Source organism: Malus domestica, chromosome 03 (genome assembly GCF_042453785.1).
Source record: "Malus domestica chromosome 03, GDT2T_hap1".
Classification (NCBI taxonomy): domain Eukaryota; kingdom Viridiplantae; phylum Streptophyta; class Magnoliopsida; order Rosales; family Rosaceae; genus Malus; species Malus domestica.
Window position 1 is genome coordinate 2,693,564 of NC_091663.1, and position 126,111 is coordinate 2,819,674.

General features: G+C 36.8%; 7 protein-coding genes and 5 long non-coding RNA genes across 31 annotated transcripts; 10 read left to right on the forward strand and 2 right to left on the reverse strand.

The window, feature by feature from the left end:
* Positions 1-3,433: 3,433 nt before the first annotated feature.
* Positions 3,434-25,500, forward strand: LOC103407626 (heavy metal-associated isoprenylated plant protein 47-like). 6 transcript variants are annotated; one of them, XM_070818101.1, is made up of 4 exons: positions 3,434-3,572; positions 3,757-3,838; positions 3,944-3,990; positions 25,074-25,500. In XM_070818101.1, exons 1-4 carry the CDS (start codon positions 3,564-3,566, stop codon positions 25,374-25,376), a joined length of 441 nt encoding a protein of 146 aa, XP_070674202.1. In that variant the 5' UTR covers positions 3,434-3,563; the 3' UTR covers positions 25,377-25,500. The 6 variants fall into 6 exon arrangements, with proteins under 6 accessions (XP_070674202.1, XP_070674203.1, XP_008344748.3 ...); XM_070818102.1 differs by lacking the exon at positions 3,944-3,990 and having other exon boundaries at positions 25,036-25,500; XM_008346526.4 differs by lacking the exon at positions 25,074-25,500 and having other exon boundaries at positions 3,944-4,294.
* LOC103455519 (uncharacterized) lies at positions 11,238-53,813 on the forward strand. 7 transcript variants are annotated; one of them, XM_070818094.1, is made up of 11 exons: positions 11,238-11,378; positions 11,447-11,516; positions 11,645-11,706; positions 46,511-46,594; positions 46,738-46,801; positions 47,847-47,977; positions 48,110-48,250; positions 49,525-49,587; positions 50,616-50,777; positions 53,234-53,315; positions 53,421-53,813. In XM_070818094.1, exons 4-11 carry the CDS (start codon positions 46,562-46,564, stop codon positions 53,759-53,761), a joined length of 1,017 nt encoding a protein of 338 aa, XP_070674195.1. In that variant the 5' UTR covers positions 11,238-11,378; positions 11,447-11,516; positions 11,645-11,706; positions 46,511-46,561; the 3' UTR covers positions 53,762-53,813. The 7 variants fall into 7 exon arrangements, with proteins under 7 accessions (XP_070674195.1, XP_070674194.1, XP_070674200.1 ...); XM_070818097.1 differs by lacking the exons at positions 11,238-11,378; positions 11,447-11,516; positions 11,645-11,706 and adding exons at positions 45,034-45,239; positions 45,308-45,423; positions 45,506-45,567 and having other exon boundaries at positions 46,536-46,594; XM_070818093.1 differs by having other exon boundaries at positions 11,342-11,516.
* LOC103427074 (uncharacterized) lies at positions 39,595-67,048 on the reverse strand. Of its 7 annotated transcripts, none has more exons than XR_011578688.1 (6): positions 66,864-67,016; positions 66,686-66,719; positions 66,507-66,575; positions 66,153-66,197; positions 65,735-65,908; positions 65,076-65,595 (listed from the first exon to the last, which is right to left on the reverse strand). XR_011578688.1 is itself a non-coding variant. In XM_070818105.1 (5 exons), exons 1-5 carry the CDS (start codon positions 66,921-66,923, stop codon positions 39,710-39,712), a joined length of 342 nt encoding a protein of 113 aa, XP_070674206.1. In that variant the 5' UTR covers positions 66,924-67,048; the 3' UTR covers positions 39,595-39,709. The 7 variants fall into 7 exon arrangements, 3 of the variants coding, with proteins under 3 accessions (XP_070674206.1, XP_070674207.1, XP_070674208.1); XR_011578687.1 differs by having other exon boundaries at positions 66,507-66,605; XR_011578689.1 differs by having other exon boundaries at positions 66,153-66,219; positions 66,864-66,997.
* Positions 67,049-68,430: 1,382 nt separating this feature from the next.
* Positions 68,431-70,282, reverse strand: LOC139194025 (uncharacterized). The gene is made up of 3 exons (XR_011578695.1): positions 70,163-70,282; positions 68,641-68,763; positions 68,431-68,473 (listed from the first exon to the last, which is right to left on the reverse strand). It is a non-coding gene; the product is annotated as an uncharacterized lncRNA (long non-coding RNA).
* Positions 70,283-73,548: 3,266 nt separating this feature from the next.
* LOC103418703 (uncharacterized) lies at positions 73,549-76,273 on the forward strand. 2 transcript variants are annotated; one of them, XR_011578691.1, is made up of 5 exons: positions 73,552-73,770; positions 73,839-73,954; positions 74,037-74,098; positions 75,068-75,126; positions 75,270-76,273. It is a non-coding gene; the product is annotated as an uncharacterized lncRNA (long non-coding RNA). The 2 variants fall into 2 exon arrangements; XR_011578690.1 differs by lacking the exon at positions 73,839-73,954 and having other exon boundaries at positions 73,549-73,770; positions 75,270-75,499.
* Positions 76,274-76,467: 194 nt separating this feature from the next.
* On the forward strand, positions 76,468-88,143 carry LOC139194022 (heavy metal-associated isoprenylated plant protein 47-like). Its single transcript, XM_070818108.1, has 5 exons — positions 76,468-76,517; positions 76,703-76,841; positions 78,282-78,358; positions 87,450-87,531; positions 87,637-88,143. Exons 4-5 carry the CDS (start codon positions 87,453-87,455, stop codon positions 88,035-88,037), a joined length of 480 nt encoding a protein of 159 aa, XP_070674209.1. The 5' UTR covers positions 76,468-76,517; positions 76,703-76,841; positions 78,282-78,358; positions 87,450-87,452; the 3' UTR covers positions 88,038-88,143.
* A 7,029-nt stretch (positions 88,144-95,172) lies between these two features.
* On the forward strand, positions 95,173-96,870 carry LOC139194023 (uncharacterized). Of its 2 annotated transcripts, none has more exons than XR_011578693.1 (3): positions 95,173-95,384; positions 96,317-96,400; positions 96,546-96,870. It is a non-coding gene; the product is annotated as an uncharacterized lncRNA (long non-coding RNA). The 2 variants fall into 2 exon arrangements; XR_011578692.1 differs by lacking the exon at positions 95,173-95,384 and adding an exon at positions 95,915-96,016.
* A 573-nt stretch (positions 96,871-97,443) lies between these two features.
* Positions 97,444-98,180, forward strand: LOC139194024 (uncharacterized). The gene is made up of 2 exons (XR_011578694.1): positions 97,444-97,790; positions 97,966-98,180. It is a non-coding gene; the product is annotated as an uncharacterized lncRNA (long non-coding RNA).
* A 3,070-nt stretch (positions 98,181-101,250) lies between these two features.
* Positions 101,251-102,225, forward strand: LOC103407607 (heavy metal-associated isoprenylated plant protein 47-like). The gene is made up of 3 exons (XM_070818110.1): positions 101,251-101,428; positions 101,632-101,713; positions 101,819-102,225. Exons 1-3 carry the CDS (start codon positions 101,420-101,422, stop codon positions 102,100-102,102), a joined length of 375 nt encoding a protein of 124 aa, XP_070674211.1. The 5' UTR covers positions 101,251-101,419; the 3' UTR covers positions 102,103-102,225.
* Positions 102,226-105,572: 3,347 nt separating this feature from the next.
* LOC108171489 (uncharacterized) lies at positions 105,573-106,452 on the forward strand. The gene is made up of 2 exons (XR_011578934.1): positions 105,573-105,730; positions 106,122-106,452. It is a non-coding gene; the product is annotated as an uncharacterized lncRNA (long non-coding RNA).
* A 3,196-nt stretch (positions 106,453-109,648) lies between these two features.
* LOC139194026 (heavy metal-associated isoprenylated plant protein 47-like) lies at positions 109,649-111,621 on the forward strand. The gene is made up of 3 exons (XM_070818111.1): positions 109,649-109,760; positions 110,008-110,086; positions 111,307-111,621. The coding sequence occupies exons 1-3, from the start codon at positions 109,686-109,688 to the stop codon at positions 111,543-111,545; spliced, it is 393 nt and encodes a 130-aa protein (XP_070674212.1). The 5' UTR covers positions 109,649-109,685; the 3' UTR covers positions 111,546-111,621.
* A 6,801-nt stretch (positions 111,622-118,422) lies between these two features.
* LOC103427076 (heavy metal-associated isoprenylated plant protein 47-like) lies at positions 118,423-119,746 on the forward strand. The gene is made up of 3 exons (XM_029100505.2): positions 118,423-118,727; positions 119,128-119,206; positions 119,327-119,746. The coding sequence occupies exons 1-3, from the start codon at positions 118,722-118,724 to the stop codon at positions 119,581-119,583; spliced, it is 342 nt and encodes a 113-aa protein (XP_028956338.2). The 5' UTR covers positions 118,423-118,721; the 3' UTR covers positions 119,584-119,746.
* Positions 119,747-126,111: the final 6,365 nt, after the last annotated feature.

A 126,111-nucleotide genomic window follows, 5' to 3' on the forward strand; every position in this document is an offset into this window, starting at 1 on the left:
GACAGCTGTAGGTTGAAAATAACAAACTATTGCAGTCGTGCATATTAGGTGTATATATATTTACTTTTGACGATTAATTTGTTATGATTACTCAAAGACTTTGACTTCGCTTTGCCAATAGAAATGTACAAGACATTAATCATCAATTAAAAAGTATATACACGAGTTAAAACGTACACGTTAACACATGAATCTTTGAACTTTTGTGACAAAGTTTAGATTTGAATTTATCCGTTGCACTGTGATATTGTATTATTAATTTGCTTATTATACTATGAGTCAATTATAAATTTACGTAATGGCCACAACAGAAAATTACTCTACATACCTAAGGCAATGAACAAAGATGAATTGTGAGAATTAAATGTTGCTTTCATAAACATCCGTGAATTACTGTGTATAATTTTGATGATGTACGAATCCTATATCATATTAATGAATATCGTACTCTTTTTAAAAAAAAAATTGACGATGTATTAATCTAAATAAATTTCTCAGTGTGTTTTCAGTTTAAAATTTACATATGTCTGCATGAGTCTAATTAATCCTCTAACAATGTGCTTGTTGGCCAATATAAATTATTATATATTAGCTAATGCAGATTGGATGAAGCGCTGTAAGTTGACTATATATTAGTATGCGTTCAAATTCTGGATATCAAAATATAATTGTCTCCAGTAATACTAAATTTCGTTATCGTTATGGTGTATAGATCAAGTGGATTAATTATAGCTACGTGGGGTGCTTCAGAGTGTAAGGCATGTGGATAACTTTTCAGTGGTCGAATCGTGTTCGTCACAATGTTTTGATTAATTTTCTTGAAGTTCAGTTGCTAGCTAGTACTTTTTTTAAGGGAATTTTAACGAAAAGATTCTGGTACTGTTCATTTTAACAAAAAAATCACATTTTTATACTAAAAAGTCAATAATGATACTATTCATTTTACCATTTATTTTGTTATTATCGTTAAAACTCAAAGTTTTCAAGCATTTTTCATTAGTTTTCTTTTTTTTGAAGGGGTGATAGTGTTCTCATTCCCTTAATCTTATTAAAGTAAAAATAGAAATACAAACAAGGGCAATACAAAGCCAAACCTTCTTGAAGAAAAAACGTAAAACCAAAAATCAACCCCACGGACATAGAAAACATATAATGAAAATAATCTGAAACAATAATTGGTAGAAGAAGAAAGATCATGAATATAAGCAGAAGTTTCACATGAAAGAACGCTGAACCATCACTACTAGAAAAATAACCATAGACCACCGATCTTATTGGTGCCTATTGGAAACAGTGGACACTGAAATTGGTGGCAAACATCAATTGCTACCATGCAATTACTGAATTAGGGTCCGTGTCTTATATAGAGGAATCTATTGTAACAAACACCACCATCTAAACATCGGTGGCCAAATGAACAGTAGAGATATGATATTTTCATCTCTTTGTTTATTTCTTTATTAAAAATATTATATATTTTGTCAGAGAGAAGATGCCTTTTAGCATATTACAATCCCAGGAAGTTCCACAATCTTTGCATCCATCTAACAACTTGAACATAGTCATTTCAATTACATAATCAACAGATTTTTCCAGATTCACCTGCATAACGATAACACCAGGAGAGTTAAGAACTGGAAAACTTTTAATTCAACCAAAAATAGAAAATACAAACAATATTTCAACACTTGTGTTTGTTACTCACAAATTTTGACAAAATTTACATATCCCGTTTCACAATTGACAGAGGGAAGCAATTTTATACCTTCTTAGCCTTGATCCGTGGCTGGCTGTTTAAAATCTCAACCGCCATCTCTGGTTGTCGATCGAGGTTCCCCTGCAAACACAGACATGCAAAGTTGATTGAATAAAAACCCCTAATTTGTCGATCAAGTGAACTTCACTCCTCTGCTTCACTAAATAAAAACCCCTAATATGTCTTTTCAAAGCTGCAAACCCCTAATGATAAGTTACACACCTGACCCAGAAAGCGTTTGCAAACTCCCACAACAAAACCCCAAAATTGGAAGATAAACGTTTCCTGCAACCAAAAATGAAATCAAACAAAAGATCCACACGCAAATTAGCAAAAAGTATAGAAAGCATTTAGCAAGAATCGAATTTTACAACAATCAATTAAAAAAATTTATCACCAACCAAACACAAAACAACGTCTCACACTAACCAAAGCACCCAAACCGTTGCGATTCCTCCACAGAAAACAGCGGGAAAAAACAGGCTAACCACCCTTCTAAACGATCGGATCGTGATGAAAACACCAAGACACACACAGAGATGCATAGAAATAGAAAGAGAGAAAAACAGAGAGAAGAAAAAAAGAGGAGAGAGCGAAAACCCCGACAGCCACGCACGTGCAACACACATGACCAAGGGCAAAATTAGCACCAATGCACAAACTTCAACACTGAAAATTGCAAGTTGCCACCAAAAAGAAAGGTAAAAAAAAATTCAGTTGAAAATCATAATGAATGAAGGGCTAATGAGATGGGAGGTGAGTGGATTGTGGTGTGGTCATGTCAATGAATAATTTTTTTTTCCTTTTATTATTAAAATAAAATAAATCATTATAAGAAAGTATTTTTATAGTAAAAATTAGCACCAATGCACAAACTTCAACACTGAAAATTGCAAGTTGCCACCGAAAAGAGAGGTAAAAAAAATAAATTCAGTTGAAAATCATAATTTGGTTAACCACACTGTTTTTTGGTGTCTGAGTTTCAATAGCCACGGATAATATATTTTGGTGTATATAAAGTTAGAAAGCTTTCTTTGGTGTGTAAAAAAGAGTGTCCTATAGCTAGAATTCTTGAAGTGCATTAGTAATATGCATCCTGATTTGCATGAAAGTTAGCTAAGGTATCAGCCAAAAGAGTGTCCTAAGCTATGTTACTCATCTTTTATTTTATGTTTTTATTAACTTTTAGGTGTACCAACAGGTATATAAATTTGGAACATTTTTCAATGTTCAGACAGAGTATTTGGAGTTAATGAAGGATCTGATGTAAAACCAAATGCAATGGTGTTCTAAAATTTATACAGCTAATAAGACTTTGTTGTTGTTGTTATTGTTGTTTGTTGTAAGAAAGAGTATTATTAAATCAAGTGCTTGTTTAATAGCAAAAATATTTGAGATTACTGAAAAAAACAAAAAGAGTATTTACACTTGTCACAGTCATATTCTTGTCGAGTTAATGTGCGGTATTAATTTATAAGTACAATATTGGTTGTAACTAATTTCATCATAATGGAAAACCTGTTCAGTTCACTCTCTCTTCAGATCTTGACTTTTCTTATAAACAATAAATAAAATCTTGTCAGTAAGATATATACGATCTCATATTTTTCACTAAAAAGGAAAGAAGAAAGGTACGATCTCATGTAGTAATTGGTACAGGGTAGGCATATATGGACTTGTAATACAAGTCGAGAAAAATATTAAGGGGGATCCTATCTTCTATAAGTAGCATGGCACCTTCGCTGTTTCAAAGGGTTTACATCCCAAAAACTTAAACTTCTATATTTCACACAATATTCTCTCCAAAATGCCGCCGGTAAGCCTTTTCCTATATATATTCTACTAATCTTGCATCTTGTTGCAGTTATATACCTTTTTTCTTTTAATCCAACTGAAACTAATTAATAAGGCGAGAAGGTTTTCTTAAATTAGCTGACATTAATTAAATGTATAAATTGATCATATTGTTTATACATCTTTTGTACAAATTGACGGTGCAGCAAATGAAGATCGTTGTGAAGGTGCCAATGCACTGTGACAAATGCAGAACCAAGGCCTTGAAGATTGCAGCTGCTGCACACGGTATGTGCCTTTTGATATTATCATGATTCAAATTTTCTTTCAGCGATTTCATTGTTAATTATAGTTGGCATGGTTATTAAAGAGTATCATAATTAATGAAAGCAGGTGTTAGTAAAGTGTCGATAGAAGGAGCAAACAAAGATCATGTGGAGGTTATCGGGGATGATGTAGACTCGGTTTGCTTGACGAGGTCATTGAGGAAAAAGCTCGGCTGTTCCTGCACCATAGTCAAAGTTGAAGAAGTGAAGCCGGCAGTTAAAACTGAGGAAAAGTCAGCTCCCCAGTTTCGTCCAATGTACTGTGAACTGGTTCGTGAATATCCAGAACCAACCACTTGCTCCATAATGTAATTGCGTAAGACATGAATTAGTTGAACTTGAGTACGATCATTTTCATTTTCTCTTTTCCCTTGTAGATGCATGGATCTAAAGTTCATAAGAAATATTTTTATATCAATTGCTTCTCTCTTTGAAAATTTGTTTGTGTTTCTGCTTGTGCCTTTTCATGTGTTTCCTAACCCATATGGAATTGCTCAGGTACTACGAAACACTTTTGATCATAAGTGCTTTTATCAGAAACACTTTTATCACAAACATAACAAGTTTGTAATCCAAAGAGACCGTCATTTATATGAGTTGCCTTTAATTATGTACTTGTAATAATCCATACTAATTTTCGACCAATAAATGGGTGAAAGTACGATTATATAGCAGCATGTGTGGATGCATTGTTAATCAGGGTGTCAACACACTTAAACTATATCTATTTCTTGATTTCTCTACAAAATGGGTCCTGTCCACCTAAGCTTTCTCCGCGTGTGGCTGGCTGTTAACCACAAGGTCGAAGGTTCAACCAATCTTCTAGGGGTGCGTTTCTTTTATTTTTCCATAAAAAATGAGTTATTTCATTGATGAAACAGCAAAAATACAATCTAGCCAAGATCTGTTTTGGGTGTTGTCTAGCTTTACGAGTGATGTGGAGTCGCTCCTTGGGGTGACTTTTGTGGGCTTGAGTATAGATCAGTGGTGGCTGATCAGGCCATCTACTTTATTTAATGTATACGCAAGATTCTTTCCAAATTAACAAATATTGAACATTGGAGATGATGCACCCATATTATTGTTTTGTTTCATCATCAAACTAGGTCTAGGAAAAGAAAAAGGATAGGGAAGATCACAGAATTGACCTGACTAGGTACAATACTAAAGAAGAAGGCTCGAAAGTTATGATCCCAACTCAATAACAAAATACGGTGTAATTTCACCACAAGAGTAGAAATGTGGTGATGACACAACTTTATTATATCCAGGGGATGATTTCGTTTTGCTTTTGATTTTGGGACTGAAGGTTTCATTGCGAAAAAACCATAGGAGGCAACTTAATTTTATGTACATTACACATACAAAAACTTATTACTTGCCACATCAGATAGTGAATCATTGTAGTCTAAAACTGTATAGGTGGTCCAATGGTTTGAGACGAATTCTAGACACGTATTCTATACGGCATATGTCCTAGGTTCGATTCCTAGAGCTGGGTGAATCATAAGATGATGACCAGGAGAGACTAAAATGCTTATATAAGTCTTCTCGGCCCTCGAAAGAGTAGAATGTTGTGGCAAAACCACCGGCTGGTCATCTTTTAAAAAAATAAAATAAAACTGTCGTTTCTCTAACATTTTTCTATTATAAAATAAAAAACTTTTTTTTTTTGAACCGGATAAAAGCTTAAACTTAATTTCAAATTCGACCTTCAATTTGAGTAACATTGTTCTCCCTCTAAGTACTTTGAAGGGAATTCATTGAAAGATGGCCAAATTAATCTACACCACGTACTACTCTTTCCCCCCCCCCCCCCCCCCAAAGTAAGAGTAGCAATAGTTCAATCATGGCCATGTACGGCTCTTATTATGCTATCTCCAATTAAACAACCAAATGTTAAACTAAATTATATGTAGGGATTTTACCACGGTTTGGTCTTTGAAACTGGACCTTCTTATCTAGTGTTCTAAAAATCGGTCAGGCAGTGATCAGCCGCTGCGATTAACCTATAGTCGGGAGGAAAATCGGGGATGGGATAAGGCGGGCGCCGAGGCGGTCTTCGCATTTCAATGCCTTTTTTTGTTTTGCAAAAAGCGAAAGAAGGAATGCAAAGCACAGCTACACAATCAGTGGGTTTAGAATTCCAGCGAGGAAAACGAGAGGAAAAAGAAGAAGAGAGAAAATTAAGGGTACATGCGTACAGCTAGCACAATGGTGCCCCACCTCCCTCCCTTCTATGTATCTTGGTTTCCCACCCTCCATTTTTTTTATGTAATTATTTTAAATTGTTGATTAAATACTTTCTTTTTTTTGTCAAATACTTTGTTTTCAAAGATTAAATGATTTCTAAACATATATTTGGCACCTTTATTCTTCTTTAAATGCACTACAAATTCATATCATCTTTGAAATTTTTTCCTAAAGTACTACAAATTTGTATCGTTTGAACTTGTATCTTATTCCATCAAATTCATCAAAGTACTAATGATATAATTTGTGTATTCTTCTACTTCTATTTTTGCATTTTATCATTCTTTTATTATTCATACAAGTATATTTTTTAGATGTAAATAGACACTTTTTACAAGATATATAATAAATTTACATAAATCCGCCTAGACACTCGCCTATGCCCTGCCTAGCCGCCTAGGCACTAGGCCTTTGCCCGCTACCCAACTAGCGCCTAGCAATTTTTAGAAACTTGTTCCTATCAAAATGATTTTTGAAATTAAAAATCCATCAATTTGATCCCTAAAAATGGACCGCAAATCAATTCATTCATTTTGTTACATTTTCATTAAATTCTGTATTAATATGCTTATGTGGCAAACGAGTGAGTCACATGGATACAATCATATAATGCCACGTGAATTAATCATAAAACCAAGTTTTGTACCTTCTAAGGTGAGGATCCTACCTTTAACTCTAAAGTTAATATGCGCAAGTCTTGAGCACCCTGCTTTTTAATGTTAGATAGAATTGTTTGTAACTATTGAGCCCAAAGCTAAACATGACTTTGCATTTGACTCCAAAGTACTGAACAACTCATATAAGCACTACCCTATAAAATAAAGAAACTTTTACTGATTCAATATTAATTTACCTCTATTTCATATAATAATATATGTAAATTATTTTCACATACATATAAATGGAAAACAATTCACCTACAAAATAAAGAAATGTAATTTGATTAAAAAATTATATATCTACTACTCATTGTCTATGAATTTTAATTTACCTATTGTTTAATTTTTATAAAAAAATAATGTATCTCCTGTACAAAAATAATGTACCTATAATATAATTTGTGCAAATATAACTTACCTATTGCTTAATTTTTATAAAAAAAATAATGTATCTACTGTACAAAAATAATGTACCTACTGTAACGACCCGTTCCCAATTTTACGGTTTTTTTATAATTTTAATAAGTGAATTTACGAAAATGTTCTTTAAGGCAAATGCGTTGACTTTTGTTGATTGCCATGTCCTGCCACGTAAGACTCGTTTTGTTGGTGTATTCTCATAATACTCATCGCTACGAACGCGTAGGCGCAAACGGAACGTAATTTGGAGTTATAACAAAGACTCTACGAACCTTTAAATAGCGAGGGTATTTTGGTAAATTGACAATTGAACATGTGAAATTGGTTGTGTGCCACATGGGACCCACAGATTGATCCCCATTTTTCTGGATTCTTGTTTACCTCTTCTCTTTCTTTCTCCCGTTAGTCTCTTATCAGCTCACATATCTTTCTCGCCCTCAACTTCCTCCCTGTGACACTTAAGCACCAATCCACCTTCCCGACGAATTAACGACTTGAAAATCACCATATTCTTACTCTCCTTGGACCTAGAAACCTGAATCAAATTTTGGTTTCTCGGAATACTGTGAACGGATGCCATTTCAAGAACCTTCATTGAAGCCGTGGGTTTCCCTTTAGTTTCAGACAATTTTCAACCATCTTTTGAACTCAAAACAGGTATAAATTGATTCCTCCCGTCGATTAGATGAATTTTCATGTTTGGATCGTTTAATTTAGTGAAGAAATGAGAAAGTTACAATGATTTAAAGTTTGCCCAGTTTTCGGCTATCTCCACCACTTTCGAGGCATTTTACGGTCAAACATGGCTAGTTATCGTCGTGAAAGGTACCAATCTCTTCATCTCGTTGAGAACTATGATTTCCATTTTTGAATTACTTGATTTTGTTGAGTATTGACAAAGTTATGGACGTTGAAATGTTGCCCAGAAATTATGGCGAATATCCCTGTTTCCCGCTGGCAGCCGTCTTTCAGGCCATTTTATGGCCATCTCCGGCGACCATATGGAATCCAAGAAGGTATAATTTTGTTCTACACTTCTCTAGCTTCAATTTGGTATATTATGAGTCGATTTTGGTTAAAAAAACAAGTGAGATATGGAGTTCTAAAGATTGCCCTGGAAGTCTGCAAAATCTGCAGAATCCGGCAAAAATTCATTAAGGTCCGCCACTTAAATAGTATAGCAATCGATGATCCAACCGTTGGATCGTCACTAAACTTTAATACATTATAATACGTAATATTTGAGGACCATAGGAACTTACGGATCGGGAATCGACATACAAATCTTTCCGAATTAGATTTGTAAGTTCGTAAAATAAAACATTAACCGCCACATGAATTTGCAATTGGCGGAGATCCAACCATTGGATCGTAATGAAATTTTAGTATGTTATTCTAGACGCATAATGTGGATCTTTAGAAGTTACGGATTAAAAATCTGAGATTCGGATCTTCCGGATTGAGTTACGTAGGATTATGGACCCTACCGTCGACCTTTGACGGACAGTTGACTTTTGGTCAATGAGTCTTAAATCATTCTAGAATGTCCTTGAGGATGTGTTTTATGTAAGTTACATGTTCTATTGATAAGGATTCTGAGATGTGGGTTGATAATTGTTCTAGGTGCCGATCACTCGTGACACCTCAATGTTTGTGCTAGGGAGTTGTAGCGTGGACTCCGGGTGAGTGGACTTTTGGTTTCTATATATACGTATATATGTTTTACATTTTCCCATAAATTGTTTTAATTTGCGTATATTTTAAGTGCCATGTCATACTTGCATGTTATTTTAGTATATGCATTAGTATAGATATGCATATTATTGCATGACGCTGCGGACGCCCAGGTAAGCTTCAGGTGAGTACATATTGATTATAGTGATTGCAGTGTGTATGGTTATGTTTAGATGTATTTAGTGCTCATTATCCTGCACCCCGGTGTTAGTGCTCTGCCCGAGGCCAGGGCCTAGCCTTCACGTGATCGTTCACCTCCCACACCACACGCTTACCTTGGATCCAAGGCAGGTGCCAGCTTGTCGTACATACCACATTAGGTGGTTCCGACTCGTAGGTGACTTACGATACTTCGCACAGCCTTCACGTGATCGTAGCACTTAGGCGTATCTATTTACACCCAGCATGTCGTACAGACCACATTAGGTGGTTATGACTCGTGTGCATGAATTGGTTATGAGTTATAGGTTCAGCTGTATATGTCACATTAGGTGACTCCGACTGACATATCATATTATATTGATTCAAATCACCTGGCTTACATATTTATTACTGAAATACTTGACATGGCACTCACTTTGGTTTTCATTACTCTCAAGCCTGATTTCTATATACTTATGTATTATTATTTTATGGGAAATTATACGGGTTTTACGGTGAGGGGTTATTATTTTTGGAAAGAGAAATGGTTTGAAAAAGCTTTGTTTTTGCCCACTCATGTTTTTTGTTTTTCGCCCCTCTAGGTTTTAGCTGCTGAAGTTCGTATCGACGAGGATTCTTGGCGAATCTCAATATAGGTGGCTACCTTTGAGGGTATAATCATTACCCACACTACTGTACTTTACTTATGCTCTCACGTCACGTGTAAAATTGGTCCATTCATGCTCACAACGCACTCTTGTCTTTAGGCACTTTTAAGTTTAAATTTATTCACATTTTCCACATCACTACACTTTGGCTTCGTCACATTCCAGGTGTCGGCCAGTACATCTCGATTCGGAGTCCTAGTAGACATACCGGGTCGGGGTGTGTCACCTACACTATAAAATGTAATTTACCTATTGTTTAATTTTTATAAAAATAATGTATCTACTATACAAAATAATGTACCTACAATATAATTTGCCTAATGATTAATTTTTATTAATATGGGTAAATTAATATATATATATATATATATATATTTGTGTTAATAGTATTTATGATACAAGAAAGGTATATTTTCATATGGGTTTAATTGGTGATCATAATTAGGGTGAGTAATTCTATTCATTGACAAGATTAGAGTTTTGTGGTATAAGTTGTAAATATGTTGGAATAATTGGTTACATATTTGTCTACATGGTAGTCTATTCGAAATTTAGGTGTTATTTGAATATTTAATATTAGATAGGATTTTGTTTGAAAAATAAGAGTTTCAAAGTGTATCTCTAAAAAACCCTAGAAATTATTATATTACTTTAGTCTAAAGTAAGAGGGAAATTGGCACCATTCATGTGAATAGTATTTTGGACTACATTTCAGTTTATTTACAATATTGCCACTCGAATGCTTTTACCCATCTTTCTCTTTATTTACAAAAAAAACCCCTCAGGCTTCAGGCCCGATTTGTAGCCTTTGGGCTGTATCTCTGGTTTGACTCGGGGAGAGAGAGAGGATGGGGGTACCGATTGGTACGTAGACAGGACGGGACGGGACAAGACGGAACAGGACGGAACGGATGATGTAAATATTGAAAAAGATAAGGAGAAATTTTGTTATAAAATGTTATAAATTTGTGTTTCACGGATGTGGAACGAGTCGTTCCCAGGTGAAACGAAAAATCAGCCAAATTTCGTTTCATGGGACAATCCGTTCCACAGTTTGTAGACGCATCAAACGTGGGACGAAACGACTCGTCCCGTCCCACGTATCAAACGGTGCCTAAGGGCTGACAAATTGGAGAGAAGAGATAGCTGGGTGTGGCTGTGGCTGTGGCGAGAGGAGAGGAGGGGCATAGAGGGACTGACAGGTTGGAGAGAGATGGGAGCTACGGGTGATCTTGATGCCGTCAGGAGAGAGAGCAGGAGGGAGAGAGAGGGATTTGGTGAGGGGAAGGCATGCGGCTTGCAGAGATGAGGATGAGAAAGGGGGAGGGACAAAGGAAGAGAGAGAGATAGGGATTGGGTGAGGGGAAGGCATACGGCTTGCAGGTAGACAGAGTCACAGGGGGTGTACTATTCAAGGGAGAGAGAGAGAGAGGAGATTGAGTGGTGGCATCACTCTCACTACCTGCACTCCTGAGGCCGGCTACCAGAGAGAAGGACAAATGAGAGGAGAGAGAGAAAGAAAGAGAGAGCGTGCAGAGGCAGGAAGGCCTGAGATTGAGGACAAAGGCCATGGTTGCACAGAATGACTGAGATTTGAAGCCCATGACAGCCTCAGCTGATTGAAAAGGTGAGGAGTCGTTTTCAAATCTTTTGTGCTTTAGGATTAGGATTACAAACTCTATTCATATCATGCAGCTTCAGATTCGAAATTGTGATTTTGGTCAGCAAACCCAGCTCAAGTCCTCTACAAATCAAACCTCACAAAGTAAAGCACTTCGATTCCGATTCATATCATGCTTCTGATGGATCTGGTTGTGGTCTCTGTGTATTTGCGCATCCATATAACTCTGATTTGTCCAACATGCTCATGGATTTTTCTGTATGATTTTGCAGGGCAAATTACTATATTGCCTATTTTCCTTTCAAATCCAACGGGTCGATGCAGGCTAGAGCTGGTATAGATTACAAATATTAGTTTTGCATAGCACTGTAATTTTGATTGGTGAGATCGGCCTAATTTAAAAAAAAAAAAAACAGCCATCTTTCAATTCAATAGTAAAGGCCCTCATTCAAATATGAGTTTTGCATAGCACTATAAACATTATATGCAGTTACAGAATTGCTGTTATGATTGGTAGCTCTATTGATTTTTGTTAAGTTGATTTGAATTTATACTGAATTTACTTAATTTTTAGTACAATTATTTGCTTTCTGGTTTTTAATTTAAAGACTAGGAGTTTGAATGGTGTAGTGGAGGTTGAAGTTGTTTCCCACATTTTTGTTATGAATTCTCAATGTTTGATGAATTCGGGAAATCAATTTTGTTATCTCTTATGCAGTTATGATCGTATGAGTTGGAATTTAGATTTTCACACACATGTAAACTGAAAAAATAAAATAGATTTCATAATTCGAAGTTAGCCGACCCCACATGATTGGAAAAGGCTTAAGAAGAAGAAGAAGTTAGCTCTAAACTAGAGAAGCATGGAAGTTTGTGTGGACCTTAGATTGTTTTGAAAAATAATTGATTGATTCAAGAAAGCAAAGACCTTGGAACCTTAACTGTCTCATTGTAATCCTTCACCAAGTTCTGGTAAATTATGTTCTATTTATTCTGTCATCTGAAACTGAATTGCATTTGGGTGTTTGTCTTTGATGCTATTTTTTGGATGTAGGTAACTAGATTCTTATTCTTTGGGAATTGTATTCGTTTGTTCAATCTCAATATTTTACCAATATTCTCACGATGTCCTTTGTTTTTAATCTATAATTTATTTTCTCCAATTCATGAAATTTCCTTCCTTTTTTTTGACGATTTAAATAAATAGGAGCAATTTAATTATCCGGTTTGGAGGGTTTTGATCTAATTGCAGTATTTATCTGTTATCTGTAGGTTTGTGAAGGTCTGTGAATAACAGTTGATGAAAAAGTTGCAGTTTCGGAAATGACTGTCGGCAGTCAAGATGTGAAAAAGAAGGTTCCTTTTTCTTATTTTTGTTTCCAAGTTCTTCTTTTCTATTTTGTGGATAAAAAAAAGGATCTTTCGGCAAACAGAATGGTGTTTTTTTTTATCAGATTTTGTTAATTAATTGGATTTTGTGTTTACCCTTTCGTTTCAGTCTTTTATTCATAAAATCTTCACCACAAAGGAGAAAGAAGGAAGCAGCTCTTCGGATTGCTCAGGTGAGTCTCTAATGGCTGACTGCAACTGAATATCCTTCTTCCTTTCTTCTTTATTTGAAACAGTGATAACTCAGTCAACTATGAGTAGATGTATAGCGGCCTGCTTCAGTGCTCACTTGGTAAAGTTTTTTTGTCACATAAAGGTGCTGGAGTTGGGAACTTTTTGGATCTTAAATCATTGGTTGCCTAACATTCTCTATATCGAAAGGCATCATTTTTGTTACCACATTTTATATATTTTAGACAATGAATTTGAGTGCTGTGGACTATGTGTCAGTGAACAGGGAGTTACTAATTTTGTTATATGAGATTTGGTTAAATGTCTAATACACATAGTTGCTGAGGTTTGTTTACATTGGTGGTAAATTCTTGCTTTCTTTTCAATTTTGTTTTATTGTAATTCGTCTTGGTTTATGGATCTTGCATTGCTTACGTGAAATGGTTATATTTCAATGTTTGTGAGATGTCGAATTGTGTGTTTGTGGCTTTGTGAGAGTTAGATTTAGATTGTGTAGAAAATGTGGGCTTCGGAGTGTAACCCAATTAGCAATTTGGAATGATTGAGGAGAAGTATTCTGAGCTACAGTAGGACTCGGTGAGACCATGCCGTCAGGAGAGAGAGCGAGCGAGCAGAGAGAGAAGAGGGAGGGAGGGAGGGAGAGAGATAGGGATTTGGTGAGAGGAAGAGAAAGGAGGGCTGTGACTTTTGACTCGGGGAGAGATGACTGTGCCTCTTGCTTCGGTAAGAGCATCGTTGGGGGAGGAGAGGGACTGACAGATTGGAGAGAGATGGGAGCTAGGGGTTTCGACTCAGTGAGATTGTGAGGGAGAGGGGGATGGCAGAGACAGATGAGAGGGAGCTGGGCATGGGAATTGCAGAGAGAGAAAGAGAACTCAGAAGATATTTGTTTTGTTGAGAGCTGACAAGAAAAGGGGAGAAACAACGACAAAGTGACAGAATCTGAGAATCTGAAGTAAAAAAATGATTAATGCGGTTTTAGCTTCTGGCACTTTCTTCCCTACTTTCTAAACCCATTTTTCTCAACACCTCTTCAAGCTCTGGAAGTGTTTGCACAAATTGGAGCTCAAAAGCGTCAGATTTTATGGAACAAATTGTCTCGGAGAATCATATTACACTGCGCAGTAGCAGCGCAGGACCCGGTGGGCCTGGGTTTGGTATTGTTCATACCTCTGTTTCTTCAATTTTTTTAATTTCTTTTATATGCAATTTCTGTGCTTGCTGTTGAAATGAATATGGTGGTGGAAACTGTTGTTTTATATGAATTGGGTTTTTCAATACATTAATAAAGATCAAATCTTTGTGGTTCTTTGTTGTTTATCTCAACCTTGCTTTGCCCGTAGCTGCTTGAAGATGACGTGATCCTGATAGTCGGTCACTTCCGCGACAGTTCCGAACAAAGGATTCGGTTCCCAAGCTCCAACGATTGTGTCTGTGGCAAAGAGAATTCAGGAAGAGTGAAAGATCCAAGAAGGATTTGCCAGGCGAGTTCTTTTGTTTTTTATTTTGAATTTCCTTTTAAATAACTGTTTTGAATTAATGGTAGTGAAGTTTTCCCATACTTAGCCTATTCATTTTTATCAAATATTTTGCACCGACTATTTCATGATGCTGACTACAACAACAACAACAACAACAAAGCCTTTTCCCACTAAGTGGGGTCGGCTATATGAATCCTAGAACGCCATTGCGCTCGGTTTTGTGTCATGTCCTCCGTTAGATCCAAGTACTCTAAGTCTTTTCTTAGGGTCTCTTCCAAAGTTTTCCTAGGTCTTCCTCTACCCCTTCGGCCCCGAACCTCTGTCCCGTAGTCACATCTTCGAACCGGAGCATCAGTAGGCCTTCTTTGCACATGTCCAAACCACCGTAACCGATTTTCTCTCATCTTTCCTTCAACTTCGGTTACTCCTACTTTACCTCGGATATCCTCATTCCCAATCTTATCATTTCTCGTGTGCCCACACATCTCACGAAGCATCCTTATCTCCACTACCCCCATTTTGTGTACGTGTTGATGCTTCACCGCCCAATATTCTGTGCTATACAACATCGCTGGTCTTATTACCGTCCTATAAAATTTTCCCTTGAGCTTCAGTGGCCTACGACGGTCACACAACACGCCGGATGCACTCTTACACTTCATCCATCCAGCTTGTATTATATGGTTGAGATCTCCATCTAATTCTCCGTTCTCTTGCAAGATAGATCATAGGTAGCGAAAACGGTCGCTTTTTGTGATCTTCGCTAGATTGCTCCGGTCATTAGTGTGGATAAGTATATAAATGGATAGAGATAGGAAAGCAAACACCAGATGTACGTGGTTCACCCATATTGGCTACGTCCACGGAATAGAGGAGTTCTCATTAATTGTGAAGGGTTTACACAAGTACATAGGTTCAAGCTCTCATTTAGTGAGTACAAGTAAATGATTTAGTACAAATGACATTAGGAAATATTGTGGGAGAATGATCTCGTAATCACAAAACTTCTAAGTACCGGAGTGTGGTATCGTCTTGACTTGCCTTATCTGTCTCGTAGGTAGATGTGGCATCTTCTCTGGAAGTACTCTTCCTCCATCCAGGGGTGGTATCTTTAACTGGTGGAGATGCACAAGGTAATGTATCAATTTCACTTGAAGCTTACTTGTAGTTTCAGGCTTGGTCAAGCGCGATACAAACCATGTAGTAGGAGTCCCCCAAGTCGTCGAGCTAGGGGATCTGCTGAAAGAGGTGACAGACAAGGTAAGCAATCAGAGCTCCAAGAAATCAGTCCCAGATCAGAACTTTGATTTCGAGTTCCGGCTAATTGTTCACATTCTCTCTATCTTGCAGGCAGCATGAAGGATAAAGAGAAGAAAAATGAGAATAGATGATATGGGATACTTTTGCTTTTGAAGAAGTAACTTTCCACATGCTTATTCTTGAACTGGGCTGGAGGGTTTTCTGGTTTCCTCCAGAGTGTAAGGCCGACTGAAGAATTTGAAGGTCAAAACAAGTCCATCAAATCTATAGTACGTTCGACCCTGCTAATATGGGATACTTTTGCTTTTGATAGAGTAGTGGATGTATCGGCATGTGTGCTGTTACGCTTGTCTCCACATGCTTCCTTGTATCCTTCTCACTTGCCTTATCTGTTCCTCAGGCAGATGCGGTATCTTCCCTGGAAGCATAAGATGTTGGAGATGAGTACTCGAGAGCAATGCCAGGTAAGTAATCAAGTAAGGGGTTCCAGGCAGTCCGTTCCTGACTGGAAGCTTGATTCCAAGTGCTGACTGATTACTCTCTTTCTCCTTGTCTTACAGATAAGAACAAGGCCAAAGAAAAAGACAGGGAAAAAGCATGATATAAGATACTCTTGCTTTTAACCCTGATGATATGAGATATTCTTGCTCTAGTATAGCTTGTTTGCAGAGGTATTATCGGGGGGAAAGAAAGCTGAATATTTCGAAAGGCTTCTTTGGGAGTGCCCTCTCAGATATGAGGAAGGGTTGAGCATTTTTGCAGGTCTGCCTGTCCGTTGGGGATGGAGGTCGACATATATAGGAGTCTCCCTAACAACAAGTAGTAATGCTATTCATTTACCCTGCTTGGTCATAGCACGGTAGTGGGAGCTGCCAGCTTCACATGTTTTAACTCTGTCAGAGCACTTTGAAAAAGTGGTCTGTGGTATCTGGAAAGCTGATGTTGCGTGTGAAGATTACAGACAAGCTTTATCCAAGGAGATCCGGCTCTTGAAGTTGGGAAAGTGGTGCCTCTTCGGTTTTCGAACAAGCAATCCTGTCGGAGATCTGGCTCTCGAGATTCGAAGAATGATGCCTTTTCGATTTTTGAGAAAGTAATCCTGCTATGTTTTCTCGAATGTGAGAAAAAGTTGGGCATGTTTGCTAGTCTACCTTGCCACGAAGCACAGAGGTTGACACACAGGGACTTTCCAATTATCCAGCAGTGGTACTGTTCCTTTACCCTTGTGGGTAATAATATGGTAGCTAGACCTTCAAAATTTATGTGTCTAAACTTTGTTAGTGCTGTTTCTTTGCTATTCTTTTACCCTTCTTGGTCAGAGTAATGTAGTGGGAGCTGCAAGCTTCACGTGTCTCAACTTTGTCAGAGAACTTTGGCAAAGTTATCTGTGGTATCTACGAGCTAATGTTGCGTGTGGGAAGTGGGTGATTGAACAGTAAGATTCATGTGCTTTCTACTTCACCAGAAATCTTCGACATAATGTCCATAATTTCCGCAAAGCTGAGTGTGCGTGTGACAGGTGCTGACAAAGCTGGAAAAGTAGGTGCCCCTTCGATTTCTGAGATCGGCCCTCGTGGTCTCTGAGCAGCCCAGCTTTTGAGAAAGCAAACGCCTCTTCGATTTCTGAGATCGGCCTTCGTGGTCTTTGAGCAGCCCAACTTTTGAGAAAGCAAACGTCTCGTGGTCTCTGAGCAGCCCAGCTTTTGAGAAAGCAAACGCCTCTTCGATTTCTGAAGCTCCGTCGAGTGCAGATTTTTATAGAGGCTGGCATTAAGTTCCAAAGCACACTTGAATCTCCACCAGTAGAAGCTCCATTCTTGCACTTCTAAGATCTTGATTTGTCCGACCTCTTCTCTCTTCAACACCTTTGAAAATGTCTGGCCCCTCTGACCGTCGTTTTGACTTGAACCTTGTTGAAGAGGCAGCCACGCCTTCTTCAGACAACATATGGCGCCCATCCTTCGTCTCCCCTACTGGTCCTCTTACCGTTGGGGATTCCGTGATGAAGAATGATATGACCGCTGCGGTAGTGGCCAGGAACCTTCTCACTCCCAGAATGATATGACCGCTGCGGTAGTGGCCAGGAACCTTCTCACTCCCAAAGATAACAGACTACTTTCCAAACGGTCTGATGAGTTGGCTGTTAAGGATTCTCTGGCTCTCAGTGTTCAGTGTGCAGGTTCTGTGTCTAATATGGCCCAACGCCTATTTACTCGAACCCGCCAAGTTGAATCATTGGCGGCTGAAGTGATGAGTCTCAAACAGGAGATTAGAGGGCTCAAGCATGAGAATAAACAGTTGCACCGGCTCGCACATGACTATGCTACAAACATGAAGAGGAAGCTTGACCAGATGAAGGAATCTGATGGTCAGGTTTTACTTGATCATCAGAGATTTGTGGGTTTGTTCCAAAGGCATTTATTGCCTTCGTCTTCTGGGGCTGTACCGCGTAATGAAGCTCCAAATGATCAACCTCTGCTGCCTCATCCTTCTAGGGTTCTGTCCAGTACTGAGGCTCCAAATGATCCCCCTCCAGTGCCTGCTCTTTCTGGGGCTCTACCGACTGCTGAGACTTCTCATAAGCAACCTTTGTGAAGGCTCCCTCTTGTTTGTTTATTTTGACTCATGTATATGTACATATTTGTAACTTTCGGGGATATCAATAAATAGTTTTCCTTCATTTCAACGTATTGTGTTAAATACACCAAAGCCTTCTTCGCTAAGTTCTTTGAATTTTCTTTTGTTGAAGCTTTGTGAGTGGAGCATGTAGGTTGAGGTAGTATTCCCTTAATTTCCCGAGTGAGGAAAACTTCTCGATTAGAGACTTGGAAAATCCAAGTCACTGAGTGAGATCGGCTATATGAATCTTTGAACGCCATTGTGCTCGGTCCTGTGTCGTGTCCTCCGTTAGATCCAAGTACTCTAAGTCTTTTCTTAGAGTCTCTTCCAAAGTTTTCCTAGGTCTTCCTCTACCCCTTCGGCCCTGAACCTCTGTCCCATAGTCGCATCTTCTAATCGGAGCGTCAGTAGGCCTTCTTTGCACATGTCCAAACCACCGTAACCGATTTTCTCTCATGATGCTGACTGATGTAATTAATTTGGTTTTGTACTGAAAGTTGGAGTTGATAATATATGGAATATAGTTGTTGGATTGGTGTTTATACTATAGAAACTTAGGTGTGCTTACCCCCTTTTCATGGACATTCACAGTTACAATATTTGTTAGAGCTTGTGAGACGCCGTTCAAATCGGACCACTGGTGAATGCCTAAACTTTTGTGCTTAAATGGATTCATCAACTCAATATTGTCGTTAATTTTTGTTTTGAGTCCATTTTCCCTGCTGCTGTTCTATTAGGATTTTAAGCTCAGTCGTTCAGGCATGACACATTTTCAGTGGGAAGTCATAAGCATAATTCATTTTTTTTTAAATTAGACTCAAGATTTTTATGTGCATTATTCTTCCGTTTTACGAATTTAATTGGCTGCCTTAATGATGTTGTTGATGAATCTTCACGAAAGTCCGTTTATCTTTTAATCATTGACTATTTTTTTTTTCTTCGTTGGCAGTTGAGGCAAAAGGTTCTTGTGATTTCAATCAAATGCAAACTGTGCAAGTATATATGTTGTATGCACACATGCATATAAACTAATATAATATATATACATGATTTCATGTGTTAAAGATTGTACTTGTTCTTAAATAAAGGTTCTGCTGACAAATGTGTTTAACAATATGATCTTACAACTCATCTTTAAACTTTGTATAACTGAAATATTATTCATCAATTGTAACTTCCCCTGTTGCTAGGCTATGAAGATTGTACTTATTCTGTTCGTAGATGCAAGGCTAGAAATTAAGTTTGTATGGGGTTAAATCAATTGATGCTATAGTATTTATTAAAATTGTAAGATTTGGCGGTTTGGTAAATTGATTATAGTAATGTTGTTTGTGGTTTGGGTTAGATGGTGCTTGATTGTGGTTTAAGTTTTTATTATTATTATATTCCCTGCACATTGCAAAATTCTGGTACTATTTGAGGATTTTGGTGTTGAAAGTCTAGGGTTTAGTGGAATGAAAAGAAGGATGTCTGCGTCTCGGAAATGTGTTTTTAAGGTACCTTTAACTCCTAACAGCCATTTGGCATTCAATATATACTGTATTGCTTGCTGGGGTTTACCCGTTTGAGCATTTTATTACGTTTCTTCTTGCTCTCTGACGGAAAATTTTAAATGCTATAGGTGAATGCAAACGCTGCAAAATGGACGAAAGTCGGCATTTCGACTAGCTGCTGCAATACGCAGGTGTGTTTTGAAAACTCTCCCAAATCCTTTGTGCTTACACAATTATACATGTGTGCATGTACAGCTTTATACATGCATCTGTGGAAATACATACGTTAGAGCCTGGTTTTTGTTTTAGATTTATATGCTGGTTGTTAGGTTCTAGCTATGTGAAGTTTATGTCTTTAATTTTAATTTTTTTATGAAAGTAGCTCATGTTTGCTTACCCGGCGGTGGTTATTCTGATTTAGTGGTTAAAAATGGAAATTTCACTCGCAGTAAGGGATTAATTGAGGTTCATGCATGCATCCGTGGTGTAAATTTGAGAGATGGAATAATATATGTGTGTAAAGTACCTTCTTTTGGTTTTTTATTGCACTGTTTAGGTGGTGAATTGCACGGAAAATGGGGGAAGAGAGGGGTACAATTTATTTAATTTGAGCAAAACAAATGCATTTAAGCTTAGTTGGTTAGTGATGATTAGAGTCAATAAGGCGCCATCTATCTTTAACTGAAATCTGAATTCATTGAATGATGAATGAGGTTGTAGTGTGAGAGAAATTGAGAAAGTAAAGAAAAGATGGAAGATGAAGCTACAAATATATGACAAACAATAATGATAGATCATTTCATCTATGTTGGTTTATTAAACTTGGTCAAGCAAGCCTTTTGTTTTAATTGGGATATAGTTTGGTACTTTCATACTAATTTCCATAGTTTATAATAGTTAACCAACCAAAGGTGCTTTCTTTTCATTATTTTCCAATATATTTTAGCCGGCTGACAATCTTAAAAGATTTACTTAGACGCACAACAAATCTGTGTATTATACACATACCTGAGATAATGCTAGATATCTTTTTATGGTTCTCATATTATATAAAAAAAATTTGTGCATGAATTTGAAACTTTTTATAATTTCTAGAAAGAGAGACAATGCAATTGTGTTTTATTGTTAGAGAAAAAGATGTGTCAACTTGGGTTTGACTGATTAATGGGATTTCACTCGATTAGACCAAATTGATTTGATGTTTTTCTATTTGAAGTTGAGGAGTTAGATTGGTGGGAAGCAATGCAAAGGCACGTCATCTTCTAACTGGGTCGTGGTCTTCTTTCTTCTCTTATGAGTTTTTCTAGTTGAAGGAGTCATCTGCTTCTTCTGGGATTTTTGGGTCCATATTTGCGCCTTCTTCCGGCGTCGTTTATTGGTAAGTTGTAAAACCTTTGTAGACCACCTCATGTTCATTTCAGATTTTTGTATCAATCTTGGTATTATAATGGAATTGCAAATCAAGTATATTTTAGATTCTTACTTACATACTCACTTTTCCACAACTATTATATTGTCTCTTGACTGGATGAATTTTCATAATTTCCTGGATTTACGGTTACAATGCTTTTTATAATTTCCTAAATCTATCCTTTTTGTCTGTGCATGATTATGTTGATTTTTTTTTTTAAGGTTAAATGTGTCTTATTCATGTAGTTAAGGTTGGTGCATTCAAGTCCCGCAGCAACGCGTGGGCATTTTTTCTAGTATTAGCTATGCAGATTGGATGAAACTCTGTAAGTTGACTATATATTAGTATGCGTTCAAATTCTGGATGTCAAAATATAATTGTCTCCAGTAATACTAAATTTCGTTATCGTTATGGTGTATAGATCAAGTGGATTAATTATAGCTACGTGGGGTGCTTCAGAGTGTAAGGCATGTGGATAACTTTTCAGTGGTCGAATGGTGTTCTTCAAAATGTTTTGATTAATTTTCTTGAAGTTCAGTTGCTAGCTAGTATTTTTTTTTTAAAGGGATGATAGTGTTCTCATTCCCTTAATCTTATTAAAATAAAAACAAAAATATAAACAAAGGGTGTGGATGTAAATTTATGTCTTCTTCTTAGACGAAAATACACCTGCAAAACAATTAACACCTTAGGTTAAGGCCAAGAGCGTCACTTGACCATGATGAATGGGGGGCCTTTGGCCGAAGAATTTCCGATGCCAAAGTTAGAATTTGAGGGAGAAAGTATATGGAGAAATTTAGAGAATTTCAGAAGAGGTGTGGTCGGCCCAATTAGGAAATTTGGGACCGAACACATGGTTGATTTGTGGGATTGATAACAAGATATTATGTGAAATAATATCTTGCAATTAATTTGGTAATTAATCAATAATCTCAATTTGAAAAGAATAATTGGGAGTTACTTTGTGGGTGAGGATTTAATGAGAAGCATGGAAGAAAAAATCGATAATATCGGCGATATTTCGTCGATATTATCGTTTTTTTTTTCCGATATTTTTTTAACTATCCAAATTATTTTCGTCAAAATATCGCGATATTATCGATAATATCGATAATATCGCGATATTTTCGATATTTTGGCACTGCTAATCCGAGAAGAACGCCGGAGCTTCTACAGCTCCGGCCGACTGTAAAAGACCTCCTCCATCAGAACCTTGAAGGGGAACTGCGGATCGGCGGCGACTCGGGATCTCCACCCATTAAGAAACATACCCAGAACTCCGAATCTTGAAACCGACGACGATGAGAGACATTGAAAGGGTGGTGGTGCGGAGCACCCGAGCCGGTGAGAACACCGAATCTCAACGCACCCTTTCGAAATACCGCAGCAAAACGCGGTTTGAAAGCAGCTGCATGCCGGATTTGAAAGATGAAGGAGGATGATCGCCGCTGGGGGTGGGTAGGAGGACATGGCCGGATCGGGAAAGGACGCAGGGGGAAAAGAAAAAACAAAGGAGAAAGCAAAAAGAAAAACAGAAGAATAAGAGAAAGAAGAAAAGACAGAGGAACAGACCGAGAAGGGAAAAACAAGAGAAAAACAGGAGGAGGAAGGGGGAAAGGGCTACCGACTCCAGCCGAAGCCAGAGTCGGCGCCGGAGAAAATGGGGTGAGAGAACGAGAGTTCGAGAGAGAGATAGAGTTGAGAACTGAGAGAGGGTGAGGGGTCCGAGAGGGACTCGGGAAAAGAGAGAGAGAGATAGGGTGAGGGTTAGTGGTCTGCCACGTGGCAGCGTGACAGAGAGTGAGAATCAAGATGGAGGGTCCAGATTAGATTAGGATAAAGGACTCAATTGCACAATTTATATAATTTCAGGGAAAGAGTGAAAATATAAATTAATCTGGGGGTCCAGATTAGATTAGGATAAAGGACTCAATTTCAAGGAAAAAGTGAAAATATATAATTTCAGGGAAAGAGTGAAAATTTTGAACCTTAAAGTGAAAAATTTGTCAGCTCGCTATATAATCAACTTAAATAAGTTAAATCCATCATGCAATGCATTTCCTTCCAATTTTTTGTGATAAATTAATAGATAATTGACTAAATAAACATCCTGCAAAGTTTCATTAAAAATTTCCAAGTTTTTCTTACAATTTCCGTGGTTTCCATGTAATTTTTATCGATATCGATATTATCCCGATATTTCCATCGATATTTCCGTGTTTTCGGACTACCGATATTTCCGATATTACCGATATTTTCTTCCTTGATGAGAAGTGATGAGAGTGTATTAAAAGAATACCATTTTGATCACCTTTGAGCTCGATTGAGTTGTTATTGTCTGTTACATGTGTGGGAATCCTAGTGTGCCTTAAGGGTAAATTTGTTTTTTTAACTCGAAAGTCCATGAGTTGCTTCCATATTTTTCTTGATTATTTTTGGTTCCACAAAGGGCAATACAAAGGCAAACCTTCTTGAGGAAAAAAAACGTAAAACCAAAAATCAACCCCACAAACAAAGAAAACATATAATGAAAATCATTTGAAACGATGGTTGGTAGAAGCAGAAAGATCATGAATATAAGTAGAAATTTCACAAGAAAGAACGTTCACCATCAGTAATATGCATCGTGATTTACATGGAAGTTAGCTAAGGCATCAGGCACACATGCAGTTGCTAGCTAGTACAGTAGTAGCTATATTACTCGACTTTTATTTTATGTTTTTATTAATTATTAGGTGTACCAACAGTTATATGAATTTGGAACATTTGTCAACATTAAGACAGAGTATTTGGAGCTAATAAAGAATTTGGTGCAAAATCGAGTGCAGTGGTGTTTTAGGATTTATACAGTTAATAAGACTTTGTTGTTGTTTGTTGTAAGAAAAAGAGTATTATTAAATCAAGTGCTTGTTTAATAGCAAAAATAATAGAGACTACTGAAAAAGCAAAAAGAGTATATGCACTTGTCACTGTCATATTCTTGTCGAGTTCATGTGCGATATTAATTTGTAAGTACAACGTTGGTTGTAAAGATCTGACTTTTCTTATAAATAATAAATAAAAAGAAAAACTAATGAAAAAAAGCTTGAAAATTATGAGTTTTAACGATAAGAACAAAATAAATAGTAAAGTGAATAGTATCAGGATTGACTTTTTAATGTAAAAATGTGATTTTTCGTTAAAGTAAATAGTACCGGAAGTTTTTCGCTAAAAAAGAAAAGAAGAAGAAAGGTATGATCTCATGTAATTGGTACAGGGTGGGCATGCATGGACTTGTAATACAAGTCAAGAAAAATATTAAAGGGGATCCTATCTCCTATAAGTAGCATGGTAACCGATATACAGTTCCACTTTCGCTGTTTCATAGGTTTTCCATCCCAAAAACTTAACTTCTATATTTCACACAATACTCTCTCCAAAATGCCGCCGGTAAGCCTTTTCATATATATATATATATATATATATATATTCTAATACTCTTGCATCTTGTTGCAGTTGTATACCTTTTTTCTTTTAATCCAACTGAAACTAATTAATAAGGCGAGAAGGTTTTCTTAAATTAGCTGACATTGATTAAATGAATAAATTGATCATATTGTTTAAACATCTTTTGTACAAATTGATGGTGCAGCAGATGAAGATCGTTGTGAAGGTGCCAATGCACTGTGACAAATGCAGAAGAAAGGCCATGAAGATTGCAGCTCGTGCACAGGGTATGTGCCTTTTGATATTATCATGATTCAAATTTTCTTTCAACGATTTCATTGTTAATTATAGTTGGCATGGTTATTAAAGAGTATCATAATTAATGAAAGCAGGTGTTAGTAAAGTGTCGATAGACAAAGATCTTGTGGAGGTGATCGGGGATGATGTAGACCCGTTCTGCTTGATGAAGTCATTGAGGAAAAGGTTCGGCTGTTGCTGCGCCCTAGTCAAAGTTGAAGAAGTAAAGCCGCCAAAGCCACCTCCACCTTTGGAAAAGCCACCTCCAGCTGTGGAAAAGCCACCTCCAGCAAGCTGTGTTCAAAACTGTTGCACTTGCACTCCCCATTGTCGTTCAATGTACTGTGTTCAATACTGTTGCACTCCTCAGTTTCGTCCAATGTACTGTGAACTGGTTCATGAATATCCAGAACCAACCACCTGCTCCATAATGTAATTGCGTATGACGTGAATTAGTTGAACTTGATTATGATCATTTTCATTATCTCTTTTCCCTTGTAGATGCATGGATATAAAGTTCATAAGAAATATTTTTATATCAATTGCTTCCCTCTTTGAAATTTTGTTTGTGTTTCTGCTTGTGCCTTTTTCATGTGTTTCCTAACCCATATGGAATTGCTCAGGTACTAGGAAATACTTCTGATCATAACAAGTTTGTAATCCGAAGAGACCATCATTTATATGAGTTGCCTTTATTTAATGTATACGCAAGATTCTTTTTAAATTAAGAAATTGATCATTGGAGATGATGCACCCATATTATTGTTTTGTTTCATCATCAAACTAGGAAAAGAAAAAGGATAGGGAAGATCACAGAATTGAACTGACTAGGTAGAATACTAAAGAAGAAGGCTCGAAAGTTATGACCCCAACTCAATAACAAAATAGGGTGTAATTTCACCACAAGAGTAGAAATGTGGTGATGACACAACTTTATTATATCCAAGGGATGATTTCGTTTTGCTTTTGATTTTGGGACTGAAGGTTTCATTGCGAAAAAACCATTGGAGGCAACTTAATTTTTATGTACATTACACATACGAAAACTTTTTACTTGCCACATCAAATAGTGAATCATTGTAGTCTAAAACTGTCTAGGTGATCCAGTGGTTGGAGACGAATTCTAGACACGTATTCTACACGGCATGTTCTGAGTCTGATTCCTGGAGCTGGGTGAATCACAAGATGGTGGCCAGGGGAGACTAAAATGCCTATGTAAAGTCTTCTCGGCCCCCGAAAGAGTAGAATGTTGTGACAAAGACACCGGCTGGTCATCTTTTTAAAAAATGAAATAAAACTATCGTTTCTCTAACATTTTTCTATTATAAAATAATAAACTTTTTTTTTTGAACCGGGTAAAAGCTTAAACTTAATTTCAAATTCGACTTTTAATTTGCGTAACATTGTTCTCCCTCTACGTACTTTGAAGGGAATTTATCGAAAGATGGCCAAATTAATCTACACCATGTACTACTCTTGTGGCAATAGTTCAATCATGGCCATGTACTACTCCTCGGCAATAGTTCAATCATGCCCCCCCCCTTCCCCCCCGGGCAATAGTTCAATCATGGCCATGTACTAGTCTTGTTGTCTCCCCCCCTCCCCTATGATCCCAACTCAATAACAAAATTGGGTGTAATTTCACCACAAGAGTAGAAATTATCCAGGGGATGATTTCGTTTTGCTTTTGATTTTGGGACTGAAGGTTTCATTGCGAAAAAACCATTGGAGGCAACTTAATTTTTATGTACATTACACATACAAAAACTTTTTACTTGCCACATCAAATAGTGAGTCATTGTAGTCTAAAACTGTCTAGGTGGTCCAGTGGTTAGAGACGAATTCTAGACACGTATTCTACACAGCATATGTCCTGGGTTCGATTCCTGGAGCTGGATGAATCACAAGATGGTGGCCAGGGGAGACTAAAATGCCTATGTAAGTCTTCTCAGCCCCTAAAAGAGTAGAATGTTGTGACAAAGCCACCGGCTGGTCATCTTTTAAAAAAATGAAATAAAACTGTCGTTTATCTAACATTTTTCTATTATAAAATAATGAACTTTTTTTTTGAACCGGGTAAAAGCTTAAACTTAATTTCAAATTCGACTTTCAATTTGCGTGACATTGTTCTCCCTCTACGTACTTTGAAAGGAATTCATCGAAAGATGGCCAAATTAATCTACACCATGTACTAGTTCAATTATAGCCATGTACTACTCTTGTGGCAATAGTTCAATCATGCCCCCCCCACTCCCGAGCAATTGAGGGTACAGGCGTACAGCTAGCACAATGGTGTCCCACCTCCCTCCCTTATATGCATCTTGGTTTCCCACCCTCCATTTTTTTATGTAATTATTTTAAATTGTTGATTAAATACTTTCTTTTTTTATGTCAAATACTTTGTTTTCAAAGATTAAATGATTTCTAAACATATATTTGGCACCTTTATTCTTCTTTAAATGCACTACAAATTCATATCATCTTTGAATTTTTTTCCTAAAGTACTACAGATTTGTATCATTTGAACTTGTATCTTATTCCATCAAATTCATCAAAGTACTAATGATATAATTTGTGTATTCTTCTATTTCTATTTTTCCATTTTATCATTCTTTTATTATTCATACAATTATATTTTTTTAGGTGTAAATAGACACTTATTTACAAGATATATAATAAATTTACACAAATCCGCCTGAGCCCTGCCTAGCCGCCTAGGCACTAGGCCCCTGCCCGCCGCCCGACTAGCGCCTAGCGATTTTTAGAACCTTGTTCTTATCAAAATGATTTTTGAAATTAAAAATCCATCAATTTGATCCCTAAAAATGGACCGCAAATCAATTCAATCATTTTGTTACATTTTCATTAAATTCTCTGTTAATATGCTTATGTGGCAAACGAGTGAGTCACATGGATATAATCATATGGTGCCACGTGGATTAATCATAAAACCAATTTTTGTACCTTCTAAGGTGGGGATCCTACTTTTAACTCTAAAGTTAATATGCACAAGTCATGAGCACCCTGCTTTTTAATGTTATATAGAATTCTCTGTAACTATTGAGCCCAAAGCTAAACATGACTTTGCATTTGACTCCAAAGTACTGAACAACTCATATAAGCACTAAGTCTCGAATATCCCTAATCATGAGATGTATAATATTTATCACAATAAATTAAGTGAGACCTATTTAAGATTAATATTTTGTTAGTGAATGCAAAGCCTGTTATAAATCTTAATTAAGTGATCTCTCTTTTTTTTTCGGTAGATTAATATAAAATATCGTTTGTAATACTTTGTGTAGTAATCAATAAAAAAAAAGGCGTAATTTAAAGGCTTGCACATATATATGATGGACTTGGATTGTCTGCCTTCCCCCATCTCATCCCCTCCTATTTTTATGGTCACGGTTAAGCCACGTCAACATTTTATATTGATTTTTTTTTATAGAATTAATAAGACAAAAAGCAATATAAATATAAAATATTGACATGGCTTAACTGTGACCACAGAAATAGGAAGGGATGAGAAAGTTATGGGATGGGGATGACAGACAATCCAGGTCCCTTTTTATTGACCTCTAAAGTGCTCAAGTACAAGAAACAAAAATACCCAACAAAAATATAGAGTTTCCGTAGGGAAAACAATCTAGCCTTCTGTACAATGGTGCAGCAAAAGATAGTTATGAAGGTGCACTTGAGCTCTGAAAAACTCAGAACCAAGGCCTTGAAGATTGCTGCAGTCGCTAAAGGTATGCAAAATATATGCACCGATCTTTAAACTTATGGCCATCCTCATCCACCATCTAAAGGGATCTTTTAGTCCATAAAATATCTAAAAGCCATCTCCAGCAAGCAGGTTATAAGTAGCTGCACTTGAGCTCTGAAAAAACATGTGTTGTTCTTGTTTCAGCAGCTAATCTTTCAAGTACTAATGTATGGATTAATGTATAATATCTGAGATCCTATTTGTTTTTTATTGACTGATGCTTCAACATCATCCACCTAATTCATATCACACATCCAGAAATACCTGAGAACGCTTATTCCTACCACCATTACGTTGTCACTTTCGTATGTTTTTTCACTGAGAAGAAAAGGAAAGAGCATCACGAAAAACACTAACAATGTCAACTCTAAAACGTCACCTTATTCCTATAACCCACCTCAATCAACAACAAAGGAAGAAAAATAATTGATCCCTTCAAAGATGCTTTCATGAAAGCTAAAAGATGTCCTACCCATCCAAATGAAAACGGGATGTTATTTTCAGTCCCATGTGATATCGGCACAATGGAGGGCAAAAAGAAGAAATATATGTTAGAAAGACAGCTACATCACAACCCAAAGATTAATTAAAGAAAAAATATCCAAAATGTATGTCAGATATTTTGAAATTATAAATACAAATCCAAAAACAAAAAAAAAAAAAAACAAAAAAAAAAAAAGTCTTGAACAATTGGCTATATGGGATAAATTTAATATGTTACTATAATTCTCATCCTCTTATGAATATCATCAGCAAACTCATATTTTTCACTCTTACGTAGAATACCATAAACCTCCCTTAGCACGCCCTCAGGATCCTCTATCTTTATTGGTCTCTTAGAATCAGAGTCTTCCAGCACAGCAAAGACCTAGGAAAGAAATTATAATTTGAACACTATCAAGTTAAGCATGTTTACAATCATAAAGGTCAGATTTCTTTTTTAAAATAATCATTTCAAAATGCCTTTCTTCAAGGAGAGACAATTACAAAGAGAGAAAGAATAATACCTGTTTTTTTATTAAGACGGTAGCAAAATTCCTTATAGAGTCGTCCTCCAAGCTTTTCATCTTTTATATCAACAAACACTAAAACTGGGCAGCTTGGTATATCAACAGAAGGTTTACCATCCAAATCATGTTTAAGCAATTCATCAGGTATATACATCTCCTTCAAGAGACGTTTGGACCTACAATTTGATTCGCAGTATTCTTATTGCATGTAAAACTAATTTTGTATCAACAAACACTAAAACTGTATATGTATGTAACAAATTCAAGGTACAGCAGCATCAAATACTAAGCATTAGTCCACTCCATGAAATTCAATATTATATGTATGTAACACTATCACAATAAAGGAGTTAAACTGAAGAATGAAATACAAAAATTCACCCATATTACTTTAGTCTAAAGAAGGCTTTTCAATTGCACTGTACCAATGAACAGTGTTTTGAACCACATTTCAGTTTATTTACAAGATTGCCACCGCCTCTTCAGTTTCAGATTGAAAATTTCGATTTATTTACGAAATAACCACCCTTCAGCGTGCACGTGTCGAGCAAAAGCAAACCCGACTTTGTTCCAGAGATCTCTTCGATGACAAACCCATTTTGCTCCAGAGCTCTTCAACGACAAAGTCGATTCGGCGCCTCACCGTCGCACACCTCGCCTTCCCCTCGCCGTCGCACACCTCACCTTACCTCGCCGCCGCAGTCCTTACCAGAACTCGAATCAATGGTAACGTGCCAATTGTATATATTTTTTGTCGATTTTTATCATTATTCTGGAAATTAGGGTTTGATCTAAATTTGGTGTGGCTGTGCTTCAGCCAAAACTCACGGATTAGGCTGAGATTGAGATATATGGGAGGATTTGTGGACGGATTTCAGGGAGAGAGGCCCACGAGAACGACACAGACGGTCTCGCCTCCATCCTATCCTTCTTTCGCCGCCGTCTACCTTCCCTCGCCTATGTCGTCTTACTCCACCGTTTGCGTCAGGAAGGCCCGTGCATGGTTTTTTGGGTGGGGATTTCAAATTTCAAGGGGGAGAGAGGCTGTGGTTCGTTTCGATCGGGCCGAGCCTCTATGATTCCATTGGATCGAGGTGATGGGGACAAGGCGAGAGGTTGAGGGAAGCCGGCTCTAAGACTCTGCATCTCTCACTTTCTCATCTCTCAAACCACTTCTCTCTCTCCCATCTCTCCCACTGTCTCCGTCTCTTGGTTTTCTCGCTCACTCTCTGTCCACTGAAATTTCAAGGTGATTTTCCAACCCTAAATTGATATATTCCATACCTTGATTTGATCTTAATTTATCTGAAATTGATCTGCATATGTGTAGTATAGATAAATTTATCTAATGTTATAGAATCCATGTCCTGTTCAGAAATTCTGAGATGGAAAAGGTTACGGACAAATTGGAAGGTAGAAATTCCAATATGAGTTCTCCAGCCGATTTGAGGTGGGTAATACATACTTTTATGTTAAGTTGATTTGTTTTGGTTATTTGGGATGCTTAATTTCATCTGGAAACAACGATGACCATCCAAAAGTTTCAATTTTATACCCATTATTCAATACTAGCTCTATAATCATCATGTTTCCTCTGACTTTGTATGTGAATTCTGATATATAATCATATTTTAGAGTTTTCTATTGGGGAAACGTTAGGACCTGATTGTTCCACATCGAAAAAACAGCAGCAGTGGGTCCTATTTAAAATTAATCTAATTGAAGAGACTAAGGACTGGGCACCTTCTACAAGCCGCAGTACTACTATTTGAGGTTTATTTCATTTCCTCTCTGCTCTCTCAATCTTCATAACTTGCTTTTAGGTGCATTTTTTGTTTGGTTCTTATTTAAAATGAATCTAATTGAATATTTATAATCAAAAGAATTAATTTTTCTAATTGCCCAATTTTGCAGGTTTTGCATCATTGGAACATCAGGCATATGTCATTGCTTTATCTAAGGAGGTAGTTGAAATGTACATACAATATCTTAGCTTTTTGTTTTTTTCTTCTTTGGCTGCTTAGAGATTATGGGTCACGAGCCTGGTTTTTAATAGTATAGCAAAAGTTTGCATCTTTTTGTAAGCTACGAATTCAACTTTTGGGTTCCTTGAACTCAGGATTTATATATGTAACATTTCAGGACTCATGTTGGTGTGAAATTGTAATTCCTCGCCCCTCATTACATGTTTTGACGGGGATTTTAGCTCATGGAACATTAAACTCCATAAATTTGAAAAAGTCTACTTTTACAGATGGTAAAATCTTGGATTGCCAATTGAGGATATAGCTGCAATTCAAATTCAGACTGCTTTCCTTGCACATGTTGGTATGTATGTGTGCACTAAAATCTTCAAAATATAAATTTCCAGTTTCATTCTCTCCTTCAAGAACATTATTAGAAGAAATTAAAGATTATTTTTTGTTCAGAGTATGAGTGCTATATGTGTTTCTTTCATTGCTAAAAAGTATGAGACATAATTCTGCAAAACTTAATTGATGACCGTATGAAAGCTATGAAAGAACTCTACGTATAATTCTTTGAATCTGGTTCAGTTTTGTCTTAGATATGCATACAATCATTATTTGTGAGATAATTAGTTGCAGGCTGGCTTTTAGCTGTTTGTTTGTTGATAAATTACAATTCTTAAGGAATTATATATGATTTGTGAAGTTTGAGGTCAACATCAATATCCATGGCCTGTCATGATCCCCCATTGTACCATATGGCCATAAATTTTGGCAAAATTATGATTCATTCAACTACTTCTTTTTGTCTTTGTTTGATCTTTGTTTCACTGTGTTTTGCAGCTCATGGAATACTCTTCCCAAACTTAATCAGTAAGCGAGTGAACGACATAAGTTTCTAAATTACAGGTTAGTTATACATTTTTTGAAAATCCTGTGCAGAGTAGTTGATAGATGTTATGTTATTTGAAAGTTCTTATTGTTGTGATTGTGTTGTGCTTGCTGTGATTTGCTTAGCTTAATTATAAATTAGGGGTGGTTGAAAAATTAGATATTTTATTCATGCATGTTTTTTCCTTTCTTCCCGGCATTCAATTTGTTGTCTGGGGTTTCAGTTTTATTCATCTTAGCATCATTCATTGTATGTAATCTGGTTTCATTCTTTAAATAGACTAACCATTTTTACCATTTTTACCATTTTTGTTTGTGCAGAGAGGAGATATCTCATTACAAGGAACTCAATCCAACAGAACTCAGTCCAAAAGAACATTTGCTACTCTTAAAAGCATTATGTGGACTCCAAGCTCAAGTCGGTCCCTAATTTTCATGTATTTTTTATTTCTTTATGTCTAGGTGGTTTGCATGGGTTTTAACCATGAAATCACCTAACTTTATGTTTGCAATTGTGTTGTTTCTGATTGTTGATACCAATTGGAACACTATTATTTAGGTTATTAGATTTTATGCTATAAGAGTATGTTAACGTATTCGTTTTAGTAACTACCATTTTGCTTTGATACATTGTAAACGTAATTTCTGTAACAAGAAAATAATCTTATTTCCCGTTTAATAAAATTGTTTAGTCATTGGAAAAACTGTTTGTTTAATGTGTTCAACATGTAATATTTTAATGTTGGAAACCATTGGCTATGAATCTTTCGAAAGAAATTAGCCCCATGAAGTAATAAAACAAGGTCATTTATGGAGGAATAAGATTGAATTGTTTGCTTTGCTCAAGCAATTCTGTTTAGAATCTAGATTAATGGATGTTATAGTGCATTTTGAAACCTAAGTAAGTTATGGATTCGTTTTCGTAGCGAATCTCAAATAATCATTATGCGGAAGAATGATCTCTTAGTTTCAATTTAAATATTTCTGGAAAGTTAGAGATCTGTTGAGCATGTTGGAAATTCAGAGTAGTAGCACTTTTGCATGCTACACACTACGACCTATAGTTCCTTTAATATTTTTGAACCAATGATATTACATTTGTTATATCTGTTTGGTTCCCTATTTCTATGGTTATAGATGTGATTAGTGTGCATTTGGTTTTGCTTGGTTGGGGTATAGGTTTAGTTGAAATAGTATTGGTTTTTATTAATGTTCTTTTCCCTTCCAGCAGTGCCCATTTCCACCCAAATTGAATCTCAAGTTCTTCTGCTTTCGAAGACGGCATGGTCGGCCAACCGTATATTTTCCATCACTTTTTTATTCAGAAATAATGTAAGCTGTTTGATTAATTGAATTTGTATTTTTGTTTTTGTAGATTTGACAAGATCATCAACAAGGAAATACCGAATAAGGTGGTTTTGAAGACGATAAGGTGCTCCTTATTGTGTTTCTTCTCAGTTTCAATTTCCTATTCATTTTTGAATTGAGCTTTACCAGTATTTACTTTTTTTTCCTTATGAAGTTTGGATTTTTGAGTAATGGGTTTTGTTAATAAATTTTAGGAATTAATTCTTAATCAATAATAAGTGAATTGAGAGTGGAGAGCTGGCATGGTTGGGATTAATTCTTAATCAATAATAGGTGAATTAATTCTTAATCAAACTAATCTCTAACCCATTCTTCATCTGTTGTACAAGGTCTTGAAGAAGCAGCTGACGCTGATTTATCCGAGAGACGAAGGCAAGCCTCTACTAAACAGCCCATATTGGCCGACGACAGAGATTTAGTATGCAAGGTCGGCAAGCTGGTGAGGTTTCCAAGGACGTCACCAATTTCGTGAAGTTGCTGGAGAACAAATCGGAAAAGTTCACTGCTTTCTTTGTGGAGAAGGAGTAGTACGTTAGTCGATGAAAGGTATTATTTCTTGATTTTCTTTAAAAAATTATCGAAGATTACAATTGAGATTCTAGAATTATGAGAATTTGTTTAGGAATTGAGAGATTGACTTGCTGCTTGCGAATTCAGAAAATTTATGGTTTTTTATATGAGAATTTTGGTTTAGGATATCGAAAGATTGTCTTTGATGTATGATATTGAATTTGGATGAAATTTATTAGATTTTGCCTTTTTTTTAGGCCGTTGTATGTATTAAGTTTGTAATTAGGAACTGTTTTGTATGATTTTCTGTATTCGTAATTGTTCAGCATAATAAAATATAGGGTTTTTTCTTTTTGCTGTGTTGATTTTCATGTACTCTGTATTCATAATTGTTTATTTTTTAAGGGAAATGTGGGATATGATAGAGATGTAAGCAATTTCAAATCTTCATCTATCCCATTTCCACTTTGTTCAATTCAATTTGATTTAGCGTTATTTTCGTTGCTTTTGAGGATACCAAATTAAAAGTGCCTTTTGATATTTGTATATGTGCTAATTTGAATTGGATATGTTGAATTAGAGACGTGCTACTTTGAATTGGATAGGTTGAATTGAAGTGTGCTATATTGATATATGATGAACTGATGGTTACAGAACACACACGCACACTCACCCGTCATCACATACTCTGGGGCTGCAGAACCATAGGTTCCCATGACTCGCGTCGAAACATGAGTTTTATCACCCTCAGGACCATCTTTCGCAAGTTTGAAATCCGAAGGCTTGGCATTGTAATCCTAAAATAACTCATTCATTTAACACATGAAAATTATGCATTTTCATAATTAAAGTTTTAAATTGTCATCATTCTGTTCAAATGCACCATTTCCGTTTTGTTTCCCTTCTCTCATCTTGCAAGCACTCATGGTGTCCATTTCCTTTTAATTTCGGTTAATGCAGGTTTTGAAATTTGTGATGATCATTTTCATATTTCTATAAATTTTGAGAGAAAAAAGCATGTGAAAAAGACACCTAAAAGCAGCTAAGTAAACAGTTTAATCAAGAAACAATTCAGAAGTAGAACCAAATAAGCCACGGTCCAACTTTCGCACACCCTCCGGCGTAATTTAATATCAGAAACCGTCTCCTGAATTCAAGTTTGCCTAGAGCTTCTAATTGTCTGTGCCCATCATGTCTTTCTTGGTTTACAACCAAGGACCGATTAGTGAGAGCAATATCAGAAACCGTCTCCTGAATTCAAGTTTGCCTAGAGCTTCTAATTGTGTGTGCCCATCGTGTCTTTCTTGGTCTACAACCAAGGACTGATTAGTGAGAGCTTAAAAAATAGATAGTTGTCATAAACAAACAATTGATCATGATGATGTTTTTTGTAATTTGGGTTTATAGTGCTTCTAAATGCTGTTTTAATTGAGTTTTCTGTGTTTGGTCAATTTGTTGTTGCGGATGGGTGATACGTTTTTTTTCTTTCAGTTAAGAAACAGTGCCTTTCAGAGTTTTAATTTTTTGTTGGGGTTTTTTCAAGCTGCTGTGTTAAAGGTATATGATGTGTTTTTTTCTTTTCGCTTTATTCTTGCTGATTTGGGATGGTTTTTACATTGTATTTTTGTTATGAGTTTGTTGTCCCATTTTTGTGATGGACTTGGAATGAAATGGGATTGGGGGGTGATAAAAATTTCTAGCTAGCTAGGGAAAGGTCACGGTGTTCAGATTTTGCAGGTGGGATATTAGGGTGAGGGAAAAATGGGAAAGAGAGCATGGAAGAAAAATTTAGGATTAGAGATAGGAAAACTAATCAAAAGATTATGACAGAGGAAGGGGTTGTGTTAATTTGGATTTTTTTTTTTTGACTGATTTGGGATTTTTTATTTTTTATTTTTCTGTGATTGCCAAGTCAGCTTGAAAGAGAGCAATAACCAAATTATTCGAAGATAGGTTCTCTACATAATTAGGTTCATGCATGTACCTACTGCTACGGCACTCAAGTCATTTTCTTAATTTATGCGCATATATCATACGTAACCAACACATGTTTTCAAAGGATGTTAGTGTTCAAGCTCTGATGATATTTTATTCTATTCATTTTGATTTTGTTTTTCAGTTGTGGTTATAGGATTGTTTTGTCTTTTTTTTTTCTTTTTTTTTCCCATCTGTACAGCTTTTCTAAAATTCAACTGTTGTTCTCAATTTGGTTATTTGAACTGAGGCCAGTTAGGATGTGCCTTTGGAAAGTCTCACTGCTTTTAAAGTTGAATGGTGCTAACTGAATATAATGCGTTCATTCTTCAGTGTGTGTGAGCGTATGTGTATGCAGTATATGTGAGTGCATGCAGTGTGTCACTTGGGCTGTTGGCTTTTTGAGGTATGTTCATTTATAAAGATTTTGTAACTGTATTGTTGAATTTTTAATGTATTCTTGGATTTTAAAGGGGCACCGTATTTATGGGTTGTTGTACGATTCTAGGGAGATAAAAAGGGGATTGAGAGGTCATGTTAAGGAGAGTATATTACTTGCCACTGAGGAATATACTTCATATAATAGCAATGTGATGATGTGTGGCATGCTTTAACTAAATGATATTTTTGTGTAGTAAGAAAGCCATATAGTCACATTTTTGTTTTGTTTTGTTTTTTTTTTTTGGATTTGGTAACTGAAATTTTGTGTGAACTAATGTTTCTTTTGTTTCTTAGGGAAACATAACTTTTTTGGAAACCATCTCTTTCTAATCAAAGATGTTCAGTTTCTTCCCACTCATTGTACAATGTGTTTATATGTCAGCTCACTTGAATGTATATAAAAAAAACTGTTTGTTCATAATTGTGTTGAATTTATTCAACTTAAATGTGTTTTATTCATCCGATTACACCTCAAACAACATGTTCCCGCAGCAACGCACAAGCATATTTTCTCGTATATACAAAACCCATCAACGAAAAAGAGGGGTTTAGAAGAATACTCAATCTCACGAATCTGCTCCTCAGCTTCACAGACACGAAGATGCCTTCAAAATAGACCCAAATCCTAGACTCAGACAGAGAGAAATATTTAGAAATTTTTAGACAACAACTCTCACAGAAAGACAACAACGTTTTGGGACAACGACCCTCACAAAAAGAGAACATCGTTTGACAGCGAGAGAGCACAAAGCAAAACGAAAACGAAAGTTAAAACGAAGGAAGATGCAGTCAAACGAAGCGGGAAGCAACAGAGCAAATTTCCGAGAGAACACGAACCCATCACTGATATTAAAATTATTTTTGGGTAAATTGGGTATGAGTGAGGGTACTGACCTTCTCCGGGCATCTCGTGTTCGAAATTGGAAGAGTTTAAGATGCGATTTTGGTGGAAAATGGGCAGCGCTGCAGAGAGAACAAAGCAAGTCCATGTTTCTATGGTATCAAAATTGCAGAAATCAAACAATGTAGATGAGGATTTTGAAGATTCTGAATCTAAGAGAAGAGAAATTTACCTTTGGGGAAGAGTGGTGGCCGCTGCTGCTGAAACTGAAAAGATTTTGGCAAATAAGTCGAGAAGGAAGACAGTGGGAGTCGGCAACTCAGAATTTCAGCCAAACATAAAGAGAATATGAAGAAAGAAATAGTTTTGTAAGATGCTGAGAAGAAAAACAGGGAACAATAGGGTTTTACCTGAGGACTCGAGCTGGGCTCTGAGACGTAGACCTCCCTCTCCTTTCTTCTCCCTGACATTCCACACCCTCCCCCCTTCTCTGTCTGTAACTAATCCAGCCCAAACAAAATGTAATGTTTACATGTATATCGCTATTTGTAACGTTTAAATAAATACACAATCAAATGTTTAAATAAATGGTTGCAAATGATCCGACTGTTAAAGAGTAAATTCATAAGAACTTACCATGCACTTGAGCATTTTTCAACATTCCATTAAGCACAGACAAAATGTAATCTACACGTAGATGAGACAAGACATGTTTAGGTGTTAAGCCAAATGCAAGAAGTCAGACAAGTGAGGAAATAAGAACCTTGACAGCTCACCATTTCTTATACTTTGGACTCAGCGTTGGAAAATTGTCTACCAGGCATAACATCTGAAACATTATTTATTCATATGAATGTGAGAATGATTACTTTCAATGGCATTCCATCTAGCAATGTAAAGGGGTAATTGAATTCATCTATACTTCACCGTGTTCATGACTTGCAAATTTTCTAAACAACACAATAAATAACAGAGATTAGGGAGAGTTGAATCAAAGGAATCAGTAGTGTAAAACTGACAACATGCTTACAAATTCAACTCCAATTGTGCTGATGTAGCTATCTAAGTATGAATCATCCTGTTCAACGATTCCGAAGCACAGAAAAAAATTGCATGAGAAAATTGAGATTATATGCAATTGTATGTCAAATAACCTGAAATATAACATATATCCAATATTAAGTGCATACACCTACAAACTAATCTTTATATATACTTTAAAATAATACAAATCAATGGAATCTAAAACATTGGAAACATTATCATACAATTAAAGAATCACGATGCAGAAAATTTTATTTGCATTATTTTCAGATAACTTTTCACCCCACAACACTAAGACAGAAAGCATACCCAAACCAATAGTGGCGTTCCAACCACTGCGATTTCACAAACTTCTCAATGGAGGAAGAAAAACACAAAATACACTACTTGATCACTTGTGGTTGAGCTTTTATCGCTGAACCTGTCTTTATCTTTGTGTAGCTCTCTGACTGAAACATTATTCATATAAAATTTCATTACAGTATAAAGTATACTTATATATATATAACACAGTAACCTTCTAAAAGCAATATCTTTTAAAAACATTCCATCAATTGAACATTACCTCCCTGTCTAAGAAAAATGATGACAATCGCAAGCTAAACTATGAAATACCAAATTAAATACAGAATAATCACAACCCCAAACCAAACAAAACCCCAATCAATTAAAAAAAAAAACAATCAGAGTTGGAAAATCCTTTATGCAGAAACGTGAAAAAGAACAAATCAGAGATGCACTTACACCACAATTCATGATCATTATCCAAAATTTGCAAAGCAAACATACAATCAAACAGATACCTCTCTATTTTTCATCTCTCTCTCCCTGTTATTTGTATTGTGATAAGGTTTATGATAAACAATGATTTTACCAAAATTTAATACTAAAAAACATCACAGTAGAAGTTTAACATGAGAGAAAGAGTCAATCTCTACCTTTGATGTGTTGATCCTACCATCCCCTTGCATGCTTGATCTCTACATAAAAATAGAGTTTGGTTGGTGAGAAAATGCAGAGAAAACGAACAAAATTTAATGTAATTCATAATTTACCAGTATTAATAGAACCAATAACTTAATAACAGTTTTACATCATTAATTAGTAGAAAACAATACATAAATACAACCCAACAAAATAAACATACTGCATTCATTGCTGAAGCAGGGAGCCAACCTCCATGCTGCTGTTGTGCAAAATCCAGCAGAGGAATCACTGCAGACTGTTTGTAGTTGGATGGATAATGGGATAGTATCTCTTTCACCTAAAACTGAAAAAAATGACACCTTTTAGAACTCAAAAAACATAAAAATAATCTTGCAAGTGGCAAATAATGGATATAATCAATGCTCGTGGTTTGATAGCTCAATTCAAGAACTTATATAACATCATCATCATATGAATCAGTAGGATCACTTTCTAAAATGCAATAAATAACTTGGGGAAATTTAAACCTTATAGGACAATCCAATTCTAGTAACTCAACTTAGCAACGTGGTTGGAACGTTCAGCACCCCTTACACTCTAGTTATGTATAAATTCAAAACTGAGCATGTTTGAATTAAGGGTGCTAAGAAAATCCTAAACCTTTTATACACATCTTTGCTTAAATATCGGGGCTTGTAATGTTTGACATAAATAGTTCAGCCTAAAGCACACATTGACAACCAAATTACACAATCTTTCTCCTTTTTTCATCTTTTCACAACTACACGTCTTTCGCCAAAGTTACTGCATTGCATTGCCATTGAATAATATGCTACAAACTAATTAGGCAAATGGGTCGCTGAAATTCACTACAAAAATGCTCCGCAGAATTATTAATTCCAACAAAATTGATAGAACCGAGTGGAAGTTTGTAAGACCCATTTGCAGGAAGGAAATGGGTGCTCTGTAGAAATTGAAAAGATGGAAAATTGATAGTTCATGATTTTGGTAGTCCAGATTAGATTAGCTTTAGACTCTACCAGTTTATTGCATGCCTGCCTTTGTATCCATAATTCATGTCCTAATTTATCTGTTTAGGTTTTAGTTCTTGCCTTTGGGAAAACCCAAAATCTCTACCTCAAACGCCCATCTGCAACCACACTCCTTACACCCCCTGTCTCTTTCCCCAACCCCTGCTTCACCAAATGACACCCAGAACTCTATCCCCACAGCCAAGGAGCAACCAAATTCAACTCCAATATAATAAAACTTAACAAAATACCCACTTTCACTCACTCCAATCCTCTAAGAACCCATAATATTTTTCAATCAGAAAAAGTAAAAATTAAGCATTGACTTAAATCCTGATAAAATGAGTAAGTAATCAGCAACACTTGGTTCAAAATTTTACAAATTCACCAACAATACACTTCAACACATCCACAAACAGCTCAGAAATAGTGAAATTTGATTCGATTCAATTCAATTCAACTCGATTCGATTCAATTCAATTAGTTCAATTCAACAATTATAATCATTAATATTATATTGGAACTAAATTGATTGATAGGACACCTTTAAAATCATAAATCTGATAAGCAATCTCACAATTAACGCAGATTATGTTCATATCAAAATCCATACAGAGATACAAATTTGGAAACAGAGTGTAAATTCCATCAAACACGAAGATAGAGAGAGAGAGATAGAGAGTACCTGCTGTTGCTTGGCAACCTGATCTCTTAGCTTCTTGATTGCCTCCATTGCAGCTCAGCTGTAGGTAGTCTCGATTTTTCAAAGTTGTGCTTCAAGCCTTAATCTAGACTCTAGAGGCTGAGTGAGTTTATCAAAAATAATAATTTAATAAGAAATTAACATTGAAAATAAATCAAGAACCCAAAAAAAAAAATGCAAATTTCATACCTCTAAGTTTCTGGGTTTTACTGTGGAATCCAATTGAGAACCACTAAAAAAAGGGAAAACTGACCATAACACGTTAGACAATGCAAGCAAAAAAGGGATTTCAGTGGAATTGAAAAGGCAGAAATTAACAACCAAACCCATTTAATCATACAACCAAAACCCAATACCCATTTAATCATACACCAACGAAAAATCTAAACACAGAGTCACAAATTAACGAACTGAAAACCCACAAAAAGAACCAAAAAAAAAAAGAAGAAAGGAAACTGACCTTAAAACAAAGAACAAAACACAAAACAGAGAGATGCATCCCCAACAGTAGAGAATCGAATTAAAAATTGAACTTAGCTCAAAAACACTTACCCTTCAACGTTTGGAGCCTCAGAAAAATTTATGAAGTTCACGCAAATATTTTTAGGTCTCAATGCACCTATCCTGCAAACCAACGAAAATGAAAATGCATTAACACAAATGCCAAAACCGATTTCTAAGATTTTAGTATTCTCTTTACCCTTGCAACCGAAAAAAAAAATCGCAGAAAAATGAGCAAGAAGCTTAAGCAAAAAAACTCATATTTTCAACCACCAATACCCATTTAACTTGAGATTTCAGTGTTCTCTTTACCCTTGCAACTCAAAACAAAAAATCCCAGGAAAATGAGCAAGAAGCATAAGCAGGAAAAAAAAACATATTTTCAACCACCAAAACCTAATACCCATTTAATCATACGCGAACGAAAATCTAAACACAGAGTCATAGATCAACGAACTGAAAACCCACCAAAAAAAAACCAAAAAAAAAAAAAAAACTGACCTTAAAACAAAGAACAATACACAGAACAGAGAGATGCATCCCCAAAATGAGAGAAAATAACAGAAAACGAAATAAATAAAGGAACCCCCAAAACCTGACCCAACAGTGCAACAAATCCGGAAATAATTCACAGTAAAAAGGCTGAAATGATGACAGTCTATACTAACAGTAAAGAATGCAATAACAAAAGGAACTTAGCTTTCGAAATCCAGCCACTCATCCGACACGCAAAAAGGAACAGACGATCCAGAGTGATTCATGGACTGAGGGGCCTTACTCAGCTCTGTTCACCACCCCAACCCCTCCCTCTCTGTTTCTCTCCCTATTATCCGAACAACCAATCTCTCTTTTTCTCTTTCTCTCGCGCGCTACTCGCTTAACTTCGGAGTTCCAACGGAACCGAAGCCAGTGAGCTCCCAAAAGCCCTCATGCTAGCTAGGGATGAGAATATACATATAAGGATCAATCCCCTGAGCGATGTGGGATCTTACAGCCTAGCCTTCACGTGATCGTTCACCTCCCGCACCACACGCTTACCTTGGATCCAAGGCAGGTGCCAGCCTGTCGTACAGACTACATTAGGTGGTTCTGACTCGTAGGTGACTTGCGATACTTCGCACAACCTTCACGTGATCGTAGCACTTGAGCGTATCTATTTACACCTAACCTGTCGTACATACCACATTAGTTGGTTCTGACTCGTGTGCGTGAATTGGTTATGAACTATAGGTTCAGCCGTACAGGTCACATTAGGTGACTCCGACTGACATTTCATATTATATTGATTCACATCACCTGGCTTACATATTTATTACTGAAATACTTGACATGGCACTCACTTTGGTTTTCATTACTCTCAAGCCTGATTTCTATATACTTATGTATTATTATTTTCTGGAAAATTATACGGGTTTTACGGTGAGGGATTATTATTTTTGAAAAGAGAAATGGTTTCAAAAAGCTTTGTTTTTGCCCACTCACGTTTTTTGTTTTTCGTCCTTCTAGGTTTTAGCTGCTGAAGTTCGTATCGACTAGGATTCTTGGCGAATCTCAGTATAGGTGGCTACCTCTGAGGGTATGATCATTACCCACACTACTGTACTTTACTTATACTTTGACGTCGCGTGTGAAATGAATCCATTCCCGCTCACATCGCACTCTTGTCTTTAGCTACTTTTAGGTTTAAATTTATTCACATTTTTCACATCACTACATTTTATGGCTTCATCACCTTCCAGGTGTCGGCCAACACAGCTCGATTCAGAGTCCTAGTGGACATACCGGGTCGGGGTGTGTCACCAACACTATAAAATTTAATTTACCTATTGTTTAATTTTTATAAAATAATGTATCTACCATACAAAATAATGTACCTACAATATAATTTGCCTAATGATTAATTTTTATTAATATGGGTAAATTAATATATATATATATATATTGGAATTGCTTAAGGGGAGGGATCCCCATTTTTTCAAAAAAATGGGGACACGCTCCCCACCGTTGGATTTGAATTAAATGAAATCCTGTGGTTGAGATTCTATGGCCTGTGTTTTAATCTCAACCACACAATTTCATTAAAGTCAATCTAACGGTGGGGAGCGTGTCCCCATTTTTTTTGAAAAAATGGGGATCCCTTCCCTTAAGCTCCCGGTATATATATTTGTGTTAATAGTATTTATGATACAAGAAAGGTATATTTTCATATGGGTTTAATTGGTGATCATAATTAGGGTGAGTAATTATATTCATTGACAAGATTAGAGCTGTGACATAAGTTGTAAATATGTTGGAATAATTGGCTACATATTTGTCTACATGGTAGTCTATTCGAAATTTGGGTGTTATTTGAATATTTAATATTAGATAGGATTTTGTTTGGAAAATAAAAGTTTCAAAGGCCTATCTCTAAAAAACCCTAGAAATTATTATATTACTTTAGTCTAAAGTAGGAGGGAAATTGGCACTATTCATGTGAATAGTGTTTTGGACCACATTTCAGTTTATTTACAATATTGCCACTCGAAGCTTTTACCCATCTTTCTCTTTATTTACAAAAAAACCCCTCAGGCTTCAAGCCCGATTTGTGGGCTGCATCTCACGTTTGACTCGGGGAGAAAGAGGGGATGGGGACATAAGGGCTGACAAATTGGAGAGAGGAGACAGCTGGCTGTGGCTGTGGCTGTGGCTGTGGCTGTGGCTGTGGCTGTGGCTGTGGCTGTGGCTGTGGCGAGAGGAGAGGAGGGGCACAGAGGGACTGACAGATTGGAGAGAGATGGGAGCTACGGGTGATCTTGATGCCGCGTGTTGATAATCGTGGAAAGGTAGGGGTGCGATGGTCGCTTTAGTCTGTAGGGTTTCGAACGGATTGGGTGGGTTAGGGAGACTTTCATTTCCTTTCTTTCTGTGAGCTGCAGAGGGACTCGGTGAGACCATGCCGTCAGGAGAGAGAGCAGGAGGGAGAGAGGGATTTGGTGAGGGGAAGGCATGCGGCTTGCAGAGAGGAGGATGAGAGAGGGGGAGGGAGGAAGGAAGAGTGAGAGAGATAGGGATTTGGTGAGGGGAAGGCATACCGCTTACAGGTAGACAGAGTCACATGGGTGTACGATTCAAGGGAGAGAGATAGGAGATTGAGTGGTGGCATCACTCTCACTACCTGCACTCCTGAGGCCGGCTACCAGAGAGAAGGACACATGAGAGGAGAGAAAGAAAGAAAGAGAGAGCGCGCAGAGGCAGGAAGGCCTGAGATTGAGGACAAAGGCCATGGTTGCACAGAATGACTGAGATTTGAAGCCCATGACAGCCTCAGCTGATTGAAAAGGTGAGGAGTCGTTTTCAAATCTTTTGTGCTTTAGGATTAGGTTTACAAACTCTATTCATATCATGCAGCTTCAGATTCGAAATTGTGATTTTGGTCAGCAAACCTAGCTCCAGTCATCTACAAATCAAACCTCACGAAGAAAAGCACTCCGATTCCGATTCATATCATGCTTCTGATGGATCTGGTTGTGGTCTCTGTGTATTTGCGCATCCATATAACTCTGATTTGTCCAACATGCTCATGGATTTTTTTGTATGATTTTGCAGGGAAAATTACTATATTGCCTATTTTCCTTTCAAATCCAACGGGTCGAGGCAGGCTAGAGCTAGTATAGATTACAAATATTAGTTTTGCATAGCACTGTAATTTTGATTGGTGAGATCGGCCTAATTTAAAAAAAAAAAATAGAACAGCCATCTTTCAATTCAATAGTAAAGGCCCTCATTCAAATATGAGTTTTGCATAGCACTATAAACATTATATGTAGTTACAGAATTGCTATTTTGATTGGTAGCTCTATTGATTTTTGTTAAGTTGATTTGAATTTATACCGAATTTACTTAATTTTTAGTACAATTATTTGCTTTCTGGTTTTTAATTTAAAGACTAGGAGTTTGAATGGTGTAGTGGAGGTTGAAGTTGTTTCCCACATTTTTGTTATGAATTCTCAATGTTTGATGAATTCGGGAAATCAATTTTGTTATCTCTTATGCAGTTATGATCGTATGAGTTGGAATTTAGATTTTCACACACATGTAAACTGAAAAAATAAAATAGAGTTCGTAATTCAAAGTTAACCGACCCCACATGATGGGAAAAGGCTTAAGAAGAAGAAGAAGAAGTTAGCTCTAAACTATAGAAGCATGGAAGTTTATGTGGACCTTAGATTGTTTTGAAAAATAATTGATTGATTCAAGAAAGCAAAGACCTTGGAACCTTAACTGTCTCATTGTAATCCTTCACCAAGTTCTGGTAATTTATGTTCTATTTTTTCTGTCATCTGAAACTGAATTGCATTTGGGTGTTTGTCTTTGATGCTATTTTTTGGATGTAGGTAACTAGATTCTTATTCTCTGGGAATTGTATTCGTTTGTTCAATCTCAATATTTTACCAATATTCTCACGATGTCCTTTGTTTTTAATCTATAATTTATTTTGTCCAATTCATGAAATTTCCTTCTTTATTTTGACGATTTAAATAAATAGGAGCAATTTAATTATCTGGTTTGGAGGGTTTTGATCTAATTGCAGTATTTATCTGTTATCTGTAGGTTTGTGAAGGTCTGTGAATAACAGTTGATGAAAAAGTTGCAGTTTCGGAAATGACTGTCAGCAATCAAGATGTGAAAAAGAAGGTTCCTTTTTCTTATTTTTGTTTCCAAGTTATTCTTTTCTATTTTATGGATAAAAAAAGAGGATCTTTCGGCAAACAGAATGGTCTTTTTTTTTATCAGATTTTGTTACTTAATTGGATTTTGTGTTTACCCTTTCGTTTCAGTCTTTTATTCATAAAATCTTCACCACAAAGGAGAAAGAAGGAAGCAGCTCTTCGGATTGCTCAGGTGAGTCTCTAATGGCTGACTGCAACTGAATATCCTTCTTCCTTTCTTCTTTATTTGAAACAGTGATAACTCAGTTAACTATGAGTAGATGTATAGCGGCCTGCTTCAGTGCTCACTTGGTAAAGTTTTTTGGTCACATAAAGCTGCTGGAGTTGGGAACTTTTTGGATCTTAAATCATTGGTTGCCTAACATTCTCTATATCGAAAGGCATCATTTTTGTTACCACATTTTATATATTTTAGACAATGAATTTGAGTGTTGTGGACTATGTGTCAGTGAACAGGGAGTTACTAATTTTTTCATATGAGATTTGGTTAAATGTCTAATACACATAGTTGCTGAGGTTTGTTTACATTGGTGGTAAATTCTTGCTTTCTTTTCAATTTTGTTTTATTGTAATTCGTCTTGGTTTTATGGATCTTGCATTGCTTAAGTGAAATGGTTATATTTCAATGTTTGTGAGATGTCGAATTGTGTGTTTGTGGCTTAGTGAGAGTTAGATTTAGATTGTGTAGAAAATGTGGGCTTCGGAGTGTAACCCAATTAGCAATTTGGAGTGATTGAGGAGAAGTATTCTGAGCTGCAGTAGGACTCTGTGAGACCATGCCGTCAGGAGAGAGAGCGAGTGAGCAGAGAGAGAAGAGGGAGGGAGCGAGAGAGATAGGGATTTGGTGAGAGGAAGAGAAAGGAGGACTGTGACTTTTGACTCGGGGAGAGATGACTGTGCCTGTTGCTTCGGTCAGAGCATAGTTGGGGGAGGAGGACAGAGGGACTGACAGATTGGAGAGAGATGGGAGCTAGGGGTTTCGACTCAGTGAGATTGTGAGGGAGAGGGGGATGGTAGAGACATATGAGAGGGAGCTGGGCGTGCGAATTGCAGAGAGAGAAAGAGAACTCAGAAGATATTTGTTTTGTTAAGAGCTGACAAGAAAAGGGGAGAAACAACGACAAAGTGACAGAATCTGAGAATCTGAATAAAAAATGATTAGTGGGGTTTTAGCTTCTGGCACTTTCTTCCCGGGTTTCTAAACCCATTTTTCTCAGCACCCATTCAAGCTTTGGAAGTGTTTGCACAAATTGGAGCTCAAAAGCGTCAGATTTTATGGAACAAATGGTCTCAGAGAAGCAGATTACACTGCGCAGTAGCAGCGCAGGACCCGGTGGGCCTGGGTTTGGTATTGTTCATACCTCTGTTTCTTCAATTTTTTTAATTTCTTTTATATGCAATTTCTGTGCTTGCTGTTGAAATGAATATGGTGGTGGAAACTGTTGTTTTATATGAATTGGGTATGTTGCTTCGCCCGCAGCCGCTTGAAGATGACGTGGTCCTGAAAGTCGGTCACTTCCGCAACAGTTCCGAACAAAGGATTCGGTTCCTAAGCTCCGACGATTGTGTCTGTGGCAAAGAGAATTCAGGAAGAGTGGAAGATCCAAAAAGGATTTGCCAGGCGAGTTCTTTTGTTTTTTATTTTGAATTTCCTTTTAAATAACTGTTTTGAATTAATGGTAGTGAAGTTTTCCCATACTTAGCCTATTCATTTTTATCAAATATTTTGCATTATCAAATATTTTGCACCGACTATTTCATGATGCTGACTGATGTAATTAATTTGGTTTTGTACTGAAAGTTGGAGTTGAGAATTTATGGAATATAGTTGTTGGATTGGTGTTTGTACTATAGAAACTTAGGTGTGCTTACCTCCTTTTCATGGACATCCACATTTACAATATTTGTTAGAGCTTATGAGACGCCCTTCAAGTCGGACCACTGGTGAATGCCTCAACTTTTGTGCTTAAATGGATTCATCAACTCAATTTTATCGTTAATTTTTGTTTTGAGTCCATTTTCCCTGCTGCTATTCTGTTAGTATTTTAAGCTCAGTCGTTTAGGCATGACACATTTTCAGTGGGAAGTCATAAGCATAATTCTTTTTTTATTAAATTAGACTCAAGATTTTTATGTGCATTATTCTTCCGTTTTACGAATTTAATTGGCTGCCTTAATGATGTTGTTGATGAATCTTCACTAAAGTCCATTTCTCTTTTAATCAAATGCAAACTGTGCAAGTATATATGTTGTATGCACACATGCATATAAACTAATATAATATATATACATGATTTCATGTGTTAAAGATTGTACTTGTTCTTAAATAAAGGTTCTGCTGACAAATGTGTTTAACAATATGATCTTACAACTCATCTTTAAACTTTGTATAACTGAAATATTATTCATCAATTGTAACTTCCCCTGTTGCTATATGCTAATGACAGGCTATGAAGATTGTTCTTATTCTGTTCGTAGATGCAAGGCTAGAAATTAAGTTTGTATGGGGTTAAATCAATTGATGCTATAGTATTTGTTGAAATTGTAAGATTTGGCGGTTTGGTAAATTGATTATAGTAATGTTGTTTGTGGTTTGGGTTCTCCTTTTGTTTTAGATAGATGGTGCTTGATTGTGGTTTAAGTTTTTTTATTATTATATTCCCTGCACATTGCAAAATTCTGGTACTATTTGAGGATTTTGGTGTTGAAAGTCTAGGGTTTAGTGGAATGAAAAGAAGGGATGTCTGCGTTTCGGAAATGTGTTTTTAAGGAACCTTTAACTCCTAACTGCCATTTGGCATTCAATATATACTCTATTGCTTGCTTGCTGGGACCCTTTTGAGCATTTTATTACGTTTCTTCTTGCTCTCTGACTGAAAATTTTAAATGCTATAGGTGAATGCAAACGCTGCAAAATGGACGAAAGCCAGCATTTCGACTAGCTGCTGCAATACACAGGTGTGTTGAAAACTTTCCCAAATCCTCTGTGCTTACACAATTATACATGTGTGTATGTACAGCTTTATGCATGCATCTGTGGAAATACATACGTTAGAGCCTGGTTTTTGTTTTAGATTTATATGCTGGTTGTTAGGTTCTAGCTATGTGAAGTTTATGTCTTTAATTTTAATTTTTTATGAAATTAGCTCATGTTTGCTTACCCGGCGGTGGTTATTCTGATTTAGTGGTTAAAAATGGAAATTTCACTCGCAGTAAGGGATTAATTGAGGTTCATGCATACATCCGTGGTGTAAATTTGAGAGATGGAATAATATATGTGTGTAAAGTCCCTTCTTTTGGTTTTTTATTGCACTGTTTAGGTGGTGAATTGCACGGAAAGTGGGGGAAGAGAGGGGTACAATTTATTTAATTTGAGCAAATCAAAGGCATTTAAGCTTAGTTGGTTAGTGATGATTAAAGTCAATAAGGCGCCATCTGTCTTTAACTAAAATCTGAATTCATTGAATGATGAATGAGGTTGTAGTGTGAGAGAAATTGAGAAAGTAAAGAAAAGATGGAAGATGAAGCTACAAATACATGACAAACAATAATGATAGATCAATTCATCTATGTTGGTTTATTAAACTTGGTCAAGCAAGCCTTTTGTTTTAATTGGGATATAGTTTGGTACTTTCATACTAATTTCCATAGTTTATAATAGTTAACCAACCAAAGGTGCTTTCTTTTCATTATTTTCCAATATATTTTAGCCAGTTGACAATCTTAAAAGATTTACTTAGACACACAACAAATCTGTGTATTATACACATACCTGAGATATAATGATAGATATCTTTTTATAGTTGTCTCATATTATATAAAAAAAATTTAAGTGCATGAATTTGAAACTTTTTATAATTTCTAGAAAGAGAGACAATGCAATTGTGTTTTATTGTTAGAGAAAAAGATGTGTCAGCTTGGGTTTGACTGATTAATGGGATTTCACTCGATTAGACCAAATTGATTTGATGTTTTTCTATTTGAAGTTGAGGAGTCAGATTGGTGGGAAGCAATTCAGAGGCTCGTCATCTTCTAACTGGGTCGTTGTCTTCTTTCTTCACTTATGGGTTTTTCGGGTCGAAGGAGTCATCTGCTTCTTCTGGGATTTTTGGGTCCATATTTGCGCCTTCTTCCAGCATCGTTTATTGGTAAGTTGTAAAACCTTTGTAGACCTCATGTTCATTTCAGATTTTTGTATCAATCTTGGTATTATAATGGAATTGCAAATCAAGTATATCTTAGATTCTTACTTGCATACTCACTTTTCCACAACTATTATATTGTCTCTTGACTGGATGAATTTTCATAATTTCCTGGATCTACGGTTACAATGCTTTTTATAATTTCCTAGATCTATCCTTTTTGTCTGTGCATGATTATGTTGATTTTTTTTTAAGGTTAAATGTGTCTTATTCATGTAGTTAAGGTTGATGCATTCAAATCCCGCAGCAACGTGCGGACATTTTTTCTAGTATTAGCTAATGCAGATTGGATGAAACTCTGGAAGTTGACTATATATTAGTATTCGTTCAAATTCTGGATATCAAAATATAATTGTCTCCAGTAATACTAAATTTCGTTATCGTTATGGTGTATAGATCAAGTGGATTAATTAGCTACGTGGGGTGCTTCAGATGTGTAAGGCATGTGGATAACTTTTCAGTGGTCGAATAGTGTTCTTCAAAATGTTTTGATTAATTTTCTTGATTTTCTTGAAGTTCAGTTGCTAGCTAGTATTTTTTTTTTTTAAGGGATGATAGTGTTCTCATTCCCTTAATCTTATTAAAATAAAAACAGAAATACAAACAAGGGTGTGGTTGCAAATTTCTGCCTTCTTCTTGGATGAAAATGCACCTGCAAAACAATTAACACCTTAGGTTAAGGTCAAGAGCGTCACGCGCTCATGATGAATGGGGGACCTTTGGTCGAAGAACTTCCGATGCTAAAGTTAGAATTTGAGGAAGAAAGTATTTGGAGAAATTTAGAGAATTTCATAAGAGAATTAGATTTAGGTTGTTTGAGAAAATGAGGGGCTATATATAGGGGTGTGGCCGGCCCTATTAGGAAATTTGGGACCGGACACATATGGTTGATGTGTGGGATTGATTGCAATATATTATGTGAAATAATATCTTGCAATTAATTTGGTAATTAATCAATTAATCCCAATTTGAAAAGAATAATTGGGAGTTACCTTGTGGGTGATGATTTGATGAGGAGTGATGAGAGTTTTAAAAGAATAACCATTTTGATCAACTTTGACTTCGAATGAGTTGTTATTGTCTGTTACATGTGTGGGAATCTTGATGTGCCTTAAGGGTAATTTTGTCTTTTTAACTCAAAAGTCCATGTGTCGCCTCCATAATTTTCTTGATTATTTTTGGTTCCACAAAGGGCAATACAAAGCCAAACCTTCTTGAGGAAAAAAAAGGTAAAACCAAAAATCAACCCCACATACAAAGAAAACATATAATGAAAATCATTTGAAACGATGGTTGGTAGAAGCAGAAAGATCATGAATATAAGCAGAAATTTCACATGAAAGAACGTTCACCATCAGTTATATGCATCATGATTTACACGAAAGTTAGCTAAGGCATCAGCCACACATGCAATTGCTAGCTAGTACAGTAGTAGCTATATTACTCAACTTTTATTTTATGTTTTTATTAATTATTAGGTGTACCAACAGTTATATGAATTTGGAACATTTGTCAACATTAAGACAGAGTATTTGGAGCTAATGAAGAATTTGGTGCAAAACCGAGTGCAGTGTTGTTCTAGGATTTATACAGTTAATAAGATTTTGTTGTTGTTTGTTGTAAGAAAAAGAGTATTATTAAATCAAGTGCTTGTTTAATAGCAAAAATATTAGAGAGCACTGAAAAACCAAAAAGAGTATATGCACTTCTCACTGTCATAATCTTGTCGAGTTCATGTGCGATATTAATTTATAAGTACAACATTGGTTGTAACTAATTTCATCATAATGGAAAACCTAACCTATTCAGTTCGTCTCTTCAGATCTGACTTTTCTTATAAATAATAAATAAAAAGGAAAATTAATGAAAAGAGCTTGAAAATTTTGAGTTTTAACGATAAGGACAAAATAAAGGGCAAAGTGAATAGTACTAGGATTAATTTTTTAATGTAAAAATATGGTTTTTCGTTAAAGTGAACAGTATCAGGGGCTTTTCGCTAAAAAGAAAAGAAGAAGAAAGGTACGATCTCATGTAATTGGTACAGGGTGGGCATGCATGGACTTGTAATACAAGTCAAGAAAAATATTAAAGGGGATCCTATCTTCTATAAGTAGCATGGTAATCGATATACGTTCCACTTTCCCTGTTTCATAGGGTTTCCATCCCAAAAACTTAAAACTTCTATGTTTCACACAATACTCTCTCCAAAATGCCGCCGGTAAGCCTTTTCATATATATATTCTAATACTCTTGCATCTTGTTGCAGTTGTACACCTTTTTTCTTTTAATCCAACTGAAACTAATTAATAAGGCGAGAAGGTTTTCTTAAATTAGCTGACATTAATTAAATGTATAAATTGATCATATTGTTTAAACATCTTTTGTACAAATTGATGGTGCAGCAGATGAAGATCGTTGTGAAGGTGCCAATGCACTGTGACAAATGCAGAAGAAAGGCCATGAAGATTGCAGCTCGTGCACAGGGTATGTGCCTTTTGATATTATCATGATTCAAATTTTCTTTCAACGATTTCATTGTTAATTATAGTTGGCATGGTTATTAAAGAGTATCATAATTAATGAAAGCAGGTGTTAGTAAAGTGTCGATAGACAAAGATCTTGTGGAGGTGATCGGGGATGATGTAGACCCGTTCTGCTTGATGAAGTCATTGAGGAAAAGGTTCGGCTGTTGCTGCGCCCTAGTCAAAGTTGAAGAAGTAAAGCCGCCAAAGCCACCTCCAGCTGTGGAAAAGCCACCTCCAGCTGCGGAAAAGCCACCTCCAGCAAGCTGTGTTCAAAACTGTTGCACTTGCACTCCCCATTGTCGTTCAATGTACTGTGTTCAATACTGTTGCACTCCTCAGTTTCGTCCAATGTACTGTGAACTGGTTCATGAATATCCAGAACCACCAACTTGCTCCATAATGTAATTGCGTGTGACATGAATTAGTTGAACTTGATTATGATCATTTTCATTTTCTCTTTTCCCTTGTAGATGCATGGATATAAAGTTCAGAAGAAATATTTTTATATCAATTGCTTCCCTCTTTGAAATTTTGTTTGTGTTTCTGCTTGTGCCTTTTTCATGTGTTTCCTAACCCATATGGAATTGCTCAGGTACTAGGAAATACTTCTGATCATAACAAGTTTGTCAGAAACACTTTTTCATGTGCCCTTTTCAGAAGCACTTTTATCACAAACATAACAAGTTTGTAATCCGAAGAGACCATCATTTATATGAGTTGCCTTTATTTAATGTATACGCAAGATTCTTTTTAACTCCGCCGTGTAAGTTTATCTTACATTGCCGGTCCCAAGCCCGGATAAAGGAGGAGGGGGAGGGCGTCAGGTAGTCGACAGCCGGCACTCCATAATCACGTCGAATCCTTATGAAAATGAATCCAGAACGAAATCGCGCTAAAGCTAGGGCGTCACCCGTAAGTGGCGCGCTGTGTGGCCCGAGCACAGTGATAAGTGAGCAAGGGTCGCTGTATCTCCATCGGCACCCGGATGCAGTGTTAAATGAGCAAGGGGGCTATAGAAACTTCTTTTCGAACGACTCCACTCAAAGTTGTTTGGGAGCATATGCTCCTATCAACTTTACACGGGACACACAAAAGAAGTACTTTGATCCTATTAGACGGGGAAGGGTGAAGAAGCTAGGACAGAAGGGTAGAGTTCAAGAGAGCAAAATGCGTTTAGGAACGTGGAATATAGGAACCTTGACGGGAAAATCTATGGAAGTAGTAGAAGTTATGGTGAGGAGAAGGATAAATATTATGTGCCTACAAGAAACTAAGTGGGTTGGGCGTAAGGCAAAGGATCTAGAAAACTCAGGGTTTAAACTATGGTATTCGGGCACAAATAGAACGAGAAACGGTGTTGGCATCATCGTGGACAAGACCTTGACACAAGATGTTGTAGATGTCAAGAGGGTAGGAGATAGAATCATGGCAATCAAGATTGTAATAGGACAAGAACTTATCAATGTGATTAGTGCGTACGCACCTCAAGTAGGGTTGGATACGAGTTCGAAGGAGAAATTTTGGGAAGACCTTGGAGACTTGGTGCAAGGAATTGCTCAGACGGAGAAGTTATTTATAGGAGGAGATTTAAATGGACACGTGGGCAGGGAGACAGGCAACTATGGAGGTTTTCATGGTGGCCATGGTTTTGGGGAGAGAAACGAGGATGGGGAAGCTATCTTGGATTTTGCAATGGCATATGATCTCTTCTTAGCCAACACCTTCTTTAAGAAGCGGGAAGAACATGTGATCACCTACAAGAGTGGGTCGTCAAAAACACAAATAGATTTTCTTCTAATGAGGAAAAGGGATCGTATAACTTGTAAGGATTGCAAAGTTATACCAGGAGAGAGCGTGGCTAATCAACATCGCTTGTTGGTGATGGATGTACATATCAAAAGAGTGAGAAAAAAGAACAAGACTTGGAAGTGCCCAAGGACTAGATGGTGGAATCTAAAAGAAGAAAAACAAGCCATTTTCAAAGAGAAAATAACCACCCAGTGTGTGTGGGATAGAGAGGGGGAAGCTAACCAAATGTGGGATTCCATGGCTAGTTGTATCCGAAAAGTAGCAAAAGAGGTATTAGGAGAGTCCAAGGGCTTTGCCCCACACCAAAAGGAATCTTGGTGGTGGAATGAGGAGGTACAAACAAAGGTGAAGGCTAAGAAGGAATGTTGTAAAGCCTTATACAAGGATAGGACCGATGAAAATGGTGAAAGGTATAGAAAAGCGAAGCAAGAGGCGAAGAAAGCTGTGAGAGAAGCTAAGTTAGCGGCTTATGACGATATGTATAAACGACTAGATACCAAAGAAGGAGAGTTGGATATCTATAAACTAGCTAGAGCAAGGGAAAAGAAGACAAGGGACCTAAACCAAGTGAGGTGCATCAAGGATGAGGATGGAAATGTTCTTGCTACAGAGAACGCGGTTAAAGACAGATGGAAAGGTTATTTTCATAATCTTTTCAATGAAGGACATGAAAGGAGTGCTTCTTTAGGGGAGTTGAGTAACTCAGAAGAGTGTAGAAACTACTCTTTTTATCGCAGAATCCGGAAGGAAGAAGTGGTTGTAGCTTTGAAGAAGATGAAGCATAGAAAAGCAGTAGGCCCAGACGATATACCAATCGAAGTGTGGAAAGTTTTGGGAGAGACGGGTATAACATGGCTCACTGACCTTTTCAATAGGATTTTGAAAACGAAGAAGATGCCAAATGAGTGGCGAACGAGCACTTTGGTGCCTATCTACAAGAATAAGGGCGATGTACAAAATTGCATGAACTATAGGGGTATTAAGCTAATGAGTCATACAATGAAGCTCTGGGAGAGAGTCATTGAGCATAGATTGAGGCAAGAGACACGGGTTTCGGACAACCAATTCGGGTTCATGCCAGGGCGCTCAACCATGGAGGCAATCTATCTTTTACGAAGATTGATGGAAAGATATAGAGATGGGAAAAAGGATTTACACATGGTCTTTATAGATTTGGAAAAAGCGTATGATAGGGTCCCAAGAGACATTCTTTGGAGGATTTTAGAGAAGAAATGAGTACGAGTAGCATATATCCAAGCTATACATGATATGTATGAAGGAGCAAAGACTGCCGTAAGAACTCATGAAGGACAAACCGAAAGCTTTCCCATAACTGTAGGATTACATCAAGGCTCATCCTTAAGTCCTTACCTTTTTGCGTTGGTAATGGATGAGTTAACAGGACATATTCAAGATGATATTCCTTGGTGTATGCTTTTCGCAGACGATATAGTGTTGATAGATGAAACTCAAGAAGGGGTAAATGCAAAGCTTAACCTTTGGAGAGAAGTGTTGGAATCTAAAGGTCTTCGCCTAAGCCGATCAAAGACAGAATATATGGAGTGCAAGTTCAGTGCAAATGGAGGCCAAAACGAGTTAGGGGTGAGGATCGGAGATCAAGAAATACCAAAGAGCGACCGTTTTCGTTACCTAGGATCTATCTTGCAAAAGAACGGAGAATTAGATGGAGATCTCAACCATAGAATACAAGCTGGATGGATGAAGTGGAAGAGTGCATCCGGCGTGTTGTGTGACCGCCGTATGCCACTGAAGCTCAAGGGAAAATTTTATAGGACGGCAATAAGGCCGGCGATGCTGTATGGCACAGAATGTTGGGCGGTGAAGCATCAACACGTACACAAAATGGGTGTAGCGGAGATGAGGATGCTTCGTTGGATGTGTGGGCACACGAGAAAGGATAAGATTAGGAATGAGGATATCCGGGGTAAAGTAGGAGTAGCCGAAATTGAAGGAAAGATGAGAGAAAATCGGTTACGGTGGTTTGGACATGTGCAAAGAAGGCCTACTGACGCTCCGATTAGAAGATACGACTATGGGACAGAGGTTCAGGACCGAAGGGGTAGAGGAAGACCCAGGAAAACTTTGAGAGAGACCCTAAGAAAAGACTTAGAGTACTTGGATCTAACGGAGGACATGACACAGGACAGAACACAATGGCGTTCTAAGATTCATATAGCCGATCCCACTCAGTGACTTGGATTTTCCAAGTCTCCAACCGAGAAGTTGTCCTCGCTCGGGAAATTAAGGGAACACTACCTCAACCTACATGCTCCACTCACAAAGCTCCAACATACAAGCTTCAACAAAAGAAAATTCAAAGAACTTAGCGAAAAAGGCTTTGGTGATTTAACACAATACGTTGAAATGAAGGAAAGCTTATTTATTGATATCCCCGATAAATTACAAATATGTACATATACTTGAGTCAAAATAAACAAATAAGAGGGAGCCTTCACAAAGGTTGCTTAGGAGAAGTCTCGGCAGTCGGTAGAGCCCCAGAAAGAGAAGGCACCGGAGGGGGATCATTCGGAGCCTCAGTACTGGACAGAACCCTAGAAGGAGGAGGCATCAGAGGTTGATCATTTGGAGCTTCATTACGCGGTACAGCCCCAGAAGACGAAGGCAATAAATGCCTTTGGAACAAACCCACAAATCTCTGATGATCAAGTAAAACCTGACCATCAGATTCCTTCATCTGGTCAAGCTTCCTCTTCATGTTTGTAGCATAGTCATGTGCGAGCCGGTGCAACTGTTTATTCTCATGCTTGAGCCCTCTAATCTCCTGTTTGAGACTCATCACTTCAGCCGCCAATGATTCAACTTGGCGGGTTCGAGCAAATAGGCGTTGGGCCATATTAGACACAGAACCTGCACACTGAACACTAAGAGCCAGAGAATCCTTAACAGCCAACTCATCAGACCGTTTGGAAAGTAGTCTGTTATCTTTGGGAGTGAGAAGGTTCCTGGCCACTACCGCAGCGGTCATATCATTCTTCATCACAGAATCCCCAACGGTAAGAGGACCAGTAGGGGAGACGAAGGATGGGCGCCATATGTTGTCTGGAGAAGACGGGGCTGCCTCTTCAACAAGGTTCAAGTCAAAACGACGGTCGGAGGGGCCAGACATTTTCAAAGGTGTAGAAAAGAGAAGAGGTCGGACAAATCAAGATCTTAGAAGTGCAAGAATGGAGCTTCTACTGGTGGATATTCAAGTGTGCTTTGGAACTTAATGTCAGCCTCTATAAAAATCTGCACTCGACGAAGCTTCAGAAATCGAAGAGGCGTTTGCTTTCTCAAAAGCTGGGCTGCTCAGAGACCACGAGGGTCGATCTCAGAAATCGAAGAGGCGTTTGCTTTCTCAAAAGCTGGGCTGCTCAAAGACCACGAAGGCCGATCTCAGAAATCGAAGAGGTTTGCTTTCTCAAAAGCTGGGCTGCTCAGAGACCACGAGGGCCGATCTCAGAAATCGAAGAGGTTTGCTTTCTCAAAAGCTGGGCTGCTCAGAGACCACGAGGGCCGATCTCAGAAATCGAAGAGGTTTGCTTTCTCAAAAGCTGGGCTGCTCAGAGACCACGAGGGTCAATCTCAGAAATCGAAGAGGCACCTACTTTTCCAGCCTTGTCAGCACCTGTCACACGCACACTCAGTTTTGCGGAAATTATGGGCATTCTGTCGAAGATTTCTGGCGAAGTAGAAAGCACATGAATCGTACTGTTCAATCACCCACTTCCCACACGCAACAGTAGCTCATGGGTACCACATATAACTTTGCCAAAGTTCTCTGACAAAGTTGAGACTACTTTTCCAGCCTTGTCAGCACCTGTCACACGCACACTCAGCTTTGCGGAAATTATGGGCATTCTATCGAAGATTTCTGGCGAAGTAGAAAGCACAGGAATCGTACTGTTCAATCACCCACTTCCCACACGCAACAGTAGCTCATGGGTACCACATATAACTTTGCCAAAGTTCTCTGACAAAGTCGAGACACGTGAAGCTTTCAACTCTCACTACATCGCTCTGACCAAGAAGGGTAAAAGAATAGCAAAGAAACAACACTAACAAAGTTTAGACACATAAATTTTGACGGCCTAGCTACCATATTATTACCCACAAGGGTAAAGGAACAGTACCACTGTTGGATAATTGGAAAGTCCCGGTGTGTCAACCTCTGTGCTTCATGGCAAGGTAGACTAGCAAACATGCCCAACCTTTACTCACATTCGAGAAAACACTCCCAACAAGATTGCTTGCCCCAAAATCGAAGAGGCATCGCCCTCCGAATCTCGAGAGCCAGACTCCCAACATGATTACTTTCTCAAAAATCGAAGAGAGGGTAAAGGAACAGTACCACTGCTGGATAATTTGAAAGTCCCTGTGTGTCATCCTCTGTGCTTCGTGGCAAGGTAGACTAGCAAACATGCCCAACCTTTACTCACATTCGAGAAAACACCCCCAACAAGATTGCTTGCTCCAAAATCGCAGAGGCACCGCCCTCCGAATCTCGAGAGCCAGACTCCTAACATGATTACTTTCTCAAAAATCGAAGAGAGGGTAAAGGAACAGTACCACTGCTGGATAATTGGAAAGTCCCTGTGTGTCAACCTCTATGCTTCGTGGCAAGGTAGACTAGCAAACATGCCCAACCTTTACTCATATTCGAGAAAACACTCCCAACTCCCAACATGATTACTTTCTCAAAAATCGAAGACACCGTTCTCCGAATCTCGAGAGCCAGACCCCCAGCATGATTGCTTTCTCAAAAATCGAAGAGGCATCGTTCTCCGAATCTCGAGAGCCAGATCCCCGACAGGATTGCTTGTTCGAAAACCGAAGAGGCACCACTTTCCCAACTTCAAGAGCCGGATCTCCTTGGATAAAGCTTGTCTGTAATCTTCACACGCAACATCAGCTTTCCAGATACCACAGACCACTTTTTCAAAGTGCTCTGACAGAGTTAAAACTTGTGAAGCTGGCAGCTCCCACTACCGTGCTATGACCAAGCAGGGTAAAGGAATAGCATTATTACTTGATGTTAGGGAGACTTCTATATATGTCGACCTCCATCCCCAACGGACAGGCAGACCTGCAAAAATGCTCAACCCTTCCTCTTATCTGAGAGGGCACTCCCAACGAAGCCTTTCGAAATATTCAGCTTTCTTTCCCCCCGATAATACCTCTGTAAACAAGCTATACTAGAGCAAGAATATCTCATATCATCAGGGTTAAAAGCAAGAGTATCCCATATCATGCTTTTTCCCTGTCTTTTCCTTTGGCCTTGTTCTTACCTGCAAGACCAGGAGAAAGAGAACAATCAGTCAGCACTTGGAATCAAGCTTCCAGCCAGGAACTGACTGCCTGGAACCCCTTACCCTGGCATTGCTCTCGAGTACTCATCTTCAACATCTTATGCTCCCAAGGAAGATACCGCATCTGCCTGAGGAACAAATAGGGCAAGTGAGAAGGATACAAGGAAGCATTTGGAGACAAGCGTAACAGCACACGTGCCGATACATCCACTACTCTGTCAAAAGCAAAAGTATCCCATATCAGCATGGTCGAACGTACTCTAGATTTGATGGACTTGTTTTGACCCTCAAATTCTTCAGTCGGCCTTATACTTTGGAGGAAACCAGAAAACCCTCCAGCCCAGTTCAAGAATAAGCCTGTGGAAAGTTACTTCTTCAAAAGCAAAAGTATCCCATATCATCTCTTCTCATTTTTCTTCTCTTTATCCTTCATGCTGCCTGCAAGATAGGGAGAATGTGAACAATCAGCCGGAGCTCTGATTGCTTACCTTGTCTGTTACCTCTTTCAGCAGATCCCCTAGCTCGGCGACTTGGGGGACTCCTACTACATGGTTTGTATCGCGCTTGACCAAGCCTGAAACTACAAGTAAGCTTCAAGTGACATTGATACATTACCTTGTGCATCTCCACCAGTTACAGATACCACCCCTGGATGGAAGAAGAGTACTTCCAGAGAAGATTCCACATCTACCTATGAGACAGATAAGGAAAGTCAAGCCGATACCACACTCCGGGACTTAGAAGTTTCGTGGTTACGAGATCATTCTCCCACAATATTTCCTAAAGTCATTTGTACTAAATCATTCACTTGTACTCCCTAAAGGAGAGCTTGAACCTATGTACTTGTGTAAACCCTTCACAATTAATGAGAACTCCTCTATTCCGTGGACGTAGCCAATCTGGGTGAATCACGTACATCTTGTGTTTGCTTTCCTATCTCTATCCATTTATATACTTATCCACACTAATGACCGGAGCAATCTAGCGAAGATCACAAAAAGTGACCGTTTTCGCTACCTAGGATCTATCTTGCAAGAGAACGGAGAATTAGCTGGAGATCTCAACCATAGAATACAAGTTGGATGGATGAAGTGTAAGAGTGTATCCGGCGTGTTGTGTGATCGTCGTAGGCCACTGAAGCTCAAGGAAAAATTTTATAGGACGGCAATAAGGCCAACGATGTTGTATGGCACAGAATGTTGGGCGGTGAAGCATCAACACGTACACAAAATGGGTGTAGCGGAGATGAGGATGCTTCGTGGGATGTATGGGCACACGAGAAAGGATAAGATTGGGAATGAGGATATCCAAGGTAAAGTAGGAGTAGCCAAAATTGAAGGAAATATGAGAGAAAATCGGTTCCGGTGGTTTGGATATGTGCAAAGAAGGCCTACTGACGCTCCGGTTCGAAAATGTGACTACGGGACAGAAGTTCAGGGCCGAAGGGGTAGAGGAAGACCTAGGAAAACTTTGGAAGAGACCCTAAGAAAAGACTTGATTACTTGGATCTAACGGAGGACATGACACAAAACCGAGCGCAATGGCGTTCTAGGATTCATATAGCCGACCCCACTTAGTGGGAAAAGGCTTTGTTGTTGTTGTTGTTGTTGTTGCAAGATTCTTTTTAAATTAAGAAATTGATCATTGGAGATGATGCACCCATATTATTGTTTTGTTTCATCATCAAACTAGGAAAAGAAAGAGGATATGGAAGATCACAGAATTGAACTGACTAGGTAGAATACTAAAGAAGAAGGCTCGAAAGTTATGACCCCAACTCAATAACAAAATAGGGTGTAATTTCACCACAAGAGTAGAAATGTGGTGATGACACAACTTTATTATATCCAAGGGATGATTTCGTTTTGCTTTTGATTTTGGGACTGAAGGTTTCATTGCGAAAAAACCATTGGAGGCAACTTAATTTTTATGTACATTACACATACGAACACTTTTTACTTGCCACATCAAATAGTGAATCATTGTAGTCTAAAACTGTCTAGGTGATCCAGTGGTTGGAGACGAATTCTAGACACGTATTCTACACGGCATGTTCTGGGTTCGATTCCTGGAGCTGGATGAATCACAAGATGGTGGCCAGGGGAGACTAAAATGCCTATGTAAGTCTTCTCAGCCCCTAAAAGAGTAGAATGTTGTGACAAAGCTACCGGCTGGTCATCTTAAAAAAAAATGAAATAAAACTGTCGTTTATCTAACATTTTTCTATTATAAAATAATAAACTTTTTTTTTAACCGGGTAAAAACTTAAACTTAATTTCAAATTCGACTTTCAATTTGCGTGACATTGTTCTCCCTCTACGTACTTTGAAAGGAATTCATCGAAAGATGGCCAAATTAATCTACACCATGTACTAGTTCAATTATGGCCATGTACTACTCTTGTGGCAATAGTTCAATCATGGCCATGTGCTACTCTTGTGGCCCCCTCAGGCAATAGTTCAATCATGCCCCCACCTCCCGGGCAATTGAGGGTACAGGCGTACAACTAGCACAATGGTGTCCCACCTCCCTCCCTTATATGCATCTTGGTTTCCCACCCTCCATTTTTTATGTAATTATTTTAAATTGTTGATTAAATACTTTCTTTTTTTTGTCAAATACTTTGTTTTCAAAGATTAAATGATTTCTAAACATATATTTGGCACCTTTATTCTTCTTTAAATGCACTACAAATTCATATCATCTTTGAAATTTTTTCCTAAAGTACTACAGATTTGTATCATTTGAACTTGTATCTTATTCCATCAAATTCATCAAAGTACTAATGATATAATTTGTGTATTCTTCTACTTCTATTTTTCCATTTTATCATTATTTTATTATTCATACAATTATATTTTTTTAGGTGTAAATAGACACTTATTTACAAGATATAAATAAATTTACATAAATCGCCTGGGCCCTGCCTAGCCGCCTAGTCACTAGGCCCCTGCCCGTCGCCCGACTAGCGCCTAGCGATTTTTAGAACCTTGTTCTTATCAAAATGATTTTGAAATTAAAAATCCATCAATTTGATCCCTAAAAATGGACCGCAAATCAATTCAATCATTTTGTTACATTTTCATTAAATTCTCTGTTAATATGCTTATGTGGCAAACGAGTGAGTCACATGGATACAATCATATGATGCCACGTGGATTAATCATAAAACCAAATTTTGTACCTTCTAAGGTGGGGATCCTACTTTTAACTCTAAAGCTAATATGCGCAAGTCAAAATAGAATTGTCTGTAACTATTGAGCCCAAAGCTAAACATGACTTTGCATTTGACTCCAAAGTACTGAACAGCTCATATAAGCACTAAGTCTCGAATATCCCTAATCATGAGATGTATAATATTTGTCACAATAAATTAAGCGAGACCTATTTAAGATTAATATTTTGTTAGTGAATGCAAAGCCTGTTATAAATCTTAATTAAGTGATCTCTTTTTTTTTTCAGTAGATTAATATAAAATATCGTTTGTAATACTTTGTGTAATAATCAATAAAAAAAAATGGCGTAATTTAAAGGCTTGCACATATATATGATGGACTTGGATTGTCTGCCTTCCCCCATCCCATCCCCTCTTATTTTTATGGTTACGGTTAAACCACGTCAACATTTTATATTGATTTTTTTATAGAATTAATAAGACAAAAAACAATGGAAATATAAAATGTTGACGTGACTTAACCGTAACCACATAAATAGGAGATGATGAGGATGGTATGGGATGGAGAGGGCAGACAATCCAAGTCCCTTTTTATTGACCTCTAAAGTGCTCAAGTACAAGAATTAAAAATACCCGACAAAAATTCATTCATTCGTAGAATATAGAGCTTCCGTACGGAAAACAATCTAGCCTTTTGTACAACGGTGCGGCAAAAGAAAGTTACGAAGGTGCACTTGAGCTCTGAAAAACCCAGAACCAAGGCTTGAAGATTGCTGCAGTCGCTAAAGGTATGCAAAATATATGCACCGATCTTTAAACTTTAAGGCCATCCTAATCCACCATCTAAAGGGATCTTTTAGTCCATAAAATATCTAAAGGCCATCTCCAGCAAGCAGGTTATAAGTAGGTGCACTTGAGCTCTAAAAAAACATGTGTTGTTCTTGTTTCAGCACCTAATCCTTCAAGCACTAATGTATGGATTAATGTATAACATCTGAAATCCTATTTGATTTTTATTGACTGAATCATCCACCTAATTCATATCACACATCCATAGGTACTTGAGAACGCTTATTCCTACCACTATTGCGTTGTCACTTTCGTATGTTTTTTTACTGATAAGAAAAGGAAAGAGCATCACGAAAAACACTAACAATTTTAACTCTAAAACGTCACCTTATTCCTATAACCCACCTCAATCAACAACAAAAGAAGAAAAATAATTGATCTCTTCAAAGATGCTTTCATGAATGCTAAAAGATGTCCTACCCATCCAAACGAAAGCAGGATGTTATTTTCAGTCCCATGTGATGTTATTTTCAGTCCCATGTAATGTTATTTTCAGTCTCATGTGATATCGGCACAGTGGAAGGCGAAAAGAATAAATATATGTTAGAAAGACAGCTACATCACAACCCAAAGATTAATTAAAGAAAAAAATATCCAAAATGTATGTCAGATATTTTGAAATTATAAATACAAATCCAAAAACAAAAAAATCAAAAAAGAAAAAGTCTTGAACAATTGGCTATATGGGATAAATTTAACATGTTACTCACTATAATTCGGACAAAGATTGTTTGCCCTCCCAGTTCCGATGCCCTCCTGTTTTGTGTGGTCACGGTTAAGCCACGTCAACATATTATATTGTTTTTTTTAAAAGATAATAAGACAAAAATAAATATTAATATAAAATGTTGTTGTGGATTAACCGTGACCACACAAACAAGAGGGCACGAGAAGGCACCGGAAGTGGGAGGACAGACAATCCTTGTCCCTATAATTCTCATCCTCTTGTGAATATCATCAGCAAACTCATATTTTTCACTCTTACGTAAAGTACCATAAACCTCCTTTAGCACGCCCTCAAGGTCCTCTATCTTTATGGGTCTCTTAGAATCAGAGTCCTCTAGCACAGCAAAGACCTAGGAAAGAAATTATAATTTGAACACTATCAAGTTAAGCACGTTTACAATCATACAGGTCAGATTTCTTTTTTAAAATAATCATTTCAAAATGTCTTTCTTCAAGGAGAGACAATTACAAAGAGAGAAAGAATAATACCTGGTTTTTATTAAGACGGTAGCAAAATTCGTTATAGAGTCGTCCTCCAAGCTTTTCATCTTTTATATCAACAAACACTAAAACTGGGCAGCTTGGTACATCAACAGAAGGTTTACCATCCAAATCATGTTTGAGCAATTCATCAGGTATATACATCTCCTTCAAGAGAGGGACCTACAATTTGATCCGCAGTATTCGTATTGCATGTAAAACTAATTTTGGGGAACCAAATCTTGGCAAATATAAGAATCACCCTATTTAGTTCACTTCTTCATAAGGGGTAATCTTATATAAAAGAACTTGAAACAAATTCAAGGTACAGCAGCATCAAATACTCAGCATTAGTCTACTCCACGAAATTCAATATTATATGTATATACAAAACCCATCAACGAAAAAGAGGGGTTTAGAAGAATACTCAATCTCACGAATCTGCTCCTCAGCTTCACAGACGCGTAGATGCCTTCAAAATAGAGACCCAAATCCTAGACTCAGACAGAGAGAGAGAGAGAGAGAAAGAGAAATTTTTAGAAATTTTTAGACAACAACTCTCACAGAAAGACAACAATGTTTTGGGACGACGACCCTCACAAAAAGAGAACATCATTTGACGGCGAGAGAGCACAAAGCAAAACGAAAACAAAAGTTAAAACAAAGGAAGATGCAGTCAAACGAAGCGGGAAGCAACAGAGCAAATTTCCGAGAGAACACGAACCCATCACTGATATTAAAATTATTTTTGGGTAAATTGGGTATGAGTGAGGGTACTGACCTTCTCCGGGCATCTCGTGTTCGAAATTGGAAGAGTTTAAGATGCGATTTTGGTGGAAAATGGGCAGCGCTGCAGAGAGAACAAAGCAAGTCCATGTTTCTATGGTATCAAAATTGCAGAAATCAAACAATGTAGATGAGGATTTTGAAGATTCTGAATCTAAGAGAAGAGAAATTTACCTTTGGGGAAGAGTGGTGGCCTCTGCTGCTGAAACTGAAAAGATTTTGGCAAATAAGTCGAGAAGGAAGACAGTGGGAGTCGGCAACTCAGAATTTCAGCCAAACATAAAGAGAATATGAAGAAAGAAATAGTTTTGTAAGATGCTGAGAAGAAAAACAGGGAACAATAGGGTTTTACCTGAGGACTCGAGCTGGGCTCTGAGACGTAGACCTCCCTCTCCTTTCTTCTCCCTGACATTCCACACCCTCCCCCCTTCTCTGTCTGTAACTAATCCAGCCCAAACAAAATGTAATGTTTACATGTATATCGCTATTTGTAACGTTTAAATAAATACACAATCAAATGTTTAAATAAATGGTTGCAAATGATCCGACTGTTAAAGAGTAAATTCATAAGAACTTACCATGCACTTGAGCATTTTTCAACATTCCATTAAGCACAGACAAAATGTAATCTACCCGTAGATGAGACAAGACATGTTTAGGTGTTAAGCCAAATGCAAGAAGTCAGACAAGTGAGGAAATAAGAACCTTGACAGCTCACCATTTCTTATACTTTGGACTCAGCGTTGGAAAATTGTCTACCAGGCATAACATCTAAAACATTATTTATTCATATGAATGTGAGAATGATTACTTTCAATGGCATTCCATCTAGCAATGTAAAGGGGTAATTGAATTCATCTATACTTCACCGTGTTCATGACTTGCAAATTTTCTAAACACAATAAATAACAGAGATTAGGGAGAGTTGAATCAAAGGAATCAGTAGTGTAAAACTGACAACATGCTTACAAATTCAACTCCAATTGTGCTGATGTAGCTATCTAAGTATGAATCATCCTGTTCAACGATTCCGAAGCACAGAAAAAAATTGCATGAGAAAATTGAGATTATATGCAATTGTATGTCAAATAACCTGAAATATAACATATATCCAATATTAAGTGCATACACCTACAAACTAATCTTTATATATACTTTAAAATAATACAAATCAATGGAATCTAAAACATTGGAAACATTATCATACAATTAAAGAATCACGATGCAGAAAATTTTATTTGCATTATTTTCAGATAACTTTTCACCCCACAACACTAAGACAGAAAGCATACCCAAACCAATAGTGGCGTTCCAACCACTGCGATTTCACAAACTTCTCAATGGAGGAAGAAAAACACAAAATACACTACTTGATCACTTGTGGTTGAGCTTTTATCGCTGAACCTGTCTTTATCTTTGTGTAGCTCTCTGACTGAAACATTATTCATATAAAATTTCATTACAGTATAAAGTATACTTATATATATATAACATAGTAACCTTCTAAAAGCAATATCTTTTAAAAACATTCCATCAATTGAACATTACCTCCATGTCTAAGAAAACTGATGACAATCGCAAGCTAAACTATGAAATACCAAATTAAATACAGAATAATCACAACCCCAAACCAAACAAAACCCCAATCAATTAAAAAAAAAACAATCAGAGTTGGAAAATCCTTTATGCAGAAACGTGAAAAAGAACAAATCAGATATGCACTTACACCACAATTCATGATCATTATCCAAAATTTGCAAAGCAAACATACAATCAAACAGATACCTCTCTATTTTTCATCTCTCTCTCCCTGTTATTTGTATTGTGATAAGGTTTATGATAAACAATGATTTTACCAAAATTTAATACTAAAAAACATCACAGTAGAAGTTTAACATGAGAGAAAGAGTCAATCTCTACCTTTGATGTGTTGATCCTACCATCCCCTTGCATGCTTGATCTCTACATAAAAATAGAGTTTGGTTGGTGAGAAAATGTAGAGAAAACGAACAAAATTTAATGTAATTCATAATTTACCAGTATTAATAGAACCAATAACTTAATAACAGTTTTACATCATTAATTAGTAGAAAACAATACATAAATACAACCCAACAAAATAAACATACTGCATTCATTGCTGAAGCAGGGAGCCAACCTCCATGCTGCTGTTGTGCAAAATCCAGCAGAGGAATCACTGCAGACTGTTTGTAGTTGGATGGATAATGGGATAGTATCTCTTTCACCTAAAACTGAAAAAAATGACACCTTTTAGAACTCAAAAAACATAAAAATAATCTTGCAAGTGGCAAATAATGGATATAATCAATGCTCGTGGTTTGATAGCTCAATTCAAGAACTTATATAACATCATCATCATATGAATCAGTAGGATCACTTTCTAAAATGCAATAAATAACTTGGGGAAATTTAAACCTTATAGGACAATCCAATTCTAGTAACTCAACTTAGCAACGTGGTTGGAACGTTCAGCACCCCTTACACTCTAGTTATGTATAAATTCAAAACTGAGCATGTTTGAATTAAGGGTGCTAAGAAAATCCTAAACCTTTTATACACATCTTTGCTTAAATATCGAGGCTTGTAATGTTTGACATAAATAGTTCAGCCTAAAGCACACATTGACAACCAAATTACACAATCTTTCTCCTTTTTTCATCTTTTCACAACTACACGTCTTTCGCCAAAGTTACTGCATTGCATTGCCATTGAATAATATGCTACAAACTAATTAGGCAAATGGGTCGCTGAAATTCACTACAAAAATGCTCCGCATAATTATTAATTCCAACAAAATTGATAGAACCGAGTGGAAGTTTGTAAGACCCATTTGCATGAAGGAAATGGGTGCTCTGTAGAAATTGAAAAGATGGAAAATCGATAGTTCATGATTTTGGTAGTCCAGATTAGATTAGCTTTAGACTCTACCAGTTTATTGCATGCCTGCCTTTTATCCATAATTCATGTCCTAATTTATCTGTTTAGGTTTTAGTTCTTGCCTTTGGGAAAACCCAAAATCTCTACCTCAAACGCCCATCTGCAACCACACTCCTTACACCCCCCCCCCCCCCGTCTCTTTCCCCAACCCCTCCTTGACCAAATGACACACCCAGAACCCTCTCCCCACAGCCAAGGAGCAACCAAATTCAACTCCAATATAATAAAACTTAACAAAATACCCACTCTCACTCACTCCAATCCTCTAAGAACCCATAATTTTTTTCAATCAGAAAAAGTAAAAATTAAGCATTGACTTAAATCCTGATAAAATGAGTAAGTAATCAGCAACACTTGGTTCAAAATTTTACAAATTCACCAACAATACACTTCAGCACATCCCCAAACAGCTCATAAATAGTGAAATTTGATTCGATTCAATTCAATTCAACTCGATTCGATTCAATTCAATTAATTTCAATTCAATTAGTTCAATTCAACAATTATAATCATTAATATTATATTGGAACTAAATTGATTGATAGGACACCTTTAAAATCATAAATCTGATAAGCAATCTCACAATTAACGCATATTATGTTCATATCAAAATCCATACAGAGATACTAATTTGGAAACAGATTGTAAATTCCATCAAACACGAAGATAGAGAGAGAGAGAGATAGAGAGTACCTGCTGTTGCTTGGCAACCTGATCTCTTAGCTTCTTGATTGCCTCCATTGCAGCTCAGCTGTAGGTAGTCTCGATTTTTCAAAGTTGTGCTTCAAGCCTTAATCTAGACTCTAGAGGCTGAGTGAGTTTATAAAAAATAATAATTTAATAAGAAATTAACATTGAAAATAAATCAAGAACCCAAAAAAAAAAATGAAAATTTCATACCTCTAAGTTTATGGGCTTTACTGTGGAATCCAATTGAAAACCACTAAAAAAAGGGAAAACTGACCATAACACGTTAGACAATGCAAGCAAAAAAGAGATTTTAGTGGAATTGAAAAGGCAGAAATTAACAACCAAACCCATTTAATCATACAACCAAAACCCAATACCCATTTAATCATACACCAACGAAAAATCTAAACACAGAGTCACAAATTAACGAACTGAAAACCCACAAAAAGAACCAAAAAAAAAAAGAAAGGAAACTGACCTTAAAACAAAGAACAAAACACAAAACAGAGAGATGCATCCCCAACAGTAGAGAATCGAATTAAAAATTGAACTTAGCTCAAAAACACTTACCCTTCAACGTTTGGAGCCTCAGAAAAATTTATGAAGTTCACGCAAATATTTTTAGGTCTCAATGCACCTATCCTGCAAACCAACGAAAATGAAAATGCATTAACACAAATGCCAAAACCGATTTCTAAGATTTTAGTATTCTCTTTACCCTTGCAACCGAAAAAAAAAAATTGCACAAAAATGAGCAAGAAGCTTAAGCAAAAAAAATCATATTTTTAACCACCAAAACCCAATACCCATTTAACCTGAGATTTCAGTGTTCTCTTTACCCTTGCAACTCAAAACAAAAAATCCCAGGAAAATGAGCAAGAAGCATAAGCAGGAAAAAAAAACATATTTTCAACCACCAAAACCTAATACCCATTTAATCATACACGAACGAAAATCTAAACACAGAGTCATAGATCAACGAACTGAAAACCCACAAAAAAAAAAAACCAAAAAAAAAAAACTGACCTTAAAACAAAGAACAATACACATAACAGAGAGATGCATCCCCAAAATGAGAGAAAATAACAGAAAACGAAATAAATAAAGGAACCCCCAAAACTTGACCCAACAGTGCAACAAATTCGGAAATAATTCACAGTAAAAAGGCTGAAATGATGACAGTCTATACTAACAGTAAAGAATCCAATAACAAAAGAAACTTAGCTTTCGAAATCCAGCCACTCATCCGACACGCAAAAAGGAACAGACGATCCAGAGTGATTCATGGACTGAGGGGCCTTACTCGGCTCTGTTCACCATCCCAACCCCTCCCTCTCTGTTTCTCTCCCTATTATCCGGACAACCACTATCTCTTTTTCTCTTTCTCTCGCGCGCTACTCGCTTAACTTCGGAGTTCCAACGGAACCGAAGCCAGTGAGCTCCCAAAAGCCCTCATGCTAGCTAGGGATGAGAATATACATATAAGGATCAATCCCCTGAGCGATGTGGGATCTTACAGCCTAGCCTTCACGTGATCGTTCACCTCCCGCACCACACGCTTACCTTGGATCCAAGGCAGGTGCCAGCCTGTCGTACAAACTACATTAGGTGGTTCTGACTCGTAGGTGACTTGCGATACTTCGCACAACCTTCACGTGATCGTAGCACTTGAGCGTATCTATTTACACCTAGCCTGTCATACAGACCACATTAGTTGGTTCTGACTCGTGTGCATGAATTGGTTATGAACTATAGGTTCAGCCGTACATGTTACATTAGGTGACTTCGATTGACATTTCATATTATATTGATTCACATCACCTGGCTTACATATTTATTACTGAAATACTTGACATGGCACTCACTTTGGTTTTCATTACTCTCAAGCCTGATTTCTATATACTTATGTATTATTATTTTCTGAAAAATTATACGGGTTTTACGGTGAGGGATTATTATTTTTGAAAAGAGAAATGGTTTCAAAAAGCTTTGTTTTTGCCCACTCACGTTTTTTGTTTTTCGTCCTTCTAGGTTTTAGATGCTGAAGTTCGTATCGACGAGGATTCTTGGCGAATCTCAGTATAGGTGGCTACCTCTGAGGGTATGATCATTACCCACACTACTGTACTTTACTTATACTTTGACGTCGCGTGTGAAATGAATCCATTCTCGCTCACATCGCACTCTTGTCTTTAGCTACTTTTATGTTTAAATTTATTCACATTTTTCACATCACTACATTTTATGGCTTCGTCACCTTCCAGGTGTCAGCCAGCACAGCTCGATTCGGAGTCCTAGTGGACATACCGGGTCGGGGTGTGTCACCAACACTATAAAATTTAATTTACCTATTGTTTAATTTTTATAAAATAATGTATCTACTATACAAAATAATGTACTTACAATATAATTTGCCTAATGATTAATTTTTATTAATATGGGTAAATTAATATATATATATATATATATATTTGTGTTAATAGTATTTATGATACAAGAAAGGTATATTTTCATATGGGTTTAATTGGTGATCATAATTAGGGTGAGTAATTATATTCATTGACAAGATTAGAGCTTTGTGACATAAGTTGTAAATATGTTGGAATAATTGGCTACATATTTGTCTACATGGTAGTCTATTCGAAATTTGGGTGTTATTTGAATATTTAATATTAGATAGGATTTTGTTTGGAAAATAAAAGTTTCAAAGGCCTATCTCTAAAAAACCCAAGAAATTATTATATTACTTTAGTCTAAAGTAGGAGGGAAATTGGCACTATTCATGTGAATAGTGTTTTGGACCACATTTCAGTTTATTTACAATATTGCCACTCGAATGCTTTTACCCATCTTTCTCTTTATTTACAAAAAAACCCCTCAGGCTTCAAGCCCGATTTGTGGCCTTTGGGCTGCATCTCACGTTTGACTCGGGGAGAAAGAGGGGATGGGGACATAAGGGCTGACAAATTGGAGAGAGGAGACAGCTGGTTGTGGTTGTGGCTGTGGCTGTGGCTGTGGCGAGAGGAGAGGAGGGGCACAGAGGGACTGACAGATTGGAGAGAGATGGGAGCTACGGGTGATCTTGATGCCGCGTGTTGATAATTGTGGAAAGGTAGGGGTGCGATGGTCGCTTTAGTCTGTAGGGTTTCGAACGGATTGGGTGGGTTAGGGAGACTTTCATTTCCTTTCTTTCTGTGAGCTGCAGAGGGACTCGGTGAGACCATGCCGTCAGGAGAGAGAGCAGGAGGGAGATAGAGGGATTTGGTGAAGGGAAGGCATGCGGCTTGCAGAGAGGAGGATGAGAGAGGGGGAGGGAGGAAGGAAGAGTGAGAGAGATAGGGATTTGGTGAGGGGAAGGCATACCGCTTGCAGGTAGACATAGTCACAGGGGTGTACGATTCAAGGGAGAGAGAGAGGAGATTGAGTGGTGGCATCACTCTCACTACCTGCACTCCTGAGGCCGGCTACCAGAGAGAAGGACACATGAGAGGAGAGAAAGAAAGAAAGAGAGAGCGCGCAGAGGCAGGAAGGCCTGAGATTGAGGACAAAGGCCATGGTTGCACAGAATGACTGAGATTTGAAGCCCATGACAGCCTCAGCTGATTGAAAAGGTGAGGAGTCGTTTTCAAATCTTTTGTGCTTTAGGATTAGGTTTACAAACTCTATTCATATCATGCAGCTTCAGATTCGAAATTGTGATTTTGGTTAGCAAACCCAGCTCCAGTCATCTACAAATCAAACCTCACGAAGAAAAGCACTCCGATTCCGATTCATATCATGCTTCTGATGGATCTGGTTGTGGTCTCTATGTATTTGCGCATCCATATAACTCTGATTTGTCCAACATGCTCATGGATTTTTTTGTATGATTTTGCAGGGCAAATTACTATATTGCCTATTTTCCTTTCAAATCCAACGGGTCGAGGCAGGCTAGAGCTGGTATAGATTACAAATATTAGTTTTGCATAGCACTGTAATTTTGATTGGTGAGATCGGCCTCATTAAAAAAAAAAAAAAAAAAAAAGAACAGCCATCTTTCAATTCAATAGTAAAGGCCTTCATTCAAATATGAGTTTTGCATAGCACTATAAACATTATATGTAGTTACAGAATTGCTATTTTGATTGGTAGCTCTATTGATTTTTGTTAAGTTGATTTGAATTTATACCGAATTTACTTAATTTTTAGTACAATTATTTGCTTTCTGGTTTTTAATTTAAAGACTAGGAGTTTGAATGGTGTAGTGGAGGTTGAAGTTGTTTCCCACATTTTTGTTATGAATTCTCAATGTTTGATGAATTCGGGAAATCAATTTTGTTATCTCTTATGCAATTATGATCGTATGAGTTGGAATTTAGATTTTCACACACATGTAAACTGAAAAAATAAAATAGATTTCGTAATTCGAAGTTAGCCGACCCCACATGATGGGAAAAGGCTTAAGAAGAAGAAGTTAGCTCTAAACTATAGAAGCATGGAAGTTTATGTGGACCTTAGATTGTTTTGAAAAATAATTGATTGATTCAAGAAAGCAAAGACCTTGGAACCTTAACTGTCTCATTGTAATCCTTCACCAAGTTCTGGTAATTTATGTTCTATTTTTTCTGTCATCTGAAACTGAATTGCATTTGGGTGTTTGTCTTTGATGCTATTTTTTGGATGTAGGTAACTAGTTTCTTATTCTCTGGGAATTGTATTCGTTTGTTCAATCTCAATATTTTACCAATATTCTCACGATGTCCTTTGTTTTTAATCTATAATTTATTTTGTCCAATTCATGAAATTTCCTTCCTTTTTTTTGACGATTTAAATAAATAGGAGCAATTTAATTATCCGGTTTGGAGGGTTTTGATCTAATTGCAGTATTTATCTGTTATCTGTAGGTTTGTGAAGGTCTGTGAATAACAGTTGATGAAAAAGTTGCAGTTTCGGAAATGACTGTCAGCAATCAAGATGTGAAAAAGAAGGTTCCTTTTTCTTATTTTTGTTTCCAAGTTCTTCTTCTTTTCTATTTTGTGGATAAAAAAAGGATCTTTCGGCAAACAGAATGGTGTTTTTTTTATCAGATTTTGTTAATTAATTGGATTTTGTGTTTACCTTTTCGTTTCAGTCTTTTATTCATAAAATCTTCACCTCAAAGGAGAAAGAAGGAAGTGGCTCTTCGGATTTCTCATGTGAGTCTCTAATGGCTGACTGCAACTGAATATCCTTCTTCCTTTCTTCTTTGTTTGAAACAGTGATAACTCAGTCAACTATGAGTAGATGTATAGCGGCCTGCTTCAGTGCTCACTTGGTAAAGTTTTTTGGTCACATAAAGGTGCTAGAGTTGGGAACTTTTTGGATCTTAAATCATTGGTTGCCTAACATTCTCTATATCGAAAGGCATTATTTTTGTTACCACATTTTATATATTTTAGACAATGATTATGAGTGCAGTGGACTATGAGTCAGTGAACAGGGAGTTACTAATTTTGTTATATGAGATTTGGTTAAATGTCTAATACACATAGTTGCTGAGGTTTGTTTACATTGGTGGTAAATTCTTGCTTTCTTTTCAATTTTGTTTTATTATAATTCTTCTTGGTTTATGGATCTTGCATTGCTGACGTGAAATGGTTATATTTCAATGTTTGTGAGATGTCGAATTGTGTGTTTGTGGCTTAGTGAGAGTTAGATTTAGATTGTGTAGAAAATGTGGGCTTCGGAGTGTAACCCAATTAGCAATTTGGAGTGATTGAGGAGAAGTATTCTGAGTTGCAGTAGGACTTGGTGAGACCGTGCCGTCAGGAGAGAGAGCGAGCGAGCAGAGAGAGAAGAGGGATGGAGGGAGGGAGGGAGAGAGATAGGGATTTGGTGAGAGGAAGAGAAAGGAGGGATGTGACTTTGACTCGGGGAGAGATAACTGTGCCTGTTGCTTCAGTCAGAGCATTGTTGGCGGAGGAGGACAGAGGGACTGACAGATTGGAGAGAGATGGGAGCTAGGGGTTTTGACTAAGTGAGATTGTGAGGGAGAGGGGGATGGCAGAGACAGATGAGAGGGAGCTGGGCGTGGGAATTGCAGAGAGAGAAAGAGAACTCAGAAGATATTTGTTTTGTTGAGAGCTGACAAGAAAAGGGGAGAAACAACGGCAAAGTGACAGAATCTGAGAATGTGAAGAAAAAATGATTAGTGGGGTTTTAGCTTCTGGCACTTTCTTCCCTGCTTTCTAAACACATTTTTCTCAACACACCCCTTCAAGCTCTGGAAGTGTTTGCTCAAATTGGAGCTCAAAAGCGTCAAATTTTATGGAACAAATGGTCTTAAAGAAGCAGATTACACTGCGCAGTAGCAGCGCAGGACCCGGTGGGCCTGGGTTTGGTATTGTTCATACCTCTGTTTCTTCAATTTTTTTAATTTCTTTTATATGCAATTTCTGTGCATGCTGCTGAAATGAATATGGTGGTGGAAACTGTTTTATATGAATTGGGTTTTTCACTACATTAATATAAAGATCAAATCTTTGTGGTTCTTTGTTGTTTATCTCAACCTTGCTTTGCCCACAGCCGCTTGAAGATGACGTGTTCCTGATAGTCGGTCACTTCCGTGACAGTTCCGAACAAAGGATTCGGCTCCCAAGCTCCGATGATTGTGTCTGGCAAAGAGAATTCAGGAAGAGTGGAAGATCCAAGAAGGATTTTCCAGGCGAGTTCTTTTGTTTTTTATTTTGAATTTCCTTTTAAATAACTGTTTTGAATTAATGGTAGTGAAGTTTTCCCATACTTAAAGACTTGAGTACTTGGATCTAACGGAGGACATGACACAAAACCGAGCGCAATGGCGTTCTATGATTCATATAGCCGACCCCACTTAGTGGAAAAAGGCTTTGTTGTTGTTGTTGTTGTTGAAGTTTTCCCATACTTAGCCTATTCATTTTTATCAAATATTTTGCACCGACTATTTCATGATGCTGACTGATGTAATTAATTTGGTTTTGTACTGAAAGTTGGAGTTGAGAATACATGGAATATAGTTGTTGGATTGGTGTTTGTACTATAGAAACTTAGGTGTGCTCACCCCCTTTTCATGGACATCCATAGCTTATGAGACGCCGTTCAAGTCGGACCACTGGTGAATGCCTAAACTTTTGTGCTTAAATAGATTCATCAACTCAATATTGTCGTTAATTTTTGTTTTGAGTCCATTTTCCCTGCTGCTGTTCTATTAGGATTTTAAGTTCAGTCGTTCAGGCATGACACATTTTCAGTGGGAAGTCATAAGCATAATTCTTTTTTTTTTTTAGATTAGACTCAAGATTTTTATTTGCATTATTCTTCCGTTTTACAAATATAATTGGCTGCCTTAATGATGTTGTTGATGAATCATCACGAAAGTCCGTTTCTCTTTTAATCATTGACTATTTTTTTTTTTCTTCGTTGGCAGTCGAGGCAAAAGGTTCTTGCGATTTCAATCAAATGCAAACTGTGCAAGTATATATGTTGTATGCACACATGCATATAAACTAATATAATATATATACATGATTTCATGTGTTAAAGATTGTACTTGTTCTTAAATAAAGGTTCTGCTGACAAATGTGTTTAACAATATGATCTTACAACTCATCTTTAAACTTTGTATAACTGAAATATTATTCATCAATTGTAACTTCCCCTGTTGCTATATGCTAATGACAGGCTATGAAGATTGTTCTTATTCTGTTCGTAGATGCAAGGCTATAAATTAAGTTTGTATGGGGTTAAATCAATTGATGCTATAGTATTTGTTGAAATTGTAAGATTTAGCGGTTTGGTAAATTGATTATAGTAATGTTGTTTGTGGTTTGGGTTCTCCTTTTGTTTTAGATAGATGGTGCTTGATTGTGGTTTAAGTTTTTTTATTATTATATTCCCTGTACATTGCAAAATTCTGGTACTATTTGAGGATTTTGGTGTTGAAAGTCTAGGGTTTAGTGGAATGAAAAGAAGGGATGTCTGCGTTTCGGAAATGTGTTTTTAAGGAACCTTTAACTCCTAACTGCCATTTGGCATTCAATATATACTCTATTGCTGGCTGGGGTTTACCCTTTTGAGCATTTTATTACGTTTCTTCTTGCTCTCTGACTGAAAATTTTAATTGCTATAGGTGAATGCAAACAGTGCAAAACCCGGTCTGAAAAATGGACGAAAGCGAGCATTTCGACTTGCTGCTGCAATACACAGGTGTGTTGATAATGGATGAGTTAACAGGACATATTCAAGATGATATTCCTTGGTGTATGCTTTTCGCAATGAAGGACATGAAAGGAGTGCTTCTTTAGGGGAGTTGAGTAACTCAGAAGAGTGTCGAAACTACTCTTTTTATCGTAGAATCCGGAAGGAAGAAGTGGTTGTAGCTTTGAAGAAGATGAAGCATAGAAAAGCAGTAGGCCCAGACGATATACCAATCGAAGTGTGGAAAGTTTTGGGAGAGACAGGTATAACATGGCTCACTGACCTTTTCAATAGGATTTTGAAAACGAAGAAGATGCCAAATGAGTGGCGAACGAGCACTTTGGTGCCTATCTACAAGAATAAGGGCGATGTACAAAATTGCATGAACTATAGGGGTATTAAGCTAATGAGTCATACAATGAAACTCTGGGAGAGAGTCATTGAGCATAGATTGAGGCAAGAGACACGGGTTTCGGACAACCAATTCGGGTTCATGCCATGGCGCTCAACCATGGAGGCAATCTATCTCTTACGAAGATTGATGGAAAGATATAGAGATGGGAAAAAGGATTTACACATGGTCTTTATAGATTTGGAAAAAGCGTATGATAGGGTCCCAAGAGACATCCTTTGGAGGGTTTTAGAGAAGAAATGAGTACGAGTAGCATATATCCAAGCTATACAGGATATGTATGAAGGAGCAAAGACTGCCGTAAGAACTCATGAAGGACAAACCGAAAGCTTCCCCATAACTGTAGGATTACATCAAGGCTCATCCTTAAGTCCTTACCTTTTTGCGTTGGTAATGGATGAGTTAACAGGACATATTCAAGATGATATTCCTTGGTGTATGCTTTTCGCAGACGATATAGTGTTGATAGATGAAACTCAGGAAGGGGTAAATGCAAAGCTTAACCTTTGGAGAGAAGTGTTTGAATCTAAAGGTCTTCGCCTAAGCCGATCAAAGACAGAATATATGGAGTGCAAGTTCAGTGCAAATGGAGGCCAAAACGAGTTAGGGGTGAGGATCGGAGATCAAGAAATACCAAAGAGTGACCGTTTTCGTTACCTAGGATCTATCTTGCAAAAGAACGGAGAATTAGATGGAGATCTCAACCATAGAATACAAGCTGGATGGATGAAGTGGAAGAGTGCATCCGGCGTGTTGTGTGACCGCCGTATGCCACTGAAGCTCAAGGGAAAATTTTATAGGACGGCAATAAGGCTGGCGATGCTGTATGGCACAGAATGTTGGGCGGTGAAGCATTAACACGTACACAAAATGGGTGTAGCGGAGATGAGGATGCTTCGTTGGATGTGTGGGCACACGAGAAAGGATAAGATTAGGAATGAGGATATCCGGGGTAAAGTAGGAGTAGCCGAAATTGAAGGAAAGATGAGAGAAAATCGGTTACGGTGGTTTGGACATGTGCAAAGAAGGCCTACTGACGCTCCGATTAGAAGATGCGTATAGTCGATCCCACTCAGTGACTTGGATTTTCCAAGTCTCCAACCGAGAAGTTTTCCTCACTCGGGAAATTAAGGGAACACTACCTCAACCTACATGCTCCACTCACAAAGCTTCAACATACAAGCTTCAACAAAAGAAAATTCAAAGAACTTAGCGAATAAGGCTTTGGTGTATTTAACACAATCGTTGAAATGAAGGAAAGCTTATTTATTGATATCCCCGATAAGTTACAAATATGTACATATACTTGAGTCAAAATAAACAAACAAGAGGGAGCATTCACAAAGGTTGCTTAGGAGAAGTCTCAGCAGTCGGTAGAGCCCCAGAAAGAGAAGGCACCGGAGGGGGATCATTCGGAGCCTCAGTACTGGACAGAACCCTAGAAGGAGGAGGCATCAGAGGTTGATCATTTGGAGCTTCATTACGCGGTACAGCCCCAGAAGACGAAGGCAATAAATGCCTTTGGAACAAACCCACAAATCTCTGATGATCAAGTAAAACCTGACCATCAGATTCCTTCATCTGGTCAAGCTTCCTCTTCATGTTTGTAGCATAGTCATGTGCGAGCCGGTGCAACTGTTTATTCTCATGCTTGAGCCCTCTAATCTCCTGTTTGAGACTCATCACTTCAGCCGCCAATGATTCAACTTGGCGGGTTCGAGCAAATAGGCGTTGGGCCATATTAGACACAGAACCTGCACACTGAACACTAAGAGCCAGAGAATCCTTAACAGCCAACTCATCAGACCGTTTGAAAAGTAGTCTGTTATCTTTGGGAGTGAGAAGGTTCCTAGCCACTACCGCAGCGGTCATATCATTCTTCATCACGGAATCCCCAACGGTAAGAGGACCAGTAGGGGAGACGAAGGATGGGCGCCATATGTTGTCTGGAGAAGGCGGGGCTGCCTCTTCAACAAGGTTCAAGTCAAAACGACGGTCGGAGGGGCCAGACATTTTCAAAGGTGTTGAAGAGAGAAGAGGTCGGACAAATCAAGATCTTAGAAGTGCAAGAATGGAGCTTCTACTGGTGGATATTCAAGTGTGCTTTGGAACTTAATGTCAGCCCCTATAAAAATCTGCACTCGATGAAGCTTCAGAAATCGAAGAGGCGCCTGCTCAGAAATCGAAGAGGCGTTTACTTTCTCAAAAGCTGGGCTGCTCAGAGACCACGAGGGTCGATCTCAGAAATCGAAGAGTCGTGTGCTTTCTCAAAAGCTGGGCTGCTCAAAGACCACGAAGGCCGATCTCAGAAATCGAAGAGGCTTGCTTTCTCAAAAGCTGGGCTGCTAAGACCACGAGGGCCGATCTCAGAAATCGAAGAGGCACCTACTTTTCCAGCCCTGTCAGCACCTGTCACACGCACACTCAGCTTTGCGGAAATTATGGGCATTCTGTCGAAGATTTCTGGCGAAGTAGAAAGCACATGAATCGTATTGTTCAATCACCCACTTCCCACACGCAACAGTAGCTCATGGGTACCACATATAACTCTGCCAAAGTTCTCTGACAAAGTTCTCTGACAAAGTTGAGACACGTGAAGCTTGCAGCTCCCACTACATCACTCTGACCAAGAAGGTTAAAAGATTAGCAAAGAAACAACACTAACAAAGTTTAGACACATAAATTTTGAAGGTCTAGCTACCATATTATTACCCACAAGGGTAAAGGAACAGTACCACTGCTGGATAATTGGAAAGTCCCGGTGTGTCAACCTCTGTGCTTCGTGGCAAGGTAGACTAGCAAACATGCCCAAGCTTTACTCATATTCGAGAAAACACTCCCAACAAGATTGCTTGCTCCAAAATCAAAGAGGCATCGCCCTCCGAATCTCGAGAGCCAGACTCCCAACATGATTATTTTCTCAAAAATCGAAGAGAGGGTAAAGGAACAGTACCACGGCTGGATAATTGGAAAGTCCCTGTGTGTCAACCTCTGTGCTTCGTGGCAAGGTAGACTAGCAAACATGCCCAACCTTTACTCACATTCGAGAAAACACTCCCAACAAGATTGCTTGCTCCAAAATCGAAGAGGCACCGCCCTCCGAATCTCGAGAGCCAGACTCCTAACATGATTACTTTATCAAAAATCGAAGAGAGGGTAAAGGAACAGTACCACTGCTGGATAATTGGAAAGTCCCTGTGTGTCAACCTCTATGCTTCGTGGCAAGGTAGACTAGCAAACATGCCCAACCTTTACTCACATTCGAGAAAACACTCCTAACAAGATTGCTTGCTCCAAAATCGAAGAGGCACCGCCCTCCGAATCTCGAGAGCCAGACTCCCAACATGATTACTTTCTCAAAAAATCGAAGACACCGCTCTCCGAATCTCGAGAGCCAGACCCCCAGTAGGATTGCTTTCTCAAAAATCAAAGAGGCATCGTTCTCCGAATCTCGAGAGCCAGATCCCCGACAGGATTGCTTGTTCAAAAACCGAAGAGGCACCACTTTCCCAACTTCAAGAGCTGGATCTCCTTGGATAAAGTTTGTCTGTAATCTTCACACGCAACATCAGCTTTCCAGATACCACAGACCACTTTTTCAAAGTGCTCTGACAGAGTTAAAACTTGTGAAGCTGGCAGCTCCCACTACCGTGCTATGACCAAGCAGGGTAAAAGAATAGCATTATTACTTGATGTTAGGGAAACTCCTATATATGTCGACCTCCATCCCCAACGGACATGCAGACCTGCAAAAATGCTCAACCCTTCCTCTTATCTGAGAGGGCACTCCCAACGAAGCCTTTCAAAATATTCAGCTTTCTTTCCCCCCGATAATACCTCTGTAAACAAGCTATACTAGAGCAAGAATATCTCATATCATCAGGGTTAAAAGCAAGAGTATCCCATATCATGCTTTTTCCCTGTCTTTTCCTTTGGCCTTGTTCTTACCTGCAAGACAAGGAGAAAGAGAGCAATCAGTCAGCACTTGGAATCAAGCTTCCAGCCAGGAACTGACTGCCTGGAACCCCTTACCTGATTACTTACCTGGCATTGCTCTCGAGTACTCATCTTCAACATCTTATGCTTCCAGGGAAGATCCCGCATCTGCCTGAGGAACAGATAGGGCAAGTGAGAAGGATACAAGGAAGCATGTGGAGACAAGCGTAACATCACACGTGCCGATACATTCATTACTCTGTCAAAAGCAAAAGTATCCCATATCAGCAGGGTCGAACGTACTCTAGATTTGATGGACTTGTTTTGACCCTCAAATTCTTCAGTCGGCCTTATCTCTGGAGGAAACCAGAAAACCCTCCAGCCCAGTTCAAGAATAAGCCTGTGGAAAGTTACTTCTTCAAAAGCAAAAGTATCTCATATCATCTCTTCTCATTTTTCTTCTCTTTATCCTTCATGCTGCCTGCAAGATAGGGAGAATGTGAACAATCAGCCGGAGCTCTGATTGCTTACCTTGTCTGTCACCTCTTCCAGCAGATCCCCTAGCTCGGCGACTTGGGGGACTCCTACTACATGGTTTGTATCACGCTTGACCAAGCCTGAAACTACAAGTAAGCTTCAAGTGACATTGATACATTACCTTGTGCATCTCCACCAGTTACAGATACCACCCCTGGAGGGAGGAAGAGTACTTCCAGAGAAGATGCCACATCTACCTATGAGACAGATAAGGAAAGTCAAGACGATACCGCACTCCAGTACTTAGAAGTTTCGTGGTTACGAGATCATTCTCCCACAATATTTCCTAATGTCATTTGTACTAAATCATTCACTTGTACTCACTAAAGGAGAGCTTGAACCTATGTACTTGTGTAAACCCTTCACAATTAATGAGAACTCCTCTATTCCGTGGACGTAGCCAATCTGGGTGAACCACGTACATCTTGTGATTGCTTTCCTATCTCTATCCATTTATATACTTATCCACACTAATGACCGGAGCAATCTAGCGAAGATCACAAAAAGTGACCGTTTTCGCTACCTAGGATCTATCTTGCAAGAGAACGGAGAATTAGATGGAGATCTCAACCATAGAATACAAGCTGGATGGATGAAGTGTAAGAGTACATCCGGCGTGTTGTGTGACCGTCGTAGGCCACTGAAGCTCAAGGGAAAATTTTATAGGACAGCAATAAGGCCAGCGATGTTGTATGGCACAGAATGTTGGGCGGTGAAGCATCAACACGTACACAAAATGGGTGTAGAGGAGATGAGGATGCTTCATGGGATGTATGGGCACACGAGAAAGGATAAGATTGGGAATGAGGATATTCGAGGTAAAGTAAGAGTAGCCAAAATTGAAGGAAATATGAGAGAAAATCGGTTCCGGTGGTTTGGACATGTGCAAAGAAGGCCTACTGACGCTCCGGTTCGAAAATGTGACTACGGGACAGAGGTTCAGGGCCGAAGGGGTAGAGGAAGACCTAGGAAAACTTTGGAAGAGACCCTAAGAAAAGACTTGAGTACTTGGATCTAACGGAGGACATGACACAAAACCGAGCGCAATGGCGTTCTAGGATTCATATAGCCGACCCCACTTAGTGGGAAAAGGCTTTGTTGTTGTTGTTGTTGTTGTTGTTGTTGTTGTAGCTCATGTTTGCTTACCCGGCGGTGGTTATTCTGATTTAGTGGTTAAAAATGGAAATTTCACTCGCAGTAAGGGATTAATTGAGGTTCATGCATGCATCCGTGGTGTAAATTTGAGAGATGGAATAATATATGTGTGTAAAGTCCCTTTTGGTTTTTTATTGCACTGTTTAGGTGGTGAATTGCACGGAAAATGGGGGAAGAGAGGGGTACAATTTATTTAATTTGAGCAAAACAATGGCATTTAAGCTTAGTTAGTGATGATTAGAGTCAATAAAGCGCCATTTGTCTTTAACTGAAATATGAATTTATTGAATGATGAATGAGGTTGTAGTGTGAGAGAAATTGAGAAAGTAAAGAAAAGATGGAAGATGAAGCTGCAAATATGTGACAAACAATAATGATAGATCAATTCATCTATGTTGGTTTATTAAACTTGGTCAAGCAAGCGTTTTGTTTTAATTGGGATATAGTTTGGTACTTTCATACTAATTTCCATAGTTTATAATAGTTAACCAACCAAAGGTGCTTTCTTTTCATTATTTTCCAATATATTTTAGCCAGTTGACAATCTTAAAAGATTTACTTAGACGCAAAACAAATCCGTGTATTATACACATACCTGAGATTTATGGGGCCATATTTGCGCCTTCTTCCGGCATCGTTTATTGGTAAGTTGTAAAACCTTTGTAGATCTCATGTTCATTTCAGATTTTTGTATCAATTTTTGTATCATAATGGAATTGCAAATCAAGTATATCTTGGATTCTTACTTGCATACTCACTTTTCCACAACTATTATATTGTCTCTTGACAGGATGAATTTTCATAATCTCCTGGATCTACGGTTACAATGCTTTTTATAATTTCCTAGATCTATCCTTTTTGTCTGTGCATGATTATGTTGATTTTTTTTAAGGTTAAATGTGTCTTATTCATGTAGTTAAGGTTGGTGCATTCAAGTTCCGCAGCAATGCGCGGGCATTTTTTCTAGTATTAGCTAATGCAGATTGGATGAAACTCTGGAAGTTGACTATATATTAGTATGCGTTCAAATTCTGGATATCAAAATATAATTGTCTCCAGTAATACTAAATTTCGTTATCGTTATGGTGTATAGATCAAGTGGATTAATTATAGCCACGTGGGGTGCTTCAGAGTGTACGGCATGTGGATAACTTTTCAGTGGTCGAATAGTGTTCTTCAAAATGTTTTGATTAATTTTCTTGAAGTTCAGTTGCTAGCTAGTATTTTTTTTTTAAGGGATGATAGTGTTCTCATTCCCTTAATCTTATTAAAATAAAAACATAAATACAAACAAGGGTGTGGATGCAAATTTCTGCCTTTTTTTTCTTGGACGAAAATGCACCTGCAAAACAATTAACACATTAGGTTAAGGTCAAGAGCGTCACGCGTCCATGATGAATGGGGGACCTTTGGCCGAAGAACTTCCGATGCCAAAGTTAGAATTTGAGGGAGAAAGTATTTGGAGAAATCTGGAGAATTTGAGAAGAGAATTAGATTTAGGTTGTTTGAGAAAATGAGGGGCTATATATAGAGAGGTGTGGGTGAGAATAATTGGGAGTTATCTTGTGGGTGAGAATTTGATGAGGAGTGATGAGAGAGTTTTAAAAGAATACCATTTTGATTACTTTTGACCTCGATTGAGTTGTTATTGTTTGTTACATGTGTGGGAATCCTGATGTGCTTTAAGGGTAATTTTGTCTTTTTAACTCAAAAGTCCATGTGTCGCCTTCATATTTTTCTTGATTATTTTTTGTTCCAAGGCAATACAAAGCCAAACCTTCTTGAGGAAAAAAAAGGTAAAACCAAAAATCAACCCCACATACAAAGAAAACATATAATGAAATCATTTGAAACGATAGTTGGTAGAAGCAGAAAAATTATGAATATAAGCAAAAATTTCACATGAAAGAACGTTCACCATCAGTAATGTGCATCATGATTTGCACGAAAGTTAGTTAAGACATCAGTCATACATGCAGTTGCTAGCTAGTACAGTAGTAGCTATACCACTCAACTTTTATTTTATGTTTTTATTAATTATTAGGTGTACCAACAGTTATATGAATTTGAAACATTTGTCAACATTAAGACAGAGTATTTGGAGTTAATGAAGAATTTGGTATAAAACCGAGTGCAGTGATGTTTTAAGATTTATACAGTTAATAAGATTTTATTGTTGTTTGTTGTAAGCAAAAGAGTATTATTAAATCAAGTGCTTGTTTAATAGTAAAAATATTAGAGACTACTGAAAAAACAAAAGGAGTATATACACTTGTCTTGTCACTGTCATATTCACTTATCTTGTCACTGTCGTATTCTTGTCGAGTTCATGTGCGATATTAATTTATAAGTACAACATTGTTGTAACTAATTTCACCATAGTGGAAAACCTAACCTACTCGGTTCACTCTCTCTTCAGATCTGACTTTTCTTATAAATAATAAATAAAAAGGAAAACTAATAAAAAAAAAGTTTGAAAATTTTGAGTTTTAACGATAAAGACAAAATAAAGGATAAAATGAATAGTACTAGGATTAACTTGTTAATGTAAAAAATATGGTTTTTTGTTAAAGTGAACAATAACGGGAACTTTTCGTTAAAAAAGAAAAGAAGAAAGGTACGATCTCATGTAATTGGTACAGGGTAGGCATGCATGGACCTGTAATACAAGTCAAGAAAAATATTAAAGGGGATCCTATCCTCTATAAGAGCATGGTGCTGTTTCATTGGGTTTCTATCCCAAAAACTTAAAAACTTCTATATTTCACACAATATTCTCTCCAAAATGCCGCCGGTAAGCCTTTTCATATATATATATATATATATATATATATATATATATGTATGTATGTATATATATATATGTATGTATGTATGTATGTATGTATGTATGTATGTTCTACTACTCTTGCATCTTGTAGCAGTTGTATACATTTTTTCTTTTAATACAACTGAAACTAATTATTAAGGCGAGAAGGTTTTCTTAAATTAGCTGACATTAATTAAATGTATAAATTGATCATATTGTGTATACATCTTTTGTACAAATTGATGGTGCAGCAAATGAAGATCGTTGTGAAGGTGCCAATGCACTGTGACAAATGCAGAACCAAGGCCTTGAAGATTGCAGCTGCTGCACACGGTATGTGCCTTTTGATATTATCATGATTCAAATTTTCTTTCAACGATTTCATTGTTAATTATAGTTGGCATGGTTATTAAAGAGTATCATAATTAATGAAAGCAGGTGTTAGTAAAGTGTCGATAGACAAAGATCTTGTGGAGGTGATCGGGGATGATGTAGACCCGTTCTGCTTGATGAAGTCATTGAGGAAAAGGTTCGGCTGTTGCTGCGCCCTAGTCAAAGTTGAAGAAGTGAAGCCGCCACCTCCTCCACCTCCTCCACCAAGCTGTGTTCAAAACTGTTGCACTTGCACTCCGCGCTGTGTTCAAAACTGTTGCACTTGCACTCCGCCAGTGAAAAAGCCTCCAGCTCCTCCAGCAAGCTGTGTTCAAAACTGTTGCACTTGCACTCCCCATTGTCGTTCAATGTACTGTGTTCAATACTGTTGCACTCCTCAGTTTCGTCCAATGTACTGTGAACTGGTTCATGAATATCCAGAACCACCAACTTGCTCCATAATGTAATTGCGTGTGACATGAATTAGTTGAACTTGATTATGATCATTTTCATTTTCTCTTTTCCCTTGTAGATGCATGGATCTAAAGTTCATAAGAAATATTTTTATATCAATTGCTTCCCTCTTTAAAATTTTGTTTGTGTTTCTGCTTGTGCCTTTTTCATGTGTTTCCTAACCCATATGGAATTGCTCAGGTACTACGAAACACTTTTGATCATAAGTGCTTTTATAAGAAACACTTTTATCACAAACATAACAAGTTTGTAATCCAAAGAGACCATCATTTATATGAGTTGCCTTTAATTATGTACCTGTACTGATCCATACTAATTTTCGACCAATAAATGGGTGAAAGTATGATTATATAGCAGCATGTGTGGATGCATGGTTAATCAGGGTGTCAACACACTTAAACTATCTGTATTTCTTGATTTCAGCATGTGTGGATCCATACAAAAACTTATTACTTGCCACATCAGATAGTGAATCATTGTAGTCTAAAACTGTATAGGTGGTCTAGTGGTTGGAGATGAATTATAGACACGTATTCTATACGGCATATCTCCTAGGTTCGATTCCTGGAGCTGGGTGAATCATAAGATGGTGGCCAGGAGAGGCTAAAATGCTTATGTAACTCTTCTCGGCCCTCGAAAGAGTAAAATGTTGTGACAAAACCACCGGCTGGTCATCTTTTAAAAAGCGAAAGGAGGAATGTAGAGCACAGCTACACAGTCAATGGGTTTAGAATTCCAGCGAGGAAGACGAGAGGAAGAAGAAGAAGAGAGAAAACAAAGTATTTGACAAAAAAAAAAAGTATGATATGAATTTGTAGTGCATTCAAAGATGATATGAATTTGTAGTGCATTTAAAGAAGAATAAAGGTGCCAAATATATGTTTATAAATCATTTAATCTTTGAAAACAAAGTTGTAAACACGAAAATTCCTGAAACGAAAGAGACAAGAACACGTGTACAAAATAATATTTGTACTTGATGATTTTGGGTTACAATCTCTCTCTAATTTGATCCTCTGATTCGATCTCCGTAAGGTGTTGATTTGTGGATGTGCGATTGATCCAAAGGGCCGTTGGGCTTGATCTAAGGATGAACGTTCTTCAAGGGCCGTGGGCTTGATCTTGAAGGTGGATTTGAGCAGATCTTCAAGGAGCCGTTGGGGCTTGATCTTGAGGATGAGCGTTTCTTCAAGGGCCGTTGAGGCTTGATCTTGAATAACGGTGATGAACGGATCTTCAAGGGCTTTTGGGCTTGATCTTGAAGAACAATGATTGACGGATCTTCAAGGGCTTTTGGGCTTGATTTTGAATAACGGTGATGAACGGACCTTCAAGGGCTTTTGGGCTTGATCTTGAAGAATGATTGTGCGGATTTGTTGATGTTGTTTATCCAAAGGGCCATTGGGGCTTGATCTTAGGATGAACGGATGATGAACGATGAATACTTTCTTCAAGGGCCGTCGGGGCTTGATCTTGAATTAGTGGAAGTTCTTCAAGGGCCTTTGGGGCTTGATCTTGAATTAGTGGAAGTTCTTCAAAGGGTCGTCGGGGCTTGATCTTGAAGGTGGATGATTGTTGATCCAAGGGCCGTTGGGGCTTGATCTTGGAAGAACGATGAACGAAGAACGAAGAGGGCTTTCTTGATTCTTCGGGAACCTGGATGCTTGAGAGCTTTGGAGTTTCAGAGCTTCAGAGCTTCAAGGTTTTGGTGTAATATGAATTGGTTAGGAATTGGTTATGAATTGGTTCTCAATTTGTTCTGAATTTTTTCTAAAATGAATGAAATGACTTTTATTTATAGAATTTTCCAAAGCCTAATTTTGAATATATTATTCAGATGAAATAAATCGTTTCTGCCAGGTGTTGACATGTGTCCTGTTTGATGACTTTTCTGATGATTCTCGATTTTTCGTTGAGTCACCTGCTATGTGTAAAATTTATGTGACACGTGAACGTCGAAATTTTAATTATTGATCAACATTTATTTCACCGAAATTTCGATGTCTACAAAAGTATTTGACAAAAAAAAGGAAAGTATTTAATCAACAATTTAAAATAATTACATAAAAAAAAATGGAGGGTGGGAAACCAAGATGCATAAAAGGGAGGAATGCAGAGCATAGCTACACAGTCAGTGGGTTTATAATTTGTGCAAATATAACTTACCAATTGCTTAATTTTTATAAAAAAAATAATGTACCTACTGTAATGACCCGTTCCCAATTTTACGGTTTTTTTTATAATTTTAATAAGTGAATTTACAAAAATGCCCTTTAAGGCAAATGCGTTGACTTTTGTTGATTGCCATGTCGTGCCACGTAAGACTTGTTTTCTTGGTGTATCCTCATAATACTCATCGCTATGAACGTGTAGGCGAAATGGAACGTAATTTGGAGTTATAACGAAGACTCTACGAACCTTTAAATAGCGAGGGTATTTTGGTAAATTGACAATTGAACATGTGAAATTGGTTGTGTGCCACATGGGACCCACATATTGATCCCCATTTTTCTGGATTCTTCTTTTCCTCTTCTCCTTCTTTCTCCCGTTAGTCTCTTCTCAGCTCACATATCTCTCTCTCGCCTTCAACTTCCTCCCCGTGACACTTAAGCACCAATCCACCTTCCCGACGAATTAACGACTTGAAAATCACCATATTCTTACTCTCCTCAGACCTAGAAACCTGAATCAAACTTTGGTTTCTTGGAATACTGTGAACGGATGCCATTTCAAGAACCTTCATTGAAGCGGTGGGTTTCCCTTCAGTTTCAGACAATTTCCAACCATCTTTTGAACTCAAAACATATATAAATCAATTCCTCCCGTCGATTAGATGAATTTTCATGTTTGGATCGTTTAATTTAGTGAAGAAATGATAAAGTTACAATGATTTAAAGTTTGCCCAGTTTCCGGCTATCTCCACCACTTTCGAGGCATTTTATGGTCAAACCATGGCTATTTATCCGTCGTGAAAGGTACCAATCTCTTCATCTCGTTGAGAACTATGATTTCCATTTTTGAATTACTTGATTTTGTTGAGTATTGACAAAGTTATGGACGTTGAAATGTTGCCCAGAAATTTTGGCGAATATCCCTGTTTCCCACTGGCAGCCGTCTTTCAGGCCATTTTATGGCCATCTCCGGCGATCATATGGACTCCAAGCGATATAATTTTTCTCTACACTTCTCTAGCTTCGATTTGGTATATTATGAGTCGATTTTGGTTAAAAAACAAGCGAGATATGGAGTTCTAAAGATTGCCCTGGAAGTCTGCAAAATCTGCAGAATCCGGCGAAAATTCATTAAGGTCTGCCACTTAAATAGTATAGCAATCGATGATCCAACCGTTGGATCGTTACTAAGCTTTAATACATTATAGTACGTAATATTTGAGGACCATAGGAACTTACGGATCGGGAATTCGACGTACATATCTTTCCGAATTAGATTTGTAAGTTTGTAAAATAAAACATTAACCGCCACATGAATTTGCAATTGGCGGAGATCCAACCATTGGATCGTAATGAAATTTTAGTATGTTATTCTAGAAGCATAATGTGGATCTTTGGAAGTTACGGATCAAAAATCTGAGTTCGGATCTTCCGGATCGAGTTACGTAGGATTATGGACCCTACCGTCGACCTTTGACTGACAGTTGACTTTTGGTTAATGAGTCTCAAATCATTCTAGAATGTCCTTTAGGATGTGATTTATGTAAGTTATGTGTTCTATTGATAAGGATTCTGAGATGTGAGTTGATAATTGTTCTAGGCGCCGATCACTTGTGACACCTCGATGTTTGTGCTAGGGAGTTGTAGCGTGGACTCCGGGTGAGTGGGCTTTTGGTTTTCTATATATACATATATATGTTTTACATTTTCTCATAAACTGTTTTAATTTGCGTATATTTTAAGTGCCATGTCATACTTGCATGTTATTTTAGTATATGCATTAGTATAGATATGCATATTATTGCATGATGCTGTGGACACCCAGGTAAGTTTCAGGTGAGTACATATTGATGATCGTGATTGCAGTGTGTATGGTTATGTTTAGATGCATTTAATGCTCATTATTCTGCACCCCGGTGTTAGTGCTCTGCCCGAGGCCAGGGCCTAGCCTTCACGTGATCGTTCACCTCCCGCACCACACGCTTACCTTGGATCCAAGGCAGGTGCCAGCTTGTCGTACATACCACATTAGGTGGTTTCGACTCGTAGGTGACTTACGATACTTCGCATAGCCTTCACGTGATCGTAGCACTTCAGCGTATCTATTTACACCCAGCATGTTGTACAGACCACATTAGGTGGTTCTGACTTGTGTGCATGAATTGGTTATGAGTTATAGGTTCAGCTGTATATGTTACGTTAGGTGACTCCGACTGACATATCATATTATATTGATTCAAATCACCTGGCTTGCATATTTATTACTGAAATACTTGACATGGCACTCACTTTGGCTTTCATTACTCTCAAGCCTGATTTCAATATACTTATGTATTATTATTTTATGGGAAATTATACGAGTTTTACGGTGAGGGGTTATTATTTTTGGAAAGAGAAATGGTTTCAAAAAGCTTTGTTTTTGCCCACTCATGTTTTTTGTTTTTTGCCCCTCTAGGTTTTAGCCGCTGAAGTTCGTATCGACAAGGATTATTGGCGAATCTCAGTATAAGTGGCTACCTCTGAGGGTATGATCATTACCAAGGATGAAAATATCGATATTATCGGCGATACTTCGCCTATAATATCGTGTTTTTGAAATAACGATATTTTTACATATATCCACTTAATTATCGTCCAAATATCGCGATATTTTCGATATTTTCAAGATATTTTCAAGATATTTTTTATATTTTCAAGATATTTTCGATATTTTCGATATTTTCGCGAGGAGGATGCTCCGACGAGGAAGAAGAAGGAGCAGAGCTGGAAGAGGCGGAGGAGGGCTTACTGAATGGTGGAAAGGGAGTGGAGCCGCCGGAATCCGCCGAGCGCGAGGATTCCTCTGGACCGCCAATCACAATCACCACCGCCGAAATTCCCCCAAATCCCCAGAAACAAACACGAAGTTGAAGCAAACCCAAATTCCAATAGATCAAATTATGGAATTACAGTGCATAATGATTCAAAAATTACCTTAATTTACACAAAAAGCTTCAAGATCTAACAAGAATTACATATCCAAAGTAGGGAAATTTAGGGAAAAACCCACCGAGTGTAGTTCATCTTCTCGTAAAACCGAATCGAGAAAAGCGAGAGCGACAGATTCACCTCGTCCTTTCCCCACCGAATCGAGAAAAGCGAGAGTGACAGATTCACCGCGGCCATGAGGACGAGATGGTGATGGTGATGTTCCTCGCGCAGGGAGATGGGTGCATGCGATGGGTGCTTGCGTGCTGCGGTGCAAAGAAGAGAGATGAAGGAGATATGAGAGAGAGAGCCGAGAGGGAGACAGAAGAAAAAGAAAAGAAAACAGAAAGAAGAAGAAAAGAAGAAGGGAGTCACGGGGGAACAGAGAGAGAAAAGAGAAGAGTGGAGGGGGGGCTGCCACGTGGCCACTTCAGAAAGAAAGGGATCCAATGTTTTGGATCTTGATTGGGTAGTCAAAGAGGACCAATTTGATATATTAAAATGTTTAGGGGATAATTACACAAAAATATCTTTATAAATGGGGGTGGGTGTTACATATTGCCCTAAAAAACTCCAAGTAATTACAACATCGTATTAGAATTGTAATTGATCCTTGTTAGATTTGGTTTAGAAATTCTATGTAATTTAGTGATTGTTTCATATTAGGTTTAGATTTGAATTTTTTACTCCATTCAGATTTTAAAGGATTATAATAGATTTAAAAATTTATGAATTTTGATGAAGTTTAATAATTTTTAAAACTTTTATGTAAAATTTTAAGTGAATTCCCTCAAATTTTCAGGGAGCGATTTGAGAATGTTTAAAATATTATGTGAAATATTTCTAATTTTTTCGAGTTTCCCAACTTTTTAAAAATATCTTCGAATCAATTTCTAAATGAATACATTTGGAATGTATGAATTTCTTAAAAATCATGATCGAATACCCCTTAAACTTTAAAGAATCACTTAAAATCCTGATTAAATGCCCTTAGATTTTTAGGGAGAATTAAAATGTTTATAAGCCCCAATTGGATGTACCGCTTAATTTAACTAATTGACACAACACAACAAAACCAGTTAAGCTTACAAATTAACACAAAAGACGACTTGATGCGAGGTCATATCTAAAAAACTTGCCGCAATATGCCCCAATTGGTGTGTTTAAACTTCTTTCATTAATTACTACATATTTTCTACACTCACAATGTTTGTCAGCTCGCTATATAATCAACTTGATAATGTTAAATCCATCATGCAATGCATTTCCTTCAAATTTTTTGTGATAAACTAATAGATAATTGACTAAATAAACATCTTGCAAAGTTTCAATATTAGATAGGATTTTGTTTGGAAAATAAGAGTTTCAAAGGCCTATCTCTAAAAAAACCCTAGAAATTATTATATTACTTTAGTCTAAAGTAGGAGGGAAATTGGCACTATTCATGTGAATAGTGTTTTGAACCACATTTCAGTTTATTTACAATATTGCCACTCGAATGCTTTTTCCCACCTTTCTCTTTATTTACAAAAAAACCCCCTCCGGCTTCAGGCCCGATTTGTAGCCTTTGGGCTGCATCTCAGGTTTGACTCGGGGAGAGAGAGGGGATGGGGACATAAGGGCTGACAAATTAGAGAGAGGAGACAGCTGGGTGTGGCTGTGGCTGTGGCGAGAGGAGAGGAGGGGCATATAGGGATTGACAGATTGGAGAGAGATGGGAGCTACGGGTGATCTTGATGCCGCGTGTTAGGGAGACTTTCATTTCCTTTCTTTCTGTGAGCTGCAGAGGGACTCGGTGAGACCGTGCCGTCAGGAGAGAGAGCAGGAGGGAGAGAGAGGGATTTGGTGAGGGGAAGGCATGCGGCTTGCAAAGAGGAGGATGCGAGAGGGGGAGGGAGGAAGGAAGAGTGAGAGAGATAGGGATTTGGTGAGGGGAAGGCATACCGCTTGTAGGTAGACAGAGTCACAAGGGTGTACCATTCAAGGGAGAGAGAGAGAGAGAGAGAGGAGATTGAGTGGTGGCATCACTCTCACTACCTGCACTCCTGAGGCCGGCTACGAGAGAGAATGACATATGAGAGGAGAGAAAGAAAGAAAGAAAGAGCGCGCAGAGACAGGAAGGCCTGAGATTGAGGACAAATGCCATGGTTGAACATAATGACTGAGATTTGAAGCCCATGACAGCCTCAGCTGATTGAAAGGGTGATGAGTCGTTTTCAAATCTTTTGTGCTTTAGGATTAGGTTTACAAACTCTATTCATATCATGCAGTTTCAGATTCGAAATATGAGTTTTGCATAGTAAAGGCCTTCATTCAAATATGAGTTTTGCATAGCACTATAAACATTATATGTAGTTACAAAATTGCTATTTTGATTGGTAGCTCTATTGATTTTTGTTAAGTTGATTTGAATTTATACCGAATTTACTATATTTTTAGTACAATTATTTGCTTTCTGGTTTTTAATTTAAAGACTAGGAGTTTGAATGGTGTAGTGGAGGTTGAAGTTGTTTCCCACATTTTTGTTATGAATTCTCAATGTTCGATGAATTCGGGAAATCAATTTTGTTATCTCTTATGCAGTTATGATCGTATGAGTTGGAATTTAGATTTTCACACACATGTAAACTGAAAAAATAAAATAGATTTCGTAATTTGAAGTTAGCCGACCCCACATGATGGGAAAAGGCTTAAGAAGAAGAAGTTAGCTCTAAACTATAGAAGCATGGAAATTTATGTGGACCTTAGATTGTTTTGAAAAATAATTGATTGATTCAAGAAAGCAAAGACCTTGGAACCTTAACTGTCTCATTGTAATCCTTCACCAAGTTCTGGTAATTTATGTTCTATTTATTCTGTCATCTGAAACTGAATTGCATTTGGGTGTTTGTCTTTGATGCTATTTTTTGGATGTAGGTAACTAGATTCTTATTCTCTAGGAATTGTATTCGTTTGTTCAATCTCAATATTTTACCAATATTCTCACGATGTCCTTTGTTTTTAATCTATAATTTATTTTGTCCAATTCATGAAATTTCCTTCTTTTTTTTTGACGATTTAAATAAATAGGAGCAATTTAATTATCCGGTTTGGAGGGTTTTGATCTAATTGCAGTATTTATCTGTTATCTGTAGGTTTGTGAAGGTCTGTGAATAACAGTTGATGAAAAAGTTGCAGTTTCGGAAATGACTGTCAGCAATCAAGATGTGAAAAAGAAGGTTCCTTTTTCTTATTTTTGTTCCCAAGTTCTTCTTCTTTTCTATTTTGTGGATAAAAAAAAAGGATCGTTCGGCAAACAGAAGGGTGTTTTTTTTATCAGATTTTGTTAATTAATTGGATTTTGTGTTTACCCATTCGTTTCAGTCTTTTATTCATAAAATCTTCACCACAAAGGAGAAAGAAGGAAGCGGCTCTTCGGATTTCTCAGGTGAGTCTCTAATGGTTGACTGCAACTGAATATCCTTCTTCCTTTCTTCTTTATTTGAAACAGTGATAACTCAGTCAACTATGAGTAGATGTATAGCGGCCTGCTTCAGTGCTCACTTGGTAAAGTTTTTTGGTCACATAAAGGTGCTGGAGTTGGGAACTTTTTGGATCTTAAATCATTGGTTGCCTAACATTCTCTATATTGAAATGCATCATTTTTGTTACCACATTTTATATATTTTAGACAATGAATTTGAGTGCAGTGGACTATGAGTCAGTGAACAGAGAGTTACTAATTTTGTTGTATGAGATTTGGTTAAATGTCTAATACACATAATTGCTGAGGTTTGTTTACATTGGTGGTAAATTCTTATTTTCTTTTCAATTTTGTTTTATTGTAATTCGTCTTGGTTTATGGATCTTGCATTGCTTACGTGAAATGGTTATATTTCAATGTTTGTGAGATGTCGAATTGTGTGTTTGTGGCTTAGTGAGAGTTAGGTTTAGATTGTGTAGAAAATGTGGGCTTCGGAGTGTAACCCAATTAGCAATTTGGAGTGATTGAGGAGAAGTATTCTGAGTTGCAGTAGGACTCGGTCAGACCATGCAGACAGGAGAGAGCGAGCGAGCAGAGAGAGAATAGGGAAGGAGGGAGGGAGAGAGATTGGGATTTGGTGAGAGGAAGAGAAATGAGGGCTGTGACTTTTGACTCGGGGAGAGATGACTGTGCTTGTTGCTTCGGTCAGAGCATTGTTGGGGGAGGAGGACAGAGGAACTGACAGATTGGAGAGAGATGGGAGCTAGGGGTTTCGACTCAGTGAGATTGTGAGGGAGAGGGGGATGGCAGAGACAGATGGGAGGGAGCTGGGCGTGGGAATTGCAGAGAGAGAGAAAGAGAACTCAGAAGATATTTGTTTTGTTGAGAGCTGACAAGAAAAAGGGAGAAACAACGACAAAGTGACAGAATCTGAGAATCTGAAGTAAAAAAATGATTAGTGCAGTTTTAGCTTCTGGCACTTTCTTCCCTACTTTCTAAACCCATTTTTCTCAGCACCTCTTCAAGCTCTGGAAGTGTTTGCACAAATTGGAGCTCAAAAGCGTCAGATTTTATGGAACAAATGGTCTCGGAGAAGCAGATTACACTGCGCAGTAGCAGCGCAGGACCCGGTGGGCCTGGGTTTGGTATTGTTCATACCTCTGTTTCTTCAATTTTTTTAATTTCTTTTATATGCAATTTCTGTGCTTGCTGTTGAAATGAATATGGTGGTGGAAACTGTTGTTTTATATGAATTGTGTTTTTCACTACATTAATAAAGATGGTTCTTTGTTGTTTATCTCAACCTTGCTTCGCCCGCAGCCGCTTGAAGATGACGTGGTCCTGATAGTCGGTCACTTCCGCGATAGTTCTGAACAAAGGATTCGGTTCCCAAGCTCTGACGATTGTGTCTGTGGCAAAGAGAATTTAGGAAGAGTGGAAGATCCAAGAAGGATTTGCTAGGCGAGTTCTTTTGTTTTTTATTTTGAATTTCCTTTAAATAACTGTTTTGAATTAATGATAGTGAAGTTTTCCCATACTTAGGGTTGGTTTGGTATTGTTGTGCTTTGAAAAAAAGTTACTGTGAGAATAAGCGGCTGTGCTGTGAGAATAAGCGGCTGTGCTGTGAGAATAAGCGGCTGTGAAATAAATCAGCAGAGCGTTTGGTAAACTTTTTTGTAAAAGTGCTTTTGGAAAAAGCACTTTTGGAAAAAAAGCAGTCTGATAGCGGGTCTTTTCATTAAAGGAGCACTGTAATTCTGTGTGCTTTGAAAAAAAGCCAGTTTTCCAAAGCTGCAAATAGCAGCTTCAGCTTTTTCCTTTGATTTCAGCTTATTCTCACAGCAACTTCCAAAATAAGCTTGTTTTTTTGTTTACCAAACACCTAAAACCCTCACAGTTTTTTTTCATGGGTGCTTTTTTTTTTTAAGCACCTCACTTCCAAACCACCCCTCAGCCTATTCATTTTTATCAAATATTTTGCACCAACTATTTCATGATGCTGACTGATGTAATTAATTTGGTTTTGTACTGAAAGTTGGAGTTGAGAATGTATGGAATATAATTGTTGGATTGGTGTTTGTACTATAGAAACTTAGGTGTGCTTACCCCCTTTTCATGGGCATCCACAGTTACAATATTTGTTAGAGCTTATGAGACGCCGTTCAAGTCGGACTACTGGTGAATGCCTAAACTTTTGTGCTTAAATGGATTCATCAACTCAATATTGTCGTTAATTTTTGTTGAGTCCATTTTCCCTGCAGCTGTTCTATTAGGATTTTAAGCTCGGTCGTTCAGGCATGACACATTTTCAGTGGGAAGTCATAAGCATAATTCATTTTTTTTAAATTAGACTCAAAGATTTTTATGTGCATTATTCTTCCGTTTTATGAATTTAATTGGCTGCCTTAATGATGTTGTTGATGAATCTTCACGAAAGTCCGTTTCTCTTTTAATCATTGACTATTTTTGTTTTCTAGTATTAGCTAATCCAGATTGGATGAAACTCAAGTTGACTATATATTAGTATGCGTTCAAATTCTGGATATCAAAATATAATTGTCTCCAGTAATACTAAATTTCGTTATCGTTATGGTTTATAGATCAAGTGGATTAATTATAGCTACGTGGGGTGCTTCAGAGTGTAAGGGCTGGTTTGGTATTGCTGTGCTTTGAGAAAAAACTGCTGTGAGATTAAGCGGTTGTGCTGTGAGAATAAGCGGCTGTGAAATAAATTAGCAGATTGTTTGGTAAACTTTTTCGTATAAGTGATTTTGGAAAAAAAAGCAATCTGATAGTGCGTCTTTTCATTAAAGGAGCACTGTAGCTCCGTGTGCTTTGAAAAAAAGCCATTTTTCCAAAGCTGCAAATAACAGCTTCAGCTTTTTCCTTTGATTTCAGCTTATTCTCACAGCAGCTTTCAAAATAAACATTTTTTTTTAGTCTACCAAACACCTAAAACCCTCATAGCTTTTTTTCATGGGTGCTTTTTTTTTTAAGCATCTCACTCTCAAACCACCCATAAAGCATGTGGATAACTTTTCAGTGGTTGAATGGTGTTCTTCAAAATGTTTTGATTAATTTTCTTGAAGTTTAGTTGCTAGCTAGTAACTTTTTTTTTTTTTAAGGGATGATAGTGTTCTCATTCCCTCGATCTTATTAAAATAAAAACAGAAATACAAACAATGGTGCGGATGCAAATTTCTGTCTTCTTCTTGGACGAAAATGCACCTGCAAAACAATTAACACCTTAGGTTAAGGCCAAGAGCGTCATGCGCCCATGATGAATGGGGGAGGGCCTTTGGTCAAAGAACCTCTGATGCCAAAGTTAGAATTTGAGGGAGAAAGTATTTGGAGAAATTTGGAGAATTTCAGAAGAGAATTAGATTTAGGTTGTTTGAGAAAATGAGGGGCTATATATAGGGGTGTGGCCGGCCTTATTAGGAAATTTGGGATCGGACACATATGGTTGATTTGTGGGATTGATTGCAAGATATTATGTGAAATAATATCTTGCAATTAATTTGGTAATTAATCAATTAATCCCAATTTGAAAAGAATAATTGAGAGTTACCTTGTGGGCAAGGATTTGATGAGGAGTGATGAGAGAGTTTTAAAAGAATATCATTTTGATCACCTTTGAGCTCGATTGAGTTATTATTGTTTGTTACATGTGTGAGAATTCTGGTGTGCCTTAAGGGTAATTTTATCTTATTAACTCAAAAGTTCATGTGTCGCCTCTATATTTTTCTTGATTATTTTTTGTTCCACAAAGGGCAATACAAAGCCAAACCTTCTTGAGGAAAAAAAAAACGTAAAACCAAAAATCAACCCCACATACAAAGAAAACATATGATGAAAATCATTTGAAACGATGGATGGTAGAAGCAGAAAGATCATGAATATAAGCAAAAATTTCACATGAAAGAACGTTCACCATCAGTAATGTGCATCATGATTTGCACGAAAGTTAGCTACATGCAGTTGCTAGCTAGTACAGTAGTAGCTATATCACTCAACTTTTATTTTATGTTTTTATTATTTATTAGCTGTACCAACAGTTATATGAATTTGAAACATTTGTCAACATTAAGACAGAGTATTTGGAGTTAATGCAGAATTTGGTATAAAACTAAGTGCAATGATGTTTTAAGATTTATACAGTTAATAAGACTTTATTGTTTTTGTTTGTTGTAAGAAAAAGAGTATTATTAAATCAAGTGCTTGTTTAATAGCAAAAATATTAGAGACCACTGAAAGAACAAAAAGAGTATATACACTTGTCTTGTCACTGTCATATTCTTGTGGAGTTCATGTGCGATATTAAATTATAAGTACAACATTGGTTGTAACTTGTAACTAATTTGATCATAATGAAAAACCTAACCTATTTAGTTCGCTCTTCAGATCTGACTTATAAATAATAAATAAAAAAGAAAACTAGTGAAAAAGGTTTGAAATTTTTTAATTTTAACGTTAAGGACAAAATAAATGGTAAAATGAATAGTACTAGAATTGACTTTTTAATGTAAAAATGTGGTTTTTCGTTAAAGTGAATAGTACTGAAAGCTTTTCCCTATAAAAAGAAAAGAAGAAGTGTACGATCTCATGTAATTGGTACAGGGTAGGCATGCGTGGACCTGTAAAACAAGTCAAGAAAAATATTAAAGGGGATCCTATCTTCTATAAGTAGCATGGTAATCGATAAATAGTTCTACTTTCATTGGGTTTCCATCCCAAAAACTTAAAACTTCTATCACACAATATTCTCTCAAAAATGCCGCCGGTAAGCCTTTTCATATATATATATATATATATTCTACTACTCTTGCATCTTGTTGCAGTTATATACATTTTATACATTTTTTCTTTTAATCCAACTGAAACTAATTAATAAGGCGAGAAGGTTTTCTTAAATTAGCTGACATTAATTAAATGTATAAATTGATCATATTGTTTATACATCTTTTGTACAAATTGATGGTGCAGCAAATGAAGATCGTTGTGAAGGTGCCAATGCACTGTGACAAATGCAGAAGAAAGGCCTTGAAGATTGCAGCTCGTGCACAGGGTATGTGCCTTATGATATTATCATGATTCAAATTTTCTTTCAACGATTTCATTGTTAATTATAGTTGGCATGGTTATTAAAGAGTATCATAATTAATGAAAGCAGGTGTTAGTAAAGTGTCGATAGAAGGAGAAAACAAAGATCTTGTGGAGGTGATCGGGGATGGTGTAGACTCGGTTTGCTTGACGAGGTCATTGAGGAAAAAGCTCGGCTGTTCCTGCACCATAGTCAAAGTTGAAGAAGTGAAGCCGGCAGTTAAAACTGAGCAAAAGTCAACTCCAGCTCCTTCAGCAAGCTGTGTTCAATACTGTTGCACTCCCCAGTTTCGTCCAATGTACTGTGAACTGGTTCATGAATATCCAGAACCAACCACTTGCTCCATAATGTAATTGCGTATGACATGAATTAGTTGAACTTGATTATGATCATTTTCATTTTCTCTTTTCCCTTGTAGATGCATGGATCTAAAGTTGATAAGAAATATTTTATATCAATTGCTTCTCTCTTTGAAATTTTGTTTGTGTTTCTGCTTGTGCCTTTTTCATGCGTTTCCTAACCTATATGGAATTGCTCAGGTACTACGAAACATTTCTGATCATAAGTGCTTTTATAAGAAACACTTTTATCACAAACATAACAAGTTTGTAATCCAAAGAGACCATCATTTATATGAGTTGCCTTTAATTATGTACCTGTACTGATCCATACTAATTTTCGACCAATAAATGGGTGAAAGTATGATTATATAGCAGCATGTGTGGATGCATGGTTAATCAGGGTGTCAACACACTTCAAACTATCTCTATTTCTTGATTACTCTACAAAATGGGTCCTGTCCACCTAAGCTTTCTCCGCGTGTGGCTGGCTGTTAACCACAAGGTCGAAGTTTCAACCAATCTTCTAGGGGTGCGTTTCTTTTATTTTTCTATAAAAAATGAGTTATTCCATTGATGAAGCAGCAAAAATACAATCTAGTCTGTTGTGGGTGTTGTCTAGCTTTACGAGTGATATGGACTCGCTTGTTGCGGTGACTTTTTTGGGCTTGAGTATAGATCAGGGTGGCTGAGCAGGCCATCTACTTTATTTAATGTATACGCAAGATTCTTTTTAAATTAAGAAATTGACCATTGGAGATGATGCACCCATATTATTGTTTTGTTTCATCATCATACTAGGAAAAGAAAAAGGATAGGGAAGATCACAGAATTGAACTGACTAGGTAGAATACTAAAGAAGAAGGCTCGAAAGTTATGACCCCAACTCAATAACGAAATAGGGAGTAATTTCACCACAAGAGTAGAAACGTGGTGATGACACAACTTTATTATACCCAAGGGTTGATTTCGTTTTGCTTTTGATTTTGGGACTGAAGGTTTCATTGCGAAAAAACCATTGGAGGCAACTTAATTTTATGTACATTACACATACGAAAACTTATTACTTGCCACATCAGATAATGAATTATTGTAGTCTAAAACTGTATAGGTGGTCCAGTGGTTGGAGACGAATTCTAAACACGTATTCTACACAACATATGTCCTGAGTTCGATTCATAGAGCTGGGTGAATCACAAGATGGTGGCCAGGAGAGACTAAAATGACTCTGTAAATCTTCTCGGCCCCCGAAAGAGTAGACTGCTATGACAAAGCCACCGACTGGTTATCTTTTAAAAAAATGAAATAAAATTGTCGTTTCTCTAACATTTTTCTATTATAAAATATTAAACTTTTTTTTTTGAACCGGGTAAAAGCTTAAACTTAATTTCAAATTCGACTTTCAATTTGTGTAACATTGTTCTCCCTATACATACTTTTCAGGGAATTCATCGAAAGATGGCCAAATTAATCTACACCATGTATTACTCATAAAATATTAAACTTTTTTTTTTGAACCGGGTAAAAGCTTAAACTTAATTTCAAATTTGACTTTCAATTTGTGTAACATTGTTCTCCCTATACATACTTTTCAGGGAATTCATCGAAAGATGGCCAAATTAATCTACACCATGTACTACTCATGTGGCCTCAAAGTGAGGACACAAGTCAATGTGACGATGTTGAGACACAAGTCAATGTGACGATGTTGAGCCAAAAAACAACGCAGAGAAATTTCGGATTGTACCACGAGCCAATATAGTTCAATCATAGGCACCCGATCCACATGTCAAGTAAGCTACTGCTTAATTGATCTTATCTCTTTAGTGACAAATTAAACATTGAAGTATATATTATAGGAAAACAATTTTTATGCTATCTCCAATTAAACAACCAAATGTTAAACTAAATTATATGTAGGGTTTTTATCACGATTTGGTCTTTGAAATTGGACCTTCCAATCAAAATGATTTTTGAAATTTGTTTGTACCATACTTGACCAATCCCGAAACTACTGAGCACCGGTCAACGTTATACCGTTAAGGATCTAGAAGAGTTTCCCTCCAACCAGGAGACCAATCACAGTGCGACACGTGTCGACATCAGAAGCCAATCATAGAGCAACGCGTGTCAACATCAGAAGTCAATCACAACACAACACGTGTCAATGTCAGAACAAAGCTAGAAACTCTCTTTTATAAAAGGAGATCATTCTCCCACAACATTTCCTAATGTCATTTGTACTAAATCATTCACTAGTACTCATTAAAGAAGAGTTTGAACCTATGTACTTGTGTAAACCCTTCACAATTAATGAGAACTCCTTTACTCTGTGGATGTAGCCAATATGAGTGAACCACGTACATCTTGTGTTTGCTTCCATGTCTCTATCCATTTACATACTTATCCACACTAATGACCGGAGCAATCTAGCGAAGTCACAAACTTAACACTTTATGTTGTACCAAAGTCCTCACTGATTTTGTGAATCAACAAAATTAAAAATCCATCAATTTGATCCCTAAAAATGGACCGCAAATCAATTTGATCATTTTGTTTCATTTTCATTAAATTCTCTGTTAATATGCTTATGTGACAAACGAGTGGGTCACGTGGATACAATCATATGGTGCCACGTGGATTAATCATAAAACCAATTTTTGTATCTTCTAAGGTGAGGATCCTACTTTTAACTCTAAAGTTAATATGTGCACGTCATGAGCACCTTGCTTTTTAATGTTATACAGAATTGTCTGTAACAATTGAGCCCAAAGCTAAACATGACTTTGCATTTGACTCCAAAGTACTGAACAACTCATATAAGCACTAAATCTCGAATATCCCTGATCATAAGAAGTATAATATTTGTCACAATAAAACAATAAATTAAGTGAGACCTATTTAAGATTAATATTTTGTTAGTGAATGCAAAACCTGTTATAAATCTTAATTAAGTGATGGATTGTAACTCCCTCTATTTTGAATTCAAACCCTCTCTATTTTGGTGTAGAATAATATAAAATATCTTTTGTAATACTTTGTGTAATAATCAATCCAAAAAAAATGGCGTAATTTAAAGGCTTTCACATATATATGATTTGTGTCATGAAGTTCATATTATTCATTCTGGAATCACAAGAAGCTTCTACAGCTATCTAGCCAGCTGCTATGTGTATTTCACGTAAAGTACTTAAGAAATGAAAGATTAATTTCCAACTAATTATTTTAATCAAATCAAAGTAGAATCGACTGGGTCTTACTAAAGAATTTTTTTATTTTTTGTCAAAGACTTACTAAAGAATTTGAGTAATCTACGGTGGCTTTGACCAAGCGTGTGGAAACCTAGGCTTTTAAGCTGTGGGAATATCTCGTCTGCTGTTGAGATTAGTCAACAGCAGGTAATGATAATATAAGACGACGAAGCTCCTATAAATACAGCATAGCTTTTTGCTACTTTTTATTGACCTCTAAAGTGCTCAAGTACTAGAAACAAAAATACCCAACAAAAATTCATATAGAGTTTCCGTACGAAAAAACAATCTAGCCTTTTGTACAATGGTGCAGCAAAAGATAGTTGTGAAGGTGCACTTGAGCTCTGAAAAACTCAGAACCAAGGCGTTGAAGATTGCTGCAGTCGCTAAAGGTATGCAAAATATATGCACCAATCTTTAAACTTAAGGCTATCCTCATCCACGATCTAAAGGGATCTTTTAGTCCATAAAATATCTAAAAGCCATCTCCAGCAAGCAGGTTATAAGTAGGCTGCATCTAGTGATCAGCAGGCTAAAGGGCCACAGGCTTGGCAAACATAGCAAGCCTTTTAGCCAAGCTAATCTTTTTGGAACCCATGTGGCCCCAGCTATACATTAAAATATGTATATTAGAGGGCCAAAATACAATTCGGGGTATGCTTATCCTTTTATGACCGGGAGATGATTTAGGCACTCTAATTTTTTTTATATATTCTTTGGGAACAATACAATCATTTTTATCTTAACTAATGAATATTAACATTTGATCGAACATGTAAGCAGGCGTGAGCAAAGTGTCGATAGATGCGGAGAAAGAGCAGCTGGAGGTGATTGGAGATGGAGTTGATTCCATGAGATTGACCATGTCGTTGAGGAAGAAGCTTGGCCATGCCACCATACAAAGTGTTGAAGAAGTTAAAGGTAAAACCGACGAGAAAAAGGCAACTACTTATCCAATAACTTGGACATCAAGCTATATCCAATATCCACAACATCCTCCACACTATCACGTAGTTCATGATCAATATCCACAAGAAACCAATTGTTCTATTATGTAATTGTTGACTCTGAGTTTAATGATTAATCATCTTTACCAACCAACATTCACAATCAAGATCGTCAATGCTCATTTGTGCTGAATGCTGAGTTATACCACTATTTTGAAATTATAATCTCTATACTTGTATTCACAATTGGATTTTGTTGGATCTTTTTAACCATGGACTTGTACCTCTGTCTCCTACTACAAATTGGGCAACTGAGAATCCACGCACCTTACCTGTCAATATACATTTAAGAGAAAGAATCAGGTTTAAGTTTATACCGCCTATGATAAAATAAAAATTGATATGTGAAAAATTTCAAGAGTTAAGGGCACATCTATAACAGTGATGTTTCACCTCGATCCCACTCTCACTCCCACTCATGTGTGGGGGGAGTACATCATCGTTACATGAAAGTTATACTTCAGCTTATAGAAAAATACTTACGTGTACCTGAAACATGTTTCATGTAGTGTTTTTTTTTTTCTCACTGCAATTCGTAGAGGAATGCATTCAAAATAGGGCTAATGACCAAATGATGTTATGGGGTTTTGAGTTTTTAGCTTGTGTGACTGGTGATTATGTTTTGGTGATCGATTACATTAAATCTTCATCAGGTAATAATTTTGGGATAAACTTTTAGATTGTGGTAATGTTTTTTTTTGTAAGCGATCTTGCAAACACAAAAGGCCCACCACAAAAATCCCACCACAAGTATAAGTCTTTGCCTGGATTGACTCACAAGCATAGGTGATTCCTATGCCACACGACATCAGCAATACCATAAGTAACTACAGGATGTTTGTCCTTGACTAAACGCGGACTGATGATGAAAGTTGCAATTGATTGATTTTGTTCTTATTCTCTCACTCATTTTGGATACTATCATAGTATAAATAATTAGTAATTAGACTATGTACAGTTGACTGGTTGTCAAGAAACTTTATCATTTAGTTACTTATATATAGGGTTATTAGGATCCGGTGGCACATGCTTTTGACATATATATTGGACACATATTTTGGTGAAGCTCACTCTGCAATGTATTTCAATTATCCAACCGTTTATCTTTTACGTCTTACCTCACAGATTATGTCTACAGAAAATCATCCAAATTCGAAATCATATGACTGTTAAATTAAATTTATTGTTTCTTGTAAACCAAGATCAATCAAATGTAGAACGCAGAACCTTAGAGAGAGAATGAAGAGCAGACAGAGAGAAATCGTGCGATTACTTAAAGAGGAAGAAAGAGCTCAATTGTATTGTTTCATTAAGTAACTCAAATCTTCTTACAAGCATAGTATATATTGTCCTAACTATGACACCTTACAAGATAAGTTACCATTACAACAATTATAACTGATTACACCAATGATCTATAAATGATATACTAAAATATAAACGATTTGAATCGTTAAAGTAGATTACTAAGTGGGCCCTACTAAATGTCCAATTTATCAAACATGGTTCATGTACTCAAGGAGACCGTCAAAAATAAATTTTAGATGAAATCAAAGATGTTTAATCAATCAAGTAAGAGTATCATTATGTTTAGTACGGGTGCAACTCGGGCGTATTGGATGGTCAACCCAACCCTAATCCAACATTCACAATTCTCGCTTGGGTTGGGTTCAGCTTTGTGCAGGTTTATTTAGGTTCAGGCTTCAATTGGGTTTGGGTTTACTTGGGTTGTGTTGGGATTTGTCCAACTTTATCAAGTTCAATCTTATAACACCTTTTTTTGCAAGATTTTAAAATTTTAAACCATACAATGTCAATACTAGTTAAAATTCAATTTTACACATCATCCACACAAAAGTAAACCAAATATTGTGGAGACCAAATCCAATATTTCAACTATGCAAAGTTCAAAATAAAATTACAAAAGAATGCCAAAGTTTCAACTAAAAGAATATAAAAACAACATCATGACTCATTTTTCAAATAAAAAACAACAAAAAATCTTATTCATGGTCATCCCAAACAAAACATGTGCCTAACTTATATACTACAAAGCGGATTGGGTAATATGTGCATGATAAAGTTCAGGTTAGAAATCGGGGTTGGGTTGAAATGGGTGGACAAGACATCAACTGAACCCAACCCAATAAATGGTCGAGTGGGCTTTGGACAGGTTTCTACTTCATTCCAACCCCGTCCGATCGGGTTTGAAATAGAATTAGGCATGAGCGATTCGTGTTAACCTAACCCAAGTTGCACCCCTATTATTTAGATTGGAGGTATGAATTATCAAACCAATATCTTTCTTGTACTTTTATAAATTAATAAAACTATTTAAACACATAAAACTAACACATAGGCAAACATACTTTCCATCTCTACCAAATTTTAGTAAGATTTTGCTACGCATAGAAGTCCTAAATACTCACTCTTTTTAAAGATACTGACTTAGGCATCGGAGATCCATTAACCAAACACACCCCCACCCCCAACCTTTTGTGATCTTTGATCAAAAGTGTTTATTGTTTTGTAGGTACAAATTTGTCAAGACTGAAGATGACAGTTTTTTGCTACCATAATAATACTTGCTTTCCCTTACTTGCGAATAATGTATCTTCACCGTTGAATTTTCATAATCAAAGCTGATTAATCTCTTATAATCTTCATTGGAAGATCAACCCTATAAAAAAATAAAAAATAAAAACCTTCGGATTGGAAATCGTTTAGTTATCTAAATGTATCAAATAAATCAACGGCATAAATAACAATTAGCATATTCATGATGACTCGTTGATTTATTTGATACAATTAGATAACTAAATGATCTCCAATTCGAATTATTTTTTTAGAGATGATTTTAAATGAAGATTAAGATACTGAACAGTCCCGATTATGAATTTCTATTGTAAAAATACATCATTCGCAAATGAATGAATGAACGTATCCCAAAAAAGAAATGCAAGCATTATCCAAATATATATATATATATAATACCTCTATCTCCCTCTCCTCTCTCTCTCTCCCTAAATTTGTATTCCATCTGAAAAATCTAAGCACGGTTTTGGCTCAGTTTGTGGAAATGTTGGAACGTCTCTCTCCCCCTTAATTTGTGTTCCGTCTGAAAAATCAAAGTATTTTGGAGCCAAATTTGAACCTAAGCACTGTTTTGTCTCAGTTTGTGGAAATGTTGGTTTCCATGTATTTTCTTGAAGTCTAGTTTAAGGCACGCTGTATCTGTGGGGACAGGTCAACCCAAGGTAATATATTTTACAAAGACTAGGCTCCTATAAATAAAGCATAGCATTCCAAATACTTTGTACGTGTTAAAGTAGAGAAAAAGATGTATTCATTCATAGATAGATTTATAAATTGCTTTAGCGTTCCCAAAGAGCAACCTTCTCTCTCCGGCAAGAAGGCAAGCCTTTTCATTAATTTGTTCTTAAAACATAATGTATTTCAATATTCATTGCACCGCAATTGTAGTTCAAGTAGTTAACAATGTTTATCTCATACACGAGGTTTGTATTTGAAGGTCCCTCCTCCCAAGGATCACTTATATACCAAAAAAGAAACGTATTCTGTTTGTTTTATCAAAGTTACGTTTTCATTTTTGGGAAGATGAAACCAAAGGCTTTAACTATGTGTGATCTTCATATATGCAGCAAAAGATTGTCATGAAAGTGCAACTAAACTCTGAGAAGTGCAGAACCAAGGCCTTAAAGATTGCTGCAACTACCAAAGGTATGCATCAAATTTCAGATAACTACCAATTTATTTGTAACTACCAATTTTAGATATAGACCTTTGCAACTCTTATTTCTTAGACAAAAACCCGCCTAGTTATAAAACTCTATATAAAACCCAAATTAAAAATGATTGTCAAATATAGAAGTAATTGACCTATTATTACAAAATATTTACAACGTGTACCACAATAATTTATATATTACTACCATAAACTCAATATATATATATATGTGTGTGTGTGTGCGCGCGCGCGCGCACATACAGTTTACCTATATGTAGTAGTACTATATAGTACTACTACATGTTCACATATATATATACATGCAGAATGCTACATATATGATCAAACATATTAAACTAATTAATCTACTTATATTTAAATTTATGATGAGCAAATAACATATATTTTGTAGGTAAATTAATATTGAATCAAATAACATTCTTTTATTTTGTAGGTAATTTATTTTCCATGTATTATTACATATATTTGGCACATTTTATTATTATAAGATATATGTACAAATAATAGGTAAATTAATCTTGAATAAAATACAATTTCTTTATTTTGTAAGTAAATTAATTTTGAATCAAATAACATTTCTTCATTATGTAGGTATTTTATTTTGTATGTAGGCACATTTTATTATTATATGCACAAATAATAGGTAAACTAGTATTGAATAAAACAATAATATTTATTTTATGTAGGTACATTATTTTGCATATATTGGGTATGCTTTATTATGTAGGTAAATTATTTTTTGCATGAATTTTTATGTATATTAGGCATGTTTTTTTGTTGTTATATATATGTGTGTGTGTGAAATAATTTACCTACATTTATATTTAAAATATAATTTTATTGACTTAATTGAGCATGTATTACTACATTTATTAGCCATGTTTTATTGGTATTATATATTAGGCAATGATTTTTTTTTCTTTGTAAAATCATTAATTATCCCTTACAATTTGTATGGAATTAATTGTGTAAATCAAACATTCAAATAGGGGTGTTTTGGGCATTGAAAATTTTTAAATGTGTAAAGTCAAATATAATTAATGAATTTGCTGATATAGAATCTAGTCAATGAGTTTTATTTGAGTAAAAAACGTATATCGGGTTTTATGTGGAGAAAATTAAGTTTTAGAGAATAAAATCATATTTTCAGTTAATTAATTAACTAATTATGGGTTAATTACTACCTAAGCAGGTGTGAGCAAAGTGGCCATAGAAGCAGAGAAAGGGGAGGTGGAGGTGATCGGAAATGGAGTTGATGCCGTTTGCTTGGCCAAGTCGTTGAAGAACAAGCTTGGCTTCGCCACCATAGCAGTTGTTGAAGAAGTGAAAAAACCAGCGGAGGAAAAGCCAGCGGTTCCAATTCCATGGACATCAAGCTATCTTCACCATCCACAGTGTTGTGTGTACTATGATGGGAGCACTTTTACTTGAGTGATTAAAAGTGTTTATTCTGCACTTAAAATGTCTGAAAAATCCAATATTTTGATCGATAAGATTTATCACTTAATTATCGTCGCATATCATACGGAACTAATACAAAACAGATAAAGCCCGAACAAATAAACATTTGTTCTAGACTAAACGGGTGGCTCAAATTAATATTACATGCAAGGTTGATCAATCCTACCAATACCAAGTAGACTCCACCATATGTTTTCGGATAGGCTCACATAGATGGTTCCTAGGACACATCAGCAATAGTCACGTAGATGTTAATGTATTTGTCCTCTATCTTTAGCTAAAAATTGAAAACTAAAACTAAAAATTATAAGTAAATTAAGTATCAAACGAGCCTCTAAATTTTACTCACACATATCCCCTCACGTACGGCGAATTTTTAAGTCAAACACGTGGACAACAAGAATTAGGTGACCATGAAGCACGTGTGGCCTTTGAACTTCACACATGGGCCAACCTGCAATGATGCCATGAATAAAGAAGATGATCCACCATAAAACCAATTGGCAATATAGGGAGTAGCCCAACCTTTTATAAGTATTTGCAAGGTTTCTTCGTTTACCGATGTGAAACTCTTTTACCTTCACATTCTCACACTGACGGATGGACCATCCATGAGTAACATCAAGGCTAAGAACTATATGAATGGTGGCAGTTTTGACCATGGCACTTAAGGTATTGTCGTAACCAAAACCATGTTGCTGACCATATCCTTTAGCTACGAGACGGACTTTATAAACGTTCGATGGAAACATCTGCGCGTGGTGCTTGACTTTGAACACCCAATTACAAGGCATTCTGATAAGGAGATGGAGGCACTAGAAAATCAAAGAAACCGTAAACTGTATTTTACTAAAGAATTAATTTGAGTAATCTCCGGTGGCGTTGACTAAGCGTGTGGAAACCTAGGTTTTTAAGCTGTGGAAATAGATTGTCTCCTGTTGAGACTAGTCAACAGCAGGTAATGGTATTATTAAGCGGTAGGCGGAGTCTAGGTGGAGGCCTAGACAAACTAGACGGATTTTAAGTAAATTTATTATATTTTATATATATAAGTGCATATTTAGACTTAAAAAAAAAAACATACTTGTATTGTGATTTATTAATTGCAAAATAAAATGACATACAAATTATAATGTATTAGAACATATTGCAAAATGGGTAACAAACATATAATGAGTGTTCATCTCAGTATTTAACAAGTCTCTTACGCGAGCTAGGCGAGCGCCTAAGCATGATAGGCAAAAGCCTAAGTGGATTTAAGGGCATTTTCTTAATTTTTAAACGTCTAGAGACTAACCGGGATCGTGGCTAGCCGCCTAGCTCTTAGGTGAAGCCTAGGCAACGTTAGGCAGAGATTTTTAGAATAGTGCTACAAATATAGCATGTCGTTGAGGAAGAAGCTTGGCCATGCCACCATACTAAGTGTTGAAGAAGTTTGGCCATGCCACCATACTAAGTGTTGAAGAAGGTTAGTCTTCGATAGATGCGGAGAAAGAGCAGCTGGAGGTGATTGGAGATGGAGTTGATTCCATGAGATTGACCATGTCATTGAGGAAGAAGCTTGGCCATGTCACCTTACTAAGTGTTGAAGAAGTTAAAGGAAAAACTGACGAGAAAAAGCCAACTACTTATCCAATAACTTGGACATCAAGCTATATCCAATATCCACAACATCCTCTACACTATCACGTAGTTCATGATCAATATCCGCAAGAAGCCAATTGTTTTATTATGTAATTGTTGTTGACATTGAGTTTGATGATTAATCATCGTTACTAACCAACATTCATGCACCTTAACCGTCAATATATATTTAAGAGAAAGAATAATGTTTAAGTTTACACCACATTTGATATAAAAAAAATGACAAGTGAAAAATTTCGAGAGTTTATGGCACATATCTACAACGGTGATGTTTCACCTCGATCTCACTCTCACTCATTCGTGGCGGGAGTATATCATCGTTACGTGAAATTTACGTGTACTTGAAATATTTTCGATGTAGTATTTTTTTCTTTTCAACTTGCAATTGATAGAGGCATGCATTCAAAAGAGGGCTAATGACCAATCGGGATAAAATGCATGAATTCAAAACAATGTACGTGAAAATTGTGCTTCTCTCTATTCCTTTGTTGACCAAATGATTTTGGGGTTTTGAGATTTTAGCTTGTGGTGGTAATGTTTCTGTGATCGGTTACATATAAAAACTTCATCAGGTAACTTTGGGGGAAAGTTTTAGCTTGTGGTAATGTTTTTGTAAGCGGTCTTGCAAGCACATAAAGCCCACCAAAAAAAGCCCACCACAAATCTAAGTCTTTGCCTGGATTGACTCGCATCGAATGTTCCTAGGCCGTACGATATGTTCTTGGCCAAATGCGCAGACTTGTTCCAAACCCTGGAATTACAGGACACTTTTGTTCTTGACCAAATGCGCAGACTTGTTCCGCAGACTTGTTCCAAACCCTGGAATTACAGGACACTTTTGTTCTTGACCAAATGCGCAGACTTGTTCCAAACCCTGGAATGTTACTTTATTTTATTTTATGTTTTGTTCTTTCAGTTATTGTGGTCATAGAAACTGCTTCTGCTGTGCTTTTTAACAAAATTGTTTTTGTTATTATGTGAGAATAAACAGCTGTAAAATAAAGTTGTTGAGTTGGAAAACTTAGGGTTAGGTTTGGTATTGCTGTACTTTGAAAAAAAAAACTGCTTCTATTGTGCGGTGAGAATAAGCTTTTTTTGTTACTTCACGTTTTCAGTTTTTTTCATCCAAAACTGTAAAAATAAGTTGTTTTTAAGTGTTTACCAAACACTTTTTTGAGCTCTTTTTTTATACCTACTTTTTATAAAAGCATCTCAATACCAAATCAATACTTATTTAAGTAAATGTGCTTTTATAAAAACAGTGTCTGAATATTTGATAAACTTTTATATAAATTATTAATAAGTTGGCCAGGCATAATGTACAGGATGAAATGACAAAAATTGTGAAATACTTTACTATTGGGGGAATATTAGCATAAATTGAAAGTTCAGAGCAAAATGGAACAAGGTCCGAAATTCAGGGGATTCAAGGGCTCCTGCTAAGAGAAATTGCTACTCAGACGCATCATATAAGACAGACAATAAACTTTTATGCAACAAAAGCAGGATTCTTAGTCCTGTTAATTCGATACTCGAAATGTTACGTCCATTTCAAGGCATATCTTACATCAATCGAAATATCCATCATGGAATACTCCTCTCCTCTGTAACAATTAACAAACCCGACATAATTTTAGGGTTTGTTTTATGATTGGATGTGCTATCCAAACACCTCATTTCACACATCCTTGATAATTCTGTCAGTCAATCTTGTTCAATTCATCCGATCAAAAAGTCGAAAATTAAAAACGTGTATGAGAAGTAAAATGATGTGTGTGGATATCACATCCCTTTTATGATTTGGATGGTGTAAATATTAAAAAAGATAAGGGGGCATTTTTGTCCTAAAAAATTCTAATTTTGTGTTCCCTTGGGATGGAATGAGTCGTTCCAGGAAGAAGAGGTGAAATGAAAATTTAATCAAATTTCGTTATGTGGGACAACGTGTCCCATTGTCTTTAGCGCACCAAACATAGGACAAGCAGTTCCATCCCACTTTGTACGCCTCAATCCCCGTATCAAACGGTAACTATGTGAATGGGGGCAGTTTTGACCATGGGACTGAGGGTATTGTCGTAATCAAAACCATGTTGCTGACAATATCCTTTGCCCACGAGACGGGCTTTATAACGTCCACTGGAAGTCTGGAACCATCTGCGGGGTGCGTGACTTTGAACACCCAATTACAAGGCATTCTGATGAGGAGATGGAGGAACTAGAAAATCAAAGTAAACGTCAACTGGATTTTACTAAAGAATTAATTTGAGTAATCTCCAGTGGCGTTCACTAAGCGTGTGGAAACCTAGGTTTTTAACGGGGAATTTGGAAAAATAACCACAATTTGGACCTCATATAGAATTATAGCCACCATTTTAAATTTATGATAATTATAACCAAAAGTTGACATAAAAATACTAATATACCCTTAAAATTACCAAAATGCAAACCACCGTAGACGGATTCAACGGATTTCACTTCCCCTTCAATTGGATTCAAAGTCAGAGCCTTTGAACACAAAATTCCTAAATCCTTTAAGCTATCACATTTCAAGCTCTTTTAGTTTTTCTTCAGTCCTTATATGAATCCAGTTGACGATTGAGAGCGGAGATGTCTAATTCAATGGTTTTGGTCTTTTGTTTTTTCTTTTTCTACTCCCCATTCATTTACTTATGTCTTCCAAAACTTAACAATGTTCTAAACAAAAAATTTGTTAGAAGTGGGTCTTTTTATCGGCTTTCTTCCAAGTTTATGATGGAATAAATCAAAATTAACAAATTCTATTTGTTTCATCAGATTTCAAGATGGAAAATAATTTGGGAATTCACAAATGGTGCCAAAAGGAATAAAGTTGAACCCAAATCATCGATCTGGGGACTAGGAATTTTGTAGCCCCTCTGGCTTGATTTCAAATCTTTTTTTATCTTGAAGGTCGATTTTTTCATGGTTAAGAGCAACAAATGAGGAAGGTTTTAGCCATTAGGGGTATTTTAGTACTTTTATAACAACTTTTGGTTATAATTATCATAAATTTAACATTGTGGCTATAATTCTATATGGGATCTAAATTCTGGCTATTTTTTCCAAATATCCCGTTTTTAACCTGGGGAAATAGCTTGTCTCCTATTGAGACTCGTCAACAGCAGGTAATGGTATTATTAAGCGGTTAGGTAGGGATTAGGTGGAGGCCTGAGCAAACTAAACGGATTTTAAGTAAATTTATTATATATTATATAAATAAGTGCATATTTATACTTAAAAAAAACATAATTGTCTTATGATCTATCAATTGTAAAATAAAATGATATACAAATTATAAAGTATTAAAACATATTGCAAAATAGGTAACAAGCATATAATGAGTGTTTATCTAAGTATTTAACAAGTCTCTTACATTTTATTAACAAAATAAAATACAAAAAGTAAAATTACCGATTTTCTATTTAAATGAGAGTCGTGACCTAGGCAAGTTTAGGTGAGCTAGGCAAGTGGCTAAGCGGGATAGGTGGAAGCCTAAGTGGATCTAGGCGCATTTTCTTAATTTTTAAACGTCTAGAGACTAATCGGGGCAGTGGCTAGCGGCCTAACGCCTAGACAAGGCCTAGATGCTAGGGAAGGATTTTTAGAGGTATATATCTAGCTAGGTTGCTTACTCCTTAAGCTTTTACAAGGATCACAAGGTGATTAAACCTGTCACCATCACAACCACAGGATCACAAACTGTTAAGCTTGTTATACTGTTATCAACATTCACGCACCTTACCCATCAATATATATTTAAGAGAAAGAATAATGTTTAAGTTTACACTACCTTTGATAAAAAAAAAATGACGAAGTGAAAAATTTCAAGAGTTTATGGCACAGATCTACAACGGTTATGTTTCATCTCGATCTCACTCTCACTCATTCGTGACGGGAGTATATCATCATTACGTGAAATTTATTTGTATTTGAAATATTTTTGATGTAGTATTTTTTTTTTTCGACATGCAATTGATAGAAGCATGCATTCAAAATAGGGCTAATGATCAATCAGGATAAAATGCATGAATTCAAAACAATGTACTTGACAATTGTGCTTCTCTCTATTCCTTTGTTGACCAAATGATTTTGGGGTTTTGAGATTTTAGCTTGTGGTGGTAAAGTTTTTGTGATCGGTTACATAAAAACTTCATCAGGTAATTTTGGGGGAAAGTTTTAGCTGGTGGTAATGTTTTTGTAAGCGATCACATAAAGCCCATCACAAATCTAAGTCTTAGCCTGAGTTGACTGGCATAGACGGTCCCTATGCCGTGCGATATGTTCATCGGCAATACCATAAGAAATTACAGGACACTTGTTCTTGACCAAATGCGCAGACTTGTTCCAAACCCTGGAATTAATTTATATTTTTTTTGTTCTTTCAGTTATTGTGGTTGTAGTGGAATGTAGAAACTGCTTCTACTGTGCTTTTTAACCAAATTGTTTTTGCTATCATGTGAGAATAAGTTGTTTAAGTGTTGGTAAACTTTTTTTCAGTAAAAGTGCTTTTAACAAAAAAAAAAAAAAAAAACAGTGTCTGAGTATTTGGTAAATTTTTATATAAATTGATGTGAATATGTTAAATGACTAAATGAGATATGGTATTTTAATGTGATATAATAATTGTCAAAAGAATAATGCAGGGGCAAAGATTGTAATTTTTAGAAAATATGTGGGGTATACTTGTTATTTAAAAATTGCATTAAATGAACAACTGATTAATATGTTTTGAAATTTAAAAAAAAAACAAAAACCCATTTTTTAGAACTATGGTAAACACTGCTTCTGTTTTATATATATATATATATATATACTTTTCTATTGTCATTGATGACAGGTTAAAATAAAAAATAAATAAATAAAATAAAAAAACTTTTTTTTGATTTACCAAACATAAATGATGTCCCAGATTTTTTTAATTAGCTGTTTTTTTTTATTTAAAAAAAAAACACCACAATCCCTAACCAACATTTAGTTTTATAACTAAAAGCTTTCAAACCTGAAGTCCAATGTATTCGTTCACCAAAAAAAAAAAAAAAAAAAAAAAAAGTCCAATGTATTCTTTGTTTTGTCAACACTAAGCTTTCAAATTCCATATGAAATGTAGAATGTCCCAATCATTAAGTTAGATAGCACCGCCAACTTACTTATACGATGACTTGCCAACTCAACATCTTTCTCTTATATGTTAAGCTTTGCAGCTAAACCAGAGAACTAAATGCATACCGTGTCCGTGTCTGACTTGGTACAGTGTGAAAATCTTGGTTTCCAAGCAAATGATCGTTTGTATGTATTAACAACCCTACTTCATGAAACTCGTTTTCGTGGGGACATGCACACAAGTCAACAAGAAGTAATATTGTATGAGGATTAACCTCCTATAAATACCTTATCATCGGTTTCTAAGTGGCATCCAAGTAACTCAGGGAGAAATCGAGAGTAAACATTTCATAGATTCATAAGACTAATTTTCTGTTCCCGAACATGAAGGTAAGCTTTTTCATTTGTTCATATATAACTTATATACTTAAGTATTTCATTTCTTTACAGAAATGATTTCTTCACACTCATGTTTTTTCGTCTCTTAATTATTCTCGTTTTAAACTTCCCAAGGAGTGTATGAGAGAAAAAAGTTCGGAAATCACTTCGTTGTCTTAATTATTTTAAAATTAACTTATACACTCAAGTATTTCAATTTTTTAGAGAAACGATTTCTTCACACTCATGTTTTTTCGTCTCTTAATTATTCTCCTTTAAAACTTCCCAAGGAGTGTGTATGAGAGAAAAAAGTATTCAAAAATCACTTCGTTTTCTTTATTATTTTAAATTTTTTAACTCTTTTAAGCCAAATCAAAAGGGCTTCAACTATATGTGATCTTTGTATATGCAGCAAAAGATAGTCGTGAAGGTGCAGCTGAACTGCGAGAAATGCAGAACCAAGGCCTTGAAGATTGCTGCAGTTGCCAAAGGTATGCATCATAAAAATCATCAAGCAATCGGGTGATATATCGAAATGATCATTGATCGTTCATATGAATTATTGAAAATTACTTAATTAATCAACTAATGATGAATCACTGATTAAGCAGGTGTGAGCACAGTGTCCATAGAAGTAGAGAAAGAGCATGTGGTGGTGATCGGAGACGGAGTTGATGCCGTTGACTTGGCTAAATCATTGAAGAAGAAGTTTGGCTTTGCCACCATAGTAAGTGTTGAAGAAGTGGGAAAACCGGAAAAAGTGGAAAAACCGGAAGAACCTGAGCCAATTCAGTGGCCATCAAGCTATATTAACTATCCACAGTATCCAGCTGTGCTGTACTACTATGATGGATTCTACAGATGGTAAATTAATAGCATTTCAAAATTGATATGGCGCAGTAGTTTGAATCGGCTCCCTGCAACAGACCTTAAGAAGAATCATGTTGCATATGGTGCAGCAGTTTTGCCCTTGTTGTAATTGGAATATAATCGTCTCTATGAAAATATTTGCACCACCTTTAATTGTTCTACACGTTGGCTTATTCAAAGAGCAAAGTAGCGCATTAATGGTTTTTCTTTTGGGATTAGATCTGGGTCCAAAAAATCAACATGCTATTAGGTTAAATTCATTATTACATTTTCTTCACTTTTATTTTTTATATACTAATTTTACATTTTTTTAACTATTAAAATAACTAAAATTTTCTAATTCCATGAATTTTTTGTTTGTATTTTTAAACTTTGAATATTTAAATTGGTTTATTTTTAATCTATATGATATTTTGTTAACAAAAATACTAACATACGACTTAACTCAAGGAACAAATACATAAATGGATAATATACTTAATAGCGAGATATGAAACCTAACTAAAAGGTAGATAAATACAATTAACTTGTGATATAGGTTGATTATAAAAATTAAAAATAAAATATATGAATGGGGTTTGAAGGAAGAAAAAAGAAGAAGAAATAACATATACAAATCGGGTTTAGAGCAAAAAAAGAAGAAGAAGAAGAAGAAATAACAAAAAATAAATAAAAAGAAATAACTAAAGAGATAAATAGGAAGAGTTTTAATTCCTACAATAAATTTCATCATTAAAGAGCTGAACCTAATATTAAAGAGTTTTAATTCCTACAATAAATTTCATCATTAAATTAACTCAACCTCACCGCTAATTATTGATAATTATTGACAAAATGAACTATTCTTAATATTGGCTAAAAAAATTAAACTTATATCAAATTTTCTCTTTTTTAAATATTTTATATGTACAATGATATTAGCAGTGAGGTTGAGTTAATTTACACAATAATTAACAAATATCGAACTCACAATTCATGACAGCTGAACCTAATACTCTATCTTAGAATAAGTAGTTCCTAGACTAACACATGAGTTGGTAAAGATAGTTCCTTTCACTAGATCAAGTCCTAGATTCGAGTCCTGATGATGGCAATATTTTTGATGGGCGATCTGTAAATGAATAAAAAGCCTAAGACCCTCTATGTAAGTCATCAAAAAAGCTTGTAATATGTCATTGCCCTAGAATGAGGTAGCGTATCTTCCCCTTAAACTTGTTTTAAAAAAAATAAAAATATTATAAGTGTAGCGTTACTTTTGTACTTTTTATTTTATCCATGAAGAAGAACACGATAATTTGCGTGATTTGCATCATCTTTTAGTACCCATGATTTAAGTTTGATTATGGCTCGTTTTTACACCTAGAGGCCCAAGTTTAAGAAGTGACAGCCCATTTTAAAGGCATGAAGAACATAAAAAGGGCCAACTTTATATGTGTAAATTGGGTTCAGAATTCAGATCCATAGAATACTTAACAAGAAATGGAGTTGGCCCTAAAAATTTTATATAAGAGATTTCTTGTAAAAGAGAAGAAACTTTCTAGGTGCAAGCTAATAGTGAGTTATAGTATTATGTACCAAGATTTTCAGTAACAGTTAGGGCTAATTAGCTAGGCAATTCTGTTGGTTTTGTTACCACATGTTGATTTCTTTATTTTTTTGTCAAAGGATAAAATTTTATTAAAGTCTAACGGAGACGTTTACATATTCAGCAAGAATATCTCTCTTAATTGGGACACCACATGTTGATTAGGATTTAGTAAATCATATTTAATGGTATTATGTACCAAGGTGTTCAAGTTGGGTTCACACTCAAGATAGTATGAAGTAATTTCATAATTAATCCGCTTGAACATCTTGGTACTTCATTCGGCTAAATTCATTTACAACCGTAGTGAAGTAACAAGAAAATTATAAGCACCTGCAAAAGTAACATACCAAAGAATTGGTGTAATATACTATTCTAGCAGAGTCATATGACAAACTAAAAAAGTCGGATGAGAAGGTTTGGTGTGTGTTCGTTGGTCCATATGCACTGGTTTGATGGCTTATCCTAGTGCCAATCACATAAGGTCATCTCCAACCGAGCCGGCCAAACCGTTTGACACAAAATCTGTCTCCAACTGAGGGCTGGGCCAAAAGGTTTGCGGACAGAAACCACCATCCTTGCAAAAATTCAATTCAATCCGAAATCATTTGCCTATTTAATTATCAAGATCAAATTTCAATGTTTTTTATATAACAAAGTATTCATTAATTTCTTTGAACCCAATTAGATGTCTTAAATATTTCCGATTTGACTAACATTTTCCAAGGATGATGTACGAGGTACAACTTGAAAAATAAACGGTTCGGATCGTTAAAATTTGATGTGGTGTGGACCCCACAAATGATCCCCATTTTTATAAAAAAATATGGGGATCTCTTCTCTTAAAGGCTATATATATAGACATTTTGTTACTAAAATGGTCATTGTTTATTATGTCATCATTGTAGTATTGTCTATATGTCATTGTTGTGTGTTGATAAATGATCGATGAAAAATGATTATTTCTGTAAATCAAATGTCCGATTTTCCTATATTTTACTATTCAATTTTGCTTATATTGAAGTTTTATTAGAATCATTTTCAATGAATATTACAAAAATAAGTAAATAAAATAGTATAATGAGTTACAGGTTTACCACCATCTGCCCCTGTGATAGTGTTAACTTTCTTCACAGCTACCATTCAAACTTTGACATATAAGTTGGCAGGGCGCCATGACCCAATTGTCTTTCTCAATGTTATCTTGTAGGCAAATGTCTCTTTCAGTTTTCAGTTCTAGTTTGATCATCTACATACAATCAATGGCCAGGAAAGAAAGAAAGAACCAAGATTTTGATATTATTTTGGTCCTCTATTAGTGATAATTTAATTTAATTATGAACTCAAGACAAACGGGTCACTAGATCTCCTTCAATAAAGTAAAGTGTTTAATTAGAACTAGAGAAACATAAGCTATATTCAAATAAGAAATTTATAGAATATGGATGGTTTTATTTTATTTATGAATATCCAACTTTGCAAGCAACTGACTAGAACATAAATAAAAATCTGTATATGGGAACCTCCAAATTTCATAAAACTTTGCAATCACATGGAAGCAAGTCATGGCTATACCCACCATTATATATACATAAACAAAAATGTCGTATTCTATTAACTGGAGTCGGTTATATGTATCCTAAAACGTCAATGAACTCGATTTTGTGTAAATCTTCTATTAGGTCAAAGTACTCTATATCTTTTTTTAAAGTATATTTTCAAGTCTTACTAGTTCTTCTTTTACTCATTTTCTCCCAAGTCTCTATCTCATAATCACATTATATATAAAACCAGTAAATCAAATCTTGCTTTAACGACATTTATCCCATTACCCTTTATTGGATACCAAGCAAAATCTAGTAATTGGTTGTATAAACTTATATGTTTGATAAAAAAATATAATACAATCAGTGCATCTATGTATCATATAATAATACATGCATGGTAGGGTTCCTAGAAGATTGACTCTGCCCATCCTCACCATCATTGCCCATACATCGAATCTTCATAGGTAATGCAAGTTGCAACAAATGTATATAGCACTTTTAAACACACCGTTGATTGCATTTCTCGAAGATATGAGATTTACTTGCATACATGAATGGACAAGGATTGTATGCCCTCCATTTCCGGTGCCCTTCCCGTGCCCTTCTGTTTGTGTGGTCACGGTTAAGCCATGTCAACATTTTATATTACTATTCATTTTTGTCTTATTATATCTAAAAAAAACAATACAAGATGTTTACGTGGCTTAACCGTGACCACACAAAACAAAACAGGAAGGCACATGAAGGGCACCGGAAGTGGAGGGCAGACAATCCTTGTCCTACATGAATTTAGGTAGAAAAGATACACGATTAACGATGTGGATTAGAGCTCACACTACTGAGATTGGAGTCATTGGAGCGAAGGAAAAGGACCAAAGACGGCAGAGGAAGTTTAGCAGTGACGAAGTCAGGAATTGTCGGGTGGATGAGCGGAAGTTTGTGAGTCTTGGAGTTTTGCGCTTTGATTTTTCGAGTGCGAAGTACCCTTGTTGGATTAAGTGGAATCCTACATGGACATTTGAACTTACTTCGTATTTGGTCTCCTTTCTTGCCATAATCTTATGGTATTCATCACCACAAACGTGTGAGTTTAAGCATAACAGAATTTAGAGTTAAAACAAAAAAACTTATGAAAAAGAATGTTAAGGAGATCGACCAGCTCAAAAACGAGTCTTAACAACTCACTTGACACTTGTAGTCCTTGCTTCTTACCATTAACATTGTAGTTTTGGGCACACAAGAACTTTAAAAATATATTAATTATTTGTATGCCTATCCCTCCCTCATCCTCTCCACTACCCGAATTAGGAAGAACTCGGAAGCCAGAGAAAGAGCCTTTAAACTACCATTCATAACCTCACTTCCTTACCTAGATGCTTTATCTTTCTTGACCATCTCATTTTATATTTTTTTTTGGTTAGAAATTCTATAATTAAAATGGAATTTTAACTGTTAAAACTACAAAACAGAGTCTCATTTACAAAATTTGCAGAAGTTGGCCCCCCATGGCAGCCCATGCATCCCTCATTCAATATCTCCTTACGTGTAGCTGTCTGTACACTAGGCACGAGTCGTCCCCTGCTATTTAGTTTTTTAATTTATTTTTTTTTGAAACGAAACGACGTCATTTACCCATTTTCTTTTAAAAAAATCTGTTTTTTCCTCAGCCAAAAGGATGTCGTTTGGCATAGGTTTTTGGAAAAAAAAAAAATTAAGTAGAATGCAGCAGTTCTGCAGCCCTTCTGCAGAAAACCGGCGTAGCACCTGAGCACCAGATCAGCAAGACCAGAGAAGAGGGCCGGAAACCTAAGTTGTAGGAAGGATCTCCTGCGAGTAGAATGGGGCCCCCCTCCTTGCCCCTATGTGGCTTTGCCGGTGAGCCCATCACCTTCAAAATTTTGCTGAATAAAATTTAATTACACAATAGAGTATTCACGTGTTTTATTTTGATTGGTTGGTACATATATGATGTGGAGTGACAGGAATCCGGAAAACCTTTTCCACACTACTCAACTAACTAATGAAAAGAGTTTCTCTCCGGATCTCTTCCACCAAGACCATCAGATCAAGTGATTCGGACTTTTCAAATTTCATCCAACAGTCAAAAATTATTATAGCTTTTAAAATGTCAAAGTAGGTGGACCGTTAAATGAAATTTGAAAGGTTCAGATCATTTAATCTCGTGACCTTGATGAAAGAGATCCGGCTTGTTTGCGGAACCTCTTTGAGGCACTTTAACAAACGTTTTGTCTCTCGCCCTAGCTAATTTATCCTTACGTTAACCTTGTAATTGGGCAAGTCAATGAAAAACCTATTTCCCGAGGGCAACAGCCCCTCTATTTCCCAACCCCCCAAAGAACAACCCAATATTTTGGGTAAATTACACAGTAGCCCCTCAGGTTTTGAAGTCTATTACAATCTTATACAACAACTTTAAAACATTTCACTTTCATACCTCAAATACTATTTTATGTCAATATAATACATCCATTAGATTTTCCATCCATTAATCCGTTAAATGCTGACGTGGCTGCCACATTTGTGCCACGTGGCAAAAAAATAATTTTATTTTTATTTTAAAATCTGAATCTTCTAAATTTAAAAAAAAAAGAAAAAAAAAGTTAGAAAATCCAAAATCCCATCACCCTACCCACCCCATACCTGCACCTTTGAAGAAAAAAAAAAAAAAAAAAAAAACCAGAGAACAATCCAGATCCCATACCCTCCGCGAAACCCATACCCCATACGACCACCCCCAACCTGGATCCCATTACCACCCCCCCCCACGGCGCGAAACCCATATCCCCCCCCCCCGAACCGCAAGGACGTCATCCTCCCCCGCATCATCTTCGTCGTCGAAGATGACAACGAGCAGGAGCAGCAAGGCGACGATGAGAAATCCCCGGTCGACGGCGAGATCGGGTGGTGACGAAGGACCTCCATAAGGAGCAGAGAGTTCGGCGGTGGTGATGGGGAAAGGGCGGCGTTGACCTGGGAAGATAGAAGGAAGGGGAGGTGAAGAGAGTGAAGAAGAGGGAGAAATGGGTCGGGGATTTCTGTTTTTTTTTTTTTTAATTGGGGGTTTCGGGAAGGTGAGGGGAGGGGAGGGGGATTGTGGGGAAGGTGGAGGTGGGTATGGGTAGGTTGGGATGGGGGTGGGGGGCTGCGGGGAGGGATGGGTTTCAGGCTTATTATTATTATTTTTTTTTATTTTTTTACCACGTGGCACACATGTGGCAGCCACATCAGCACTTAACGGATCAATGGATGGAAAATCTAACGGAGGTATTATTTTGAAATAAAATGGTACATGATGTATGAAAGTGAAATGTTTTAAAGACGTATGAGGTTGTAATAAACCTCAAACCTGAGGGGCTACTATGTAATTTATCCC

What these genes read in the sequence shown, in the direction of transcription:
- LOC139194022 (XM_070818108.1), top strand. Translation starts at nt 87,453, where the DNA reads ATGAAGATCGTTGTGAAGGTGCCAATGCACTGTGACAAATGCAGAACC. An exon ending in GATTGCAGCTGCTGCACACG is followed by an intron (nt 87,532 to 87,636) that starts GTATGTGCCTTT and finishes TAATGAAAGCAG; the next exon opens with GTGTTAGTAAAGTGTCGATA.
- LOC103427076 (XM_029100505.2), top strand. An exon ending in GATTGCTGCAGTTGCCAAAG is followed by an intron (nt 119,207 to 119,326) that starts GTATGCATCATA and finishes CTGATTAAGCAG; the next exon opens with GTGTGAGCACAGTGTCCATA.
- LOC103407607 (XM_070818110.1), top strand. An exon ending in GATTGCAGCTCGTGCACAGG is followed by an intron (nt 101,714 to 101,818) that starts GTATGTGCCTTA and finishes TAATGAAAGCAG; the next exon opens with GTGTTAGTAAAGTGTCGATA.
- LOC139194026 (XM_070818111.1), top strand. Translation starts at nt 109,686, where the DNA reads ATGTATTCATTCATAGATAGATTTATAAATTGCTTTAGCGTTCCCAAA. An exon ending in CTTCTCTCTCCGGCAAGAAG is followed by an intron (nt 109,761 to 110,007) that starts GCAAGCCTTTTC and finishes TCATATATGCAG; the next exon opens with CAAAAGATTGTCATGAAAGT. An exon ending in GATTGCTGCAACTACCAAAG is followed by an intron (nt 110,087 to 111,306) that starts GTATGCATCAAA and finishes CTACCTAAGCAG; the next exon opens with GTGTGAGCAAAGTGGCCATA.
- LOC103427074 (XM_070818105.1), bottom strand. Translation starts at nt 66,923, where the DNA reads ATGTCAGGGAGAAGAAAGGAGAGGGAGGTCTACGTCTCAGAGCCCAGC. An exon ending in AGCCCAGCTCGAGTCCTCAG is followed by an intron (nt 66,720 to 66,863) that starts GTAAAACCCTAT and finishes AAATCTTTTCAG; the next exon opens with TTTCAGCAGCAGAGGCCACC. An exon ending in GCCACCACTCTTCCCCAAAG is followed by an intron (nt 66,606 to 66,685) that starts GTAAATTTCTCT and finishes TTGATACCATAG; the next exon opens with AAACATGGACTTGCTTTGTT.
- LOC103455519 (XM_070818094.1), top strand. Translation starts at nt 46,562, where the DNA reads ATGACTGTCAGCAATCAAGATGTGAAAAAGAAG. An exon ending in CAGCTCTTCGGATTGCTCAG is followed by an intron (nt 46,802 to 47,846) that starts GTGAGTCTCTAA and finishes CATTTTTCTCAG; the next exon opens with CACCCATTCAAGCTTTGGAA. An exon ending in ATCCAAAAAGGATTTGCCAG is followed by an intron (nt 48,251 to 49,524) that starts GCGAGTTCTTTT and finishes TAAATGCTATAG; the next exon opens with GTGAATGCAAACGCTGCAAA.
- LOC103407626 (XM_070818100.1), top strand. Translation starts at nt 24,545, where the DNA reads ATGGTAACCGATATACAGTTCCACTTTCGCTGTTTCATAGGTTTTCCA. An exon ending in CTCTCTCCAAAATGCCGCCG is followed by an intron (nt 24,647 to 24,848) that starts GTAAGCCTTTTC and finishes TTGATGGTGCAG; the next exon opens with CAGATGAAGATCGTTGTGAA. An exon ending in GATTGCAGCTCGTGCACAGG is followed by an intron (nt 24,931 to 25,035) that starts GTATGTGCCTTT and finishes TAATGAAAGCAG; the next exon opens with GTGTTAGTAAAGTGTCGATA.